Genomic DNA, 144,179 nt, shown 5'->3' on the forward strand with positions numbered 1-144,179 from the left:
AGCAGGTGCAAAACTTCAGTATTTGTAAATTAATCTAATAATTTTCTCATTCGCTACATCACATTGATCACAAAGACAAAAAGTTTCATGTTGATGGATTGAATAGATTGCCTAAGTTCAAGGGCACATATTTCTTCAACATATTGTGACAAACAAAAAATAATCTACTACGTTCATATTGATATGCATAGAATTGTTTGAGAAATTAAGTAACAAACATTGATGCTTAGTTACAAAATTTCAAGGGCATGTAACTCTGCAAAATTCTATCAGAATAAACAAGAAAAAAATGTCTTGAAATTCTACATAGTATAAACATAATATTACGTCTTGCACTACCACATGGCATAAAAATATCTATAAAGTTTACAGTGATATGCAGGCACTGAGACACTAGATTGCAAAATACAGGACAAATGTGCAGCATAATCACTAAATGTGATAGGCGTGCTCACAACTTTGCAATAATTCTACAGCATGGAACCAATTGGAAGAGGACAAGAAGCGGATTGGTTTAAGCAAAATGAGCTCCTCAGACATTGCGAAAGATTGTCACAATTTACAGGCCAGACTGGCCTACCAGGAGAAAAAATTCACAGGCCAGTTGAAATTTTCGCAGGCCTCAATTTTAATTGTTTGACTGGGATGTGCATAGAGCCATTAGTCTCGGCATGGCAAAGTAAATTCATAAAAGGGCAAAAATGGGTGCCGGTCAACTCGTACCTTAGTCAACTCGCACGGTAGTCAACTCGCACGTTTTTAGGTCAACTCACACGTCATTTCTGGTCAACTCACACTTTTCGAAGTCAACTGGCACCCCTTCAAAAAATATATAGAAATAGATGAAGGATGTAATGTGATCAGTAGTTTATAAGTACATGTAGTTTATAAGTAATCATAATAGAAATTATGTCCTTTTTTAATAATCTGAATATACGGTTATCACATTTAATGGCTCTTTTACACTTGTGCTCAGTGTTTTTCACGCGTTATATGAAAGTGTGTAAGAGGTGTGAAAGGTCTTATATACAAATAACAATTATTAAAATGGCAAATAATCAAATAAACTAAATTGCTATGATAATTAATCAGTGATACTTTAATGTTTGTCACAAATACGGATAATGCTGTAAAGGGTGTTGTATACCGCGCACGATTCAATTAATGTTAATTTAGCTTGTAATTAAAAAGTTTTACTTTTATAATCGGGTGTATGTTAAATTAAATTAAATTAAAACGAAAATTCGGTGATGTTTGTTGCATGTGGTTATTTCATAATATATGAAAGTTTCTTAGTTATGTATATAATTCGACTAAATTAAGAATACCGGTAGGTTATCATTATCAACATATAAGTGCTACGGACTACATGCGTTAAGTGAATTCATGCGGATTTTTGTGTGATGGATTATCCGTGTATATTGTGTTCAAGGAATGAAACTTGCATTTTCTATTTTCGCGTATTATTGCATTCTAACGACCTCTTTAGATTTCTAATTTATGTGACGAAAATCGAAACCGTGTTAGTGATGTTTTGTATTTCTTATTTATAATTTATCATAAAGTCAAGTAGTTATCTCAATATACCAACTTTGCTTGAAGTTATTTGATAAACGTTGTTTAATTGTATTGTAGATGAAATTTTGTTTTTGTGATACTGTTATCACTCGATCCAAGTATTTTTAACCAATAGAAATTTTCATACGTTACTATGTCAATCGATAAATTGGAAATGTAATACTAACACATCTGTCACCTAATCAGTCAACAAAGTAACAATACCTGAAAATACAGTATCCTATTTCTCACCTTAAAAATTACAATAAACAGCTAATCTGTCAGTCATTCAAAGATGATGAGGGTACTGATTATCGAGTGGTAGATAAGGCTATTACTGATAGGGGTTGTCTAGAGATAAGGCTGTAGTATATGGAATACTTAAATAAATATTTTAATTTGTCTAGAGATAAGGCTGTAGTATATGGAATACTTAAATAAATATTTTAATTTTTCATGCTATACAATTTAATAATTAATTAATTAATGTAGAACCGTTACTCATGTTCAAATTTAAAAAATGTTGGACAAATTATTAACTAAATACACATTTGATTCTTTTAAAAATGTATTATGATTGATTATTATTGTAAAATTAATCATTTTTTTTGTACGACCACGTTTAATTACATGTAGGTATGATAATCTTATATACGCATACTAAGCTATATGAATTTGTATTGGTATACGTTTTTTTCCTATTATTGTGTGTGCAATAAGTTATATGCGTATAATAGTTATAACATAGGTAACGGGATCTTCATTAATTGTTGTATGACAAATTATTACATTCTTAATAATGTATGTCTACTTGTGTACATATATAAAGCTTTGATAACGTGTGTTAATATTGTAATAAAAATTAAAATAATAGTTAAAAAAAATATTTTTAATAGTACTTTTAAGGTCTGTTATAATGGGCCGATAATGTAACTATAGTGTAAACAATATTTTGTGAAAAACAAAAAATGTGTTATTTTGTGAAAAGATTTTATTTAAAAAGTATTAAACAAAACTCTGAAAGTGTTTCTTATTTGTGTTTATGCATAAATTACTCATTAAGAACCCATTAACACATCAATAGTTTTACTACCGTGCGAATTGACTTCCGTGTGAGTTGACCAAACAAAGTGCGAGTTGACTACCGTGCGAGTTGACTTAGGTACTAGTTGACTGTAAACCGCAAAAATAAGCATGAAAACTTGATTTGGGGAAATAAATTAAGAGTAAGTGTCAGTTTGTGGATATATTTACGCCGTAAACATATATACTTGAGTGTTGTCGATGTATTTAGCTAAGAGTAATTAATATACGGTATTAAATAGAGCTGTAACGATTCACCCATCATTCGTTTCGATTCGATTTCAATACCAAATGGTCCGATTCGATTATTTTCGATTCGATTCAGATTAAACTATTTGCTGCTTATTTTGCAAACTATTTCATGTTTGGTTCGTCCAGAGCATGAATTAACATGTTTGGTATTTGCTATTAACTTATAATGTAATACATTTAAAGTTTTTATTTTTTAAATAAAATTTAAAAACGCAACATTGTTTTTTTAGTAACAAATATATTGATCAAAACTTCCTGTTGAGTTATTCTTAAATAACATAAAATTCACAATGTATCACATGTGTTTAACAGGAAAAAAACATGTAACAAGGGCTGTTTGTAAAACATGCATGCCCCCCATATGGGCTCTCCGTTGTAGTGACAGCCATTGTGTGAATATGATTTTGTCACTGTGACCTTTGACCTAGTGACCTGAAAATTAATAGGGGTCATCTGCCAGTCATGATCAATGTAGACCTTTGACCTGAAAATCAATAGGGGTCATCTGCGAGTCATGATCAATCTACCTATCAAGTTTCATGATCCTAGGCCTAAGCGTTCTTGAGTTATCATCCGGAAACCATTTTACTATTTCGGGTCACTGTGACCTTGACCTTTGACCTAGTGACATGAAAATCAATAGGGGTCATCTGCAAGTCATTATCAATCTACCTATGAAGTTTCATGAATCCTAGCCATAAGCGTTCTTGAGTTATCATCCGGAAACAATTTTACTATTTTGGGTCATCGTGACCTTGACCTTTGACCTAGTGACCTGAAAATCAATAGGGGTCATCTGCGAGTCATGATCAATCTACCTATTGAGTTTCATGATCCTAGGAATAAGCGTTCTTCAGTTATCATCCAGAAACCATTTTACTATTTCGGGTCACCGTGAACTTGACCTTTGACCTAGTGACCTCAAATTCGATATGGATCATCTGCGAGTCATGATCAATGTACCTATGAAGTTTCATGATCCTAGGCATAAGCGTTCTTGAGTCATCATCCGGAAACCATTTTACTATTTCGGGTCACCATGACCTTGACCTTTGACCTAGTGACCTCAAAATCAATAGGGGTCATCTGCAAGTCATGATCAATGTACCTATCAAGTTTCATGATCGTAGCCATTAGTGTTCTTGAGTTATCATCCGGAAACCATTTTACTATTTCAGGTCACCGTGACCTTGAACTTTGATATAGTGACCTGAAAATCAATAGGGGTCAACTGCGAGTCATGATCAATTTACCTATCAAGTTTCATAATCCTAGGCATAAGCGTTCTTGAGTTATCATCCGGAAACCATTTTACTATTTCAGGTCACCGTGACCTTGACCTTTGACCTAGTGACCTGAAAATCAATAGGGTCATCTGCGAGTCATGATCTGCCAGGCGATATTTAGCTAGATATCGAACTTAGCCTTCATTATATGCTTATATACATATTTTTTAGAAAGTTTGGTGACAAAAGACACACAATTAAAAGTTACATACTGGCACTATAAACGCCTATATTAAAATCGTGTGACCCTTGAGCGTGGCCAGTGTTGACCCCATGATTGCTTTGAACAAACTTGGAAGAGGACCACCATACAATGTTACCTTCACAAACAAATACCAGACATCTCAGTTTTGCAATTTCAAAAATGATGTATTTTTTATATATTTCACTATTTGCATGAAAGGAACAAAGATAACCTGCAGGTCATGGCCAATATTGCACCAAGAGGCATGCGTTGAACAAACTTTGGAGAGGGCCCCATAAGATGTTATATACCAATTGGCAACCCATGACCCTTGCTGTTCAACAGAAGATTTTTAACCCCTGCGGTGTTGCCAGTTTTGCCCTCAGGGGCATGATTTGAACAAACTTAGTAGAGGACCACTTGATAATGCTACACACCAAATGCAAAATATCCGACCATTGTGATTTAAGAGAAGATTTTGAAAGTTCATTTTTAATCTAGTCTAGCTCTGGTAATCTACATACAACTTTTAATAAGGGTCAACCAAGGATCATTACTCTTTAGGCTTGTTAAAATATCTCAGGAAGTTAAGGAGAAAAAGACAATAGTAGAAAACGTTAACGCACGCACTTCTTTACTTTTTTCAGAAATTAACCACCAAATATGAACTGCATTAAGTTTTTAGATAACCCGATCACATAGTGCTGCTGGGGCGCTTGTAAAATTATATGATGCCCGTTGTACGTCTGTGCATGAGGTGTGTGCATTATATATATTTTGTATACTTTTGTATCACAATGGCCAGGGATTTATATTTGGGATAAAAAAAGGTATAAGTGGAAAACAACTAATATGTATCTAAAGTGTCATTGTTCAAGTTTTTTTCCAAGAGGTATTCATTGTATTTAATACGTATTACAATAATGCATAACCGTATTGCAATTTAGGGTTAGTTGTATCGTTGTACCCCTGCGTATTATAAATCAGTAAATTGTAAACCAAACACAACTATTTGTAACCTGAAAGTTATTTCCATTTTAATAATATTTCAATAGGTATAATACATTATTTAATGAGCTTGCATAACCATTTAGTTAAATAGAACACACTGGAGAGGGATATCATGTTTAATGCATTTAAATCATATAAACTCTCCCCAAGTTCGATTCTTTGTTTGTCAACGATGACCTCAAAGAAGCACTGATTGATTTGTATGAAAACCCTATTTAATAATAATGTGTTTATACACAAACTACTGTCTTTTTTACTCTGACATTTATTTTTAAATTTAAAGCTGCAAAGTCCTATGATAGTGAATTCAAAAATAAGATAAAGCTACATTTGTAAAACAATAATTACATACATCAATTAAGATACAAAATTAAAGACCAATAATTAATTAACAATTGATATATATAATAAACATAATTGTTCAAGCTTCTAATTTAAAATATGCTAATTAAACATACTGAACATCTCAAAGATTATTACATAACTTTTCGTGAAGCACTTCAACAAAAAATGTTCAAGAAATACAACATTTGATCAGCTCTGTGTAAAACATGTTTTAAATAACTTTAGTATTCCTCAAACATTGAAAATTTGATTTTTCGTTTGAACTCATATATTTAATTAAATGATGTGGCACTCAATCACACAAATAACCCATTTCAGCTGTGTACATGTTAATTTTTATTAGTTGTTCAAATGACTTTATTATCTGCAAAACTATTAAATTATAATCTTTAAAGACTATCATAATCACGATGCCGTCATTACCTAAATGTTGATCTTAATGTATTCAATATTGATTGGAACCCATAATTATACCTCTGTAATATGACGTTCACTATGCCGTCATTACCTTAATGTAGACCTTAATGTATTCAATATTGATTGGAACCCATATTTATACCTCTGTAATATGACGTTCACTATGCCGTCATTACCTAAATGTTGACCTTAATGTATTCAATATTGATTGGAACCCATATTTATACCTCTGTAATATGACGTTCACTTTGACCAAATCAACACCATACACAATGCACTATGTAATTATAAAAGCATAAATAAATCTGAATTTAAAGAAACATAACCATTTGTGCATTATAAGTTATACTTATTGAATTGGCTTTGAATCTAGTCTGATACAATATGAATTCACAAGCAAGATCATGATATAAGTGTTCATAATTTGTTATGAATTACTTTTAAATGAAATAGATCAATTTGTTGCAATTCCGAAATGATCGGAAACTATTTTTCTAGTAAGATGCAAACAAATGGCTTAATTCGTATCTGGCTATTCATATGTGATACGTGTATATATGTACTGGTATCATTTTAACCGTATAGATTAGCAAGATCAGACGAGCTTTTCAGTCTTATTCGTGTATTCTTTTAGCAAACATCTATAATAATTATTTAGTTACTTTAACTTTATATGTAATGAAATTGCTTTTATAAATGATTACCGATTAAATTACAAACATCCACAAGACTAGAACTCTGCGAGTTGGATGTGTCACCTGATAGAAGCATACCTGTGTTAATTGTTTACTTTTATTTCGGGGATAGGGCATTAATTCTTAATGTTGTTACAATCAATCTTTAACCCTTTTTTGATTTCATTTGATTTTATGTCAGACGAAACCGTCAAAACGGGTTAACCAAGAAATTGTCCTATTTCAATAAGTCTAAATCCAATAAGGCCAAGATCAACATGAAGTTGGGTGATGCTGGTGTGTGCAGGGTGATGTGAGGCACAACATTCTTGCAAGTATCAAAGTTCTGTAACAAGCGGTATTGATGTCAGACGAACGGTTAAAATGGGTTAACCAAGATTTTCGTACGTACGGACCGACGGACAGGACAAACCCTGTATGCCTCCCGCATCGTACATGCTCGGAGCATAACAAAAACCTATCAAAACAATTTAATGTTTAAAGCTCAAGCTAAGGACATAGTAGTTATGAACCTTTTTTGAGTCACGGTCGCAGATTTCAAACTATAAGCGCGGACCATAAGTTCAAGGTCAAAGTCACAGGGGTCAAAACTTTATGCGCATGGAAAGGTGTTGTCCAGATACACATGCGTACCAAATATGAAAGCAATATCTAAAGGGGCACAGACGTTAAGAGCTTTTTTTTAATCGCGGTCGCAGATTTCGAAACTTTAACGCGGACCCCAAATTCAACAAGGGCTGTTTGTAAAACATGCATGCCCCCCATATGGACTGTCAGTTGTAGTGGCAGCCATTGAGTGAATACGTTTTTTGGCTTTTTTCTGTGATCTTGACCTTTGACCTAGTGACCTGAAAATCAATAGGGGTCATCTGAAAGTCATGATCAATGTACCTATGAAGTTTCATGATCCTAGGCGTAAGCTTTCTTGTGTTATCATCCGGAAACCATTTTACTGTGTCAAGTCACCGTGACCTTGACCTAGTGACCTGAAAGTCAATAGGGGTCATCTGCGAGTCATGATCAATGTACCTATGAAGTTTTACGATCCTAGGCGTAAGCGCTTGAGTTATCATCCGGAAACCATTTTTCTAAGTTGAATCACCGTGACCTTGACCTTTGACCTAGTGACCTGAAAATCATTAGGGGTCATCTGCGAGTCATGATCAATGTACCTATGAAGTTTCATGATCCTAGGCATAAGCGTTCTTGAGTTATCATCCGGAAACCATTTTGCTATTTCGGGTCACCGTGACCTTTGACCTAGTGACCTGAAAATCAATAGCGGTCATCTGCGAGTCATGATCAATGTACCTATGAAGTTTCATGATCCTAGGCATAAGCGTTCTTGAGTTATCATCCGGAAACCATTTTACTATTTCAGGTCACCGTGACCTTGACCTTTGACCTAGTGACCTGAAAATCAATAGGGGTCATCTGCGAGTCATGATCAATGTACCTATCAAGTTTCATAATCCTAGGCATAAACGTTCTTGAGTTATCATCCGGAAACCATTTTACTATTTCGGGTCACCTTCACCTTGACCTTTGACCTAGTGACCTCAAAATTAATAGGGGTCATCTGCGAGTCATGATCAATGTACCTATCAAGTTTCATGATCCTAGGCGTAAGCGTTCTTGAGTTATCATCCGGAAACCATTTTACTATTTTGGGTCACCGTGACCTTGACCTTTGACCTAGTGACCTCAAAATCAATAGGGATTATCTGCGAGTCATGATCAATTTACCTATGAAGTTTCATGATCCTAGGCCTAAGTGTTCTTGAGTTATCATCCGGAAACCATCTGGTGGACGGACATACGGACATACGGACCGACATGAGCGAAACAATATACCCCCTCTTCTTCGAAGGGGGGCATAAATATACTGTAGGCTTGTTAAAACAACTAAATAATTTCGATTGGTGGACATTTGCTCAAACATGCATGCCATAAATTTTCAGACCGATTCCGGGACATTGAGATAAATTTTCCGGGACTTTTGCCGATTTTCCGGGACATGTATACATATAGCGATTTATATAGATATATTAGCATTTTTTTCACATTGTAAATTGCTAAGTTCGAAAGCCTTTCCGAAATACAATATATCTATTAACATCAAATTAAACATTACTAGTTCCGTTACTAGATACAAGCCAAGTGTTTTTCGTGTTAGAAAAGAGCACCAAATTGCTTTGTGTACATGTCATGTCATCTGCATGAAAAACGTGGGCGTATTCACGGCCTCATAAAAATTTGGTAGCACATTTGTTACTATTTAAAGATGTGATGAAATAACGTTCAATCGGGGCGTTTTTTCCTACTGAACACGCGTCAATCGCCTCACGTGATGTTTATATTTTTATACAACACAAAATACACACTTTTCATGCGACGTTCTACATGTCTGCATAATTTTCGCGCGCTTTTTGTGGAGACAAAGGATAAAGCACTGTTTATTTGACGCTAGTATTTGTTAATGTCGCGTAAGCATTAAAATTCAGAAGTGTGTTTTGGATTACGAATTAAATAATGCTCATTTGAGAATCAAACGAAACATTTACAGTTGTGTGTGATGAATTCAACAAACTGCAATAAAATCACACGGGTATGAAAATTACGTCAGTCGTTGTATGCATGATCTTACAGCAGGTACTGGTATGACTGCTTACGAATGTTGTCGCTCATTCGAAGCGTGCGCCAACAAACTGCCATACAATCAGTATACATGTATTCAAGCCGATTAATAACCACATTAAACACTGCCACCTTTTCGATTTGACTGCGAACGTGAGACAATACATATGATAAGAGGACCCCTGGTAATTGATCGATTTTGACACGTAGCGTAGACACCTATTGGGGTAGGCATTGCCATGGAGACGCTGGGGATTAGTGGGAACACAGATTCGAAGTGCAGTTAAGCCTAAGATAAGGTACATGTATATATGGATTTAGTAAAATCCGGGACATTTGACAGATTTCCGGGACTGCGGGACACGTTCTTCATTTCCGGGACATTCCCGGACAATCCGGGACGTATGGCATGAATGGCTCAAACAAACTGCCTTATAAGCTACAAAACTAAAATAACCTTTATTACATTTATGAATGTTTGCTGTAAAGGCCAAAAAAGCACCCACTGACCTTTAAGTAACCCAGAACACAGGACCTTAAAAACTGGAAAAAGCGCACAAAGAATTTTCTTCTTCACTAAGAGAAAAAAAAAATTTTTTGAAAGATGACTTGTCAAGGTCTGATTTCCAGCCATAGGGTAACATGTCAGCCGATTTTCTTGTCACTAACAGAGACAGATGTTGGAGGGGCCTGACATCCTTCTTGTTTATGATCTGCCTAATTGTTTGCATACCAAATGTCCTGAGTGGCCAGTGTCACATGGTACTTACTGGCCAGGGGGTGGGTACCTGGACAGATACACAACAGGGCTTGACACTGGCCATCATCAAGCAATCAATGACCTTTACAAGCGGAGTGAGATGAGAGAAAAACACTAGCACTGCAATCACTCTCTGACAGTTTTCCATTTACATGTGTATATAATTTTATTTGACTTTCATCCAATAAACTTTAAGAAATTTTGAAATATGCATGACCTTCTCATAACTCTTGTTAACATGATGTTCGAGCCTGGTACACTCCTATTGAGGAGAAAAGCATTTTTTTATTAAAACTTCCTTTTCTTTCAGTATACTGTCCAAATTGCAATGAATAACAATCAACCCAGTATTTTTCACCTTCACCATTCATCAAAAACACATTCAATTTTTTGCTTTTACATTTCTGTGTGAAGATTCAACAACCCTTCATTTTGACAATAAAATGTAATGGATTTTCCACACCGCAAAGCTGTCAAACAAATAGAGCCCAGATTACACAAGGCCGATGGGGCATAAATGCATGCCCCAGCAGGCCTGAATACACAAAATCCCCTTGTTAAACCCCATGAAAGGCCCCCTGGTATCTGAGGATCCCAACCGGCTGGCTGGCAGGCACATTCAATTATCATCCGGGGCAGACATTTAGGCTATAACCCAGTAGTGTACTTAAGCCGTCAAAAAGCTGTATCTCATACAAAAGACATTCACTTGATAAACTATTATTGCAAGGAGATGGAAATAAAACGCCATAACCCAGCAGTAATCTGTCTGTACAGCTGCTTCACTGATTTGTGTTCCGCTTCACAGATTTCTGTTCTCAACAAAAGCAGTTTATCGGAAATCCCCCACAACAACCGAGCTATATTTAGCTGCAGACAGCTGAGAGCTAAACAAGTTAGTCTTAGCTTGTTAGGTTTTGAAGCATCAGAAAATAGGTCTCATCACTAGTTTTAAATCCAAATCATGTTGCTGCAAACATAATAATGGTATTGAATGATATGCTTATGCAAAAATAATGTTCGTTTTATAGATATTATGCAGTGTAAACTAACTATGCTATGCAACTATAGATGAAGTTGGTATGGGTTTTTGTGTCTCTGGATTGCGTGGTTAGTAGGAGGGAAGACAAGGGGAAGCCGAGAATGAATCATTCACAACAGCTCATACATCCCAAGGCCTCCTGTATCACTATCCCCCAATATTTTAGAGGTCATACAAACAAAGACATGCAAAGGAATGTGTTCATTGTTCCACAAAAAATAGCCAAAAACAATGTATGTGATTCTAAAAATAATGTATACTCTATACTCAAACATGCAAAATAACATTTCTGACTATGAAAAATGTTTAAATATAAATAACATTGGTTTATAAACAATCATTGACATTGGAAAAAAATTATATTATCATTTGTAACAGTTTTTCATAGACACATAAGCAAATAAGTGTATTATCAACATAGCCTTTCAACAACAAATCCTGTTAAAAAGCCAATGTGATGTAATGGTATAGTGCGATAGCTGTTGATTCTAGATGTCCCGGCTTTGAAACTACAACGCCGACACCTTTTATTGTGCATTATCTTTTTTTTCTTATTTTAATAGTTTGAAACTATTCCAAATATTACAGTATTTTAACTGAATTCCTTAAATGACATTTTTCAAAAATTCACAAATGTGTTCACGAGTCCCCTAAATAGGTGTTGAAACAAGACTATTTCCAAGCAATATAAGTCCCCTACCAGTGAAACTCCACCATCTTCAGCAATATTTCTAGTCTATTATTTTGTTGCCATAGCATTCAGAATCCTTTACAATGAAAAAATTGAAATGACGTGCATAATCTCCATATTGCCATCTTTCCATGTTACAAGTTTCATGAAAAAATATGAAGAACTTTTAAAGTTATCGCAGGATCCAGAAAAGTGTAACAGACAGACAGAGCGCAAACCATAAGTCCCCTCCGATTTCACCGGTAGGGGACAATAAGCAGGACACTGTGTTATTAACTATTTGGGCAGTACGCTGTGAAAAGGGGTTTTAATGAATGTGCGTAAAGTGTCAGCCCAAAACGCACAGGCTAATCAGGGATGGCTCTTTCAGCTTTTTATTTTCGTCAACAGAAAGTCTCTTCTTAGCAAAAATCAAGTTTAGGGGGAAAAAGTCGTCCCTAATTAGCCTGTGCGGAGCGCACAAGCTAATCTGGAACGACACTATACGCACATTCATTAAACTCCCTTTTTACAGAGAGTGGCTCATTTATAAAACATCATGTTATGCCCACTACTTTTGGCATTGAATATAAGAACAATCTACTTTACCAATTTTAAATAGAACAATCACTTGACCAATTTTTATTTGAAAAATCTACTTGACCAATTTATTTTGGCATCCTGGAATTCCCACTTGAATATTTGTACAACATACTTTAAATAATAGCAAACAAGCACTTATCAGGCAACCGATACTGTTTCCGAATTTCCAACATCCTATTTATAACTTCTGATTGACATGACATCCAATGTTTTGATCACAGTGGTATTCATCACAGTCGTATGATAACGACTATTGAAACCCAGGAAATTAAAACCATTGACATTGTAGTCATAAGGAAATGAAACTCAGAAACACTCATACAATGCTTTAATCTTGATAAAACCTCTGGCAGTTTTCAATTATTACTATTAATACTATTACCAGTAGTCAGGAAGTTTAATAACATGGATACTTTGGATAATTCTGGAAATGTTTGATAACCTACATGAACTTATCACATTGCAATGAATTGTTTCTGATTGATAAGACGATTAAATGTGAGATTTTGAAAAATGATTGATGCAGGCTTACCACTCATTGAGTATGACACATGTTATAATATATTCATAGATTTTAGTTATTTAACTTGTATTGTTTGAAATCATATCCCTTTTCAGTACAGCTATAGTAATGATCTTTCATAGGTTTTGGTGGCCATCTTGAAAAAAAACTTTCTGGAGGTCCAATTTCTGTAAACTTTTGATATGTTATAAAGTACCTTCTATCCTACCAGCTCAGTTAAAAAAACCTTTTGTAGGAATGTTTGTGGGTCAAAGTGTATATTGACCAGACTCTATTTCGTGTGAATAATCGTAAGGCTTGTATATCCAGATCTTGGCCATTTAACCCTTTACCACTTACACATTTGTAGGCCCTTAAAAAGTATATTTAATTTAAGACCTTCCTTACTAGATTCAAGCTTTTAAGGCTTCATTTCCAACCCTTAGATACTGATGTGCAGCAAACAGCATAAAACATGAACAGACTGCGAGTTACTTGCAGGCTGTTCTGATTTTAAGCTGTTTTCACATATCCATTTTCACTTTGTTTCTAAGTGGTAAAGGGTTAAACTTGAATATTTAATACATGCATCAACAAGTCCATGAAACATTCTACATGGGAAAATCAACAATAATATACAATACAATAACAATGCACGGAAGCATACTTATTTTATAGTTAAGTGTAATTTTCACAAAAAAGATATACACTTTTGACGCACAAAGTGCTGGAAAAATGCAGAAAAATACAGCTTTTTTCTGTTATTTTTTTCTTCATTTTCAAGTGTATTTAAGGCGCTTCTTATGTGCATTAAATGCAGAAAAATATGGTGCCAATACGGTTGTGTTTAATTTGTTTGTAATAAACTTTTTGAGAAGGGTATAATGGTATAACTCATAACTCACCCAGAAAAAAGGTCTAATGGACAGTATTTACTGGTTTCTGACCACTGTTTCGTCTTTGCCTGAAAAAAGAAAAGGGGACATTGTATTTATTAATGTGGAACATAAATTATACTTACAGCAAATTTGTTTGCCAAATTGGGACAGTATCTGTACCATATTACTGTGAAACCATTATTAATCGTCAGGCATTAATTTTCGTGTATATCGTCAGTCGACCGATTGACGAATTCAAGATCCTAACGAACAATTATGTCCCATATTTGAACAAATTAAGACTGAATTACCAAAGGCATGAGGCAATAAAATCCAACATAATCCACGCATACATACTCCGTCTTTTTCGTAATCATGATAAATCCGGATTTGACACAAAGGGTGTTGATTACAATGTGTACTTAACTGACACGTGACATTGTTCTAAAACGCGAGTGCAGTAAAGCTGTATCGACTGCGTTGACTTTGTTTAGGTAGAATAATAATGATTAGCGGAAATTGTTAACAACTTTGTTAATTGTGTATATTGTGTTTTTCATTTTCAGTGTAGTTGCAGATTATACAGCCTCCACGCAGCGGATCCGGATCAAAGACAATAAACGAAATTAAAAGATGATGATGTGTGATCAACACACGACTTAAATACAGTCTCCGCATCGATTACAAATAAGGTGTACGGAAGAAACCCCCTTCGGAAGAAACCCCCTTCCCGAAAACGTCATAGCGGAACAAACTCCCTTTCATATTTTGCATTCGCGGAATAAACCCCCTCGCTAGTTTTGCATATGCGGAATTAACCCCCTTCGATAGCGGAATTAACCCCCTTCCATAGCGGAACAAACCCCCTTCCATAAAGAAAGAATATGCACGTTTTTGTAAAATATTTTGTAAATACGCTAGCTATTCTTGCGACACAGGAACAGTAACTCCGATCCTAATAAAGACGAATGCTTTGGTTTTTGTATGAAAATATGTACGTAATATCGTCGTCACGATCGGCGCGGGGCGCTAATTTGTCGTTGCTACATTTTATTAAATTCGTCTTCAATGTAAAAAAAATCTTGCCTTTTTTGGGTTATTGTAACATATTTTTATCTATATAGTACAATTTAAAACACATATAAAACTCTTATAATCTCAGTTTAACGAATGCAAGTAAAATTCACACGACCATCTAAACATTGTCAAGTTGTTAACAAACTGCCGGTACACTTCTTTAATCAGCACAAAGCAGTTTGGAAATAAATTTAATTAAACAGACGAATTAACAACTTGTGAACTAACGACCGGTACATTCTTTTAATCAAATTTTCACACCTTCTTTTAAAGTGATATTATGCGCGTTTTTCCACTGTCGAATTGAGATTCACAGCTTGAATATTTAATGTGTATCATTAACAACTTGTGAACAAAAGGCCGGTACACTTCTTTCATCCGATTTTCGCACATTCATTCAAAGTGATTTTATGCGCTTTTTTCACTGTTGAATTGAGTTGAAGCTGAAAAGAAAAGAATTAACATGTCAATATACTGTCCCGTAATGTCCCGAAATTATCCGTATAACAAAATTGTGTCTGTGTGTCGTATGAATGAATCTGCACTTAAAGTAAATTAAGATTCACGTCGTTCATCGAGTCATTTCGTCAATTTCCAGAACGAAAGTACGGTTTATATTCCAATGCATTATTTTCTCTTTCCTGGATATTGTTTTGATATGTTGATGCTGCATTTACAAGTTTTAGTATATATGAAGTGAAAACACCAAAAAAAAATAAACAACGGTTGCGATACACACTCATAAAGTTTAAAACATAGCATATGCTGCTAGATGCGCATAACACTTTGATAATGGATTTTGGATACCACTTCGGAAGGGGGTTTATTCCGCCTGTCTAAAAACTTGAAGGGGGTTTGTTCCGCTATGGCTTTTTTAGGGAAGGGGGTTTCTTCCGCTATATAAGGAAGTTTGTTCCGTGTATGCAAAATATGAAAGGGGGTTTGTTCCGCTATGCCGTTTTTAGGGAAGGGGGTTTCGTCCGAAGGGGGTTTATTATTATTAAACTCATTACATATTGATTTGTGTTTGGTTGTTTGCGTTTAACTACAATAAAGATGTAAAAATAGCTTGTGCTTCGTTTTTTGGCTATCGATCTTTTTAATCATTGACAGCTTTTACAAGTTTTACTATACATATTTCAAATGATTGTTACTTGTAGCAATTGAAAACGTAACAGAGAGGTAAAGAGAAATTAGCAATCATGACAATTAGTTCCATCCAAATTGTAGGGTAATTGTTTACAGAAATTCACTCTTATTTTTGCGCAATTTTAATGAAATCCACGGAAAGCACGCTTTTCAAATGACTGAGTTTGACGCAATAAAACATTGCTTTGTGTCCTATTGCATTTTATCTAATTTTAACTCACATCCATTGGTTGTTAAAATTAAAACTGAACCGTGCCTCATGAAACCGCTGTCCCATAATGCACTGTTTATTTTACACTTCCGAATTTTTTTGTACTTAAAGTGATCAAATATTTACAATGCAAAACTCTTGAAACTTAATTGAAAACTGACCAAATAGTTTGCTAACACAATAATCTTCGCACCTTCTCTAATATGCGCCGATAAAGGTAAGATTGGTATTAGATTTGCCATGATAATAAATATATAAGACCAATTGGCAACTGGCTTCACTGTTTCAAACACTCGTTAACGGTTATTCGGTCCCACTAATCCGCTAATCATAATAATGATACACTAATGGGGGTAAATCACTGATCACCTGATAACAAAAGACTAGTATATTGACATGTGACAAACAGGCCCCACCTCCGGCAAGTGACTCAAGTGTCCTCCCTCTTTCCCCACTACGATTTATCGCAACCGCGATATATTTCGGACATGTTTTACAAACAAATTGGATATTGACTGAAGAATTTTTTTCAAAGTCAGGAATTGGCGAATTTAAGTGCTGATGAAAACGTCATTTTTATAAAAATGACGAAATTTTGTGCTGGCGAAAATAAATGGTTTCACAGTAATGGGGAACAATTAGCGCGAAAAACCCTGAAATTGAAAAATTTGCATAGTCAATGTGCCTGTACCACGTGGCTTTTTCGGCTATGTGTGGGACAGTCGGATGTCAACAGAACATCGCTTCATGTAACGTTTTTGATAATTTCTTCATTAATTCAAAACCATTTACAAAACAACAAAGACGAGTGCCCAGTCATTGTCAAAATACACAAACTTTGGTAAGTTTGCACAAAATTAACTAAGTATTTTTTCCAAAAAGTGCAACCGCGTGTTTAAAAACACACAAAGTGAAATGCTATGTGTGGTATATTTTTTATTTAATCAAAAAAACGTTCGTTATAATATTGTCAAAGGTTTAAAAATTAGGGCGGACATTGAAATTCTTCATACAGAAGCTACATATATCGTATGTTTGCGCATATACATCTGATTCGGAGTCTGTGTATACAAATGTAATAATGCTATGTGTGGGACAAATTTTTGAAATGCTATGTGTGGTATACAAGAATTTTCCCGTCAGTTCTGCATTTAATCTTAACACAGTTTTGTAAGAATCTAGAGTGCGTTTCACTCACATAGCGTATATTTACGCAACTTTAGGTTTACGCACAGAATTTACGCCGAACGTAAATTATTGCGTACGCCGTTTCACTAAAATGTGCGAAAAATTTACGCTGCGCGTAAGTGTTGTTTAGCCTGTCAGGTGCGCGCGGACGCTTGAGAAAGTCATCGTCTGCAACAGTATCTACTGTAAACAATGGACGCGAAAACGAAGGTAAAAAAAGCGAATTGGTCCAAAAACGAGTTTGAGACGCTCGTTTGCGAGTACGAAAATAAATATGACGTGCTCGAGGGTGGTCTGTCTATTTCCCTCACTGGAATGGACAAACGGAAAGCATGGGAAAGAGTTATGGACGCGTAAGTGGTTTAAACTTTAACATGCAAAGCCTCAGATTAATCATATCGTCACAAACATTCAAGAAACAAAACAAAATTTAGAAAATAATTTAGATATAAAATATTTAGTAACTGGTGATTGATCAATTTATTTGAAGCCCCTGTTTTGACATTAAACTGATACAACGTACAATTTAAGCATGTAGTGTCATTGCTAAATTAAAGTTACTGTACAGTATTAAATCTGAATTTGAATAGGTGTATATGTATTCTTCATTTTTAGAGCTTAACTGGTGCTTTTGCATTTTTAGTGTCAACAGCACCAGCTTAATAAGCCGAACTGTTGATGAATGCAAGAAGAAGGTTAGCGACCTGAAGGTGAAGGCCCGTAAAAAAGAAAGAGCCAGGGTGCAGTATGAGTGGGGCACGGGTGGAGGACCCCCTTCAGAGGAATTGAGTCCTCTAGAAAAAAAGGTAATTTCCAAAGCGCTTATATATTCAGATTTATTTTTGTTCTTTTTACTGAGTGTTAAATATAATTATTCTTTGTATGATAACCAGAAAATTACCTTTAAATTGTAGATGCTGGAACTCCTTCCTTTGGAATCGGTGCATGGCCATGAAGATGGTTTTGATAACTTCAAGCCCAGTTCTTCAGGTATTCCATAATTCCATGAAATACCACAAGCACTGGCCGATATTAAAGTTGTTTGGTATGCAATTGTATATATATAAAGATTAATGTTAATTGCTTAAAAGTGACATTTATATGTTATGCAGTACAAATACATGGAAGTTGTTATTTATAATTGTGTTCGGTTTATGATCAATATATTGATTTATTTGCATGAGCACTGCATTTATGAAACTTAATTTATGAAATTTATATTATAGCATCAATGCATGGTCTGGGTAACTCATCCAAGTCTGCTGTAATTGGTAAGTCATATGATATATATTAATATTAATTTTTATTAACTAATTAACCAATATGTTGATGACACTTTTCGGTTACTTCATATCTTGTCTTGTTTTGCATATACAACAGCCTACGAATAAATATCAATAATTTATTTAAGTATATTCAATTTGCTGTCCAATACAAACTCTAATAATAAAAAGTATTGCATTATTATCATTTAATGCATACGCAAAATAGAAAAAGACATGAACACTGTAAAGCATGTCTTTCTGTTTATATTTCCAGAATACAAGGTTGATGACAGCACGCCTGAGCCTAGTGGTAATTATTGTAGCTGTATATAAATAAGAAAAATCAAACTTGACAATATTAAAATATTAACAAGCAAATTCGTTGAATTGATATCCCCCGCCTATATACTTCTGGACACAAAAGTGTTATATTTGACACTAAAAAAGCATTTTTTCAAGATACAAAGGGCCATAACTCTGTTTTTAACAGATGGTTTACAATGCCATTTTGCGTGCATCATCCTCTTATGCATATATATACTCATACCAAGTTTCAATGAAATCCGCCAAAGCACTTCCAAGATATGGCTCCGGACACAAAAGTGCCTATAGTAAAAAGCATTTTTTCAAGATACAAAGGGCCATAACTCTGTTTTTAACAGATGGTGTACAATGCCATTTGGCGTGAATCATCCTCTTATGCATATATATACTCATACCAAGTTTCAATGAAATCCGCAAAAGCACTTCCAAGATATGGCTCCGGACACAAAAGTGCCTATAGTAAAAAGCATTTTTTCAAGATACAAAGGGCCTTAACTCTGTTTTTAACAGATGGTGTACAATGCCATTTGGCGTGAATCATCCTCTTATGCATATATATACTCATACCAAGTTTCAATGAAATCCGTCAAAAGCACTTTCAAGATATGGCTCCGGACACAAAAGTGCCTATAGTAAAAAGCATTTTTTTCAAGATACAAAGGGCCTTAACTCTGTTTTTAACAGATGGTGTACAATGCCATTTGGCGTGAATCATCCTCTTATGCATATATATACTCATACCAAGTTTCAATGAAATCCGCCAAAGCACTTCCAAGATATGGCTCCGGACACATAAGTGCCGGACGGACAGCCGGACGGACGGACAACACCAAAACAATATCCCTCCACCTCTGGCGGGGGGATAAAAGGGGTTTATTAGTTTAGTACAGTCTCATCATCATATATACAATCAAACATAAGCACAATAATAAAATGCTGCCACTCGGAAGTATCCAGTTATAACTTATAAGAGACTAGAAAATTAAATCAACATATAAGTCATCATAATACCTCTCTTCCAAATACCATAAAGTTATATAGTCTCCACTAAAGTCTGGAAATCAGTTAACACAGCTTTGCACAATCTTAGAGTTATGAGACTTATTCGCATATATCACAGTACAGTAAAAGACTATATTACATATCACAAGTTTGATTGCCCCCACTGACCTCACTATATAATTTGCCATAAGAAATTAACCATAAAATACTGAAAGCGAACATAAAGCACTATTGCGCAATGTGTAAAAAAATGACATACAAAATCATATATCGCCTATGGTCAGACCATCTACGAACTGGTCAGTGGTGACACTCAAACACAGGGATATAACATGATTTATCAACTTTAAAAGGTAATGTTAAGTCATTTAAACAATAAAATTCTTAAGTATTAAAACAGTTTTCATTTTTGGTTGAAAACGACAAACACACCAATTTATTAATACTACATGAATGATGGTTTAGTACATAAGTATAATAGATAGTATAACACAAATTTAAACAGGAAATTGGTGGATACACTTAAAACTTTGAATTTAAGAGTGACTGAGTCAACTTGAAAGGTGTGTACTCATCTCCCACCTAGAACATTACTTTACATTATAGCATTATATCCTTTCACAGTATTTCATTTTGATACAACATGAAAGCTGTAAACACTTGCAGATATTCAGTGTCAGCAAAGTCAGAAAGCTGCCAGTGTGAGTTCCACACCAAGTAAGTGTAATACAACATAAGTTTACAAAATTGAAATAAATAATATCCAATATGCTTATATGCCTTCCAGTGAAAATTAAAAAAAAAAGTTTCACATCACTTTACAGGCAAAAAAGAAAAGACGCCACAGAAAAGGAAAATAGGTTATTAGAAAAATTGTTATTTAACAATATTTGTTATGCATGAGATTTCTGATAACAAAGGCACATGCGTCTTCCTCTTTCAATCAATTACAGAAAGCTTGAGATTATTCCCTCCTCACTACCGTACTATACAATACAGTACTTTATAATAATTATTGAGGAAAAGTTTCGAAAAAATGCAATATGGGTGTACTATTCAAGAAAGTGGGAATGAGAAAAGGTAGACAGATGTATGAATAGTCTGATTACTAAATTTCAATATAACAGGGTATAACTACCAAGTCCCTAAATATTTCTTACATGTACTATAATGCAGGGTTATACACTTAACATTTTTACCCATTAGCCCAACAAATTTTAGGAGCCTTGGCTACTGGACTCTTGTAAATTTATATCGCTGTTATTGTTTGAATCGGTTATTCAGGTGATGTTACAGCTTACCAGGAAAGGCTGATGGACTTACAAGAGCAGCAGCTCGAACTAAAGCGAATGAAAATAGAGGAAATGCAGAAGATGCGAAAGGTTGAAGAGCAGAAGTTGGAGGAATTGAAGAAGATCCATACTTCTGTGGATGCCCTTTTGTCATTTGTTATGCTAGTCAGTGTTAAGTAGAGTATAAATCGTCAGGACTCCAGTACTTGTAGTTAATGACTTGAAACCATTTCAACCTTGCACCACTCAAAATGTGCAGTTCCATGAGTTACACATGCATGCCAAATATCAAGTTGCTATGATAAATACTGCAAAAGTTATGACAAAACTTTAACTTAGGTTAAAGTTTGGGACAGTCACACACAATGACAGACAGACAGACAGGCCAAATACGTTATACCCCCTTTTTTAAAAGGGGGCATACAATTATAATTACAAGTACATACTTAATTTTTACTTAATCAATAGTGAAACAGGTAAATTTTCACTTGCTGAACATAAACACCAACATCAACCAAATAATTACAACGCCCTAGTCAATCAGAACACAGTGCAGGCGTATCATTCGACTGACTTTGAATTTTTAATGAAGCAGGTAATAAGAACATATCCTTTAAAACATTGCAATTATTCTCTGCCTGCATTGCTGATTGTTGCCCTCAGGATACAGATTCTGTGGATCTTCATCAATGTCCACTTCTTCTTCTTCATTGTCAAAAGGTATCTTGAGGTCAAGGCACAAATTGTGGAGTTTGGCACACACCACAACCACCTTCATACACTTGCCAGGACGGCATGGTAGGACACCACCACTTCAATGCAGACACCTGAAATTGTTTTTTCATATTACCACTAACATGGCAGACCCTAATTTTTTCTAACTGCCCCAACCGTTTTTTTTTTACTCTTCCAAGTAGAGATTAGAATGAAAGAATTTACTGGTTTTTCAACATGTTTTTTTTAAACTTCACCGTTTTCTCATATTTAGAATTGTGCTAATTTGGACATACACAGAAATATTCAATGCTTCAAAGACATTTGGAAGACTTTGTCATTGAAATATATAAATATATAGTTCTATGGTAATCAAATAAAGCAATACAATCCTGCAATTTTGACCGGCTACTCAAGCTAAAGATTTTAATACAGTCCTTACAATATTTTTTATTTGATAACAATAGTTATTGGCAAGCATAACACGTACCCGTTTTATTATAAATTGCTTAAAAAAAAAAGAGTTAAAAAATAGTGATACATGTACATAAATCAACATGAAAAAAACTGACATTAATTCTGCCAAGCTACACAATTTTAAGAAAAACAGAATACTTATTTATAATATATTAAGTATGCAATTTGAACAAACACTCAAATTTACCTAAATCTAGCCTTCAAAAGTCCAAATGCTCTTTTAACACAAATTCGAGTTCGGCTGTGAGCCCCGTTGAATCGCAATTCTTGTGCTGTTTGTGGGTTGTTCTAAAACAAATGGAAAATTCGTTTCAACCATTGAAAATTGCAAAGTAGTTCATTAACAATCTGAATAATCTATTGTAAATATTTTTCAAAATAAAAATTATAAATAAATGTTTAGAGAATGTTATTCTGAAATTAAAAAAATAATAATGGAAATGTTTATTTCCATATAAACAAGCAAATTCATTAACTTGGTATCCGCCGCCAAATGAAAAGTTCTTTAGATTTAATCAATTAAAGGTGCAACTCTGAAAAGACACAATCATCCTGAATACACTAAGGATGATAATACACATTTAGTTTGAATTTCATTAAATTCCATACTACAGCCGAGACAGACAAAATGCTCAATTTCAGTCATTTAAAGTTCCATAACTCTAGAAATGAACACTAAAAATCTATATTTAGCACCATAATATGCCACTAAACTGAAGATTTATTTTAAATTTCATGACCTTTCGTACAATAGTTATTTACAAATAGCTCATGGCAGAAAAAAATACTGAATTTCAATCAATTAAGAGGACAGTACTCTTGAAATACGAAGTCGAGCCCTACAAAATTTATGTAATGAACCACCGCATTATGATGATTCACATTTATTTTAGTTTAATTACATTCCATGCAATAATTGCTGAGAAAATAGCTCTGCACTGACAAAATTCCATTAATTTCAATTACTGATCAAAAGGTAATTTTATTGTTGATTATATTGTAGAGCATAAGCCGTCAGTATGCCCCTTTAATACAACAAGAAGATAACAAAAACCTACAATCCAAGAAAATACCTTTGGTGTTATCAGGTATTCTCTCAATGGATAACCAGAATCTCCCAATAGCCATCCTGGCTTGTTGGAAGCAAGGTGGTCCTTCAGTGAAGAGATATCAAATACTGTGGCATCGTGTGTTGAACCAGGCCACTTTGCATTGACATTGGTAAACCTGTGCATATTTATGACAATGTATCAAATGCTTAAAAGTGCATTTCAATCCGCATGCTAACAGACTAAAATGGACTTTTAACAATACTTCAGTGTACAAAATATTCATTGAAAATTAGAAGTTACGTTGAGCTAGAGTTCGAATCGTGTTGGGAATAATATTTTTAGGCGTTTTAAGTTATTGTAATAATTATTTCATCAATAAAGTAGTGTTCCTCATTTTCTTATATGAGTAAAAATTGGACTTTGTGCTATACTTAATGTTTGCATTTATATAGGTTAATACTGTCAATATGCCCCTTAAGTTAATGATGTACTTTATTGTTAAATATTTAAAAAAAAAAGAAAGGAAAGACATAATTATTATAACTATATGAAAAGGGTTTATACAACTAGTAATGTAATTTTATTTAAATACAAACATCTATGTCGTAATTGAAACTGGTTCTAAGGGAACAAACCAAAACTAGAGCTTTGTCACAGATGTGATGAATACCTGCACATGACACATTGAAACAGAATATTTTGGAAAACTGGGCATAATGCATGTGCGTGAAGTGTCAGCCCAGATAAGCCTGTGCAGTCCCCACAGGCTAATCAGGGACGACACTTTTCGCCTAAACTAGATTTTCAATAAGATTATATGTCTCTTACATCATTTAAACAATAAATTCAATTAAAGCGTAAATTGTCGTCCCTGATTAGGGATGACAATTTACGCACAAGCATTATGCTTAGATAACAACACATATAGCCCCCCTCTCCCTACCAATGGGGTACAACAAAATAAACAAACCTTAAGCTGCTATCCACAACAGCTTGAATGTTTACAGCATGGTATCCTTTTCGGCACACATACGTCTGAGGATTTTCAGATGGAGCTTGAATTGGGATCAGTGTTCCATCCACAGCGCCTATAACATTCGGGATTCCTGCTACACGATGGAACTTCTGTTTTGTTGCAGCAAGGTCATGCAAAGATGTTGGGAAGGTGATGTTGTTCAGGTTTCGGTTAATGGCACTTATAACCTGAAAGTTATAGAATGTCTCATATTATAATCTTAAATATTACAATCGACTGGTTTTTATTTTTTGATGAAGAAGATGGCCTCCACAAAGAATGTGCTTATGTTATTCATATATGCAAATAATTCCTTTTTTTCAATGAATTCATTAGAACATATATCAGTTTACACAATATTAAATAGCAGTAATAAATAGTCGCTTCATGAATGTTAGGGCATCTAATTTATTAATAAAGCTTTGGAGTTTATGCAAATAAGATGCTGGAAACGGACATAATTTGTGCATAAATTGAGGTGCATTAGTAAACATGAACCATTTTTTGCCTTAAGGGTACAAACCCCATAAAATCATTTTTTATCAGCAAAACGTTCATTAACCATTATATCGCTGTAGGTTGGAATATGTCAGCCTGGTTAGTGGCATACTTAAGCTAAGTTCGTTTTAGCAATGATGCGTTTCAACCGCAGAAGAATTAAACAGCTTTTAATTGAAAATTGTTTAATTAATTTAGGAGAATGTTTTCACAATAAAGTTTTCTTAATTAACCCTTTGAGCGCTGGAACCTGAATTTGAAGGCCTTTGCAAACAGTTTGGATCCAGATGACACGCCACAAAACGTGGCGTCTCATCAGGATTTAAAATGTTTGCTATTCTGATAGTATTCTTTAAAAAAATAATGGAAGAAAATGCTTATTTTAGAAATTTAGCAGACAACATTTTAGCAGACGACAAATTTCCCAGCATGCAAAGGGTTGAGACATACCTGTTGAATACACCGGCACACAGAGCTCCTGCTGACTCCATGGAGATCTCCAACCTCGCTAAAAAAATCTCCTTTTGCCAGGTAACGTAGTGTTACTAGGAGCTGAAAAAGAGACCCATTCAATCCAATAAAAAATATTAATAAATTTTGTCTCTTAAAAATATTACTTATGTGATATTCACGATTTCGACATTGGTAAATCACGCGTAACGAGACTGCCGAGATAACGCGAGATTAAGGGTTCGGGGGGTCTACCAGTATTCGCTCTACAGTATACACACCTTACCTATCCGCTATATTGACTTTATAAATAAAATAAAAGCGATGAATTGCCGATTTGTAACTAATAAAAGCAATCTTTATTTTTATTATAACGTTCAACGACCATCTGCTCGATAATAGTTCAGTACCATTGTAATTAACGGCGCCGTAATTAACTACTGACAAAAATAACATGATCATACCTTACTGAACGGTGTGCAGAAACCTGTCAGAAATTAAAACAACTCCAGACTATTATAATTTTTGAGTGCAAGTTAATTTAAACACACCCACTTATTAAAATTAAACCTTTTTTATATTAGCTAATTTTTCTAAATTTTCAGAAATAAAAACCAATTGGTATTTGCACATTTCAGTAAACCTAAGACTACTTTATTGTTAAATATGTTTGATTTGTAAATTGTATAATAAATTAATAATCTATATATTTTTATTAGTTCTGTTGCAAGCCTAATTTAAGTTAAATATATTTGATTTGTAAATTGTATAATAATCTATATATTTTTTATTAGTTCTGTTGCAAGCCTAACTTGTTGTGTTTTTAAAATACATAAAAATCATATTGTTGACAACTATAATATTATTTAAGATCATTATTAAGCAAAAGTAAGTCCCCCAAATCAAATCAATATTTATTTATTGTCGGTATGGTATACAAACATTATAACATAAGCTATGAATAGCTTTTGACCGACAGCTTACCCCGGCCAGCTAAACCGGTAGAGTGCTGATCTCTGACTCGCTCATGGGTTGGTAAGTTTAAGCCTCAACTCGGGTTCATCTCTTAGAAATAATTACACCTTAGGCTATCCTGTCTGTAACCCAAATTGCAGTCGAGGGTCACCGCACCGACATACATGTATCAAATACAATGTATGTGCTTATGTTAACATTTCCTGAAGATTCAACCACTGAGCAGGATAACTAAGTTATCCCATATTAACCCCATATTATTAATGAAAATAATTAAATATACTATTAGATGTATGAAACAGACAAACCAACTAGTACCTACTAGTACTTTCATAAGGAACATCATCCATTAACCATCTATACTTCCAGGTCTTTTGGCTCTGCTACATCAACAGGAATTAGCGTTGGGTTAATGTTTTCTGTGTTAATCATACGGATTACAATTTATAATATTTCATCCCAACAACAAAATCTTTATAATGATAGTATTAATTTTACAGTCAGGTTTTACTTCTATTAGGTTAAAAACTAAATAGTGAATCAGTTTTTGAGATGAGCTTGTACCAAACACACACACAAGCTCCTGTAAATTTTATACACACTTTAATGAGAAAGTATTTGGCCTGTCACAGTTATCTTGTTGGAATGTCTCAGACTAACCAGGATATACAAGCAGTCTTCACTTAAGCATTTTTGAACAACTAGCCTGAATCTTTATGCATTAATAGAACATATTAAAATACCCACTAGCCCGACTATATGAATCAGGAAATTTTAATAGCCCAAATTTAATACATTTCACTAGCCCCGGGCTGTTGGGCTAGGGGTTAGCGTCAAGACTGTAAAAGCAATAACAATTCTTCAAACATTGATACTTGTCTTGTTTTGAACAAATCTGCCATGACGGGTAGTTAATGGGGATAGCCCAATACACAACCAGTTAAGGATGACTGTGATACAGCTGAAAGTTTCACCAATATGGATATTTAGCCAATGGACATTTGACCAGGGACACTTTATTTAATTCGAAGTAAATGTTTTCTTAGCAGTGTTAATAGTCATGTCAACACATCACATGTTATGTTAAATGACTACATGACAACATTGGATGTGTAGCAACTTAAACCACCATCCATTTTATTATATTTCTGAATGTGTAGGATATTTTTTAATGTAAGGGTATGAAGTAGACACACATCTGAAGTATCTTCATTTTATTTTTTTCAAAGAAGATAGTTATGTAACTGTGGTGATGTATAATATTAATTGCAAGAGTTAATAACATTCCAGGTGTAGAAGTCTTGAGCTTCATGCAGAATGAGATACAGTATTCCAGTTTCTGAAATTCTGTTGACACTGTGATGTTCCTGAAAAAAAGGTTTCTATAAGTTATAACAATAAACCATTCAATAACATTTAAAGACAGCATAGTCATCTGTTTTAAAATAATTGTTCTTTTCAAAGAAAAGTATTTTACCAAAGGTAATCAAACTTCTAATTTGCTCAAACTTAACAAATAATATATTTTTCCATACCCCACCCGCTTTTGACATGTTTCGTTTTTACCTACTTTAAACACAATAAAATCGAAATAAAGCATAAACATGAACTACAATTAAATCAAAGATACTAAGCTAATAACAAACTACAAAAAATCATAACATATAAGTTATATCTGCAAATTATTGGGAAATTATAATTGCATCAACACAGAACTCTATGCAGACGCACTGCAGTAGATGATCGAGTACCCCCCCGACCTCACTTAATCCACTCAGAGTTGTCTCCCTTAAAATAATGTCGAAAAGGTCAATATAGCCTTTATTAAATTTCCTGAACAATAGCTTATCCACGTTTGTTCAGAAATAACTATAAAATGGGACTACACAAACACAAGTTTGTTTGTAAATTATATTAATAAATAACACACACACAAAAATGTCACTGTCAAAATCAGTTACTCTTCAAAAAAAAATTCAACTGAAGGTCTATAAACTCCTACCATAAGAAGCAGATGACTCAATGCATTTCGTGCATGTTCTACGGTATATAATGTTAAGACTTATATTTTTTAGATAGAGAAACAAACAAGAATAAAATTCCAAACTAAATTGTGAAATTGTGGAGATACCACATCAGCTTTTCGTTCACAACAATATGGCGTCCGTGTATTCAAGGGAAATAACAACGAAAACAGGTGTCGTTTATGTGGTACTAAATTGCACAAAAAAAGGATTATAATATATAATATGGTATTCATGTTCGAAAAGACAAACAAACAACGTACACCGACCTTTGTTCTGACGTTCAGTGAGTGATTCCTGTCACTCAAAGGCTCGCAATCAGCACGGATTAACTCCTCGAGGTAAATAATACCCTCCGTCGACAGACGATACCTCTCAACGATTTGCTTTTCGCTCAGAAAGCTTAAGGTGTCGATTCGTGCTCGGAATATTCGAGGACGAATCTCGCGTATTGCGAACGCTTCAGCAACGGCAGCTATGACACTTCCGGATTTACGCCATTTTTTCTGATTTACGCGAAGTACATATGTGACGAAAATGTACGCCAGAATTTACGCAAAGCGTTAATTTACGCTGTTTAGTGAAACGGGTTTTTGAGAACAACATTTGCGTACGCAAATATTTACGGAAACTATTTGCGTACGCATCTTAGTGAAACGCACTCCTAGAACATATATTTCAGTCTGTACTGAAAATATATCAAATTAACCAAATGTTACATGATGGAATACTGAAGTAATTGTGTAATGTTTAAACAATTTATGTTTAAATGAACATTAATTTTAAATAACACACACTTTGCAATCTTTATCCAATCCATTGTCTTTTTTAACAAACATGTTATGTTGAAATATAATATTTTCTTTTTTGACTTATTGTCTTTAAATAAATATCATGATTGATATGTCTGCCTGATTATTAAATTTGGTCCATTTTTTATAAATGAATGACAAAGAATGTAAAAGCACTTGCTTTAAAATGGGTTTTACTTATGTTGTTTTTCAGACTTGACAAGGATTAGTCGAAGGATTTGTAACGCTTTTAAGGTGCGATGCTGTGTTAGAATTACATGAACACCATCAAACCACAGGGAAGGTGTTATGCGGCAAGTTAATTATCAAAACCACAGTGACAGAGACAGGGTCATTTAACCAGCTTCATTCTGTGATGTTTACGGAAAGCTATTTCAACTAACTATGCAAACAGACCATTTAATATGTATTTTGGCATAATCAAAACAAAGTGCATGTATTGATATTTGTGAATAGTTATGGGTTTTGTATCTATGTTATTGATGAAATTGATTAGATGAATATAATCTGAGTGTGTATGTCAATAAAACAATTGTTTCATAAAAAATAACAATATAAACCAAATGATGCTTGTTTGTGGGCTATAAAGTTCATTTAGTTTCCAATATCATCCCCATATGAATATCTTAAGTTTATCAAAAATAAACACTTCATTAATTATAACATTGCTTTATTACCAGCATGCACATGCTACAAGAGAATTTAAAGCACCAAATACGTAAAGAAGTACATCGGTATTCGCAAAGTAATTGTAATCAGTCAATTTATGAATTTGCAAATCTTGCTATACAAACCATACACATGATCCAATTAATTAACACGTAACAAATGATCATCGCAAAAATGTCTTGACTTGTGGGGTTTATTATACCTATAAACATATTGAATTGTATTAATACTTCATGAACTCAATTTCAAATGAAATCTGAATAACTGAAAATAGATTAAGATGTTTAATGAAAATACTCATTCGCCCCGGTCATGAAAGGGGCTGCAAGATCTTGTTACCACAAAACCAAGTAATAAACATTAAATGTTGTTCAATTTGTTGCATTGTCAACTTTTTATTTAATGTTTAGTTTGATTGTTTCTTTCACTGCAATACTTGCACTATCTGGTAATAAAACAAACAGTCAACACTTTCGAACATTAACTATATATGACAACTTTTCATTGATCAAGATATCAGTACGTCTCTTGAAGGTGCTTCCAAAAGTACTTTAATCTCCCTGAAAAGAACAAAATACAGATGAAATAAACTGTAAAACTTAAAAAATAAATAAATAATTGTCATGCGTGATATATAAGATAGCTCAATAGGATTTAGATACGAATACATGATTTTCCAGAAAAAAAAGTTATTGACCCTATTGTCTACTTGTTTACATAATGTTGTATTATAGAGATAATACACCATTATGTAAGGACATGTAAGGACATGTGACGACTTACATATTTCTGCAATAGTTTGGATCTGTGTTGAATATATTATATTGTTCAAACAAGTGATCTTCACATGTTTTGTTGTGTACTGTAATGGCTTCAAATATATGTATGGTCATACTTTTCATAAGTTCAAGTTTCCCTTTGATGTAGTCATTCTCCACAGCACTTTCGATATGAACAATGTAACCACCAAGTTGTTGAAAATAGTGCTGTCACAACAAACAAACATTATTTAAGATTCAAAATCAAGCTTTATCCAAAAAGTTAATATTTTGTCTGAATCAAATATGATCTTGTAGGCACATTACAACACGAGGGTTAAGGTGGCTTTAGTCGCTTCCCTGAGTATAGTTGGTCTGCACCGACTCTAATGTTATTTTGTAGCATGCTCTTCCCAAAATATAAAAATTAAATTGTTTTGAAGAGGAAAAATGGTTTACAATGGCAATTTAGCAAATAACATGAAAGTTATTATGAACAAATTAAATAATTTGCAGAGTGTGGTACATGACTACACCCCCCCCCCCCCCTACCCAAAAATAACAACAACGACACAATTTCGGTAAAGTTATTTCGAAATGTTTTCAGATGAGATGATATATATATCGTGGTTTCTGTCATGGTCTGTTGTTGCAATTTTTCAAACAAAACATATCAAAGACTAAACAAAGTAAGAACAATAGAGTACGTGACGAATACAAATATTTTCGTTTGTTTGCAAAGGCACGTGGTTCAGGTTTATTAGCATCGCACGATCTGTATTCCAACAATAACCTAGGATTTCTTATATACAGTCCCATACGTCCATCCATGGTGGCTGTTTACTCAAAAATACGTTATTCAGCATCGATGGTAAAGGCTAAATTAATCAATTGCGCAAACAATCCAGCAAGTGTTTTTCATATACCCCCACCCCTAACAACCATGTTTAACAAAACGTGTGTGCTCAATACATAAGAGCAAAATGACTGAGAAACAATGTCCAAACCCAGTAAGTAGCTGATAAGATTGCTTACTTGTTCGATTAAGGCGGCGGATTTCCCAAATTATTACGAATAATAATTACTTGAAGGAAGTTGGTAGATGCTGGTATAACACAAGCTGCGAATTCATTTAAAATGAGAAGAGGGATTCTAACAAAAAACGTGTCAAATTTTCTACAAATCAATTTTATTTGACAAACGACAAGAAGAATTGCCATAGAACGCATGAAATGAGCATGACAAATATCTTTTTGACTATCTCATTAAGATGTTCAGGAATTTATAAACCTTCTTTTACCGAATACCATTTTTAAAGGACTACAAACATACAATGTATTTATAGTGTATGAAATCATTTTTATGAGGTTTGCAAAGTTGTTCATAGACAGTTCTTATATAAAATATTTAAATATACAAAATGAACATGGCGGCTAAGTTTTCTCAAGGCAAACCGATCTAAATTACATCAATCAATTTTAGAATATCACTATTTGGAAAACCGTATAATGATTTATGATAAGAAGATTATACAAGCTACGAACTCATTAGAACATTATCCCTTCCCCCATCATTTACTACAGCGCTTAATTTTTTAAGGAAAGAACAATAATGCCGCAGAGTTCGGTAAGGCGGGCTCGATGAACATTTCTGTGATCTCGGTTGAATTAAATTCCGTGGTTTCAGAAAGAAAAACGGTCACTCGTTTTTTCTATGACTAACTTTAAGAAATAGTTGATCATTGGAAGCCATGTTTTTCAACAACAAAATTAGTTTAATGTGTTGTTGTTGTTTTATTTGGCTCAGAAAGGGAAGGTTAACAAAGAACGCATGATATTCGCTTGCAAGTCATTTGGTTGGTTTTAAAGAAAGATTTTGGTGGATTAGATAACCAGCCTTTTCCAGATTTTCCTTTGAAAATTATTATTACAAGAACATTCCGATAATTTGGTTGATTTGTCATGCTGACGAATGGATATGAAAACCGGGCGCCCGACTGTAACTGGCAACTATAAGTCCCCCAATAATTATTTAGTTTCAAGTTTAATTAAATGAGATACCGACTGTGAAGAAAAGGCCAAACATATGTTCACAAAATAAAATGATAGTGTTTAATGTTGCTCTTGTGTACATGTATCTACGTAATACATAAACAACTGATGGTTCATACTTCAGAGTCTAAGAAGTTTCCACGAGTTAATCCGAAGTGGTAACACGATCCAAAGAAGGATATATAATCGTTTGGGCAACCCGTCGTTGTTCCTTGAAAAATAAATAAGCAATACTGTATATTTAATCAGTAAATGGGAATAAAATAAATTTTTAAAACCACAAAGACATTGCTTTTTTATTGTAAATTTAAACATTTTCTCGACTTTTTCTTTGTCGTTAGAGCGATAATGATTTTAAGTGTGACCGGCAATCAACAATCATTGAAAAATTGTAACGTATATTACCACTTAAGATACAATCTATAATTATCTGTTTATATATTTCAATATTTTGATTGTGTCTCATTACTCTTACTGTGAACAAAAATATCGGTAATAAATATCAGAAAAATGCATGTTGATATTCCTTTCATTTTCCTACAGTTATTGTTTTAATGACACGCGATTTATGTGAAACACCAAACGGTTCCAACATGACACGACCTTATCTTAAATTTTCTTATCTATAACCATATATGTTCTTGTAAGTGAAACCAATGTGCTCATGTTACAATTTAAACACGATCGGCTCAAATTTATAGTAATCGTCTTCATAGACATTGAACTGAATTGCATTTGTGTCCCTATGTTTACATGTTTACCTTTTAACTGTAGTGTCTGCTACCTTGAATGTTCTTTTTGTTGCTATTTGAGGTTAGTCGTTATGTTTTAAGTTGTTGTTCATTTTCAGCTATCATAGAATAATCAAATATGCCCTTGTGTGTTTTTCTTATTCATTTGATATTGAAATTATGCACTTTCTTATCAATATCTAAAGTTCATTGCATCGACGGTCATGAAAAAATATTGCGTATACAGGGTGTAGGATCAACGAAGATTACAATGGTTAACACACGGGCTGGATATAACGTAAACACACCGATAAGAACTTTATTTTTGCAAATATCTCAAGTTATTGAAATACATTTGCATAAATCTTAACTGCATAACAGCCAGTTTTCTTTCAGTTTGTACCGATATAAGATTTAGCAATAAATCCTTGAAGACGTCTGAGATCGCTACCAAACTTTCACGTTGCGTGCAGGATAACCGCGATCATGAATGTTGTACATATCGATTTTTTGGCCAAGGACACAAGCTTATTTAATAAAGTAAATTGCAAGTATTGCACATTGTCATAAGCAGCATAAAAAGTGTCTTAAACTAGTTGAAAATCTGAAGGAAAAGTGTGTTTAAAATTTATTTGAAAAATAGCAGAACTTACCGGTGTGCTTCATGCATTAAGGGTGAAGTGTGAACCCCACCAAGTCAAGTGATCCTGAACTCTGTAGACCTAAGTTAAAGGGGCCTTTTCACAGATTTTGGCATATTTTGAAGTTTGTCACTAAATGTTTTATATTGATAAATGTAAACATTGGATATTAAAAGCTCCAGTAAAAAATCAAGAATTAAATTTAAAAAAAAGGAAAAAAAAGGAGCCGGCACCAGGGCTAGAACCAGTGACCCCCGGAGTCCTGGAGTTCGTCAGAAGTAAAAACGCATGAGCCCTCTCGGCTATTCCGCCGAGCATACACAGATTAAGTATTTTATACCTTATATAAGCAATCTTCGTAGTTTCGTAAATTTAAACGACAACAACAGAACTCTCCAAATTATTCAATCGTTTCGCGTTGCAACGCTTTATAATTATTAGGTTTTCAAATCGTCAAAAGATGCATATAATGGCTAAATTAGATCATGGTAAATGTTCAGTAATACTGTTTCCTCACAAATATCATAACTAAAACGAAAACTTGCGAATCTGAAACAACTTTTTTCAATTTTGTCAATTTACTAAACCGTAAAAAGATCCCTTTAATATCGCATATCGTATAGCTAAGGCTGGTAAATGTATATTTTAGAAATTGTGATCAATGGTACAATGAGCGATACAAATTAAACAGAACACAAAGAATATATAGTTGATTTACGACTTGCGCATATAGAGCTCATTGTCAAGAAATAGAGATGAAGTGACATTAACATCAGTTCGCCATTCTAAAATAAAAACATCGTGTAGTATATTGCAAAACATTACACTAAAGCTGTTTACATGAACAGATGAAACATTCGAAAGGTACGGCCTTTTCAGACTGCAATTCGTGTTTTGGACATTGTCCGCCAATGTTATAATTTATAAAATAAATGCGTGTTATTATTAATTTCCGACATTCATGTAATTTGTATACAAATTATTTGTTTATTAACCGCATTTATATTAAATACAATGACCTGTTTCTGTCACTCTTCGTGTGTTTATTTTCCTTTAATGCCATGTAAGTTCTATCAAGCCTTAGCCCATTTCCGGCAAAAGAAATATCAACAACTTTTGCAAGATTATTTCCCATCTGACAAAACACAAAATGAACGCAATATATGTATGAACTGATTTCCACGAACGAGTATTCGCCTGTGTGTATAGGTAAATGATTAATTACTCTTAATTAAATTGGAACAAAAGACATGAAAGAACATGAATGCATGAACGAATGGCGACATATTTTTATTTGCCCTTTCGTATAACATGGAATACCAATTTACAATGATTTCAATATAGAATTGTACATATAATCATAAGTAAAAACACTTTTTATTTAAAATTGGTTATGTCACTTCAGTCAACTGTACTTTTTGAGTAAATAAATGTTAAACTTTTCAATATATAATTTGGGAACGAAAGAATGTCAACCATTTAATAACATAATTGTTTTCTGGATGCAATCATCTTTCGAACCCCCTAAATATGCCTCTCTTTATACTTGGACATGGAAACACAAATGGGCCTTAAAACTTAATATGTGTTTTGATAAAAATGATAAACATAAAGTTACATTGTAAAATGAACAAAACTAGACCCAGTCTTAAAGCTGCAAAATCGTACATATCATTGCACCGTCACGTTCTAAATGAAACAAATTATTTTAATAACTCATGCAAAAGAAAAGAATGGGAATTATTTTTCCAGCAGTTGTTATTTGTGATATGGGACATAAGAAGTACTGTTTGTTAAATATTTCGTTAAAAGAAAAGTACTGTTTACCCGGGACTGTTTAATGTAAAAGCCTTATACAGTTGAGAATATAAAATGTACTTTAATATGCATTTTTCAACTTTTAAACTATGTAAGGTATGAAGTGGGATGCCCTCGACCCTCACATACATATTGACGATGAAAAGAAAGTATATTGAACCTGAATAAAATGCGAGTAGCGTAATATTAAGTAGATTTTAATACTAAAATAGAGCTGCCAAAATTGTGTGTTTCTTTTGAAAACGTTCAATTCACACAACGGGAGAACCATTAAACGTATCTGATCATCTTCCTTTAGACAGATTAAAGAATTAAAATGCAAATGAAAAACGGCATGAATGGTTATTCTGAGTTTGTCTTTAAATTGACTATAAAAAGACGCGGCTGGTATTTCGTAGAAATTCAATCTATCTTTCACCAGACACGTGCGTGAATTTTTTCTTTACCTTAACATCATTGACCAGGATGATGGATTTACCAGGATGAGAGAGCATTTTATCATTGGACTGTCTTGGTTCTAAATGTCCATATAACATCTAATGGCAATTATCAAATAACAATATCTATTCACGAATTTACACAATACGTTCTTATGCGCCATATTTACTGACAATAATGAGACATTTGACGTCATCCTTTATTAACAAAACAATTTATCACTGGAGCTTTTTTTAATATTCAAGGCCCCATTTCAATATAAATAATTCTATTGTTTAAAATGGCAAATGTTTCGTTCGTAAGAGATTGATTTTAGTACCTGTATGTCTGTAACTCTTATGCAGAGGTGAGCATTTGGGATCCGACGCGCGTAGTCCGTCGTGCGGTAAACTTCGTGCGTCGTCCGTAAACTTTTTATTTAAATACATATCCCGCTAAAAACTGGACAGATTTAAACTACTCTTACACAAATAATCCTTAAATGACCCTCTTTAAAATGTGTTCAAATCGCTTCGCCTCCCCCTCAATAAGTGGCTCGCCAGAGCTAAAAAAGATTTTTTTAAATGAAAATATCAAATTTTTCTTAGGAAGCTAAATACGACTCAAAGGTCTAATTTGTGATGTATAATATAGTCAAGTGACCGTCTACAAAGTTGTTCAAAATTTGCATCTGTTGTCAGGGCGTGTTACGCCCTAAAAGTAGCATGATTCACATACAGTATTTATAATTGAAGTTTTATTTCACATGTTACATTTATGAACGCATCAAAGCACAGGTTTCGTTCATTTCCCGACAATCACCTCGGGTTCTGTTTGGCTGAAAGAAAACAAAACACAATATAAGCTGCATTCGTATTCCAAACGCAAACTTTTATGTTTATATATATATATAATTTATATATATATATATATATATATATATATATATATATATATATATATATATATATATATATATATATATATATATATATATATATATATATATATATATATATATATATAAGTTTGCGTTATAGCGACACAGCGATAAAACGCAAAAGATGTGTTTGTTCCCATACACACTCATCTCAATTACACACACACACACACACACCCATCACTCTCATAGTGTCTTGTTTGTGTTATATTTCTTTGTAACATGTACTCGCGTGCTTCCAATATGGTAATTCCAGTTTTCATCACTGTATGTTTCATGTTGGTGTTTTGTTATAAAGAAGAAGATAAAAACAATCATTTATCTCCTGACATTACTTCTGGCGTTACAATATTTGCTATATGAACAGTTTCTAATATGACCTAGACTCGGAACCAGTCACAGCTTGCGAAGGTTAAGAATAAATGTACGTACCTCGATTCACAGATAGGATAGAAACCGCGATTTCCGCAATCAAGGTCATGCCACCGGAAGCCGTTGCCTTCGCCTTTATTATAAAAGCCTACACAATCTTCTGGACCACCATTAGGCTGATCATTATCCCAATCTATAGGTTTAAATATAAAATAGAACATCGTTTGCATGCATATAAATGAACACAACATTCAATCTCATAGAAAACCTAGCGTCTTTATAATGTCATTTCCTAACTTGCTAGAAGTTCTAACGATACCATTTAAATATAAAAGCCTTTCATTTGCTTAAAATCTATGTTCAGCTTGCATCGGAAGCCTCAGGCTTATTTATACGCTCTTGATTCGGTTGTCTGGGTAGAACCAGTACTTGGCGTCTATGAAGGAAATCTAAAGAACGCTCCCACAGTGGGAATTGAACCATTGACCCCCGGTCTCCAGACGGACACCCTATCCATTACGCCACACCATTCTTTTAATTAAGCGATTTGAGAACAGGCACATGCCTATATGAAGTTTGCTTTATCAAACCCGGTTTAAAGGTCATCGGTATAAAATTTGCAAATGAAAGGAATGTGTACCAGAATATGTAACAATCGAGTCATCGTCTCTCCACATGAAATGGCCTTCCACCAGCTCATCGGTTAAACCAATCCACCATGTGTAACCTACTCAGTCAAGACAAAATGACATTTAGTCAAGAAACAATACCGAATACAATCCTTTGTGGGTGATGTATGCTTACGATTAGGTAAAAACACATCTTAATAAAGATTTCACTATAAAAATATATTTGATCAGTATGCCCCTTACACGGGGATATGAATATTGAAAGTAAATAAATATAACGCCCATTAAAAAGAGGAATATGAATATTGAAAGAAAATGAATATTAACTTTAAATTGTGCATTCCGAATACAGGCAACAAAAATTTATTCATAGCGTTTATTTGTTATGAGGATAATGTATTGTTTAATAAACGTACCTCCTCAACTCCAAAATAAATGATTATGTACTTATAATCGCATACCATTACGTGGGCGTCGCTGACAACAATCTCGTTAATGTGTAATATATCTTATGATTGTTTTGTTTTGTCGAACAGTACCGACAATCGATATGAACAAAGTTTATACACTGGGAGCCCGTTTTATCAACATATCGATCTTAGCGGATCTTATCGTAAATCCAAGACTTACGATCTGTTAATAAAACGGCCTCTGGAGCTATATTTACGTGTCGATGTACTCAAGCGGATTCAGCATCTATTGCTTACGAAGCTATGCTGATAAAGCATACCAAATCAGTTTTTAGCTCACCTCGGCACAACGTGCTCATGGTGAGATTTTGTGATCGCCTTTTGTCCGTCGTGCGTCGTCCGTCGTGCGTCGTGCGTCGTCCGTCGTCCGTCGTCCGTCGTGCGTCGTGCTTCGTCAACGTTTTGCCTTGTGAACACTCTAGAGGCCACATTTATTGTCTGATCTTCATGAAATTTGGTCAGAACATTTGTCCCATTGATACCTCGACTGAGTTGGAAACTGGGTCATGCTGGGTCAAAAACTAGGTCACTAGGTCAAAAAAAAGAAAAACCTTGTGAACACTGTAGATGTCACATTTGATGCACAATCTTCATGTAACTTTGTCAAAATGTTTGTCAACATGATATGTTAGTTGAGTTAAAAAATGGTTTCGGTCCGTTGAAAAACATGGCCGCCAGGGCGGGGCAGTAATCCTTTAATGGCTATAGAGAAACCTTGTGAACACTCTAGAAGTCACAATGTTTTCCCAATCATCATGAAACTAAGTGAAAACATTGGTTTCATTGATATCTCGGACGAGTTCGAAAATGGTCCAGATCGGTGAAAAAACATGGCCGCCAGGGGGCGGGGCAGTTTCCCGTATATGTCTATAGTAAAACCTTGTTAACACTCTAGAGGCCACATTTATTGTCCAATCTTCATGAACTTTGGTCAGAAGATTGGTCTGTATGATATCTTGGATGAGTTTGAAAATGGTTACGTTTGCTTAAAAAACATGGCTGCCAAGGGGCGGGGCATTTTTCCTTATATGGCTATATATATGGCTATAGTAAAACCTTGTGAACACTCTAGAGGCCACATTTATTGTCCAATCTTCATGAAAATTGGTCAGAAGATTGGTCTAAATGATATCTTGGATTAGATTGAAAATAATTACGTTTGCTTGAAAAACATGGCTGCCAAGGGGCGGGGCATTTTTCCTTATATGGCTATATATGGCTATAGTAAAATCTTGTTAACACTCTAGAGGCCACATTTATTGTCCGATCTTCATGAAACTTGGTCAGAAAATTCATCCAAATAATATCTTGGACAAGTTTAAAAATGGTTTCGGTTGGTAAAAAACATGGCCGCCAGTGGGCGGGGCATTTTTCCTTAAATGGCTATAGTAAAACCTTGCTAACACTCTAGAGGCCACATTTATTTTCCGATCTTCATGAAACTTGGTCGGAAGATTTTTCCTTATGATATCTTGGATGAGTTCGAAAATGGTTTCGGTTGCTTAAAAAACATGGCCACCAGGGGCGGGGCATTTTTCCTAATATGGCTATATATCATGCTTTTGTAAAACCTTGTTAACACTCTGGAGGCTAAATTTATTGTCCGATCATCATGAAACTTGGTCAGATGATTTGTCCCAATGATATCTTGGACGAGTTCGAAAATGGTTCCAGTTGCTTGAAAAACATGGCCGCCAAGGGGGCGTGGCATTTTTCCTTATATAGCTATAGTTAAACCTTGTTAACACTCTAGAAGCCGTATTTATTATACGATCATCATGAAACTTTGTCAGAAGATTTGTCCCAATGATATTTTGGACAAGTTCAAAAATGGTTCCAGTTGCTTTAAAAACATGGCCACCAGTGGGCCGGGCATTTTTCCTTATATTGGCTTATGATTCTTCATGAAACTTTGTCATTATATTTGTTTAAATGATATCTTGGATGTGTCTAAAAATGGTTTTGGTCTGTTGAAAAACTTGGCTGCCAGGGTGTTCACTAGTCATGAAAGTTGGTAAAAACATTTTGTTCTAATGTCTATGGGCCTTTCAGGCCCTCTTGTTTTAAACATTGGTATTTTTTATATGTTTATTTTGTCAGACAGATGGCAAAAAGAAACAAAACTTTCTGCAAAGTTGGGTCTTATAATCTTTTCGTTTTTTAAATGTGTTCTTTACATTCGGATCTCTTGTTTAGTATAGTTATACTGTTGCTCGATTCAGTGAAAACAAATGTGTGTAATATTGTATTTGTCATAAGTACCTACCTTTCATAAACGTAACATGGTCTTTGAGGTAGTCATTCTCCATTGCATTATTAATATGCACAAGGTGGCCGCCATGTTGCTGACAATAGTGCTGTAACAACATACAGTTTTATTCAAAGTGGATGCAATTTTTATATCAAATATGAGCTTCGTGACACATAATTCCACGAGAGACAACGTAGCTTATCTTGAAAGAGTTGGTGTGCACCAATCTATCAAATAATTTAGTAAATTGTCCGATAGTCCACGTTATTTGTCGTTAATTACAAAACGATGTGCCTTAACATATGTCTGTGTTCAATGCCTGTGTTCATGCACAATTTGGCATCTATAATTACAAGTCTTAAATATTTTAAAGCGTGGAAGATGACAAAACAAAAAAATAATATTGTAAAAGTTCGAAAAGATCTGAGTAGCGATTAACAAAGCTGTAATTATGCAGCCATTACTGTGTAAACCATTCCATCCACGGTGGTGATGTTTTCTCAAAGCGAGACATTTTAAAGGACTGCAATGAACTTAAATCGTATGGTCAAACATTCTTGTGGTTTCTTAAAAGAATATTGTAAAAGCTCTTCAACATAAGGGCAATATTCCCCTTCACTAACTTCTGTTCATAAACAAGATAATTTAAAAGATTATGATGAAGGTTTGATTAAGGAATAGTAATATAAGTTCATTCCCTGATGCAGCTTGTTGTTTCTGACAATAATGCCTAAGAGACAATGCAAGAGCTGATTTCCTTCACACGTGGTTTTGAACACCATGTCTTTCAACAAACATTTATGTCATTATTTTATTGTTATGCCCCCTTCGAAGAAGAGGTGGTATATTGTTTTGTTGGGTTCGGTCGGTCGGTTGGTCGGTCGGTCAGTCGGTCGGTCTGTCTGTAGACCTTTTCGTTTCCGATCAATAACTCGTTAACGAATTGACCGATTGGCTTGATATTTCACATATGCATTTGAATTGGACAGTGGATGACCCCTTTTGAAATTGGGATCACTTGTCAAAGGTCAAGGGCACTGTCACAATAAGTGTGAAAATCTTTTCCGATCAATACCTCTTCAACGATTTGGCCCAGTGGCTTGATACTTCATATGTGCATTTGCCTTGGCAGTACACGACTCTTATTGATATTGATGTCACTAGGTCAACGGTCAAGGGTACTGTGACATTAAGTGTAAAATTGGTTTCCGTTCGATATGTCAACAAAGTTTTGAGTGATTGGTGTCATGGCCCTGTTTCGGGACGGCATTTGTGTCCGAATGCACAGCTCTCGTTATATTTGGCTCAGATAAAGAATATTTGCCTTCAACGCATGATTTGCGCATGAAAGCCATCTAGCTGATTAATATTATCCACACTTTTTGTTAATACAAATACTATACCAAGAACTTTCAAAATATGTTTCAAGAAAATTTGTTAAAGTATCACATTTAGGAATGGAAACGAACATTGTAACTGTAAGTACCAAATATAAGTCCCCCAATAGTATTTTATGTTAATGTTAGATACAAGCATCAAGATATGTCCCGTACTAAAACTAAAATGATAAAGTGTTAATTGTTGAACTTCTTATGTAAGTATATAATTTAGAAACTAGTTAAGTATCATACTTCAGATTCAACGAAGCTATAGGGATTGCGTCCGAAATGGTAGCATGATCCGAGAAATGATAAATAATCATTTGGGCAACACGTAGTTGTTCCTTGGAATAAAGAAACGACAGAGAGTAAAACATCAGCAATACTGATTATTGAGTCAACTAATATATGTTTCATTTTTTAAGAATGAAATGTATTATTTTTAATACATGCTAATCTATATCATTTTTTTATTTAAAAAAGAACATTTCCTTGACGTTTCTTCGTCGATGGAGCGATAATGACTTTAGAGTGGTCCTCCATCTACACTCATTGATAAGTGTTTACATATTTTACCAATTAATATAAAACTTGACTTTATATTTTTCAGGTTTTCAGTGTGCCTGCATAATCTTACCGGAAACAAAAATCTCAGCAGTATATAGCAGAATAAAAATGCTTGTCAATATCCCTTTCATTTTAGCACAATGTATGGCAACGGCGGCACGACTATCTTGTGAAACAACCAAATGGTACTTACGTGACTTGTTCTTATCTTCCCTTTCTATATACTGAATCATGCATGAGGATGTGATGTTGTCAGCGAAACCAATGTAGGCATTTAACGAGTTTGACATTACCGGCACTTAAAGATATTTGTGTCGCCATATTAACTTAAGATTTATTTTAACTGTATTTTCTTATACCTTGATTTTTTTTATATTTCGTTTGTGCTTTTGCCCAGTGTAATATTACATCGTTCTGTTTGTGTTGTCTGCTTTTTTTTGTCTACAAGTCATGCATTACCTTGTCAACATCAAAGCTTCATTTCCGCGACGGTCGTGGAAAATGTTTGACTGACCAGGCCTTGACTGTGGTTTGTGTGTCATATGCTTGCTTTCTAATGTAGCTTGCAGATGTTTATTTTAGCTAGCTGTTCCGGATCACTCAGGTCCCATGTTATTTACGCCGATGTTTATTTTAAAATGTCGGTTTTAATGAATGCCGTGCATATTAAAGGGGCCTTTTCACGTTTTGGTAAATTGACAAAATAAAAAAAGTTGTTTCAGAATCTCAAATTTTCGTTTTAGTTACGCTATTTGTGAGGAAACAGTAATACTGAACATTTACCATGCTCTCAAATAGCCAAAATATGCATCTTTTGACGATTTGAAAACCTGAAAATTATAAAACGTTGCAACGCGAAACGATTGAATAATTTGGAAAGTTTTGTTGTTGTCGTTATATTTTGTGAACCTACGAGGATTGCTTATAAAGTAAAAAATACATCCACTCGTAACATGAGCACGGATGCCCGAGTGGCCTAAGCGGAAGATCTTTAAATCCAAGACTCCAGTGGTCAGTGGTTCGAACCCAGTTGTGGGTTACTTTGTTTTCTTCTTTTTTTAAATTGTATTTTTGTTTTTTTTACTGGCGATGTTTAGGTCCAATGTTTAAATTTATCAATATAAAGCATTTAATGACAAGCTTCAATACATGCCAAAATCTGTGAAAAAGACCCCTTTAAGAGTGTGTATTGGTAATTACTTACTAGATTTTAAACAAGATTACAATATGAAGTGTAGCCTTATAAGGAAAAGTGTCCTGCCCCATGGTAGCCATGTTGTTTGTTATCAGACTGTTACCATTTTCGAACAAAGCCGAGATATCATAAGAATACACGTTCTTACACAGTTTCATGAAGATTAGACGATAATTGTGACTTCTAGCGTGTTAAGTAGGTTTTTCTTAAGACAATTTAGGAAAACATCCCTGCCCCTGGTGGCAATGTTTTTCAACAGACCGAATACATTTTCCAAAACGGCCCATATACCATAACAATAAATGTTCATACCAAGTTTCATGAAGATTTAAATAAACATATGGCGTCTAGAGTGTAAATAAGGTTTTACTATAGCAATATAATAAATACTGCCTGTCCGGCCATGTTTATCAACAGACCGCAACCCTTTTCTATCTGAACTCAGCCATCATAAGAACAAATGCTCTGACCAAGTTTCAAGAATATTGGACTTTAAATACGACTTCTAGAGTGTTAACAAGGTTCCACTATAGCCATATATAATGAAAACTGCCATGTTTTTCAACAGACCGGAACCATTTTTAACCTCAGCTGAGATATCATTGGGACAAATATTCTGATCATGTTTCATGAATATTGACTATAAATGTGAAATCTAGAGTGCTAATAAGGTTTTACTAAACCCATATCAAGAAAACTGCCCCACCCGGTGGCAGCCATGTTTTTTAAATGGACCAGAACAATTTTCGAAATCAGCTGAGATATCATTGGGACGAATATTCTGACCAAGTTTCATAAAGAATTAATTTAAAAGTTCATGTTACTTCCAGAGTGTTAACTAGCTTTTAATTTAATTTGACCTAGTGACCTAGTACGTCACATGACCTAGTTTCAAACTCAGCCAAGAGATCATTCAAACCTATCCTTACCGAGTTTCATTCGGATCGGACAATAAATGTGGACCCTAGAGTCGTAACAATGCAAATGTTGACGACACGCGACGCATGACGCACAACGGAAAAACAGCAATCCCAGAAGCTAAGGTGAGCTAACAAAACACGCGTGCGCACACACACATGCACACACGCGCACATACACACAAACACACAGGGGGAAAGACCTCTCAGCAAATGAACAACCAAATTAAGTTTGAACTTCTACATTTTATTCTCCACACATTCAGTTCAAGAGAAGTCCACAATAAAAAGACAAACAACCTATCAATACACATATTAAATCAATTTTTTGTGTTATAGCTAAATCTAAATATAAGAAAACACATCATAAACATTATTTTATTAAAATTATTAAACAGGTTACGCTGCATTGAAAATCACATTTTACAGAAAATGTTATCAGGAAATTCATAAAATAAAATAATTTCTTAAAGTTCATAACCTAATATAATGTTTAGTCAAATTGAAACATATGAGTATCTTTTAATAAAATGCAGTATAAAAGCAAACGAACAATTGATTGTAATATTTCTTGGGACAACTTATCAGAATGTTTCGATAACGAACTATACAAAAATAAGCCTCAACTAAAGGCAATGATACATTTTTAATCGCACGTATCTTAAGCCTAAATGAAAATTATCCAGTCTAAATTTGCAAAGATTCGTATAAAATATTTGCAATCTTGACTCACAGTGAATTCTATTTAGAAACTCTACGAATAAGGCTACTAACTACATGCTATATTTCAAAATTAGACATTCTTATCGGTTATGGTTCAATGTTCATTACACAGTTGTAACCTATAAAATGGTGTAGGCATTTTTGACTTTTCGACAACAAAGAAATTTGTTAAAAAAAAGAACTTGCCAATTAAAAAAATCAATTGTGTGAATGGAATAATTATAGCATTAACAGTTACTTTTCGGTCGGTTATAATGACTGTGTTATCAGATATGGAAAAAAGAGGCAACGCATCAGTAATTATTTATACACCAAAACTCCTCATGCATTTGAAGCCGCCCTAAAAGGTAATTGCACAAAATATTATTCATCACATGTTTAATTGATTTCAATAACCTAAAATAAACCTATTTTCAACAAAAATAAGCGTGTTCTGCTCTTGTTTTTGCAATTTCTCTAAAACAAAAAGGCTATTATGTTTTAATATACATTATGTTGATGTCAACATTCGCAGTGGCCCTTAAACAGAATATACAGCATACTCACGTGGCTGTTAATACATTATGACAACCATTCTTTACTTGCTACAGTTCCATAATACTCCCCAGTGATAGGTTGTCTGTATAAAGATTTAGAGGAAAAAAATTATTGTTCACGTGGCAATAATTCCATAAAATCCCATCGTACAGGAAGACATGACAATATACGTATATTCGCTATGTGGGGAACCTAGGTATGAAGATAAACACATAAAAAAATCAACAGGTAATACTTGCCCCCCCCCCCCCCCACCCCCCAAAAAACAATTGAAGTGGAATCTGAAAATACGTGTCCACTCAAAATGGGTGCTACAAATGACACGTCGCACGATTTGGACCATCAGATCAAGATCTTACTTCACAATAAATCCCTTAAATTTAACCAAGCTAAAGACCTGACAATATGGGCATGTCCATCCAAAAAGACAATACATGGAATGTTTCGTGAAATTGTTTCCTTCAATCTCGCAAGGTAATGAAAATCCATAGAAGATAGAATTTTAATAATCTAAGGGCAATAACCCCCTTAGAAATAATTTGACCTTAACAAACTTACAACGCATGTGATTTATGTAGACATGCTACTAATCAAGTTTAATTGAATTTGAATCGTTGGTGTATAACATCTCTTGCAAAAATGAAAAAGGGACATTTAAATAATCAAAGGGCAATAACTCCCGGAAAAAAATCGTTGGACAGAAACGACCTCACAAAGGTGTGCCAGACATCTTGATCATTCGTTTCTGACATATCTAGCGGCAACGATAAGACATAATTATGATCAAACGGCATTAACTTCTTGAACATTCATTGACCAAAACAACCTGATAAAGAGGCGGCTGCATATGACGTTTCATAAAATTCTAATAATTAGTATCTGAAATTTCGTGTGAACAGAAAGACGGACATCAAGTAGCAACGAAACAATTATCAAGAAAATGTGTGTCAGACCCACACAAACTTAATTTCATTTAAATAATCATTGGAACATCATCAAATCGGCAACTATGTTGCCCCTGTAAATATATTTGCCTTATTACTGTTCATAAAAATGATGGACTCAAGCGTAACAAACATCAACAACATTTACGTATTAACAGTATCACAAGCATTAACAAATGAACAACATCATCATCAACAAAACTGATCTAATCATTTGAACCTGTCCACTGAGAAACAGATATTTTAGCATGAACAAATGAACAACATCATTATCAACAAAACTGATCTAATAATTTAAACCTGTCTACTTAAAAACATATATTTTCCTTTATTTGTACACAAAAACTTGATTTTAGATCAAAATTTACTACAGCATATGTGAAAGTAGAGTGATACCCTTAGGCTGATACATGTACTATGATTCTGTGTGGTTAACACGGCTAGTAAATAACTTATGATTATTCAAAGCAGGTAGCCATCTTGTGTGTATAGTATTAATATTAACCGATAATTCCATATTGGTTCTATTTTAACAAAAATGTTCCAATTTACAGTCATCATACAAGTCATCATTCAACTTACTGTTCATTTAATAATTCTATATGGTAAAACGTATAAGGTAAAATATATCATTCATATACAAGAAATATGGTCCTTTCACCTACAGCATGTAGCAACCCAAATGTGCATAATTGAACGATGGTATGAAAAACAACGCAAGTAAAACAAATCCGTAAATTTTGTCTCTGACATGCAATACATGTTTTACCATCACAGCTGAGCACATATATAATATATGATCACACTTTACAAACCAGCATTTATATGTCTACACAGTCACACTGCGTACTGTCATTTAAAACCACACAGAAAATAATGATACACCTTAAAAGGTGTTAATAGAGTGAATTATTAATGAGAAGTGATTTAATGAATGTGACTTTTCCTCTTTCACCAACATTCCGGTACATAACACATTTTTATACAACATAACAATTTTAACAGTGACAAAACATCATATCTTTTTCTAAAAAAGACCATTATACAATTGTTCACAAACAGATTTGATTATTCTAGAGCCAAAGTTACATTTTGTTGTTATTGAGGATAATCAAACTTCTCCAAATCCTATGTGTTTACGTTAACCCTTTGCATGCTGGGAAATTTGTCGTCTGCTAAAATGCCGTCTGCTAAAATGCCGTCTGCAGAATTTCTAAAATTAGCATTTTCTTCTATTTTTTCAAAGAATACTATCAGAATAGCAAACAGTTTGGATCCTGATGAGACGCCACGTTCTGTAGTGTCTCATCTGGATCCAAACTGTTTGCAAAGGCCTTCAAAATTCGGTTCCAGCACTGAAAGGGTTAATATTAGATCCCTTCACAGAAACAACTTAATTAATTATGAATGTTTCTAGTTTGAGCTTTTTGAGCATAAATTACTTTTAAACATTTTGTTACAAAAGAGATAAAAAAATAATAAGAATAAAGGATGGTATTACATAGTACTTTTAATTCAAAATCAGACAGTCCCTCTTGAAGAAAATCTAATTTAATACATCAATAATTGGTATACAGGTAAAGTATGCATTTTAAATAAGAGACAAATAAGAGAATTGCAATAACAAATGTACTTATAAGCTTAAAATATCAACAGGGGCGTAGCTGCTATTAGGCACAGCAAGCCTGGGCCTACAATTTTTTTGAAACATGAAACAAATAAAAATGCTTCAACTTAAAAAAAACGCATTAAAATGTTGATCCTGATGGTGGTGAGGCGTTAGAAATCTGCATTTCATAACGACATAATCCTCAGACAATGGATTCTGGTTGTGTTCAAAGGACATATCTTCCAATTATCAACTCAACTTCTTCCTACGTGCATAGATTCTAGCTCACTTTTTTTACGTGACTTGCTGTTACAGGTTTAAATAGATCTACATGTAGATCTACATGTTTCCCTTTCAACACTACAGTAAGTTGTAATCGATTATTGTTGGATGTTTAAGAAACAATTAGTGTATTAGATCGAATATAAGTAAGGTTTACACTCAACACGTTACGATGCTGTTATAGACATGCAGACAGTATTATTGGAAAGAATTCCCATGGTTTGACTTGAGAATAAGTGGAGTGTTACACTTTTAAATGTTTTCTCTGTTCCATATTGTTTTAAAATTTAGTTCTCTGTTATAAAGATAATACAGTTAAATTTAGTTCTCTGACATTGAGATTAAACAGTAAAATATCAAAGAAAAACAGACCTAAGTCTTATATTTTCTTATCTTGTTATTTGTCTAGATATGCTTTTAATCTCACCACAGGCTTAATAGAATTAAAACGTTGTCCGGGGAGGTTTTATGTATCATATCCGGGCCTACAGCTAAAAAAATGCTAGCTACGCCCCTGATCAATAAAAAGTGTCTGCAAAATTGGTCTTTTTCCTAATTAAGAAAATAACATTAGGATTTACTTTAACTTAACATTATTGTAGCAATATGTTCATGCTTTAATGAAAATATGCATCATTAATATAATTAAGCAATTTGGCGTAATAATTACATGTCCATCAAAAGACCTTTCATAAATGGACAAAATCCAGTACAATAATGTCAAAATATAACAAGCTCTGTTTAAATGTATGGTGATTCTTAAAAAGAACTATAACTATAAACCGTATACAAAACCATATACAAATCAGAACAAACAAAGTTTTAGCAAAACAATATTTTTAAATACAAAAATGTCTTATCAACAAATAAAAACAAGATGTGTTTGTGAAACACTATGTCCCCGTATATGACGTTTGACCTTGAAGGATGACCTTGACCTTGACCCTTCACCACTCAAAATGCGCAGCTCCATGAGATACACATGCATGTCAAATATAAAATTGCTAGCTTCAATATTGCAGAAGTACTCATAAAAGGAGCGATTTTGGCCACATATATTTGACCTCTGACCTTGAAGGATGACCTTGACCTTAACCTTTCACCACTCAAAATTTGCAGCTACATGAGATACATATGCATGCAAAATATCAAGTTGCTATCTTCAATATTGCAAAAGTTATTGCAAATGTTAAAGTTGGCGCAAACCAACAGACCAACAAACCAACAGACAGGGCAAAAACAATATGTCCCCCACTACTATAGTGGGGGACATAAAAACATCCAAAACGTTTATTCATTCCATCATTGAACACTTTAATCAGAGTGATAAATTAATGGCAAATAAAATGATTGTCAATTTCAGGGTTTCATTTTATTGTTAATTTAATTTTAGATATACTGCTGCTTATTTTACCCATATGTCAACACGAGCACATGAGTAATGCAGCTTTGTTAAGTAAAAAAATTCACAGCAGTGAACAAGTGATTTGATAAAAAAAAAAACAGCTGTAAGGACTAACATCTTTTAGGTATTTATTGACAATATTAAAATTATGTTTAAGCAGAGCTCCAGATAAAAATTTGGTCAAATTCTTATTTACTCCCTATTTTAAAAATTAATTCTTATTTTACACCCTATTTATAAAATTAATTTTTAACAATATATAACCAAATAATTGTTTATTCATAAGTTTTAACACATCAACAATTCAATATTTTGGTTTATAGTCTTGGAAAAGCCTGGCTTTTTTTCTCCGATTCTTGCTTTCCCATAATCGGACAGCATTTTCTGGCTCAAATGACCCCACATCTATCTTGCTTATCTGAATGTTGATCAGCACATTGAGGCTTTTTTGCCTTCCACGCTTCCATACACCGCTTCGGTCGGCCATTTTGATTATTTATGTAAAACGGTCACTGACACTTCGGCTAGGTCATAATGGCCTTATGGTCGCCGTTAAAGTCATACCAAAAACTATATTTAACATTTAATTTTAATGACATTTGGATAGGTATACAGTATATTACTTGCGTATAAAAATTACGATAAGTGTAATTCAAAAGGTACAATAAACACTAATGACTCTCCTGCAATACTAGGAGAACAGAATCGAGACCGTTTGGCCTTTTGACCGTTCTTAGCTGTGGCTCTTCCTCACAGCAAACGCTTGAGTGACGTTGAATTAAAGTTGTAGTTTTAATTCAGCGCCTAGACAAGTCAGAACCAGGATAAAATGTTTACTGTATATAATTTGCTACTGAAAGTTTTACGCATGGTCGAAAATTTCGAATTCGTGTTTTATTTTTTCAATGCGTAACTTTACGCAAAGATTTCAAATCTAAATCGTTATTTAAGAAATTTAATTCGTTTTTACGCCTTTACGCATGTTATCTGGAGCACTGGTTTAAGTCAAAACAGTATCTTACATACAATCGTTTTAAATGTAAAAACACAATTTCGATTATCTAAGTTCATGTAAGTCATCGCATAACAATTCTTTCAAAAGGGTTCACAATATTTAACCTTAATGGCAAATCCATCACTCAAGTGCATAAAAGCTTAGTATCATATTGATCAATTGGGAAATCAGCACACAAAAGGTAATGCACAATGTTTACCACGCACTATTGGACTATTTGGTTCATCTGGGACTAGAAAAAAACAGTACAAAGATACTCTTTTCAGTCAAAAGAAGTAAAAATATACAAAACATACAACAACTTCAGTTATATCTATCATAAAACAAATTTTTAAATAATGTGAATATAAAGAATAAAAGAAATAAAAGATGACTGATCATGAACTTACAAACAACATAAAACAATGTTAATAAAACTCACATAACAAATGTTTAAGTCGTCTCAAAGTTCTCATGGAAGGTCCATTAGATACCTTACAGTCTTTTAACCCTTTGCATGTCTGCTTTAATGTTGTCTGCTGAATTTTTAAAAATAGCATTTTCGTCGATTTTTTTTTCAACAAATACTTTCAGAATAGCAAACAGTTTGGATCTTGATAAGACGCCATGTTCTGTGGTGTCTTATCTGGATCCAAACTGTTTGCAAAGGCCTTTTAAATTCGGTTCCAGCACTGAAAGGGTTAAGACTATAATGTCATTTCGTGTTGACAATCACAATAAAACCAAAGAATTAATTCCCCGATTTTGTTATCAATATTACAAAATACAAGTGTACAAGACATAAAATGGACAAACTGTGGTATAAGCAGCATTTATAATTTATTGAATGTTGGGTTTTCTATATGCCATGATTCAAAGAACCAACGGACAGTATGTAGCACTTTGATACCTTGAAGTCATAAAGCAATGCTGTTTCTACATAGCAAAAGCAAAAGTACAAAAATGTAAGTCAATTTGTGAAACATTCACATGAAGATTATCTATTAACCCATTTATGGCAAGTGGACTCTCCCATCCTTCTAAATTGGATCAATTTATTTCCATAATTAGGGATGTCCAGTATATTTATTTCTATATTTAGAATATTTCTTACAGAAATTCCTTTAAGCAAACAGTGCAGACCCTGATGAGATTCCACATCATGCGGCGTCTCATCTGGGTCTAAGCTGTTTGCAAAGGCCAAAGGCATAAATGGGTTAAGTATTTGAAAAGTTTTCTAGAAGAACGTATTCTTCATATATCAAAATGATTCTAGCAAAATGACAAATTATGTAGACTAAAATCGTATTACAGTCCTTTTATAGTGATTAAATAACCAAAGAGCAGATGTATGTGCAAGACACATAATTCTAGCAGACCAAGATTGTAACAAACACTTTTGAAATATCCTGATTATCCGATGCATAGTCTTCGGTGTAAAACTATTAACTTAGAATTGCCTACAAAGGACCAGACTAATCTATGTTAACAAATTACAATCTGTAACATACCCTTCATCCTTACAATTACAACAATTATTTACTACTATATAATATTTACAACTTATAGTATAACACACCAATGCTCTAATGAGACTATTTCCTTATGTCAAACATAGATATAGGTGGGACAAAAACAAAGTGCACAGACCAAGAATGTTACAAACTGGTTTGACTCCTTTGTTAAGGTGCCTTTGGAATATTATAAATGTAGAACTATCAATTACAAATGTTCATTTACAGAGATCTATATTGTCCATACCAAACATATAAAGCTGCACAAGTCCAACTTTTAACATACCTTAAACATCTAACCAAACATACAAAGCCATGTAAGTCTCAGTTGACGATGACCTAATATGTTACAAACTCCTTCGCTAACTTGTGGCTTTCAGACACAGGCCAAACCTCAAATACACCTTGGAAAAACTTCTGTTCCCATTCCGACATTTTGCGCAGTTCCGCCAACACGAACAGCAGCTGAGAGAGGTCATAGGCCTCCTTACGTTTCTTCAGAAGGTAATCCAAACACGACATCATGCAGCCGTTTACCTCGACCACTTTCTGTCGATCTTTTAGTGGAACTCGGTCTTAAAAATAACACAAAGAAGGAAATCAAATACACACCCACAAAATTCAATGCTTGATAAATTGGTAGTTATATTACACATAGTTGTATGCAATACAAAAATGCAATTGCAAATAAAGTGGTATTTACATTTCAAACCCATTTACATGAGTCTGTAATAAGTGAATATTATTTGATATTCAAGGGAACCTAATAAACTAAGAACAAATTTGAACTAGAAAAAACCCTGACCAAATCCAATGTCCAAAATGTCCAAAATTCCATATTATAATCAAGCATGTACATGATGCCAGTATATAAACAAGGCTTTTCATCAGAAAATTGGGAAGAGGCCTTAGCCTTTCAAATTGGGAATTTCATGCGCGATAACTGCTCATTTTGGGAAAACCGTGTTTTTTTTGGTTTTTGTAACAGAATCTTTTTCATTGTGCAGAAGTATTAAAAGACACATTCTGGTGCATTCTTAATCATATTAGAGCTCATTGCTTTCAATTTGGGAAATGCCCAATATGTCTAAGTAAAACAACAATATGGGAAATTCCTCTATCAGTTTTGGGAAAAAATGACTTTATTTATAATTGGGAAGGGACTGATTTCGGCCCCTGTTATATAAGGGTGCAAAGCCCTGATAAATATACATTTAACAAGATAAACTTGATGAATTATTGGATACAGCTTGACATATTTACAAAATGTTTTTCTGTTATGATTGCTGAAAGCAAGCTGGATGGTATGGAAGTCTAACACACAGTTATTATAACACTGTTATTCCTAGTCCTGTTACACTTTCAAATTATCGAAAGAAACTTAATTGCATAAACAGAAACCAAACATTAAAAATTACAAAATCTTATTAATTAACTGATTACGTGTATAATATTGCTGGTTTTATTTTCACAGTTCATTAAAAAAGTTTCTTTTTTTAAACAAGGGTTTCACATTTAGCTATCATGAATGAAATACCTGGATATGTTATGATACAGGCTCGGACAACCACAGTTTCCTCCACCGTCAACCCTAAGTCGCACACCATGTTCGCCATTCGGACCTTTTCTTGGACAAAGTTTTCAGGCATGACTTTCTGCAGTTCCTCGAGATGATACTCCTTGTCCCATGGTACTGTGGCCACATTCAATGAGGACACAATGCACTTCTGTCCCGAATACTTCATCATGTCGTGCTCAAAACGTGTGGCTGAAATACAAATAGAGCAATCCAATTTCAAATCAGCCATGCTCTGTGAAAAGGGAGAAGAATGCATGTGCTTAAAGTGTTGTTCAAGATCAGCCTGTGCAGTCCGCACAGGCTTATCAGGGACAACACTTTTCCGCTAAACTGGATTTTTGCTATGCACAGACTTTCTTTAAAAGAAAAATATCACAAAAGCAGAAAGTATTGTCCTTGATAAGCCTGTACTGACTGCACAGGCTAATCTGGGATGCCACTGTTTGCACATGCATTAAAACCCCTTTTAACAGAGCACGGAAAAGTGTGTTCGTGTTGATTGCATTTTTTAGCTGTGTTCAGTGCTTTTGTGCAGTTTTAAGATTGTTTGGCAATTTGATACTTGTCATTAATAACTAACCTTCAATTAAAAATTGCAATAACAGTTTCCTTAAGTGATATGCATTAGGCTAAAGTTTCACGTTGTTAACATTTGCAAACAATGTGTCACTATTTTCACATTTTTACTTATAATTTATTATTATCTATTTTTATATTATCTAGTACTATCTACTATCATTGTTACTTATAATCTATTACTATTTTGTTATGAGCATAAACTTTTCAAATCATCATTCGGCTTCATTTGTGGCATCAAAACAAATTTGAGATTCTGATGTTTCATTTTCATTGATTCCATTCATGATTCGTTTCCATCATCATCATTATTTATCATGCTTACCATCCATAATCCATTACTTCATTTGTTATTATTTGTATTTACAGTTTATCTAAGTCTTCAATGTTTACCATTCAGAAGCTCAACATTCTAAAGTTTACCTTTCAAAAGCTTCAAGTTCTAATATTTACCTTTCAAAAGCTTTAAATTCTAAAGCTTACCTTTTAAAAGCTTTAAATTCAAAGTTTACCTTTCAAATGCTTTAAATTCTTAAGTTTACCTTTCAAACGCTTTAAATTCTAAAGTTTACCTTTAAATAGCCATAAAATTCTAAAGTTTACCTTTCAAAAGCTTTAAATTTTAAAGTTTACCTTTTAAACTTCTTTAGTTCTACAGTTTACCTTTCAAAAGCTTTAAATTCCTAAGTTTACCTTTCATAAGCTTTAAATTCTAAAGTTTACCTTTCAAACGCTTTAAATTCTTAAGTTTACCCTTTAAACACTTTAAATTCTGAAGTTAACCTTTCAAAACATTTAAATTCTAAAGTTTAACTTTCAAAAGCTTTCAATTCATAAGTTTACCTTTCAAAAGCTTTCAATTACATGTATTGTGTTTACCTTTCAAAAGCATCACTTGGTCTTCAATGTCAATGTTGGTAAAGCAAGGAATGCTTTTGGCAAATGTGACAATCTTGTGAATGGAGTCTTCCAAATGCTTAAGAATCTCTATTACCAGTTGTAGCCTGTTGTCAATATCAATGCCTGTCTCCTTGTAGAACGACATATACTCCTCCTTCGACAGTTTCATTTCACCAAACACTTGCAGTTTTAGGTTGTATTTTTCCTACAAGAAATGGCAAAGATACGACATATACTCCTCCTTCGACAGTTTCATATCACCAAACATCTGCAGTTTTAGGTTATATTTTTCCTGAAAGAAATGGTGTGAATATTAAGATAAGGTGACTGTGCTCAAGCCAGGATTTGAAAAAGTCAGTTGGCTCTTATGTGGATAGGGAACTTGTGCACATGTGTGGTTATGTATAATCCCTGTTAAATATTTCATTAAAGATATTAAATATGACATCAATTCTTATATGTGACATTTTTATAACAGTGTTTGTTTCTTGAATAGAACAAGTTTTTTCCTGTGAAAATTCGGTAAAAATGTACATGTACACAATCAGTGGCTCACTGAAAATATATGGGCTGCGGTCTGAGAAAACAGGGGTTTAATGCATGACTAAAATGTTGTCCAAGATAAGCCTGTTCAGTCAGCACAGGTTGATCAGGGATGGAACTTTCTATTTTTATTATATTTATTGTTTAAAGAAAGTATCTTCTCAGCAAAAATCCAGTTAAGGCAGAAAGTGTCAGCCCTGGTTAGGCTATGCAGACTGCACAAGCTAATCTGGGACAACACTTTACACACATGCATTAAAACCCCATTTTCACAGAGCATTTCTCATATTTAACCAGTCACCAGGATAATTTTATCTAAGAGAGGGCAGGTTTCAATCAATCAAACAATCAAAACCAAAAAGAACTTCAGGACCATTTGATTATTTTGGCACATGAAAATGTTGGACTTAGAGAATGATTATATAAAAGAGAAATCTTTTGTAGATACATACCAAGTACTCAGCATGTCTCCTCTTGATTTCATTGCAAGTTACCATCTCCATCTTTGTCATAAGAGTCATGGCCACATCTGTCATATTCTTAATTATCGACTCCTTCATTTCTGCTGTCATTGTGCAGCAATTGCAAATCTCCTGGTACCTGTCGTATTCCTTCAATTCTATTTCAATGTCTTCTTGGCTAAGCTCTGCTATTAGAAGCTCATCGTCATTGAATAGGTCCAGCTCCCCTGCCTCATTTTCATTCAAGAGATCCATGCTTGGTGATCCCAGCATATTATTCTCCAGCAAATATGATGGAATTTTATCAGCCATTTCATAACCATCATGCAGGCCAGGATTTTTCGTTCTCATTGCATCATATGGGTGAATCCCATGAAAAGACGTCTCATCAAAAGAAGGTTCTGTGGTATTGTATTCTGGGCTATCAGTAGGAACAGTTTGTTCTGAGAATCTCCTCTCCTTTTTTATTAACACTTCATGTGCTAAGATACCTGACGATGGTGAAAGCAGAAGGCTTTCAATAGAGGATTTTTCATCAGGAAGTTCCGGCTGGTTAGAATTTGGTGGTGAAAGTTTTATCCCACTAAAGAAATCAGTTTGCGAGGGCAATTGAACAGATGGTGGAGACATAAGCAAGTTTTCTATAGGAGATTGTTTAGGCTGGTCAGAGAAAGCAACATTGCTTGATGACTGAATGAGATTAGGTGCCATATCCTTAGTGTATGAGTTGAAAGGATTTGAATTGCTGCCTTGTGAAGTGAAATCAAACTGCATGGCTGAATTTGATGACTGATTGCTGGATGGCATCTCGAATGGCTGCATGAAGAGCTTTTCCACAGCTGTCATTTTGTTAGAGTCATCTCCCCTGGCTGCTGCTGAATTTGCTGAGCCATCAGCATAAGACTGGTTTTGAGTAAGAGAGTTGAGAATGATATTTGTAAGTGATTGATAGAGTAAACCAGTCTCGGGATGGTATTTGTCATCTTTTTTCAGTCTCTTTACTGCACGAACGTTCGGGGACTTTGGCCTGTCAGTGAGACTGATGTTTTCAATGTCAGTAGACACCTCCTCTGGGGAACTCACAGACTGACCTGAAGCAAAAATAATAATATAATAACAATAATAATATAATAAAGTATTATTACAAAAAAAATATGTGTCAAAATACCATACTAAAATGTATTGATGATATAATGTGTATTGCTTAACTTACAACAAAACATTATCAAGCAAAATTTTGAAGAAAAAATGAGTGGCTAAGTATGTATGTGAGTGCATTTATAAGTATTTCAGAACAGGGATATTTCAGACAGAAGGGAAATAACTTATTTTAGTTGGATCTCACATGCCCCCCCTCCCCTACCAATGTGCTAATATTTATCATTGAAGTCTATAATTGCTTGACTCAATGTGTGAAATTAAATTATAAAGTATATCATGGTCCATTGATATTATATTGGCCTTTCATAATTGATATCTAGCAAACTGATAAAAATTACAGATCAACCAATCAGAAATTGTTTTTAGTGTGGTCATAGGTCAGACAAACAAAGAGTATTGGAGTAATCAGGGCACCAGATAAGGATCCTTTTCTACAATTTGTTTTTGACAGAAAACAAATTGAAACAAGGGCTGTTTGTAAAACATGCATGCCCCCCATATGGGCTCTTCGTTGTAGCGACAGCCATTGTGTGAATATGTTTTTTGTCACTGTGACCTTGACCTTTGACCTAGTGACCTGAAATCAATAGGGGTCATCTGCAAGTCATGATCAATGTACCTATGAAGTTTCATGATCCCAGCCATTAGCGTTCTTGAGTTATCATCCGGAAACCATTTTACTATTTCGGGTCACTGTGACCTTGACCTTTGACCTAGTGACCTGAAAATCAATAGGGGTCATCTGAGAGTCATGATCAATCTACCCATCAAGTTTCATGATCCTAGGAAAAAGCGTTCTTCAGTTATCATCTGGAAACCATTTTACTATTTTGGGTCACCATGAACTTGACCTTTGACCTAGTGACCTCAAAATTGATAGGGGTCATCTGCGAGTCATGATCAATGTACCTATGAAGTTTCATGATCGTAGCCATTAGCGTTCTTGAGTTATCATCCGGAAACCATTTTACTATTTCAGGTCACCGTGATCTTGACCTTTGCTATAGTGACCTGAAAATCAATAGGGGTAAACTGTGAGTCATGATCAATCTACCTATCAAGTTTCATGATCCTAGGCATAAGCGTTCTTGAGTTATCATCCGGAAACCATTTTACTATCTCGGGTCACCGTGACCTTGACCTTTGACCTAGTGACCTGAAAATCAATAGGGGTCATCTGCGAGTCATGATCATTGTACCTATGAAGTTTCATGATCCTAGGCATAAGCGTTCTTGAGTTATCATCCAGAAACCATTTTACTATTTCAGGTCACCGTGACCTTGACCTTTGACCTTGTGACCTGAAAATCAATAGGGGTCATATGCCAGCCATTATCAATCTACCTACGAAGTTTCATGATCCTAGGCATAAGTGTTCTTGAGTTATCATCCGGAAACCATTTTACTATTTCGGGTCACTGTGACCTTGAACTTTGACCTAGTGACCTGAAAAGCAAAAGGGGTCATCTGTGAGTCATGATCAATCTACCTTTCAAGTTTCATGATCCTAGGCCTAAGCGTTCTTGAGTTATCATCCGGAAACCATTTTACTATTTCGGGTCACTGTGACCTTGACCTTTGACCTAGTGACCTGAAAATCAATAGGGGTCATCTGCGAGTCATGATCAATCTACCTATCAAGTTTCATGATCCTAGGTCTAAGCGTTCTTGAGTTATCATCCGGAAACCATTTTACTATTTCGGGTCACCATGACCTTGACCTTTGACCTAGTGACCTCAAAATCAATAGGGGTCATCTGCGAGTCATGATCAATGTACCTTTTTGAAGTTTCATGATCCTAGGCCCAAGCGTTCTTGAGTTATCATCCTGAAACCACCTGGTGGACGGACCGACAGACCAACAGAACGACAGTCCGACATGTGCAAAGCAATATACCCCTTCTCTTCGAAGGGGGGCATAACAAAAAATTGATCATACAATAAACGATTACCATATCAGAAAACAAATTGCAATAGATTCGTTGTAGTTTTATTTTACCGATTCCCTCTGTACTGTGTTTGATTTGAATTAGTATATTGCAACCTTTAGTGCCGTCGTAATATTAGTGAAAACTATATATGAACTCCGGTTCAGAACGGTGTCTACATAGAAATTTTCTTCCGTCGAAAAAAGTGCTCGAAAATGTCGCCATCAAGTTCTAAACGCGGATGTACTAAGAACATTTCATTAGCGGCGTGTGGGCCTAATATGTTTCAATAAGTAACGCGATAACGAACCATTGGGTAAAGACGTTGTAAACAGTGTTTTATCGGAATTAATATCACACAAATCAGTTCAGCTGTGGCTAAGCAAGAAAAAAGGGAGAAAGGGTAGACTACATCAGGATTTCAAAACCAGAGCTAAGAAGACTGAAACTGAGGAGTGTAAAAAAAAAGAACTTATTATCATATCTGCTTTATCAATAAACAAATAAATGAATTTATTAATATAAACAAACAAACATTGACAATATGAATACATAATGACTTTAGTTAATTTATTGCAATAAGAATTGCTACAAATTGTCACCGCCGAAAATTAAAGAGCTCATCTTATCCAGAAATAAAGGAAAGTTTTTTTTCAATTTTAAAAAAGTTTTGACAAATTGATTTTAGGGAGAAAAAAAACAAATTGTTTCGAAAAGCTTGCAGTGAAAACTAATTGACATGAAATCTTATCTGTTGCCATGGAGTAATGGAATAAACATTTTCTATGTAAGAAAACTTAGAAGAGATGCTCCTGCTTATTAAGCAACTTTTCACTTGTACCCAAGAGGCCAAGACATATATTTGTGATTTATTGATTACAAAAAAAATCTATTAATATGTATTTATAGGCATTGATAACAAAAATTATGGATTCAAACTGCATATTTGTGCAAAATTTTCATATGAAAAGGATCGAGGCTTTAAACTGGCCTTTATATTAGTATTGGGTTGATTCCTCATCAGATTAACATAAGCCCTAAATATGTTTTTGCAATCCGTAAATCATTAGCCAGGTATCAGTGTTTCAATCTATCATTTAAATCTTAAGACCTTCAACATATTGTTGCATGATTTGTTATTTACCAGGGGTAAATATGTCTGGTCATTTGAATTTTCCGCATTCAGGACATAACAAATCACTTTTCAAACTGGAACATGTACATGAAATTACATAATGCAAATCATTCAAATTAAACTAATAACTTCTGCAACTGCATGTTTGCTTACAATAAACATCAATACAGCCCAACAAAACAATTACAATCTCTCACTGATAAATTGTCTGGGATAAAGCATACTCAGTCCTTGTGAGGTTAGGGTACACGTACCCTGTCTTTAATAAACAGATGCCTAATTTTGTGTAATAATTGATAAAATGTTGGTCCTGGTTTGTACATGTAACTGACCAATGTTATGCTCAATTGGTTATTGTTGGCATGGGTACTACTTTACTGTACCCCAGGTACTCTTAAGTATATTTAAATGTACCCAGTGTACGGAAAATATACTAAAACGTATCCGACCAATTTAGACTGTACCCGAGTTGTATTCTCGCCCAAAATTTGATGTCGTAAATCAGAATACGAAACAAAATTCTCTTTGAACAAAACCTGCCTCAACATTCTTTTTGAATATGAGTTTCGATAATATAGAGGCCACTTTACAAAATATTGAAATAAATATTAACATAATTAATTTGGAAAAAAAATCCGCCAACGACCAATTAAGCGTTAGAATTGCCGGGTTCGTTTAAGCATATTTTCTGTACCTCGCGTACATTTAAGTAGTACCCTAGCCGACAATAACCTATCGAACACCAGTAAGGACTACTTAAAGAGTATAAACTCGAACAATTTATCCAGATCAATATGTTAAATATTCAGATTTCTCCGATACATTTTTTTTACTCTTTATGATTGAAAAAAATGTGTGTTTTGCTGTATGCAGCTATAAACACACACAATGTCATGCAAATTACTTTTAATGCAGGTAATTCAGAGCATTGTTCTAGCTAACCAACTTTCTATGAAAAAAATGAATGTTTCCACTTGAAAAAGTGTGTTTATAAAGATATATTACATACTAGTTTATATAAGCAAACTCGTTAATATATACTATGCAGTGCAAAGATAACAGTGAATGATCTTTTATTCCCCACTAAAAAACCCAGATTTTAACTACAAAACTCAGGTTTTATGCCAACCCTGGATTTCCTTAACTGTTTCGAATTACGAAGTTAGTCTATTGTAAATTACCTTGGCTATGGGGAGATTCCAAGCTGATTGAACTGCCACTGTTCACTCTTTCTTTGCCCTGCTCTAGTGACTGCACCTCACGATCATTCTGTCTCTTGCGCCCGATCGTGTAACGCCCAATTTTAATGGCTGCAATTTTTTTAATATATAAAGTGGGATTTGGGTGAAAGTGTGTTTTCTGCTCATTAGTCCACTTTCAGATACAATGTACAATAGTTTGGTGAACTAACGTCTGTATAATCAGTATAATTAATACAAAAATAATTATGATAAATGCTGTAAAAAGTGCTATGAAAATTCTTCCCAAGGGTATTTAATTGCAGGTAGCCTTGTGCATGAATTCTATGAAGTATATATATGTGCTTCATTAACCCTTTGCATGCTGGGATATTTGTCGTCTGCTAAATTGGTGTCTGCTGAATTTCTAAAAACATAATTTTCTTCACTTTTTTTCAAAGACCACTATCAGAATAGCAAACAGTTTGGATCCTGATCAGACGCCACGTTTTGTTTGCAAAGGCCTTTAAAATTTGGTTCCAGGGCTCAAAGGGTTAAGCTCTGAATGAGTGTAGAAATAATTATAAGGCACATGATGATAATCAAACCCTGGTGATAAAAAAAAAATCCTAGGAAAATTCTTTAACACATATTTTTGAAATTGTGGGCAGAATTTGGTTTTAAAGAGCTGCCCATAGACAGCATACTCAACTTTTCTTCAATCTTGATAGAATAATGTATGTTTTATGTCAGCCATCTGATGTAATTACCACAAAATATATTTATAACTATTTACCAATACATTTAGTTCACTTAAATTATGTTTGAAAGCAAGATACCTACACACACAACAAAAGCACAATAACTTCATCCAAACTCAAGTTATTAAGCAGAAAGCATTTCTCTATATTATGTAATAATAAGCATGACCAAACTTGCTACAAATGCAATCCCACTCTAAGTCTCTTCACTCAACTACACATAAAATAACAGCACAAAACATGAGCCCAACTTCAGTATCAGTATTGAGGGGAAATACTTACTCTATTAATTTTTTTTAATTAAAACTGACCTAGACCCGATTTTCTCCTAATGCAATCTCTCCCTTGACCAGTAGGTGCAATCTACCTACACACAGAATTTCAGCATAATATTTGTATCCATACTGAAGTTCAGCAACAATAACCTTGACCTTGACCCTTAGACCTCAACATGAAACTGATCTTACCATCTTTTGACGTCCCAAGATATATTTATCAATTAGCTAATTCAAGCATTAAATACTATCAAGAGGTATTTTTCAACTTAGATATTATTTGACATCTCAACATTCATTTATTAAATCTGTGGCTAATTCTAGCATCAAATACTATATGAAGGTAGTTCTAATCTCTAACTGATCTTACTATTATTTGACATCCCAACATTTATTTATAAAATCTGTTGCTAGTTCTAGCATCAAATACTATCATGGGGTAGTTCTTACAAATAAATTATCTTACCATCTTTTCACATACCAAATTTAATTGATCAACTATATAGCTTATTCTAGCATCAAATACAATCATGAGGTACTTATGAAACCCTATCTGATATTATCATCTTTTGACATCCCAATGTTCATTTATCAATAATACAGCTAGTTCTATCATCAAATAAAATCACAATTTAGACTAGTATTCCATCTGTCTGTATCCGCATCCCCATATCCGCATCCGAAAAAAATAGAACTAGTAGACATGCACTGCACTTATTCCATTCATCCGCATCCGCATCTCCCCACGCGCAATAAGCGTCCGCAAGCGAACGCTCAAGTGAGCATTCTAATGTGGATGCAGACAAGATACAGACGTCATTAAGCACGATGAGGGAAGCTGTCATCTCAAAAATCAACTGAAAAACTAATCGAATTCGTGAAAAATTACCCGAAATTTTACAACCAACGCAGTTCTGCATATTGGGACTCTGATTTCACTTCAAATGTTTGGAAAAGCATAGCCAAGGCACTAGCAGAAGATGTTTTGTTTATTTACCAATAATAAATGTTGTATTATTTTACAGACAGAATGATGATTTGTACCTAATATCTACTTAAATTCACGCTTGTCCTTCATAATAAGTATCTCAATTATAATTTTCAGTTTCATCCAATTATGTGTTTTCCTAAAAAAGAAAGATATGTTCAACATATGCGGATTAATGGAATATAGCGTCCATATTATGATTTTGTGGATACGGATGCGGATAGATGGAATACTAGCCTTATTCTAACTCCTAACTGACCCCTTACCATCTTTTGACATCCCAACTTTAACGCATTGCTCATAGCGACATTTGGGACAAGTGGTCTTCCTTGGAATGTCAGTGCCCAGACGCCGCTCCTCCAGGGTACATGTGCACTGGAAATTCAGGTTTGACCGCTTCAGAACTCGTCGAAAGAAGGCCTGCAAACAAAAATGAACAATGTTCTTGGAAAACAGGTCTTAATACATGTGCGTAAATTGTTGTCAAAGATTAGCCTGTGCAGTCTGCTAAGGCAACACAGGGACAACACTTTCTGCTAAGGCAACACAGGGACAACACTTTCTGCTAAGGCAACACAGGGACAACACTTTCTGCTAAGGCAACACAGGGACAACACTTTCTGCTAAGGCAAAACAGGGACAACACTTTCTGCTTTGATGGGTTTGTTTGTTTCAAGGAAGTCTTTTCTTAGCCAAAACCAGTTAAGGCTGAAAGTGTCATCTTTGATAAGCCTGTGCAGACTGCAGAGGCTAATCTTGAATGACACTTTACACACATGCATTAAGTCCCATTTTCACAGAGTGAGACTCGTATGTCTCATAATTACAAGTAATTAATCTTTTGAGTGAAAGATCATCTTACAGGTAAGGGCTTTATTCTATCTACAGCTGTAGCCAAGTAATTCAATCCCGTAAAAAAGTCTTTCAATTCATGAAGTTTTCATCCAAAATTAAATCACCCATACAAATGTCATTCCCCTATGAGTTTCAATACATGAAAGTTATCACCAAATTTGATCTTTACACACTTTTCTTCCCAAATCGAAACTAATCTCGGAAAAAGCTGAGATAAACTTGGTCGACAGAATATCGAAAAAGGGACAAGTCTCACAGAATTACCTTAAACCTGATTATACCATTGCCAGGCTTTTTCCACTCCATCATTTTAGAATACGCCACACTGGAATTTCGCGTCGTGAAAACCCCCATTTTGGGAAAAAAATTATTCGCAAAATTGGCTCAATTGGGAAAAATTATCGCATGTAAATAGTGTTTCTTATATTTCAAAGAAGCCGTTAACTGGTAAATAACGACTATTTTGATAACTTATTATTAAAATTTTACAAAGTTTTATGAACATGTGAGATAAGTGCAGGTTTTTTAATCTGAATTTGGGAAAAAGGCCTGGCCTTTTTTGTGGTGAAAAAAATCGTGCGAAGCGCTGGATTTTGAGGAAAATAAGGAAAGTCTTAAATAATCATTAACATATTTTACAGTTTTTAAAACAAATTCAAGGAAAAAGATAATTTAATTATGAAACACTTTCTATTTTCTTCACCGGATCAGGTTAACTTATATATTTTAAGGTAAAAAAAAAAAAAAATTCTTTTTTTTTTTTTTTTTTTTGAATTGGGATTGGGATTTTTTTTTCAATTGGGAAAAAAACAACCAGATTAACTATTCTCGTCCTTATGTAAACAGACAACAAAAAGTATTAATTATTGGACAGTGGAATGCTATATTTTTAATATAAACTTTATCATTTGCTATCAGTTACTATTTGTTAAGAGTAAAAATATAATAACTGTAGCATTTGCAACCTAAAATATTTCTGAAGCATGAAGTAACTGCAAGGATGGATATGAGGGTCTTTTTCTTACATGTACCTAGACAGACACAGTACTGGTTATAAAGGAGATGTGTTTTCATTTTTAGAGTTTCAATTATTAAGAATGTACATTGCAGCCCGTGAATTAATGTAAACAGGACTTAACTTAATAATCTGTGATGAATGATGCAAAATGCATGCCTTGAAAAATCCACTCGATAGCTCGAATTCGCAAGTGAATTAAGTTAAAGGTGGGGCAAGTAAAGTTTGTTAAATACTTGATTTGGTTGACCGGGCGAGTGCTGTTTTTCAGGTTGAGAAAAATAAATAAAGTTCCAGAACTCCTGCCACATATGGATACATATTGCAAACTATTTTTGGAACGAACAAAAAATAGGTTTAGTGAACAAAGAAACTGCTCTTTCATTTTGACAATGTAAATGACATCACAGGCTCAGTAAAAATAATTCTCGCAATCGGCTGCACACGTTTCGTATATATCAGCACTCTAAACTAATAGATTAATAGTAAAAATATATTGGTCATTCCAGGAAGAATAAAATTTCATTTTAATATAATTATCAATAAAATAAACAAGAGCTGTCACCATAGGATGACTTATGTCCCCTATAGAACCTTGATAGAATTTTTGAGCTCTTTTTAAAACTTAAACGCAGATTTCGAAACCTAAACACCGACTCTAAGTTCAAGGTCAAGGTCACAGGGGTCAAAATGTTTTAGCGCATGGAAAAACCTTGTCCATATACACATGCCTACCAAATATGAAGGTTATATCTTAAGGGACATAGAAGTAATCAGCATTTTTCGAAACCTAAACGCAGATTTTGAAGCCTTAACGCAGAACCTAAGTTCAACGTCAAGGTCACAGGGGTCAAAATGTTTGTGCGAATGGAAAGGCCTTGTCCATATACACATGCATACCAAATATGAAGGTTACATCTCAAGGGACATAGATGTTATGAGCATTTTAAGAAACCTAAACACAAAGTGTGACGGAAAGACGGACGGACAGTCTGATCACTATATGCCCTCCTACCGGGGCCTAAAAATAAATATTAATAAACAAAATAATTCATGATCAGATTGAGAAAAAGTCAGATGACAGTTTAAGTTTAGAAAAAGGTTCTGGTTTACCATTACTATAAATATAGATATATTTTATTTTATTTTAAACGCACGGATTAAAGTGAAGGGCAAGTGGATTGTCAGGCCTACTCCCCCTGCAGGGCAAGTGGCTGTGGAAAAAAAAAAGTCCAAGGTTCTTATTTTAACTCATGGCATGTTTCTGTTCAATTGTGAATGAATTAATCTTCCCTGAATAGCAATACATGTACATTGCCAAATTTTTAAACTAATTGGAAATATTTTGAAAAAGCATTTAAAACCTTATCACCTTGTAGATTTCTCGTCCAGTCCTTAGCGCTACCAAAGTATACTTGGTTCTTTTACTTATGTACCTAAAAGATGTGCCAAGTTATTTATGTCCGTGCAGCGTTGCTCATCAGTATATTCTCACCTTGCAAGCCTCACATGTGTTCACCCCATAGTGGAGACCCCTGGGAGAAGTATCCTCACCACACACACGGCATGGCGGTAATTTGGAGGCTGGAAAACCAAACATAACATGAATGGTATTAACAACAGGCTGACATATTAAACAGAGTTTGCCATCAGTTCTTTCCTGCATATGTTGTGATGGAAATAGGCAGAGGTCTACAATTTAAAGGCCCCTAAATATTGTGCCGGGTCCCTAAATAGTCTAAATAGAAAACTCATATGACCTCCGTACAGGAAGTACTGAAAGAACTTGGGTGGGCTACAATATTTTCTAAGTTTGTTTCTAAGGTGGCCTTTGGAAACAAACCATGATTTACCAGTGTACATGTAACATATAATTTGTTGTTTTACAGATATTCAATAGAAAAGCATGGTACAAGAACAGTAATGAAGTTTGAAAAATACCATTCAACAAACATCAAAACATCAATACAAATTAAGCTAAGTCAATCACATCCACGACTACAAAACAATACATATCCAGCGTTTTTTATTGTTCTTAATAAGGTACTGGAAAACAGCATTTTACCAATAAGGATTTTTTTTTACATGTTTCCCAATTGAAGTTATCTAAAAACAAGAGCTGTCACCATAGGATGACATATGCCCCCAATAAACGCTTTGATACAAGTTATGAGCATTTTTTGAAACCTAAACGCAGATTTCGAAACCTAAACGCGGACCCTAAATTCAAGGTCAAGTTCACAGGGGTCAAAATTTGTGTGCGTATGGAAAGACCTTGTCCATAAACACATGCATACCAAATATGAAGGTTATATCTCAAGGGACATAGAAGTAATGAGCATTTTTGGAAACCTAAACACAGATTTTGAAACCTAAACGCGGACCCTAAGTTAAAGGTTTAGGTCGCAGGGGTCAAAATTTTTGTGCGTATGGAAAAGTCTTGTCCATATACACATGCATACCAATATGAAGGTTATATCTCAAAGGACATAGAAGTTATGAGCATTTTTCCTTTTTTTGGGGGGGAGGGGGGGTGATTCTGGGGTGGGGAGTGGGGTTTCATTCGGGTGGAGTCCATTGTGGTATGTCAGGTAAGTGTTGTTTTGTCAAAGTATGAATTAAATCTGATCCTAAATAAATAAGTTATGGCAATTAAAGCAAAATTTATTTGACCTTGAGATTCAAGGTCATTTACAGGTCAAGGTCACATTCAACTTGCCAGGTACAGTACCCTGATGATAATAAGAAAGTATCTGAAGTTTGAAAGCCATAGCCTTGATTCTTTAGAAGTAATGTGGATCTAAAAAACAAAATTTAACAAAATATTCGAAGTGACTAAGTAAAAAAAGGGCCATAATTCCATTAAAATGCCAACCAGAGTTATGCAACTTGTCCTGTACAGTCCCCTTATGATAGTTAGCGAGTGTTCCAAGTCTGAAAGCAGTAGCTATGATACTTTGGGATTAAAATGGACCAAAACACAAAACTTAACCAAATTTTCTATTTTCTAAGTATAAAAGGGGCCATAATTATGTCAAAATGCCAGTCAGAGTTACATAACTTTGCATGCACAGTCCCCATGTGATAGTTAGTAAGTTTTGCAAGTATGGAAGCAATACCTTTGATACTTTAGGAATAAAGTGGACCTAAGCACAAAACTTAACCAAATTTTCAATTTTCTAAGTGCAAACAGGGGCATAACTCTAAAAATAATGCTGACATAGTTATGCATCTTGACCTACACAATTGTCTTGTTGCCATAAAGAAGTATTCCATGTTTGAGTTAATTATCTTTGATAGTGTTAAAGTTATTTGACTTTATAAAAAACTTTAACCAACGCCGACACCGGCCATTATAAGCCTTTGGTACGGAATTTTTTCCCCGATGGTTTTGCTTCAAAAACTTTTTTCCCGACTTTTTGTTTCAATAAGTAGATGCGCGGTATATATAAATGCGCGTTTTACACAGTGTTTTACAGTAATACTGAAAACAATTCTCAATTTTGAGGCATTTTTTAGCAAAACAACAACAACACTAATTTACCAATTTTAGTCAAAACACCGCAAATTTTCCCAATCCATAGAGACCCGGCACAATTTCCAAAATGGTGAAAAAAAACCACTAAGAATAAGCCTTTAGATAATGAAACAAGAGGCCCATGAGGGCCTGAATCACTCTACTGATTTAAACACAGTGCAAGTTTGGAAAGAATAAGATGGAAACTGTGTACTTAATCGCGCAAACAAGGAGAATTTTCTCAAATTCAAGGGAAGATTATTGTGTACTTATTCTCTGATACTGCTCATATTCAATAGGGTTCAAGTCCTCATTGATATAAAGATACTGTGCAAATTTGGAAATAATTGAATGAAAACTATTCAAGGGGAAGTCATTCTGGACTTATTGCTTCGATATCGCTCTTTTTAAACAAGGGCTGCTTGTAAAACATGCATGCCCCCCATATAGGCTGTCAGTTGTAGTTGCAGCCATTGTGTGAATACGTTTTTTGTCACTGTGACCTTGACCTTTGCCCTAGTGACTTGAAAATCAATAGGGGTCATCTGCCAGTCATGATCAATGTACCTATGAAGTTTCATGATCCTAGGCCTTATTATTCTTGAGGTATCATCAGGTAACCATTTTACTGTTTCAAGTCACTGTGACCTTGACCTTTGACATAGTGACCTGAAAATGAATAGGGGTCATCTGCCAGTCATGATCAATGTACCTATGAAGTTTCATGATCCTAGGCGTAAGCATTCTTGAGTTATCATCCGGAAACCATTTTACTATTTCAAGTCACTTTGACCTTGACCTTTGACCTAGTGACCTGAAAATCAATAGGGGTCATCTGCCAGTCATTACCAATGTACCTATGAAGTTTCATGATCCTACGCAAGCATTCTTGAGTTATCATCCTGAAACCATTTTACTGTTTCAACTCACTGTGACCTTGACCTTTGACCTAGTGACCTGAAAATCAATAGGGGTCATCTGCCAGTCATGATCAATGTACCAATGAAGTTTCATGATCCTATGCGTAAGTGTTCTTGAGTTATCATCCGGTAACCATTTTACTGTTTCGAGTCACTGTGACCTTGACCTTTGACCTAGTGACCTGAAAATCAATAGGGGTCATTTGCCAGTCATGATCAATGAACCTATTAAGTTTCATGATCCTAGGCGTTAGCATTCTTGAGATATCATCCGGAAACCATTTTACTATTTCAAGTCATTGTGACCTGACCTTTGACATAGTGACCTGATAATCAATAGGGGTCATCTGCCAGTCATGATCAATGTACCTATGAAGTTTCATGATCCAAGGTGCATGTATTCTTGAGTTATTATCCTGAAACCATTTTACTGTTAGTCACTGTGACCTTGACCTTTGATCTAGTGACCTGAAAATCAATAGGGGTCATCTGCCAGTCATGATAAATGTTCCTATGAAGTTTCATGATCCTAGGCGTAAGCATTCTTGAGTTATCATCCGTGAAACCAAAGGTTGCCGTGGTGTAATGGATATGGTGTCAGCCTTGCGACCGGGAGGTCACGGGTTCCATCCCCACCGTGGGAGCGTTCTTTAGATCTCCCCCAAAGACACCAAGTACTGGTTCTAGGCCCAGAAAACGGACTCGAGAGGGTTTATATAAGCCTAAGGTTTTCGACGCAATCGAGCTAAAATAAATAGGTTTAAACTAAACTCAACCATTTTACTATTTCGAGTCACTGTGACATTGACCTTTGACCTAGTGACCTGAAAATCAATATAGGTCATCTGCCAGTCATGATCAATGTACCATGGAGTTTCATGATCCTAAGCGTAAGCATTCTTGAGTTATCATCCGGAAACCATTTTACTGTTTCGAGTCACTGTGACATTGACCTTTTAACTAGTGACCTGAAAATCAATAGGGGTCATCTGCCAGTCATGATCAATGTACAGTACACTTCACGCGTTTTCCCCAAAAAACGCGCTCCCTCCGCAGGGGTTTTTCTGCTAGCGAGTGTTGACGCGGCGTTAGAGAGCGAGGAGAACTCGATAAAACGCTCGGCGTTACGCCGCGTTCGCTTATTCCCGCGGCGTGTATTACTTTAGCCTAGTCGGTAAATGCAGACAATTTCTGTTCTTATCAGTGACCGCCACGCAACGCTGCGTTAGCAGTGTGCTACTGGGCATGCCAAAAAAATACAAACATTGTTATAATACATTGTTTAAATACTGTAGTACATAGTATAAAAAAGATAATTGTATACAAAATTAATATATGTTTTAATTCACAGGTACGTCAACAATATGAATTAATAAGCCAGGTGATCGTTTAAAGTTTCGTTTTGTTATATGTTGCATATTACAGTTTCAACAGTTGTTTAAAAGCTTTTTTGTGTGTTCATTTATGACGTTCTGTTTGTTCTCAATTTGTTTAACTTACGCATACATGTACGTATAATACACAATGTACCGTGTTTTGAGCGTAAATTATACAGTAATAACACATTTAACACATGATAACAAATATATTAATGGGAATGGCATACGATTAGTTTTAGTAAGTCGTTAAATTGCTATAACATATACGACTGACATGGATTTTATTCATGTCTAGCAACATACATGTACGTTGTACTTAGTACAAGCGTTTTAATATATAATTATTTTGTTATTCTTTTTTAGGGCAGCCATCAGTTCTCTGAGAAGAGACATTCAAAATGAATGTTGTTGTATTTCTCTTGTCGATACAATTATTGGTTACATGTAGCTTACATGGGCACACAACGCATTTGTAATCATCAATGTGGTTAATAAAGCAATACATAAATTAAGTAGTAGTATTGGTTAATTTACCCTCGGAAACTTCGGTTAAAAAAACGTTTTCCGAACACACTGCTTAACATATATACTCTGCTGTAAAAGGCAGTTAAAAGCCGGGTGGTCAGCCCTATTTTACGTGGCTGACCATATATACATAAGGAGACTTTGCAGTCACGGGTTGCGGTGCTTTAATAAAAATCTAATTATTTAAAAATAACTTTACATTTAACTGTTATAAACTGTTATAAAGGCTAATAAACTCATCCGAAAAATCTGTTCTTGTCTAACATCGCTAAGAAAGCACCTTTACTATTGGTCAATAGACTTTTACACGATGGCGCTGATTGCAAAATTAAGAAGATGAATAAAACATTTTTAAACTTTGGTGGCCTACGGAATTATCACTTCTTTTTATGTTTGTTGTACAGTTTGGTATTCGTCACAATAGTTTTAACTGTTCACGAATTGCTGACGCATGCAACATAATGAGAAGTGATAATTGCGTAAAAACATGGCTTGCAATCGAGCAGTACAAACAGAAGTGATAATTACGTTAAACACGGCTTACAATTGAGCAGGTGCGAAAAAATTGATTGACGGTTACGACTATATAAATGACCGTCCAGATGTTATCAATATTCTCTTGTACAATAATTTTAAATGAAAGTATCGCATTTAACAAAGCTTGAAATCATCCGCCTGCACAGGCAAGGTCTGAAAGCGTCGCGGATCGTTAGAGACCTGAAAAGAAGGGGAAAAGATGTTACCCGTGACCATGTTCGGTATTGGATCAGCCAGTTCAACGAGGGCTGTTTCCTGCCGGGGGAAGACGTGTGTGAGCAGGGCCCTACATGTACGTCTACGTTTGTCAGCGAGATGGAAGTCGATAAGCTAAAGAAGAGCCTACAGCAGGACGGTATGCGGTCGTGTCAAACCGTGCACAACCAGCTCGTGAAGGAGGGTAGTACCCATTCCCTGTCAACCACACGACGACTCATCAAAGCATTCGGATATAAAGCGTCTAAGCCGCGCTTTGGACAGATGGTCCGAGCTGTTAACAAGGAGAAGCGGGTTGCGTTCTGTTGTAGCCTCATAGAAAAGGATGACAGCCTATCCGACATCATCTTCACAGATGAATCGTCGATCTCCCTGGAGATAAGCAGGCCAGTGGTTTACCACCGGGACGGGACCATCAATCCAGTCATCCCGAAGCCCAAGCACCCAGCGAAGGTCCATGTCTGGGGTGGCATCAGTAGACGGGGGTCGAACCAGATAGCCATATTTCAAGGAATCATAGAGAAGACATTCTTCACAACAGAAATACTGGGTAACAGGGCTCTCCCCTTCATACGTAGTGTATCCTGATGGCCATCAATTCCAGCAGGACAATGACCCCAAGATGGCCCGGGATTTCATGCGGGACAACGGTATCAACTGGGTGGACGACTGGCCATCCTAGTGTTTGGACATTAACCCAATTGAGATGGTGTGGGCCGCATTAAAAAGGAGCATCTACAGCCAAGGGTGTACCACTGTGGACGAACTCATTGCGGCCATACTGTAATACTGAGAGAAGGAGTTGACAGTAGAGGCCTGCAACAAATACATCGACCACATATACAAGGTTGCGCCCGTGTGCATATTGATGAAGGGTGCAGCAACGGGGGACATACCTAAGAAAGTGTTTTCAGAGCTGTCATCTGGAAAGTCCTTCCGGTACTTTGATGGCATGCTAGCCACAGGGGAAGTTGCACAGAAGTGCAAATCATTAGGACTTTGTTAGGACTGTGATGGTGTGGACAAACAAATCCTAACATGTATATATTCTGTTTTCTCATATGTATATTTTGTTTTCTCTTATCTCTTCATCATAACCAAACCTTGTATTTATGAAAAAAAAATATTACCATACACATACATACATGTCTTTTGTTTTTAATTGTATCGTGTTTTAATAAGATTGATATTATTAGTCCCAAAGCAAAGCGAAATATAAAAGGGACTAAGGCAATACAATTATTATTATACAATTATATATTTACAAATGCGCCATGATTGATGGAGTTTTGTTACTTAATTCATAGATTGTGTATGTAACGAATATATTTATCCGGCCATAAGTAGTTATTATTCATTTTAAATTGACGCTTATGGAGTTTACATAAATTTAAGCCACTTCATGCAATCACGCAGCTCCATTATGCTACATTTGTATAATATGTGAGTACAATTGTACTCGGGTCGCTCAATCGATTTAATTTCAATTTAATGATATAAACGCTATTTTTATTTTAATGCAGTTGTCATGGTCTTTTATGTGTGGCTTTACGCGTACATTGTATCATATTATGATCACCCAACGATAAACTTCGATAAATATGATTCTTTCGAAAAAGGCAAAAAGAAAACAAAATGATGTTGTATATACATGTGTTATATACATGTTTATATAAATGAATGAACGATAAATAATTGCACAAAATAACAAATATATACAAGAATCTCATAATTTTCATGCATACACACTTGATTAATAAGTTTCTTCAGACGAAGGCAAAAAGAAAACAAAATGATAGTGTTATATATACAGGTTTATATAAATGAAGGAATATACATGTACACACAGTCACTATTTACATCACTCATCACACAACCCACTCGTTTACATGTTATCACTGTTCATTTAGGTCATGAACACATCCAACAGTGGCCTGTCGATGTTCAGCTGTCTGCTCGCCAGCGGCCTCTTGTCATTTCTCTGCAACATCTCATTCACCTTTATTATGACCCGATCCTGAAATGGCCCAGGACCCCGCACTATTGGGTGATAGCCCAATACTGCATTGCGAACAGCTTCCCGCCGGGGTTCATCCAGTGCCAACTGCTTCTTTTGGCAATTGCTGTGCCAGTTGTAGAGAGAGCAAAGATTTCCGGGCCCAAAGAGCTCGGGGAACACTTTCCTCACGAGCAGGCATGCAAAGTGGCCCGCGTTGTTGCTCTCCCCGTGAATTCTCCGGACCTCTTCCTCCAGTCGTCCTAGCGTGGACAAGTCTACCACTGTCTCTTGTGGAGGTGACGGTTTTGACGAAACCGCACGGCGGTAGAGGGTTTGTAATGCATCCAGCTGGTGGCTAAGGTCCCGCACTCCACTGTGTAGGTCCTATATCATGATAGCCTGTGCGTCGAATCGTTTACTAAACTTAGTATTTTGGGCGACCAGCAAGGCCTGGACCCCCGTCAAGACCGCCGCCACCGTGTCGTCAGATTGACGCTGGATTCTGATGGTGGGCCTGCGTATGGTCGGTGTTGTTCCTGGCACTTCCACTGACACCGGAACAGAGGGCGTGGTAGAATCAGAGGGCCCAGTCACGTGACCAGCAGACATCAAAACCGCGACAGGAACTTCCACTGATGGGCCAGACGGCATAGTTGGAGCGGGTACAATCGGGGCGGGCGCAGTCACAGGTAAGGATGGCGCAACCGCGACGGGAACCTCCACTGACGGGCCAGACGGCGAAGTAGGAGCGGGTACAATCGGGACGGGCGCAGTCACCGGTAAAGCAGATGGCACAACCGCGGCGGGTACTTTCCAAGGACATGGTCCGCTCAACCGCGGAGGGGACTTCCAAGGACACCGTCGCTGGCAGGGCAACAGCAAAAGGGGCGGGCGCTCCCACTGGACCGATCGGCGCTGCCACCTGTTCCTGGCCTACAGCAACCATGCGCGCCAACTCCTTCCCTTTTTCGTTCTTTGGAACCCTGGGTCGTTTTACCGGTGTAATAGTCGACGCGGCTGGAGCGGCCACGGCCACTGAGGGATTCCGACTGATCTGTGCCTCTTCAGTCTCCTGTGCTTTCATGTCGTTTTGCGAACCCGTCGCCAGAACGACTATTTGGTTTACCTGTCTGGCGTTTCCCCACTGAACTTGGTATCTGCTACCCACCAAGATCTGCAGAAAAAATAAACAGATAATAAGCAAATGATTCAATTCTTTATTATAGCTTGCTTTGTACATTTCTCTATTATTTAAATAAGATTTCTTTCGTTTATTCCTATTTACATGCATGCACAAGGATTTAGTGGTCATACCAAAAACGGACCAAAATATTTTAAAACGTATAATATGCTAAATCAGATGTGGATCAACAAATTTATAATGAAGGAAAAAATTGGGCATATCAAATAATGTATTTATGGAGGTTTCGTCACAATGCAGTTTCGACTATTGTTAGACAGTGTTTTGTTTGTCAATAATTTGTATTTTATTTATGTAGTACAAATACAAAAAAGTAATATGTAATCAGTGTATTGCTACATTAACTAAAAAACATAAAATAAAAAAAATAAAAAATTCAGCCGCATGAGATATTCCAAGAATTGATTACATGACAGTGCAAACTTATTTATAAATTAACGCGTTGCAATATACGAAATAAGAAAAACTTATTTAAAATTTAAAGTCATATTTTCAAAGATGGACAATGTTGAATAAGTTTGATATATTAACAAAAACACAAAATAAAAAAATTAACAGATTAATCTTTCAAAAAAAAAAAAAATATATATATATATATATATATATATATATATATATATATATATATAATGTGAATTGTTTACGGAACAATTTAGAAACAAATTAATTTATCTATGTATATTATTTTCTCCCAGAATTTGATGAGTAATAATCAAATATGAATATTAAAATGAAACTTTTTATGTAGATGAATGTACTCTTTATCTCATTATTTTATAAAACAACTATCATAATCGTTGTTAAAAGGATATATCTTTTGATATGAATCATGCAGTAAAATAAAATGTTCACTTCTTTCATTACATAATTTTTATAAATATTACCTAATTTCATAACAATTATCATCCATGTCCTTACACTTGTGTATTATGTATTATGCATTTGGCTAAAAAGCTTGTTTGCTTGCAAGCTAGTAAATGTTGTTGTTGTATATTATTGGAAAATTTATTGAACCTACATAATTTCCTGCCAATTTAACATAAAATATTAAGCATTTATAAAGAAACCTGGAAAACAAAGATAAATAACTCGCTGCTTCTTGAAACGTATAATATATTTATAAACACTCATTGGATTAAAAAAAAACAACTATGTTATTAAGACTAAAATATTTAAAACCGCGCTAGATTTCGAGCATCAATTAATTCTCACAATTTGGCAGGTAGATGCACAGACATGCCCAGACAACCCCGCCTTTGTACAAATTGCCATTTTGATTTGTTAGAAAATGAATACCACATTTTACTTATTTGCCCAAAATATACAGAAGTATTTTACATCTTAGCTGAAAATTCATATATATGAATTAATATAATACATTCAAACTGTGAAAAAATCCACGTTTTTATCAATAAATAAGCGGCGTTAATCATCTGCTTAGTGGTACTCTGACCTACATTGTACCTACATTATATATTTTATTCTGGCGATGTTGGTGGATACAAACAAGTTTAAGTATCACTATAATTGATGTTATGTACATGTTTGATAATTAGTTTTAAGTAAATTTGATAGTGCAAATGAGTAAACCCGCTATTTAAAATTTTCCCCGAAATACGCAACATACAGTAAAGGGACTTATGTCAGTATATTCTTACATCATCTGTAACATCTTTTAAATGTCCTTTCGATCGCACTTGCACTCCTCAGTGCCATTGTGCATACATGCCAGAATTGTTTAGGTCCAAAGCGGGACATTCCATAAAAAATTGTCGGGACATTTGACCAAAAAGCAGGACACCTAAAACGATCGATCATTCCACCTTTACTGTAGTCAGTATAGTACTAACAAAAACTCTTGATACTCTTATTCAAGACCTAAAACATCTGATATGAAGCATGAGATCTAAAACATAACAATAAAAGTTTTATTAAATAAGACAATAGCAAACAACGAAGATAATATTCATCTTTTTAGAGTACAAAACCTGGAACATTACGACAATACTCATTATATTACTTTCAATGGCAAACATTAATGCAGGGGAGGCTATCCAGTACACTGAAAGTACGGGTTACAGTAAACTATCTACCGAACAGTTACAACACGTTGTTTTTATTACAATAACACAAGACAAGATGGGTACCACTTTTACTGTTTATTGCGATGTTTTTTTAAGCATGTATCCATGCGCAGTTTGTTACTTGTCAATTGTCGCGGCTTAATTGGAGTAGGGTCAAACTGTCATGCATAGCACCTTGTTGTTTTTATTACAATTACCGTGACCCAATTACACTTTACAGGATGGGTATCACTTATTGGACTGATTGTTGCGATTTTGGTATATTGCACATTCGGATTATCCCGCTATGTTGGAACTAAACATTGAATGTAAAAGACTCATTAATGACATAATTTTACTAAACAATTGTTTTGTAAACCGTTTCAAACAAAGACAAAAACAAACACATTTTCAACATTTATTTCATTATGATAGAAATTATTGTTAGCAATAAGCGACCACTATCTTGAAGACCATCATGGTGTAAATGCCTGATAAAATCAATAATTAGCCGATAAATCGCTGATAAGGTGTCATAAACGACACTGGTACACACGAGAAGTAGAATCGGATTGTTAATTGGGGGCAATAAAGGGATTAGCGGTGGTAAGTGTTAGCGAAACAGAACTTGAATAGCGAGTTTTATTGGGAACCTATAGACCTTACATCGTTTTTTACGAATGTCGGGACAAATCGTCTCATATCGGGACGCCGGGACAAAGGGCCCAAAAGCGGGACTGTCCCGCCGAGATCGGGACGTCTGGCATGTATGCCATTGTGTGTGTTAAATAATCCAACTATATTCACTTCTAATTGTACAATGTTATTAAAACGGAACCAAAAATAGTAAATAACTCTAGAGTGTATACTATTATTTAAATAAATCCAAAGAGCATGAGACACGATATACGAATGAGGCTGGGTTGGTGAGTTGTTCTTTTTTATACATATTCATGTCCTTCCTGAGAATTATTGTAAAACAGCGACATATTGGCAGGACAGGGACCAGTGTAACATGTGTAATATCAACTTTGTAATAATACCCGACACGATGTCTACTTGTTGTTAACTCGTGTCATAAACGGTCCATCCTGGCGTGTGAGAGACATGTCCTTCCAAAAAATTATTGTAAAAACACAGCGATATATAAGCAGGACAGGGGCCAGTGTGACATGTGTAATGTCAACTTGGTAATAATACCCAACATGATGTATGTTAGAAAGGCAACATTTTTTTTCTCCTTAGTTTTTATTTCTTATCGTACAATTATACACATGTATTATGTAGAACAAATATAACTTTGCAATAACGCATGTTGATACAAACATGTATGTTGAATTATGCAAAAAAGGCATTCGATATAATGAAGAGGAATACCTGAAATGAAAAAGACATTTGTATGAAATTTAGTAAACTTATTATGTGAAACAACGCAACTGTTTTCTATGTGTCACAAGTTTTGTAAATTCTACAATTTTAAGAAAAAAGTTATATATGAATATACCATTAAGTACGTGTACTTTATAAATACTTTAAATACATGCATGTTGAACACGGTGTGTATAAAACAACGCAAATAACCGTTAGTAATAAAGAGAACAAGAATAATATACAAACAAACATACAACAGAAGCCCATAGAAAATAAACGTAACTTGACGCAACTAGAATACAACAGTTACTGTGAATATTTAATGCAACTATCAACTCAATAATTACCACCTTCTTTTAGCAATCAATGGAATAACCTACCTAAAAAGAGAAAATAAATGCATTAGTAAGCAGAGAATTGACTTTGTTCCGACAATTAAAACCATTCATTATGCATTCGTTGAATGTGTTTACTTGAGTAAGTTATGCCTTCAGACAGAAAGCGGCTTTCCTTTGATAACGTCAAACTGTAAATTTACACAGATTTGCAGGACTTTTAATGGATTGCAACTTTTAATAGGGTCATTTGTTTACATGTTCAGTATAGAAAATCACCTGCTTACATGAAAACTTTGGATTAAATTATCAAAATAAAAACAATGTTGCAAACTTTGTTTATATTAATTGGTAAGTATTAGTTAAAAGATGACGTTTTGTTTGTCATACAGTACAGCCAAAGCGGAACAAACGTATTTCGCGATCCGCGGCTGCAAGGCGAAACGAGTTGATGCCGCGTCAGTCGTTGAAGCCGCGTCAGTATGCGGCGGCAAGTCGCATCTCGCCGCGAAACTTCGCATCTGTCCGCCGAGGTATGCCGCGATCCGCGACATGATGCCGAGTCGAAGCGCATCATGAAATAAAAACTCATTTTAAAATTATTAGTTACATGTAGTTAACAAATTTTGAAAGAACAATTATAATAATAATTACAGGGTTCGACACTAAGGCACGTCCGACAGACATTGTCTAGTAAGATCGGTGGTCGGGCTAGTAAAACTGCGGGCTAGGTTGTCCGACTGGTCGTAAATAAATTAAAAAATATATATACTGATTCATATAACTATAAATAACTGCTGTGAAAACCTTTACTTTTAATGTGTAAAATTACTCTTGTATCCGTTATTTACATTAAAACAAAACTAGTATATTTAAATAAACGCAGAGCATTCACATGATTCATCGCTTTTTTTAGACGCAAAGGAGAGATTCTTGCAGAAATTGCTTGTTTCTATTGGTCCAAGTTGTCATGAATATAAATGATTTTCTGTAGTGTCGTAAAACTGTAGAGCATGACTTTACGACTTTTATCGAAAATCGGTAGATCTATTGTAAATGTAAACATTTTTGCGCAGCAGACAAGATAATGTAATAGAATGGCTTTGTTCAAGTTCGGATTTTTGTCCGACAAATCAGTTAATAAAAAAGAATCCGACGCTTAACTGACACGAAACGTAAATATGAAGAAACACGAAAACGTCAATTTTATCATAGATGGGAAATCGAGTCAGTTCCCATGGCTTGAATTTGACTGAGAAAAGCAAAAAGGGTTATTTTATTGTTTTACTCTATGCATAAAAAAATCTGGTGTTCACTGATTATTTACTGATAAATCCTGATTAAACAGTTACATGACACAATTGTGTTCATTTGCTATGTCAGTTATGGTCTAGTAGACATCAGGTTCGGGCTAGTACATTTTAAGAAGAGCTGGTCTGACGGTCTTGCTGTAATGTCGAACCCTGAATTAAAATCATAATAAATTTTGTGTGCACGGATTGTATTAGCATATACATGTAAGCATAGTTAATGTGTCTGGCCAATTAAGTTTGTTTCCCGCCCATAGTGTATGTATTTCACACATAAACAAGGTCACGTAATTATGTTTTCGCACATACAAGTGGTCAAGGCTCCAGCATATGGTGGATTTATAAATTAATTGCATGTTGATTCTGCTATTATATTTTAGCTGAGAACAAGATGTGTTTGTGAAACACAATGTCCCCCTACATGATGTTTGACCTTGAAGGATGACCTTGACCTTGTGAAGGATGACCTTGACCTTGACCTTTCACCACTCAAAATGTGCAGCTCCATGAGATACACATGCATGCCCAATATCAAGTTGCTATCTTCAAGATTGCAAAAGTATTCATAAAATAAGCGATTTGGGTCACATTTATTTGACCTCTGACCTTGAAGGATGACCTTGACCTTGACCTTTCACCACTCAAAATGTGCAGCTCCATGAGATGCACATGCATGCCAAATATCAAGTTGATATCTTCAATATTGCAAAAGTATTTATAAAATAAGCGATTTGGGCCACATATATTTGACCTCTGACCTTGAAGGATGACCTTGACCTTTCACCACTCAAAATGTGCAGCTCCATGAGATACACATGAATGCCAAATATCAAGTTGCTATCTTCAATATTGCAAAAGTATTCATAAAATGAGCGATTTTTGCCACATATATTTGACCTCTGACATTGAAGGATGACCTTGACCTTGACCTTTCACCACTCAAAATGTGCAGCTTCATGAGATACACATGCATGCCAAATATGAAGTTGCTATCTTCAATATAGCAAAAGTTATTGCAAAATGTTAAAGTTGGCGCAAACAGACCAACGTACAGACCAACGTACAGACCAACAGACAGGGCAAAAACAATATTTCCCCCACTACTATAGTGGGGGACATAAAAATAGCAGTTTGAAGCCACATCAATAATCAAGACGGTGACGACGTATTTGTTGTTTTGTTAATTATCAGCTTATTATAACTATTGTTCGAATATCCGTATATAAACACGTTTTATTTTGTTCATATTATACATTTAATATCGCTAATAATTACCCGATAATCCCGTATATTCCAGTTTTAAAGCAAATGCTGGTAAATATTTACGATACACAAACATTCTCGATATTTCCTTAAGTATCAAGTACATTTTGGCATTTGTTACTATTTATAGAGATGATGAAATAACGTCTAATCGGGGCGTTTTTTTTCCACTGAACAGGCGATTTACGCCTGACGTGATGTTCATGTATTTATACAACACAAAATACACCCAAACTTTCCAAAAGACGTTCTACATGTCTGCATAATTTTCGCGCGCTTTTTATGAAACAAAGGATATTTTAGCACTGTTTATTTGACGCTAGAATTTGCCAAAGGACGTGTTAGCATTAAAATTCGGAAGTGTGTTTCGGATTACAAATTTAATAATGATAATCGAACGAAACATAAACAGTTGCGCATAATTAATTCTACGATACACATACATGTATGTACATGTAGGTGGATATCTTTTCACTCGATCCACCGCGTACGTATGCGGCGGATTAACTCCGCGAAAGTTCGCGAGGTTAATACAGACTCGGCGTCGTTGCGCGGATCGATGCCAGGGCGATACGCCGCGTGAACACACGATTCGGCTGCAGAGGACTAATAATCTGGCCGTGGCGTAGCCGCGGATTATGTTTGTGCCGCTTTGGCTGTACTGTAAATCAACGAGTTTTCTATACAACAACAACTTCTTCTACAACCATGTCAGGATCGATCTATCTTGGTTGGGTTTTTTTTATTGTAAATATTATACTACATGTACATGTATGTTCTTGTAATAAATGTAATTTTATTTGAAAATCAGGAAGTCAAACGTAAAACGCGGAGTTTCCTCCGCGTTGCCAACGCCGAGGGCCGCCGCGTCGGCTTATCTGTTTTGCCGATCGTTAACCGCCGCGTCCAAAAACATGCAAACGCCGCGTATCGCAGGATTTTCTTAATCTCCCTCCAGGTCAATCCCAACGGAGTAGCGAGGGAAATTGGGGAAAACGCATGGAGTGTACTGTACCTATGGAGTTTCATGATCCTAGGCGTAAGCATTCTTGAGTTATCATCCAGAAACCATTTTACTGTTTCGAGTCACTGTGACTTTGACCTAGTGACCTGAAAATCAATAGGGGTCATCTGCCAGTCATGATCAATGTACCTTTAAAGTTTCATGATCCTAGGCCTTAGCGTTGAGTTATCATCCGGAAACCATCTGGTGGACGGACGGACGGACCTACATGTGCAAAACAATATACCCCCTCTTCTTCGAAGGTGGGCATAAAAAGGGTTTGAGTCCTCATTGATACAAAGACACTGTGCAAGTTTGCCAAGAATTGGATGAAAATTATGGACTTTATCACATAAAAAAACTGAATTATTATTTTTTTCTCAAATTCAAGGGGAGATAATTCTGGACTTATAACTCCGAATTACTCATTTTAATAGGGTTTGACTCACCATTCAGATAAAGACACTGTGCAAGTTGGGAAATAATTGGACTTTATTGCGTAAACAAGCCTTATTTCACAATTTTCTCAAATTCAAGGGGAGATAATTCTGGACTTTTAACTCTGAAGTCCTCATTTATATAAAGACACTGAACAAGTTTGAAAAGAATCGGATGAAAACTGTGGACTTTATCATGTAAACAAAAAAAAGTCTAATGCATGCACACACGGATGACAGAAACCACGCCATGACATAAGCTCTTCAGGCCTTCGGCCAGTACATGTGTAGAGCTAAAAACATATAATTAAACTTATAATAGACAAACCTGTCCAGGATTTCTGTTTTTTAGAATCCTCAGTAGCCAGTGAAGATTCTGGTAATCCATTGGTCATTTTGAACCCGACCAGTTCAATACGATTGGATGGATTGGTCCCAGGTACCTCAGTACTTGACTTTGAATTCAACTTTCTATCATTGTCCTTCAGTCCTTTAGAAGCTGATGCATTTTTCGAGTCTTCAACTTTTGAAGTTTCTGATATTTTTTTTGATCCCACATATATGGCAGTGGTGTAAGGGGGTTTATTTGTAGTTTGGGCTGCAAAACTCAGTGAGACTTTGGAAGGCAGAATGACCTTCTTGACACTGGTGCCGCCAGCTTCCATGCTGCTACCTTTGCTTTCCTTAGGTTCAGATTTCAACATTAGATTGTAAAAAATTATTCACACTGAAAGATTTAACTACAACCAGACAATCTTGTAACTTCCAGTGGGTAAACACTGGTCACCTGAAATGAGAGAAAATAAAATTAAATACCAGGTACTTTCTTATGCTTAAGTCTTAAATATAAACGTGTTCACTACTGCTTAACAGAAATTGAAAAATTCAAAACAAAAAAAACATTAATCTGAAAGGTACATGTATGAGCTCAGATCAGAAAAATTAGCCAAGTTTTATAAACTTTCGTAACCAATTGTTTCAAAACTGTGAAGGCAAAGTGAGCTTCCTATTGCAGCCAGATACATATTATAGACATACACGTATTAAAGGAAATATAATAAGCATAAGTGTTATTAATCCATTGAACACTGGGTTTACCATGAAACTGACATGAATCATTAAGAGGAAAATCATGACAACGTTGTGCTGATTTGTTCTTAAATTCGAGTGCATGAATCATATGACACCATTATACACACATATTCAAACTACACTTGATTTAAGCGATTTAAGATGAAGCTTGTATTTATTTAAAACATCAAGTAGAGGGGAATAGTCTGAACGGTCAATGACTTGAGCATGGATAAAGTCATGTGACCAAACAAATGATTGTTACGTATTGATAATGATGTACATGTAGATGTGTTTCCTGTTTAAAGGGACCTTTTCACATTTGGGTCAATGACAAAAAATTTAAAATAATTATTTCAGATTCGCAAATTTTTGTTTTAGTTATGATACTTGTGAGGAAACAGTGATGCTGAACATTTACCATGCTCTCAAATATCAATTATATGCATCTTTTCATGATTTTAAAACCTGAAAATTATACAGCGTTGCAATGCCAAACAATTGAATAATTTGGATAGTTTTGTTATTGTCGTTATATTTTGTGACACTTCATGGATATTATATATAAAAAGTATAAAATACATCACTCATTGTATGAGCATGGATGGCCAAGTGATCTAAGCGTTAGACTTTTACTTCAGGGGTAAGTGGTTCGATCCCATTTGAGGGTTACTTTTTTTCTGCCTTTATTTTTATTCTTGTTTTTTTACTGGAGCTTTTTAGATCAAATGTTTACATTTATCAATATGAAGCATTTAATGACAAACTTCAATACATGCAAAAATCTGCCAAAAAGTCCCTTTAAATTGTAAATTAAATAAATAAAACATCAGATCAAATCTAAAATCTACACAATAATAATTATGTTCTTTGAAATTGTTTTCCCTTCATGGGTCACTATTTTTAGAAAGACACATTGTTTAATAATCCAGTGATGTGCATTTTATTTAAGCTTACAAAATTGATGAACAGAATTTTGGTGTCCCCTCAACTGTAACACACAAACAAGTTTAACATTTATTGCGGAAGCCCGAACGCATGCTAGCAGTTGTTTGAAATTGATACCCCACACATTTATTTTCCATGGATTAACAAGATGGTATAATTACTTGTTAATATCTTGTTCAATTGCTCAATTCAAGTGATTTTAACAAGTGAATGGGAGGTCTTTTACAGAAGATAACAAAACACTTGAAGTTGGATTGAAATGTCAAGGTTATGTATACAATATTTTTATGGTTTGAGACTTTGAGTATGCACAAATTCTTACTGTACATCATTAGACACTTAAAACATGCAGGCTATGTTTATTATGATATTTAGATTTTGAAAGAGGTATGACAAAAGCAACTAGTGCAAATTATAACATGTTTATTTAAGAATTTAACAAAAGTTTCAAGTCAATTTATGTTTTTTCATTTGGAAAAGGCTAAATATAATATACACTACTGATATAAAAGAGAATAACATGCAACCATAAGTCTATATAAATTTTGTTTCGAGGTCATTTGTCATGTACTTTCTAGCGCAAGCGAAAGCATTCAAGTAATGGCATAAGTGTGATAATGCAGTAGGATAATGCGCTGAGATATACTGCCATACACAAATTGTCCTTGATGACAGTCATGTGAATGTGCTTGAATGACCAGCACTCTCCCAAAAACTTTGTATAGCTGCCAAAGGAATTGGAAAACATTCCATAGGATGCAAATTGCCAGAAAAGTTCACTAATTGCACAGCGGATAGGTAGCATTGGTAAACAGGGTTTTTTAGCATAGTTGCTAAAAAACCGACATGGAACGGTTGACCATTATGTAGCAAGTTACCTGATCAAAAATCAGACGAAATATCTATTTAATATAGTATATAGTAATTCTAACATTTTTTTTATTTAGAAACCTTTTTCTAATGTTTTCTTCCAAGAATATTGCTGACACCGTTTTTAGTAATTTTTCTAAGACTGTTTTACATGAAAAAACCTTCTAAGAAACTAAAACAAATTTCGTTCGTAAAACAATTCTGTTCTGGTTGATAGTGATCTCACAACTACTTTCTATTTCCTTTGTTTACTGTTCTGTGAGAGGTCAAATTCATTAGGCCCTGGTTTAAGGATATGAAGAATTTCATTGGTTAATTATAAATAGAAGTTAATTATAAATAGAAATTAACATATTCTCAACAGGAAGTGGGGCATAAAGCACTTTCATTCTTTCATGTGTAAAAAAAATAGCGGAGTACGATGAATGTTTTCTGATTTATGACATGGATTCTGAGCTGCCTTTCTATGGATTTAATGAAGTGCAGTTTGAAAGTAATAGAGATGTGTTAATTGAAATTAAAATGATTTACTTTGTGCCAGAAATTAACATTACGAGTAGAGCTAACGGTTTATATGTGGCATCGATTTTAATGGATTCGCGCAAATTCTGGACGAGTGTTGTGTCTGTAAACTATTAAATGGAATGCCGTAAATGTATCAAGTCGGAAAAGAAAACGGATGGTTGCATAATGGTATGCGTGAAATAATGTAATTCTACGTATTTATTTTCATAGTTATGTCATTTTGTAACCATTCACTTTCGTCACGATTTGGAATTCCCGTTTCTAAAAATAGAACATTTTGGTAGCATGGACCAACAAGGGAGGCGACTCGTGATGTCAGAAATTGTAAAGGTTACAATAAACTAAATAATCGAGTCATGAATAATCGAAACAATAAACTAAATAATCGAGTCATGAAGGTACTCTCTAAACCAGGGACCATAGTCTGTATAGGTCCCTGTCTAAACAAATCATCATATTTTCCTCGAAGGCATGTTTTACACTTTAGACTGTTGTTCTGGTTTTATCGTTTGGAGATATTGATAGGGTAAGCATAGGTGTTCACTATTAAATACCTGAAATAGGATAAAGTTAGAGATTAAAGTAAAAAATGGTCCTGCAAAAGGTTACAATCCACTAGAAAACGGCCGAAAAAAGGTGCAAAAACAATCGATTTTGATTTGAGTCGAATTCTTTTTTGGTTTGAACATTACATATCTTTTTTATTGCTTAAATTGATTCAGCTAAGAATGCCCGTCAAGAAAAGGTATGGTTATGGGGGTCTCTACGGCAAAATGTTGTATTTATTTTCGCTCAAATTTGTCGCTTTTACATTGAAACATATAACACATTTAGTATATTTTGACCTAAACATTAACTTCAGCAGCAACTTCCCTGTATCTTGCAACTATGCTTTCAACGCCATCGGCGCTCTCTTTATCTGATTTTGGGGAAAGGGCCTGGCCTTTTTTGAGGGGAAAAAATAGCGCGAAACGCCGGATTTGGGGGGAAAATAGCGTGAAACGCCAGATTTTGGGGAAAATAAGGAAAGTCTTAAATAATAAATGTAACATATTTTACTGTTTTTTTTAACAAATTCAAGGCAACAGAAAATTTAATTATGCAATATTTTTTTATTTTCTACACTGGATCAGGTTAACTTATATATTTAAAGGTAAAAAAGGGAAGGGGATATTAAATCTAGGGGAAAATTTACCTGCTGAGGGGAAAAAAATCTGAGGGGAAAGGGCAGTTTTTCGACGGGTCACAAAGAAGGAAAAAAAAAATGAGTAAATGCAAATCTTGGTTGTACATGACATTGATCAATGTGAAATTAAAATCAGCTTAAAAAATTGAATTTAATATGAACCATCGATCAATTCACTCAAAACTTTGTCAATATGTTATTTGTTATGGGCATATGCATTTCAATTATTCCTTCAAATTATATGAAGTTTGTCAATAATAAGGTTTTTTTTTGCAGAGGAATATTATCATAATACTGTTGGTAGTTATGCATTAAACTGCATCATTTAATGTTAAAGACTGGTTGAGAAACAAAAGCCCAAGAGGACCAATAAGGAAAAAAACAATCTTATAAATACTATTAAATCTCACCAAATGAGAATGCAATTAATTCTTAAATGCTGTGTGCTAAACCTTTCCAGTAAGAATTCATTTAAAAAAAAATACAGCACTTAATCTCTTTTGTTTAAATGTTAAATATCATACTTGGCTGGAGATTTCCATTTATTAGTGCGTCTGCTCATACATTCAATGTGCAGGCGGCCTGTTCAGTCTTGGAATTATTCTTTTTTTACTATTAGGCACTAGCCCGGTCTGGCTACCAGTTAAAAAATTTCACTAGCCTGAATCAATTTTAAATAGCCTGAATGAAAGTAATAATTCTGTAACATTTGTAACTATTTTTGTTTTGAATAAATACAGACCAATAAAGATTAAATAAATATACACTTGATTATTCTGTTTTTATTCACAGTTGTGAAAAAAAATTAACACAAGGTCTCCAGACATCTCCATTCCATCATGGTAATTGTCTGAGTCACCGCCATCCAGGTCTGGCATGTCAAGTACCTGAAAAAATAAAGTTGTTACACAATATACATTTTCTAAACAAATAACTGAATAAAGTAAATGCAAGGTCAAACTAGCAATAAATCAATAAATCAATAATACATGTGCATTAGAAGTTGAACACAGCAACTTTTCTGCCCCAACTTCTGAGTCTTCTTAATCTTAAACGACATTTGTAGCAGTAGTTCCATTGACAATTGACCTTAGCCACATCTGGTTTGTTGCGGATTCACAGATTGTACCAGCATCTTAAATGCACTGTGATACACATTTGAATTTACTGTCAGGATTTGTTCCTTGAAAGATAAACTTTATGTGTTAAAAACTATACTTGTAAGTTAGAGCATGTTATTTGATTGCATTATTTTTTCCATTATGTATGAAATGCACTTACCAGCCAGTCAGCAACGCATGCTCGGAATCAAATTACTTGGAGACATCAAAACGAAGCCAATACCGAATGTTTTTCTATGACAGTTGGAATGTTTGTTTCGTTGACTGATCATATTCTTTTGTTGCTACCTTCATTCTCATTTTAAGGTTGATGTTTGTTTCGTTGACTGATCATATTCTTTTGTTGCTACCTTCATTCTCATTTTAAGGTTGATGTTTGTTTCGTTGACTGATCATATTCTTTTGTTGCTACCTTCATTCTCATTTTAAGGTTGATGTTTGTGAGTTGCGCCCTCAAAATAACGCAGGAAAGACATTAAAATAAACTAAATGCCGCGAGTTCTCAATCCAGTTACAACTAGAGCCTTGTCAGAGACGTGACGTATACCCCCACATGCCGCATTGACACAGACTATTTTTCATGCTGTCTTCACATAACAAGAGAATCTAATTTATGGCGATATTTAAGAACTATTATGCCATTATCATTTATAGCCATTTTGACCTCAGGGCCCTCGTTTGGCCGTTTTTACCGCTGAATAGCGGCGGCTTTCCCCATGAAAAAAGTATACTTTTTTTCCTCTTTTTCAGCTAAAAATTCCCCCTCCAAAAAAAAAAAATATTTTTTTTTATATTTTTTTTTTACTTTTATACCTATGTTGCCAGCTGGTATGGTGCTACTAACCTTTGATTAAATGTATATTTATGTAAATCACATTAAAATATAGCAATTTTAGGTGTTGAATGGTTGGTGAAAAGATCTTCTGAAATTCCCCTTTTCACCCAAAACGACGTGAAATTCCCCCTCATGAGGGCTGTGGGTGGCTTCCCCATGCGGCAAGAGAGGGCCCTGGACCTTTGAACTCTTGAATTCTTTCACATGACACGCCGTCCAGTGACTGTGAACAAAATTAATGTACAGAGTCATTTTTAAATCTCACAAAGAGTGACATAGTTATGGCCCAGACAAGATCATTTATTGCCATTTTTAACCTTTGAACTAAAAGTGTGACCTTGAGCTTGGAGATATTGACGTAATTCTTTTGCACCACACACCATCCAATAATGGTAAACAAAAGAGCCAAATGATTTTAAAATCTCACAAAAAACTACATAGTTATGGCCTGGACAAGCTCATTTATGGCCATTTTTTACCTTTGAACTCAAAGTGTGACATTGACTTTGGAGATATCGACGTAATTCTTTCGCGCGACACACCGTCCAACAATGGTGAACAAATGTGCCAAATGATTTTAAAATCTCACAATGAACGGCATAGTTATGGCTCGGACAAGCTCATTAATGGCCATTTTTGACCTTTGAACTCAAAGTGTGACCTTGACTTAGGAGATATCGACGTAATTCTTTCTGTGACACACCTTCCAATGATGGTGAACAAATGTGCCAAATGATTTTAAATTCTCACAATGAACAACAAAATTATGGCCTGGACAAGGTCATTGATGGCCATTTTTGACCTTTGAACTTTTAGTGTGACCTTGACCTTGGAGATATTGACGTAATTCTTTTGCGCAACACACCATCCAATGATGGTGAACATAATAATTATGTGCCAAATGATTTTAAAATCTTACAATGAGTGACATAGTTATGGTCCGGACAAGCTCATTCATGATCGTTGAACTCAAAGTGTGATCTTGGAGATATTGACGTTATTCTTTCGCGCAACACACTGTCCAATGATGGTGAACAAATTAACCAAATGATTTATAAATGTCTCAATAAATGACAAAATTATGGCCAGGACAAGCATTTGACCTTTGAACTCCAAGTAATACCTTGACCTTTGAGATATCGACATACTTTTTTCACACCACACACCCCCATGATGGTGAATAAATGTACCACGTCATTTTAAAATCTAACAATAAATGACATAGTTATGGTCCGGACAAACTTTCAGTTTAAAAAACACTAAGTGACCTGTGACCTAGTTTTTGACCTGGCATGACCCATATTCAAACTTTACCTAGACATCATTTAGATACAACTTCTGACCAAGTTTGGTGAAGATCGGATGAAATTTCGGGACTGACAGACAGACTGACAGACTGACCGACCAATGGTAACGGGGATATAATAATATTTATAGCGTCTCGTGAAATCGACTCACAACACTGTTCGATATTCAATATGCATCCAATCAATGAGTGCTGGATGGAAATAACTGATGCAGTTTTAAATAAGCGTCTATATGAAGCTATTTCGTTACTAAGTTTGGACATGAAAAAAGCACTCCACCAATCGGGCTACTAGCTGGGAATTTTCACTCAACATACGCAAAATCAATCAACTTGGTCGACGGTCAAGTGGGTTATATGCTAGCAAATTTCTGTGTTAAAGCATTTCAACGTAGAACTGATAATATGAGTCGCGTTCTGATAAAACTGGGCATAATGCATGTGCGTAAAGTGTCGTCCGAGATTAGACTGTTTAGTCCACACAGGCTAATCTGCGAGGACACTTTCCGCACATGATTTATGCCCAGTTTTCTCAAAACGCGACTTATATATAGATTTCTAAGTTAAAAGGATTATAATAATTGCAACCGACACTTTTTTACCGCACACTGTTTCATGCTTGTATCCCTTTCAATGAAACAAACGCATTCAGAAGTTTTCTTTTCATTCTTTTAGGTTTGCCACACCTAGAGTCATTTTAAGTGCCAGGGCATCACGAAATCTCTTGAGAAAAGCTGGAATGATCAGAATCTAGAATTCTATGTATATCTTGTCGTAGTAATTCTGATGGCACTTTCGACTATAAATCTGGATTGCATCGTCTTCATCGTGACTCAAAAGGCGGTATGGAAAAGCTAAACTTGGGCGTTAAGAGAGAGAACCTGTTGCACAGCAATCAAATTATCGACACCTCCATGCTTAGCGATTTTTCCAAACACACGCAAGATTCGGTAGCGAATTCTTATCTTTCCTAGTTCCGCGGTTGTGATAAAATAGCTTTGAATAGCAGTGGCGATGGAAACTGTTTATTTAATTCAATTTCAACCTTGCTATCTGGCAAGGAGAGCAGAAACATTGAACTCCGGTATCTATGCTGTCTTGAGATGGTGAAGTCTAAAGACAAGATTATGAGACAAAGGGCATTTAAGAATCTAGAAAAGCTGTGTCCGACTCTTGAGGAAGACACCATTTACTGTACCAGGCTCAATGCTTGGTCATTGGCCTACCATGTAATGAGATGTCTTATGCCCTGAATTTGAAAATCAAGCTCCTGTCACCTGCCGTCAATGGGTCCAATGATTTTGCGTTTAAGAACCTTAACACTACATTCAGACCAGTCTTCGCCGACCCTGAGAAAACCCTGAACATTATGTTCACACACACTGGCATCCCAGCCAAGTACTCGGAGAACATGAACAGGACAAAGTACTGATCCGGAAACCATTTTGTTCCTCTAGTGAATACAAAACAACTACAGTTCAACCACTCCAGTATTTGACTGACCGTGCACCTGAAAACTAAGCTGATAAGCCATACATCCTTGATTCAGACGACGATTTCCCTTCGTTACCAGAAACCGAGGCTAGACGAAAACCAACGGTCGGTAAGGGGAGTCATTCGTCTCCACCTGGTGCTTTAAACGCCGGCGCACCCAGACTATCCACAGTACCCAAAGACGATAACAGCTCCCACACCCTAAGTTCCGACGACGATTTCCCTTCGTTACCAGAAACCGAGGCTAGACGAAAACTAACGGTTGGTAAGAGGAGTCTTTCGTCTCCACCTGGTGCTTTAAACGCCGGCGCACCCAGACTATCCACAGTACCCAAAGACGATAACAGCTCCCAAACCCTACGTTCCGATGGCGATTTCCCTTCGTTACCAGAAACAGAGGCTAGACAAAAACCAACGGTCTGTAAGGGGAGTCTTTCGTCTCCACCTGGTGCTTTAAACGCCAGCGCACCCAGACTATTCACAGTACCCAAAGACGATAACAGCTCCTACACCCTAAGTTCTGACGACGATTTCCCTGCATTATCAGAAACCAAAGTTAGACGAAAAACAACGGTCGTATGGTCGAGTCAGGTACAGAATAGTGACGATGACGCCATAAGGTTGGCCACCATACAATATAAAGAAGTGAAACTCCAGCTGCTGGAGCAGTATTGAATTCTCATTATAAACAATTAGTTGGTTCTTTATTTAAGGCAAGTAACCAATTGCCCAAACAGTACAAAACAGCACAATTCAAACCAACATAAACACAAAATATGAATGAAGCTGGGGTCATCGCATTGGAACGGTCAATGCAAAGCATTGGGGGTTTAAACCAGTTATAGAGCGCTCAACCTCACACTTGGCCATGCAATATTTATAATACATTTAAGTGTAAATAAAATTTAACTTCATAGCATTGTAACTCAAATTAAACAATAATAAAAGGGAATTAAAACTCATTCAATTTAATGACAATTTAATTACTTAATGGTATTGAAGATACCAGAGCAACAAAGTTACAACTTTTTGACGAATGATCAAATGAAAATACAAACAAGTGTCAACTACATTCCTTCTTTATAGAAACAGATTTAAGAATATAGCGTCATTAAGTTAATATTTCAGATAATCATCACGCAAAAACAGGAAGAAGCAGCAATAATGGGTGTAAAAATTCCATATTACATTGCTTGGTTGTTTATGTGACTGCTAAAAAAATAAAATAATAATAATGAAATCAAACAAGAAACGCCTATCAGAGAGAAAATATAAATAAAATTGAACGTTATAGACCCAATGACCTATGCATGTAGATAACAACTGGAAAGTTGATCGTATGACGTCAAAAAATCCATGTACCCAGGAACAAAGAGTCTTACAGCGCAGATCAAACTGACAGTATCTTACACATCGACAGTTCAATTAGAACAGAAGAGGTCACTGATGTTTCGTCCAATGACGGTGCAGATACTGAAATGCCAATATTTATCCCAGGCCCACTTACTAAAATCATGGAACTGCAAGAAACGCTTGCCATTCTAAAAGGTCCTCATGTGGTTCTTCAAGAAATTCCTACAGATTGGAAAGATGGAATGTTCTTTGTTGTCGACAATTCAGATAACATTATAAAAAGAGCCAACGGAAATAAGTCAGATTTCTGGGACGATTGTGGGTCATGGGTAAAAGGTGCAACTCCATGTTCAACCTTTATCGAACAATCTGGGAAACTCACTACTGTTTACCGACACAAAGGCCAATACTGCTTCGTAAAATTTATTGATAAAAGAAAGAATATGTTCCATTTGACCCTCAGCCAGCTGAAACAGAAATAATTTCCATCCACAGATATTACTTACAGGGGTTTTTCTGCACTGTCTGCGCCTCCGGACAACGGAGGCATTCCCAAAGCAAACGGACCCGTTCCCAATCCAGGGTTCGACACTAAGGCACGTCCGACAGACATTGTCTAGTAAGATCGGTGGTTGGGCTAGTAAAACTGCGGGCTAGCTTGTCCGACTGGTCGTACATAAATTAAAAAAAAATCTATACTGATTCATATAACTATAAATAACTGCTGTGAAAACCTTTATTTTTGATGTGTAAAATTACTCTTGTATCTGTTATTTACATTAAAACAAAACTAGTATATTTAAATAAACGCGGGGCATTCACATGATTCATCACTATTTTTAGATGCAAAGGAGAGCTTCCTGCAGAAATTGCTTGTTTCAATTGGTCAAGTTGTCATGAATATTAATGATTTTCTGCAGTGTCGTAAAACTGTAGAGCATGATTTTACGACTTCTATTGAAAATCGGTATCGTCAATGTAAACATTTTTGCGTAGAAGACAAGATAATGTAATTTAAAGAATGACTTTGTCCACGTTTGGATTTTTGTCCGACAAATCAGTTAATAAAAAAGAAAAAGACGCTTAACTGACACGAAACGTAAATATGAAGAAACACGAAAACGTCAATTTTATCCTAGATGGAAAATCGAGTCAGTTCCCATGGTTTGAATTTGACGAAGAAAAGCAAAAAAATGGGTTATTTTATTGTTTACTCTATGCATAAAAAAATCTGGTGTTCACTGATTATTTACTGATAAATCCTGATTAAACAGTTACATGACACAATTGTGTTCATTTGCTATGTCATTTATGGTCTAGTAGACATCAGGTTCGGGCTAGTACATTTATAGAGGAGCTGGTCCGCCGGTCTTGCTGTAAAAAAAGTTAATGTCGAACCCTGCAATCGAATTTTGATTACATATTTCCCAATTCCAAAATAAAAAATTCTTTCAAAATCGTAAAAAGTAAACATAATTTATATCGAAAGAGTGACTTCCCTTCCTCTGTGATGTAATTAAGCCTTTAGCGACTCAGATATTAGCAGGTGTATTTGCAGGATGCATCTGCCAACATTGACAGCGATAAGGTTCGAACTGTTCCGCATTATTACAAGTATATAGAGCCGCACAATACACATTCTAGTCCAAATCTGTAGACGCTTATTTTCAAGCATGGCAAAAAAACACGAAAAAGAGATGCAAAAGGATGTTCGATGATAACGTTGATGTCCGCGAAAATCGCTGAATCTTCTACTCCCTCTAGTAACCCCGAACAAGCAGTGAAAGCAAGTGAAATACTCATGGCTGTTCCATTGTCCGACTCGGTCGATAATTCTTCTTTGGAGCCTAGTAAGAAAGTTGTTGTTCAGTCTCCAAGTTCAAGTTCATCAAATGCAAAAGACAGAAAGCAAAGAAAAATCATGCTGTGACTTGTGTGACTTACTTACCTGTTACCAGTGTTTGTTTTTGAAGACAAAATAACAAATAAAAACATGTATATATTATGCCCATGATATTTTCATTTTCTTTATTCTGAACCATTAAAATCGCGCGAAAATTGGCGTGGGTGTATTTATTTTTAACACAAAATCTTCGTAGCGCAGACAACATTGGGATCTTTTAATTTCGATTTAAAGTTTCGTAGTGAATTTCTTCTCAAGTACCGGGGTAGCTCGCGAATGATTTGGAATTGACATTTCATCTGAATAAAATAAAAAACAAACATGCTGTAACACGCTATATTTAGATTTCATGCAACATGTACAAGTCATTTTCTGGAAATCGGGAAAAATGAAACCCAATTTTGTGAAAACAAAAAGGGCAATTGCATTGATTAACACCATAAAAGTTAATCGTATTGATCATCTAAACGCTTAGTTTTAGTTTCCGACATAACATACTGCCCGAGTTTAAGTACACATAAAAAATGTGCACATAATATCTACATGTACATGTACATTTAAAACGTGTGAATGACCCTTGCAGACAGGTGTTTACAGTGGCTGCGCAGCATCGCGGTGATCACAGATGTTCCCGTTAACGATAGCGTGCAATCGCGGCAATTTCGGGTGTTTGCCGAACACCGCGGTCAGTAGCGTGTCCGCCCCCCGCAAAATGTCACCCATCGGGAAAATTGAACATGAAAATTTTCGTCAAAGTACACATTGCCTGTACTGCACAACTCAAAGCTTCTAACAGTGACACCTCCCAGTTTAAGAAAAGGGTGACTTGGGTAGAAAAGACAGAGAACATTATGTCTGAAATATCAAACAACATTGCGATAGTAAAGTACATAGGATATTTTCCGGAAAGGCAATGCTATGGCTCTGTAAAAGAAATAGACAAAAATGTGAAATATATAAGAACAAAACCACGAGTTGTGAGGCATTTAGAAAGTAAGGTGAAGCACCGCTCAGTTAAAGACGTTGAAAGGGAGGAAAACAATGTGCAAACCAGCGACTTTGAAAAACAGCGCAATAAGAAACAGCTTCGGAATATGTTATACAAATTCAGGGATTTCAATAGACGAAGAATCCTGCGTCTTGACGCGAGCAATTTGAAAATGACTCGTTTTTGACCCGACCATTTTTTCTGCCTTGGGTCATATTGACGCATCGAAAATTTGACCCGCACGTCAGTCAGTTTACATCTAACCATATTTCCATGATGTAAATCCCTTTATGCTTCTGATTGACATTCATGCCCCAGTATTGTAAACTCGGTCAATACATAGAGGGGATACCACAGGCTTTGTTTATCTTTTCTAATCTGTTCCAATAAACATGTCATCGTTTAAAGAGTGCGTATGCGCATTAATTGGGAAATTAGAAGCACATGCATATGCCGTTAAAACAGTTCCTTTGAATTATGGTGCATAATCCATAATACAATACAAACAAAACACCTTTGACTAATTGCTTTGTAAACAAAACGAGCAACTATTAATTGACATACACTCAAAGTTTCTTTTTGGCCTGTATTATAAATTGTCAACTCTTAAATCCTAACTGCGAGTTCAACAATTGTTAATATCGGAAAGACCAATTAACGCGACAATGAACACGGCGCCGTACTTAGTTACACTTTTTGCGAAATAAGTTTACACAATACAGCCGTGGTCATGAAAGTTCAAAGCAGCCCTTTGAAGTGGCGCTTATTAGCAGGTAGCGTCTAGCCAATTGAGAACTTTAAATGTATTTCATGTGACGTCATTGACTAAGTTAATTGCTTAAATCGTAACCGTTACACAATCGTTTGTGAACTGTGTTAACTCGGTTCGGATTAATTGTTTGTGAAAGTTGTAATTCTGTAATTAAAAAGTACTTTAAAGACGGTGCCGAGCATCATCATCACACCTTTATGGTGAGCAATTGATAACTTATGGCGAGAAAGTTGTGAAAACAATACCCGTATTACAATTTTATGCCGCAACACTTCAATTTCAGTACATGTATATTTCATCATGTCCATTTATAAAACTGAAGCATATCGTTTTTCTACAGCCACATTATTTGCTGGTACAAATTTCGATCAACAGCGTACACCAATCACTATACATGTACATGAATGCCTTGTAAAACCCGTGTTTCAATAAGAGTACGAAATTGTTTCTGACAACTGTCACGCATGGAAAGCGTGCGTGTTGCAAAAGTCTTGTACCTAAATTGCAACTCGGTACATGTATTTTTTAGAATGAAAAACTCACAGTGGAATAAATAAACTCAATGAGAAAGTCCTTTTAAAACTTAAAAAAATACGTCAATTTACGACTAATTCAACAACAACAACTTCATTTTTGTTGGCCAATACATTTACCTAAGAAGTGACACTTGTGAATAACTGCAAGTAATTTATAGTGAACAAAAGTAGTAATGGTGCTAGTTAAATTAATTATAAATAAGTTGATACCAGTAATAAGGGGAATTAAGGGGTTAGCAATAGTATTATTTATAAAAAGAGTATGATATTACTTGTGTTCCTTTATATGAATCATTTTGTATGCAAATTATGTCATTAAAAGAAATTGAATAATACAGACAAAAGCACAATTCTTGTACACCTATTTTTGCGCTTCAAAATTGACCCCAACATTTTTCAATTTGGCTCCCCAAAAATTCAGGACAGGGGTCATTGACTCCTTGTTTTTAAAATCTATTGAAATCCCTGAAATTAAATAAGACAGACACCCATTGGCCCTGAACGCAGCTGACGAGATTATAACCTTAGAAGAACTTACAAAAACATCATTATTCGTCTAAACTGTTGAGCACCTGAATGGATTTAACCACCCTGTAATTACACTCTTCAATTCACAGCAAATCTGAGACATAAAGCGATTCTGCTGTGTTAACAACGGCCAAGTACTGGGCATGGATAAAACCTTCAATCTCGGAGGAATTCCACGTAACACCGACAGTGTATAAAGCTATCTCTGTTGTGAGCAGATCAGCTGGTGAATCCCCCATCTGCTTTGGACCAACATTCATACATACAAATTCCACTACGAGAGCGTATAGCTCCTTCTTACACGAAGTAGCAGACGAATTAACCGACACAAAAATATAGAAATTGACTCTAGGGACAGACGAAGAAACAGCCCTAAGAAATGCTATAAGTAGGTGTCTCACTGGATCTACACATGTGTTGTGCACCCATCACCTCAAAGAAAACACCAACAGGTACATGGAAGACAAAGTAGGGTACCCAATCTCAGACCAGAAAGAAATTAATGAACTTGTTTTTGGAGAAAATGGATCAGGGGTTTTTCTGCCTATTTTGGGAAAAGGAGTCTAACCAAATTGGGATTTTTTATCGACAAAATTGTCCATTTTGGGAATTTTCGAGTCGATGAAACGATCAATTTGGGAATTTTATCATGCTTAAATAAGTAAGTGGTTTTACAAAAAAAACATGTTTTTATTTGTTATTTTGTCTTCAAAAACAAACACTGGTAACAGGTAAGTAAGTCACACAAGTCACAGCATGATTTTTCTTTGCTTTCTGTCTTTTGCATTTGATGAACTTGAACTTGGAGACTGAACAACAACTTTCTTACTAGGCTCTGAAGAAGAATTATCGACCGAGTCGGACAATGGAACAGCCATGGGTATTTCACTTGCTTGCACTGCTTGTTCGGGGTTACTAGAGGGAGTAGAAGATTCAGCGATTTTCGCGGACATCAACGTTATCATCGAACATCCTTTTGCATCTCTTTTTCTTGTTTTTTTGCTGTAGTACTTATCGTTATTGGAAGCCATGCTTGAAAATAAGCGTCTACAGATTTGGACTAGAATGTGTATTGTGCGGCTCTATATACTTGTAATAATGCGGAACAGTTCGAACCTTATCGCTGTCAATTGTTGGCAGATGCATCCTGCAAATACACCTGCTAAAATCTGAGTCGCTAAAGGCTTAATTACATTGCAGAGGAAGGGAGGTCACTCTTTCGATATAAATTATGTTTACTTTTTACGATTTTGAAAGAATTTTTTATTTTGGAATTGGGAAATATGTAAAATAAAATTCGATTGGGAACGGGTTCGTTTGCTTTGGGAATGCCTCCGTTGTCCGGAGGCGCAGACAGTGCAGAAAAACCCCTGTGGATTGATTAAGGCAGTTGATGTGGACACTTACAATGTGCGACTTGAAAGAATTAAGAGATTAATAACATCAAAAGATGAAAATGTCGGAGGGAAACAGTTTCTACCTTACTTTGTCAACAAATTGGTACTGACACTAAATGATTTTGTTATCAAACCGTCTTTAATAGAAAAGGTTAGCACAGGGTGGACTAACAACAATTGTGAATCTGCCAATCACATATTAAAAACTGCTACGCAATGGAAGTTGATGGACCTCAGCAAATTAGGCCACAATTAAAATATTGTTGGTTTGCCCTTTACCGACCCTAAATTTTACAGGTGGGTAGGTAGGTAGGAAAATTATTTTATTTTATTTGAGAAATTATATTTTTTATACACTAATAGTCTATAAATATTTAAAACACTGTTATTAAAGCACTGTTGCAGTGTACGAAGCCCTATGTAGCTTAACATTATCTTGTTTGCTGTTTCTTGCATATATTAATATCAAATGCATGTTTGTGTGTTATTACATTAAATATTTGTTCATTATATGATGTTAATTGATCAAATGCATTTGTAATTATTTAACAGCCAGACAGCTTTTATTTTTAACTTAAACCTTTCCCTTAAATTGCGCTTAATTAGCATGCAACAAGCGTTGAAGGAGTGTAGAAAGACAGCCCAAAGCCTTTAATGGAAAAATTCAGACATGGCGAAAGACCGTCACATTTAACAGGCCAGACTTGCCTACCAGGAGAAACAATTCACAGGCCAGTTGAAATTTTTACAGGCCTCAATTTTAAGTGTTTGACCGGTTAGTGCATAGTCTCGTCATGGCAAAGTAAATTCATAAAAGGGCAAACTGAACATTATTATAAAGCATTATTTCTTCTTGAATGCTCTGAGCTTTTATGAGAACAAACGTACAGCTCAGAGGGTCAATAGCTGAAAGTTGTATTATTGCAACTAACATAAGCATGAAAACTTGATTTTGGGAAATAAATTAAGGGTGTTAGATTCAGTTTGTGGATATATTAACGCTTTAAACATATATACTTAAGCATGAAAACTTGATTTTGGGAAATAAATTAAGGGTGTTAGATTCAGTTTGTGGATATATTAACGCTTTAAACATATATACTTGAGTGTTGTCGATGTATTTAGCTAAGAGACATTAATATTTTAAATAAGTTTACCTTTACATATCCATTTCACTAACATGCCATTACAGTAAACTGTTTAGTGTGGCAAACATAATAAAGCAGAATATGCACATGAATCTGATTAAACACAGATCCACTTGCATATAAATCAAATCATGTTTGTCTTTTATTTTGCATTTTCAAACAATAATCCTGTAACTGTTTGATGTATTTTTCCTTGCGAGTAGACTGCATTCCAATTTTCAAACACTTGTTCTGTGACATTCAGTTCATACATTTCCAAAAAAAGAGTTTTATTTGTATCTAAAACGTATGCTCCATCGTAGAATGACACGCTCTTTTCATTAATCCATACTATTTATATGATGTCCGTCGTAAATTCGATAGTCATTTGTCCTCGCTGAGCATCGTTATTTCTTTTCATTGTCCGCCGTCTTAGAGTTAGATCATGTTAACAGCATGTGTACAACGAACGTAAACTCGTATATGTCCGACTACTTTCGCGAACCAATAGTTAAGTATGATGTCGTTCGGTCATTTTCACGGAACACCGCCGATCGCGATGCTGGTTATAGACGCTTGCATTACTGCCTATATTGTGGCGTATGAAATTCCAACCATCGGAGTGACCTAGATCGGTCAGGGGCGATAATAATAGACAGGGATATAAATACGCGCACGAATAAATATTGCTGTCGGCTCTTTTATGATCGTCGAAAAAAAAACGAAAATAAAAAAAATACGTTTTCAGAAATCGCAATAAAAATTTTTGGGTCGGGGGGTAAAAAGTGGGTCGGTCGGTAAAGGGCAAACAAACTCAATTTTAATTTAGGCCTTATATCAAAGGTAGAGCAGATCGTTGAGGGAGAAAAAAAATAGAGATGTAGGGCCGTGTGAGGTACGGGTAACTTCAGATTGATGGAACAATTCAAGCACCACCAAGTGTCCATCAACCATAGGGAGATGTTATTAGAAGAACAACCAGAACGGAAAATAAAAAAATTCTTATGTGACTACAGGAAGTATCACCCAAATGTAGTGGTTTCCACTGATGGATCAAGGACGCTGATTAAAACACCCTCTGCTGGTAAAAAACCTGCCAACGTAAAAGAAAACGAGCCGATCGGTCAAGAACGCCATCCGCAAAAAGAAAACTTTAAAAATTGACGTCAAGCTGTTGCCTTAATTGCCGACACATTATGCATGAAATGTATTTCTTTATTCTGTGATTATAATTCCCTTATGCTGGGATTATTTGTAGGCCTGTGACTTTAAAGCTGTTGTCTTAATTGTCGTTGCGATCAGCACATGTTTAAACTTTAAAACACGGTCCGATACCAAACGTCATATTATGCATCTTATTATGAAATGTTATTTATTTCCAGATTGTCTTTATGTAAAACATTTAATTTAATTTTGTCTACCAGAAATACCAATATTTAAAATGTGTTCAATAATAAAATATATATTTTGATGATGTGTTCCTTTATATTACCATTGCCTTAATGACTTAATTACAGATACCGTCTTAAACATATTTGAATCTTTGCTCAAATACTTTCTGAAGTTATCATACATTAAAATCATGATTTAACGGAAATATCACGATGTAAAGGTGGGGAATCTAACTGTTTTCGGTAAATTTACTGTTTTCGGTATCATTTCCTTGTATTATATAATGCTTCCATTTAAAACAGTAATAACATGCTTATGGTAAAAAAGAAATAATTAATATAAAGCATCATTTATATGTGTACTGTTGACAGTTGTAAACATTCATTAAAATCATAGATTAACGCCACTATCACGATGTAAAGGTGGGAAATCTGTTTTTAGTAAATTTACTGTTTTCGAGAAAACAGTACTGTTTTTCGCGAAAACAGTACCCGTGCAAGACAGCCAGTTATTGGCCAAGCATTTAGTTGTTATGAATAAATTAGTTGCAAAAGTTCAGCTCCCAGCTTTATAACCCAAAGGTTTTTGATTTGCAAATCAGTACATCTGAATTTGAAATAATGAATGCATCATTTATCTGTGCAATTTCATTACAAAGTATTGTGTTAGTTTATTGGTCTTCTATTTGGCAAATGAAGTTTTATTTAAAATGGGTACCGATTTAGAACCTATGACTATGTTAGAACTAACTATGTACTTGAAAAAGCAGAACTTGCACAGTAAAGAATACAAACTTAGAAAATACATACAATATGTGAAATTCCATGCCAGTATTTTATTGTGAATTTCAATTCCACAATCCGAAAGTACGGAGTTTTAGTCTCACTTAAGTCTAAGCCAATGAATGTTGCTAGATTATGGTTTATGCTAACAATCACAATGGCTGCAATCAATATTGCAAAATCACGTTTAACAAAACGTCAACTATTGCATAATAGAAATTGTTTATTTTTAGAAATGACTATTATATAATACCCACAAGGAGTGCTTATAGTATAACGCAAAAGTCCTGTAAATTGGCCCTTACCCTTATTTTAGAACATCAATTCAACAATTGTTTACAGTTGTGTGCACTTCCGGATTTACTCCAAACTTGTATGTGTACACTGCGGAATCTACAAAAACTCCAGGTACCTCTAGGTGCGGTTCTATCTATGTATCTATCTATACTGTCTAACTCCCCTTGCGCCAGTTGCGGGTATTATTGACAGGTAACAATAACACTTCTTTAGGTTGAAGGTTCTTCAACACTTCGAAAATTACTTTACACTGAACGAAGGTTTGATAAAAGAAAACAATACAGTTGTGCCTTTCACCTTGGGAAGAGCTTTCGGATTCATCCGGCTGGCACATTAATGCGTGCAATTGCTTCTCATTCACGTGGCCAGGGTTAAACACCGAGTCTTGGCGAACACCTTACAACACAGTTCGGGTTTCTCTTCTGGGTTATCCCACCACTTCTCGCCGTAGCACAATAAGGATTTCGTCTAAAGTAAATAATGATATTTAAAGGCAGTATATTATGTTTGATTACAACAAACAAATTAGTACATGTCTTTGGTTGAGCTCGCTAGAACTAAAGAACCTCATTAACTCCGAACAGAGTGGTGTTTAATTGTCTAGTTTTCAGACTAAAAACCGGTATTACGTATTAAAACTGTAAGACAGATAAATCGACTGATGTTGTTCTTTTGTTGTTCACCACAAATGTCAATAATGTACATAGGTCTCTTCAAGACAAAGGGTCATGCGTATACGAGAGCTTACCGGCTTTAAGTACCAACTAGAACAATGGGAAAAAGATTGGGCAATGGAATTTAACCCTGATAAGTGCGTGGTGTTACGTGTAACTAGAAAAAGAAACCCCATCATATTTCCCTACACCCTCCATAATATCGAACTAAAGTCAACTGTCAATGTCAAGTACCTTGGGGTAACCCTAACTAAGGACTTAAACTGGTCAAAGCACATTAATAACATATCCCTTAAGGCCAAAAACTCCCTCCATTTCATTAAGAGAAACGTTAGGACCCAAAATATCAAGGTTAAGGAAGCTGCCTATACCACATATGTACGCCCACAACTTGAATATTGTTCAGTTGCGTGGCATCCCTGGCAAAACTACTTAGCAAATAAACAAGAAGGGGTCCAACGCGCAGCAACCCGGTATGTCATGAATGACTATTCATACACCAGTAGTGTCACCCTTATGCTACAGACCCTTCATTGGAACACCCTTGCCCAACGCCGCATGACCAACTCCCTCACCATGTTATATAAAATCCAACACCAGCTAGTCAACGTGGATCACTGTCACCTTACCCCTACAAGAAATTTAAACTTTTTAATCACCCAATCACGCACCCAGTATCACATGTCCTCCTTCTTTCCCCGAACTATAAGGTATTAGAACGGTCTTCCATAAATGGTCAAATCAAGCCCCAATCTCGATACCTTCAAAACGAGACTCGGGGATGTTAAATTCTAAGCTTGTAGCCCCTGATTTTATCTTATTTTTAACCTAACACTGCACTTCTGGAATATTCTTACTTTACTGTATATATCCCAAATACTTTCTCTTTTAGATGCACTTTTTAACTGACTAACACTGATTTCCCTGACAACGCCTCTCCCAATTATAATCATGATTGATTGTTAAATAAGTATCAACTATTTGCTTCAGGATCTTTATTTCCATCGACAATGATCAAGATCTGAAATTAACAATGATGATAATTATATCTATAAAATGATAATTAGAGAAATGATGCTATACTATCCTGTATCTCCCCCCAAGTCTTTGGGTATGAAATGTTCATATGAAATAATATTACACTTTAACTGAAGTTGAAACAAAGACTGATAACAAAAAGTACTGGGAACATTGGAGCCCACCAGGTCTACTCCCTTATAAAGTAAGAGAAAAAAAAAGAACTTTTTAACAACAAGAAAAGGCAAATGTCTTTGATGTGGTCAACTATATGAGTCTTTGTCAACAATCACATGACATAGTCTTTCTGCCACTCTGGGGCAGTTCTAGTTCTTCCTGATCGTCTGACTGGAAGGCACAACAGGTCCGTTGGCGGGGTTGTGCAGTTTGGTGTCTCACGACTTGGTCCTGTGTCCACGGAAACGTCTACTGGTCGACTGTCAGGACTCGGAGACTCAGTATAGGCTAGCTGACGACGACTCTGCTGCAGGTTACCTCGGCTGGGTGTCTCACTGCTGCTTGGCGTTACCTTACTGGGTGACGCAGTAGGGTGAGGAGCAGAGTGAGTTGGGGTCCCGGTGTTGGTTGCAGCCGGCGTAGATCTGGTTGCATGTGTTGGGGTCACTGCTGGTGTGATGGAGTGTCCTGTGGGATTTTCAGTTGTTGCTGCAGGTAGCCTGAGTGCTAGGTCACTATCAATGGACAGTCGTCGTGGTTGTAGTTGAACGGGGACATACTTTCGTAGGAACTTCCTATTGCGAAGGGTTACCCGTCTTGAGCCATCAAGTCGTACCACATACTGGTCAAATTGGCGAACTTCAATTACCACGCCAGTCTTGTCCCACTTGCGAGGATAGAGTCCAATCTGGTTTTGCAGGCGAACATTGTCTCCCACAGCTAGAGGTGGTAATCTCTGAGTGTGCTCTGACAGTTTTTCTGCACACCGCATGTGCCTGTTTCGCAAGGCTTCTTCACGGGCCAGTGATGTGCTTAACCAAGTTTCATGAGGTTTATACTTTCCAGGTGGAATTGGTATGAAGTCTCGAATGGGGCGGCCAAATATGCACATGGCTGGAGAGAGTTTGGTATCCCTGTCTGGTGTGTTTCTGTACTGAAGCATGGCACGCTGGAAGGCATCTGTGTTTATGTCACAAGTGGAAGTTGTGTTATCCATAAGGAGACGCTTCACTGTCTTTACACCAATTTCGGCCCTACAGTTGCTGTGTGGGAAGGCTACGGAGGATAGGCGATGGTGTACACCCCAATCACTCAGGAATTGACGTGTGGCTACAGCAGTGAATTCAGGGCCACCATCAGAGGCAAGTTCATCAGGTATTCCATATGTCACAAAGATACGTCTAAGACATGTGATCAGTCCTTGGGCTCCGTTAGCTGACTGCTCTACAATTGGCCAGTTGGAATAACGGTCCACTACAACAAGGAAATGATGCCCTTGGTAGCTGAAATAGTCAGCACATAAGCACTGGAATGGATACTCTGGACTTAATGGAGGTACTGGTGGTGCGCTAGGATTTGATGGTGCACTACGGTTGCATTGTTGGCAACTAGTACGAAGAGCCGTAATGGCAGGTGTGATTCCTGGCCAAAATACTGATGTCTCTGCCCTAGCAACCATGGAGGTGACACCTTGATGAGCTGCGTGCAAAGCCTCAAGTACTTCGTCTCTCAGTGATGGTGGTATGACAATACGGTCTTTGTATAGGATGACGCCATCGACTGTAGATAGACCTTCACGGTACTGAAAGTAGTCTCTGAGCGATTCTGGCAGCTGGTGACGGTGTTCCGGGATACCAGATTCGATGATGTCGGTCAATGCTAGCATGTCTGTATCGCTAGCTGTGGCTGTGCGAACTCTGTCCCAGGTGACTGATCGAAGATTGAGAGCATTGAGGGATGAAACAACACCTGCAATGACGCATTCATCTATGGAGTCTTCCTGATCTTCCTGCATTCTTAAACCAGTCATGAGAGTACTGCGGCTAGCTGGACACACAGAGGTTGAATTGATATGTGTCTCATCATCTGGCAACATCAGCTTTTCTGCATCACTGATTGGATGACGTGATAGACAGTCAGTGGCGCGATGTTTGACACCTGGGATGTGGACCATACGGAACTTGTAGCGTAGCGTTTTCTCTTTCAAGTTTCTTAGACGAGTATTAGAGATGTCCTCAAGCGATCGGTCTGTGAATATCTTGAGAAGAGGCTTATGGTCAACAGCAATGATGAGGTCTGCGCAGCCTAGGACAAAGTACCTGGCCTTGTCAAGGGAATCTGCGACGGCAAGAGCTTCACCCTCAACCGGCGCATAGCGAGACTCTGCTGGACGAGTGAATCTGCTGCCAACAAGTGTGATCTTCCATCCAGATGGGCAACAGAAGGGTTCCTTCTTTGAGCATGTGCAGTGCTTTTGAAGGAGCCAGAATCCAATACCCACTTTTGACCAGTCGGTCGCCAGACATGTGGGTCTTTTGGGGTCAAAGATACGAACACCTTCTTCTATTTCGCTGGCGATCAGTAGTTTTGACTCATCGAAGACGTTCTGGAGATGTTCATTCCAGTTGAATGGAGTGCCAGGTTTCAAAAGTTCCCTAAAAGGTAGCATTCTTTCGGCCATGCTGAAAGCATATGATACCTGGTTTACTAGACCAAACCAGGAACGCACATCTGTAATGTCTTTTGGCGTGGGGAAGTTAAGGATGGCTTGTAAGTATCTCTGGCAGGGTCTTACATCGTTGCGTGTAATTTCAAATCCTGCGAATTCCACAACATCAGCTCCAAACACAAACTTTTCTGGATTCAGTGTTATGCCATTTCTACCGCAAATGTCTAGCCAGTGTACCGCTTGAAAGAAACTGTCCTCGAGATCATCAGCCCATAGCAATGCATCGTCAATACATTTGGTTTTGTGAGGGATGTCTGCAACAATCTCATCATAGCGTCGGTTGTATCCATCACCTGAAGCAATGTAGCCCTGAGGTGCAGTTTTGTAGCGATATCTTCCCCAGGGAGTGATGAATGTGGTAAGATGGCGGTCTTCCTCACACAGGGGTACACTGTGATAGCCGTTCCATGCATCGAAGACTGTTTTCTTCTTCCTATGGGGGACTGATCGTGCTTGATGAAAAGGTGATGGTGTGTGGTGTGTTTCACGTGTGGCATGAGCATTAAGGGCCTGCAGATCAACAGTGCGTCTTGGCTGTCCACTTTTCTTTGCACACACAACCATTCGATGGCACCAAGTGACAGGCTCACCAATAGGGACAGGCTCAATGACGCCGAGTCGTACGTCTTGGTCAAGACCTGCCTTGACTGCATCTCGCCAGTGGATTGGAACTGGTACCGGTGTGTGGTAAGCAAATGGTTTAGCGTTGGGATCTACCAGAAGTTTCATTGGCGGACTGTCCATCAGACGAAGTGTTTGATGTTCGCATGTGTTAAAGGTGCTGACTCAAGAACTCAAGGAGGTACTGTTGAAGTTTGACACGATTCTCTTCTGTCGGTGAGCATGGTAATGTACTAGGTGGAGCTGGCGGAAGTTGACGGGCAGGGCATCCACATGGAGCTTTGTCCTCACCATTCAATGCTGCTGCACTGTATTGTTGTGAGGCATGGATTTCCGGAAAGTTGTCTGTGATGATACCAAGATTGATACAGGCTTCTCGACTCAGAAAAAGTTTGTCCGATGTGTCAGTAACATATGTCATCTGCCTGGTTTCAACTACTTGACCACTAGAGTCCTTGCTCGACATCCGCAGTAATAATGCACCGAGAATTTTAATGCCATCCTTGTTCGCTGTGTGCATGCGCATTGTCACAGGGAGTAGGTCAGATTCACGTAACCCAAGGTGATGGACAACTTTGAGACCGGCAAGGCAGCTCTGGCATCCGGTGTCAGCCATAGCCGGTATCACTGTAGCTAGAGACGGTTTAGGAAGATTGATGCCAAGTGCCAAGTAGTCCTCTGGAAGAGCCTGTATAGACACTCTTACGAATGGTTGAGGCTTAGAGCTTCTGCGAATCCAAGTGTCAGACAGGTTGTCATAGACATGATGATCAAGCGGGATGCTGTGTTTATTATTGTTCACAATGTTCACATCCTGATGGTGTATTTGAGAGGAATCTACAGTACATAATGCGTCAAACAGAGCACTTTCCTTGTCAAAGTTTTTGGGCTGAGTGTGTGAAGGGCGCCTTGGATTGTCCACACTACGGCACACACTCTCAAAGTGGTGTTCACGTCTACATTGTGCACACCTGTGGCCATAAGCTGGGCACTGAGTCTTGCGTTCCTGTGCAGTTCTTTTCTTTCCGTGGCCACGTTTGCCACAGTAGGAGCAAGCTTCTTGGGTGTCTCTGCTGGACTGTTGCTGCTTCTTGTAAGTGGTGGCTGCTCCAACAGCATGGGAGTCTAAAAGTCTCGAAGCTGACCTTTTTCCTGCTTCCTTGGCTTCCACGAATTGGAACACTTCCTCTAGCGACATGTTCTGGTTTTTATCACCAAGTAGGTCAAGCTGAATGTCAGGGTCTGCAACACCTCTTGTGAGAACATCACGCATGATTGCTTCAGTGTAATTAACTTTGGCGGCACAATTGTTGCAGTCAATCACAAATTTGCAAATGTCAGCCTGTCCTCTCAGACGTGCACCAAAGTTGCGGACAGATTCATCGCGATCTTGTCTCATGTTGTGGAGTGTCACTCTTGCCACCATTGTGTTTTCTTCACGCACTGCTAGCTTACGAATTGCTGCCAATACATTGTCCACCGATTTGTCAGTTAGATTGCCACCTGTTGTTCTCGTTAGGTCTCTCCGAAGAGGTTCATCACAACATTCCAACAACTGAATCACTTTGTCTCGACCATCCAGTTTGGTGGCAGCAACATAATCATTCCAGCGTGAAAGAAAGTAGGCCCAGTCCTCGCTGGATCCAGCGGCGGTAACTGTAGGACGCTTGACTTTCTCTACTCTGGCTGTTTTGGCAGGTGCCAATGTGTGTACGGCGCTGTGGGCAGTTATGAGTGCCGCAACGATGGCCGGATCTAGATCGGCTGTTGTGTAGGCACAGTCAGGGAACGGACACTTTACTGCAGGCATGGTGTCGTCTTCACAGTCTTGATCATAAATAAGTATCAACTATTTGCTTCAGGACCTTTATTTCCATCGACAATGATCAAGATCTGAAATTAACAATGATGATAATTATATCTATAAAATGATAATTAGAGAAATGATGCTATACTATCCTGTAATTGTTCGGGAGTATAATGTAGATGTAGATGTAAGTGAGGTTAGTTGGAGCTTACTTCCAAGATGGCGTCTTTTTGTGTTTTTCGTTAAGGAATAGCAAATATTTTCACCCAGAAAGCCACTGTATTTTTATATTTCTGTTTAATGAATACGCCCTTACGGCTCTACGGTGTTTGTGCTCCCCTCGGTTTTTTGTTTCAATACTGTTATACCGTTGACGTCAGAATAAAAAAGTTATCGAAGCAAAACCGTCCACAAATTTGTCGTTCAATTTCTTTACCTATTTTGGACGTTCGAATATCAGTATCTCGCCAAATTAACAGTATTTGTACATGTTTACATTAAAATATAACATAAATCAATATTATGTTATTATCTCAGCGCGTTTTTATGTGTATTAATTCATTTAATGCCGAATTATAACGGTTTAACCCCCTTTTTTGAACCTACTTCCTTTTAAGCAAATTTTGGGACTTGACTTCAAAATGACAAATAGTTATTTCCTATGTTAGAAGGTTTTAAACGAAATAAATGTTTACACAGTGTAATTTTTACCTGTTTATTTTAACACATATGAACATACTTATGTTTGAAAATGCTTCAAACGGAATATACTATACTTACTATACGGAATACTATGCTTACTATTTCCAGGTATCTAGACGCTAGTTAAAGACGTTGAGGATGCCAAGATTAAAAAAGAAGGCGTTACGAAATTTGTACCGCTCTTGAAAGCGAAAGGAACATGAAAACCCACTAATCAAACAAAAAGGATTACGTCGAAGTACCACGCCAGTTAAAAACACAAAACACATATACATGCACTATTAGTGTAATGAAAAACAGAAAAGGGTAAAGCCGGTTCGATATTATTTTAAGGTTGGTGTAACCAAATACTACCATTATTGCGAATTTGGAATACCTGACGCTTGCTTACAATATGCATATTAGTGGATGATTTTTGTTTTGTTTTTTAATATTAACTGTTAATTAGTTTAATACAATCATATTTGACGCGTTTTCCATAACGTTACTGATAAATGTACCGGTATGTGACTTTGATGTGACACATTTTGCACGACCTTCTTTTAAACAAGTTCTGAGTTGGTGAATATATTATACTCGCAAAAAGTGAACTTTTAGTGAATATAAAGATTTGTGCACATGCAATATACGATATGATTTCAGTAGAAGTGATCAATATATACATGTATATTTTTTTCTCTTTTATACTGAACACATATTATCTGAGACTGTTGTATTGAGGAAATAAAGTATCGGTTTACTTAGATACGTTATTTCGTTTGTTCCTAGCACTGCCTTCAAATTAAGTCATGTTAATATGTCAAATGCATAACGTAATCATTCCGACCCAAATGTTTTTTATACGTAGAATGTAAGTGCTAATTACACTTAGAATGTATGCAGAGACATCGTGGGAAGAAATGACGTAACACAGATAATGGTTAACCATTATTTCAATTTAAACAAACAACGTGAGAAACTAGCATCATTACATATACGGAACAAAACGTGTAATTAAATGTAGACTTAAGGAAAAAAAACTACAAACATCAGCTGTACATGTTTTTGTCTGGTTCGTGTTTTTTTATTTGCTGTTTTAGTCCGGCTCTGTCGACGAATTCTTTCTTGCATATTCTACATTTAAACTCATGTGGTCCATGAATGGGAAATGGTATCTCAATCCTCCCCTAATGTACAATTCCTCATTAAATATTCCGCAACAAAAGATGCACTTATTTTCGCCCTTAAAGCTACATCATCTGAAAAGACAGTAAACGAATTGTTAAACAAAAGTACATATCAGGATAAGGTCGAAACGTCATAAAATACATTAAATTAAGTATAATATTACTGAAAGGGCTGATAAACGTTATATTATCTCGTACATCAGCCACCACACAACCCATCTTCTTGAAAAAAGGTGAATTGATTCAGTTGGTCGGCAGGTTTTTCGTACAGCATTATTTTGATTGTACAGTATGTAACGTGATTGATATTGAAGTACACATATAAACTTAATTAAAGCTGGGTAGGTATTTCGTGTAAAGCTCGTTAACATATGAAAGAGCTGTTTGTCATTTAGGAGTTATAGGTCCCAAAACGTGCTTAAAAGGAAGTCAGTTCCAAAAAGGGGGATTAAACCAATAGTTTTTGCCAATAAATTAATTATCGGAGATAAAACGGTGTCGTGAGAATGAAATAATCAGTAGATCTATTTTAGTTATATTTTATTGTTCACGTGTATGATAATACTGTGTATTATAAGAGAAAATGTTATTTGTACATCCAATTTCTCGAACGTCCCGTAAGTAGACAACAGATTTGTGGACGGTTTTCATTCAATAACTTTTTTATCCCGACGTCTACTATCTTGAAACAAAAAAAAGGGAAGCACACACACCATAGAGCCGAAAGGGCGAATTCATATAAAAAAATGTAAATACAAAGTGGCTTACAGGGTGAAAATATCCGCTAATCCTTCAAGAAAAACATAACAACGACGCCATCTTGGAAGTAAGTTCCAACTAACCTCATTTAAAGCCGGTAAGCTCCCGAATACGCATGACCCCCCCCCCCCCCCCGTTAGAGGTATGGATCGGGACTCAGAGTGGCCCAGAGTCATACTTTCTGTTGAAGGGACGTATAGTTTACTGCCTGCCTTTTTAATTTCAGGCATGCAATATGCTAGAGGATGCGTCGTCGGTTATTGAAAACGTTTGGCGACAATCCGCTTGCAAATGAGAATGATTCAATGAAAAGCCACCCAAGCTTCTTGTTTCCGTTACTGCCAATAACCCAAACGAAACATACGGCAATTTATGCAGCCTATTTACATTTTCAGAACTTAGACAAGGTGCCAAAGAAAGGGTGTGCACCTAATATTAACACGACATATGCAGATCAATCTCATAATTCCATATCGGAAATCGTTGACCTTCGTCAGATATTGTATCACCTAAGAAAGATATATAAAATCTTCTAATTTTAGCTCACCTTAGCACAATGTGCTCATGATGAGCTTTTGTGATGGTTTTTAGTCCGTTGTGCGTTGTGCGTCGTCAACATTTGCCTTGTAACACTATAGAGGCCACATTAATTGTCCAATCTTCGTTAAATTTGGTCATAAGATTCGTCTCAACGATATTTTGGACGAGTTCGATAAAAGGGTTACGGTTGCTTTAATATCATGGCAACCAGGGGACGGGGATTTTTTCTAATATTGCAATATATGGCTATAGTAAAACCTTGTTAACACTCTAGAGGCCACATTTATTTTCCTATCTTCACGAAACTTAGTCAAAATATTTGTCCCAATGATAACTTGGACGAGTTCAAAAATGGTTCCAGTTGGTTGAAAAACTTGGCCTTCATTAGGCGGGTCATTTTTTCTTATATGGCTATAGAAAAACCATGTCAACACCCTAGAAGCCAAATTTATGGTCCAATCTTCATGAAACTTGGTCAAAACATACGTCCCAATGACGTCTTGGTTGAGTTCCAATATGATTCTGGTCTGAAAAACATGGCAACCAGGTGTCGGGGAAATTAAGCCTAATATGGCTACATATGGCTATAGTAAAACATTGTTAACACTCCAAAGGCCACATTTATTGCCCCATGTTCGTGAAACTTTATCAGAACATTTTTTTCTAGTGATATCTTGAACGAGTTCGAAAATGGTTTCGGTTTCTTGAAAAAACATGGACTCAATTGGGTGGGCATTTTTCCTTATATGGCTATATATTACTTTAGTAAAACCTTGTTTACACTCTAAAGGTCACATTTATTGTCTGATCTTAACAAAACTTGGTCAGAAGATTTGTACCAATGATATCTTGGACGAATTTGAAAATAGTTCTGGTTGGTTAAAAAACATGGCTGCCAGGCGGCGGGGCATTTTTCCTTATTTTGCTGTAGTAAAAACTTGTTACCACTATAAAAGTCATATGTATTGTTCAATCTTCATAACACTTGGTCAGAATTTTTTTAATGCTATCTCGGATCAGTTCAAAAATAGTTCCTGTCTGTTGAAAAACATAGCCGCCAGGGGTCGGGGAATATATCGTTATATGGCTATAGTAAAACCTTGTTAGCACAATTACATTTATAGTTCACTCTTCATGAAACTTAATCAGAACATCTGTTCTAATGATATCTTGGGGCTGAACTGAGCAGATCAGTTCCATTGTATCTAAGGTAAGCGAATCTGGGCCTTTCAGGCCCTCTTGTTGAAATAAAGCTCCAACTAAGAAGAGAGTTCTGAACAGACGGATTCGAAACTTCATGACGAAAATAAGCCCTTTGCTTAAATTTCAAACTGTACTCATAGTCAAGGTATGTTACCATTTTTGCTCATACAGAATGTATTAGTGGGTGTGAAACGTGTTGATTTGACGCAAAGGTCATTAACCCTCAGGTAGATGAAAGTCCGATTTCACCAGGTTTTTATATACATGTACATGCATGTGGTGATGTAAATGTCAGCAATACACATTCACTTGATGATTGTGAATTTTTGAGTAACGGGCTCACACCAGAGTATATCGAAGAAGAAATAATATAATTCGACATATACCAGATGGTCGTTCATTATTTTAATTTCATAGATTAAGAAAAAAGGCACGTATGCTTTATATATTTGATAATTCATTAACTAATTTTACCCGCTTTAGTGCAAACCTTGAAGATGTTTCTTTGTGTAGTACTAAGAGGTGCTTCTAGATGGGCAAACACAGCTCGATTGATTATTGTCGGCTCGGGTATTACTTAAATGTATCCCGGGTACTCTTAAGTATACTTAGATGTGCCCCGGGTACGGAGAATAAACTAAACCGTACCCAGACATTTTAACGCTAAATTAGTCATTATTTGCTCTTTTTTTTCAAATTAATTATGTTTTCACATTAATGTCACTATTTTTGTCGAATGGTATTATAATTATCGAAACACACACTCAAATAAGCCTGTTGAGGCAGGTTTCGTTGAAAGAGAATTTGTTTCGTATTCCGTAGCGCGTTTACAACATCGGATAATGGGCGGGGATAAAACTCGGGTAGTCTAATCGGCCGGGTACGTTTTAGTATATTTAGCGTACCCGGGGTACATTTCAGTATACTTAAGAGTACCCGGGGTACATTTAAGTATACTTAAGAGTACCCGGGGTACATTTAAGTAGTACCTGAGCCAACGATTACCAATCGGGCGCAAATACAAGTAATCATTTTCCTTTTTGAATAATTATCTCATCCAAAGGCACACCGACACTATAATTGAAGCTATTCAACGAAATCAATATACAAAAGAAATTATCTCGTACAAAAGCACATACATATAATGAAAGCAAATTAAGACATATTGACGAGATATCACGCATAAATCATTTTGTATTGAGCTCTTAGACCTGGACACATTGAAGAGAAATTATGTTTGCTTGTTTTTTTTTCCATTTTCAAAATTTATTTCAGTTTTTTTTCCGGCGATTAGTTCACCCAGCTCTTTTCTTAGGTTAGCTAGTTAACCACTACTTAGTGCACATGCTTATGCCAGTAACTGACACTTGCCATACTTAAAATCATATGTAATCTGTGTGTGTGTGGGGGGGGGGGGAGGGGGTGGGGGGGAGGGTATGCGAAAAAATTCAACAACATTAAAAAAAATAATGCACTCAACAGGCCTCACAATAATAACATTATATTAGAAACTTAGGTTCGATTTAAAGTTCAAATTTGTAACATTACTGATATACAGTTTATATAAAACAGTGTGAAGCACATGCGAACCGAAATGATAAAAAGATACAACACTTATGTAAGGTTAATAAATATAATACACGTATAAGAAACCGGAGCTTAATTGTTATCCAATTTTACCAATCCATTTATTTTAATTGAATTGTAATGCTCAATCGTAAAGGCAAGTTATTGGACATGAAAACTGTATCAATGGCTTTGTGAAATAATTGCCTATAGGAACGATATTGGTTTGCGTCAATACACAGTTGACGAAGTCATTTTTTCATAGAAGAATGTAACTTTATACTTAAGGCCGCGCTTGTATCTTTTCAATTTTGGCCAATAATGTTCTTTGGTGATAATTATACGAATCATGGAATGGCGTGATGTCTGACTGACTGTTCAGTGAAAATAATATTTACCGTATCTACCAAGATTTTACAGTATTACTTAAAAAACAACAACGTCTGCTTGAGTATATGAACGGATACTGCTGAAAAAGAACATACTATTAACTAGATCTATTCAGTTTTAATAGATACATTACTGTTGTAAAAAAATTATTTGCTAGGTTTTATGTGTCAAAACTGAAATTTAAAAGGACGTGTTAAGACTTTAAATTTGGTTTACTTTAAGACGTTTTAACACAATATTTAATATTGACTGAGATATGTGTATGCCAAAAGGGTATCTCGGAGGACATGCTAGAATTTTACACTAGCGAAACAAGAAGACGCAATCGTAACACTCCGTTCATCTCCGGAGTCTCCGTAAAGAGTGCAATTAAAAGCCGGTTGGGTCCAGAGTGACGAAGACGTTCAAATATTGTTTTAATCGTGTTCAGTTAAATGCAGATAAGATACTCATTGTAAATAAGAGTATGTCAAGGGAGAAGGCAAAGAAACCTACGAAGGATTTTGTGTCAAGGAAGGACTGGAAAGATCCTCTGAAAAACGCGGGTTCACGCGTCGACCCCCTGCGGGTCTCTCCATCGAAGTTCAAATTATCGGTATGTTTGGTTGTACATTCAATGATATCACTCATTAACATAATGTTTTTACAATTTACATGAAGTTATTTTCATATTTAAACAAGACCAGACGTTATAAGAGTTTCAAACTTTAAAAAAAGAGTTTTCACAAAATTAAAGGAGCCTTTTCACAGATTTTGGCATATTTTGGAGTTTGTCATTAAATGCTTTATATTGATAAATGTAAACATTGGATCTTAAAAGCTCCAGTAAAAAATTAAGAATAAAATAAAAAAAAAGTAAAAAAAAAGTAGCCGGTACCAGGGCTCGAACCAGTGACCCCCGGAGTCCTGGAGTAAGTCTGAAGTAAAAACGCATTAGCCCTCTTGGCTAATCTGCCGGATATACGCAGCTTAAGTATTTAATACCTTATATAAGCAATCTTCGTGGTTTCGTAAATATAAACGACATCAACAGAATTCTCCAAATAATTCAATCGTTTCGCGCTTTATAATTTTTAGGTTTTCAAATCGTCAAAAGATACATATAATGGCTATATTGGACTATGGTAAATGTTCAGTAATACTGTTTCCTCACAAATATCATAACTAAAACGAAAATTTGCGAATCTGAAACAACTTTTTTCAATTTTGTCAATTTACCAAACCGTGAAAAGATCCCTTTAAAGGGGCCTTTTCATGGTATATTGACAAAATAAAATAAAAATGATTCAGATTCGCAAATTGTCGTTGTAGTTATGATATTTGTGAGGAAACAGTATTACTGAACATAAACCATGCGCTAAAATATCCATTATATGCATCTTTTGACGATTCATAAACCTTAACATTACAAAGCGTTGCAACGCGAAAGTATTGAATAATTTGGAAAGTTTTGTTGTTTTCGTTATATTTTGTTATACTACGAGGAATGCTTATTTAAAGTATAAAATACGTCACACACTTTAGACTTTAACTCCAGGGGTCAGTGGTTCGGGCCCAGTTAAGGGGTCCTTTTTATAAAAAAAATTTAAATGGAGCTTTTTGCATAAAATGTTTACATTTATTAATACCCGGTATAAAGCATTTAATGACAAACTTCAAAATTTGTGAAGAGGCCCATCTAAAATAAGACAATTGTGAATGCCGACGATTAAAGTATACAATCTTAATATTCATTTGATTTCAACGTTTAACAATTATATATGTATTATGTGAGAATAACGGGGTTTAATGGTTATGGTTATGTGCCATTCAATGCGATGGCATATTAAACTTTATGACAAACCAAATGTATATGTCGTAGAACCGTTAAACAGAGATTGTTCGATTTAAATTATGGTGGATGTCCGCTATACAGGATTTCCGATACGTAAATGAATGTAATTGAAAATTGAAACTAGTATAACTAAACAACAGTTTATCTTTTTGAAACTATTGACAAACACACCAATGTTTACAAGATTGACTTATACCTACTGCAACTCAATGTATTAAAACTAAAAAGGTAACTTATTATGACAATGTATTCATTTTATACAGTTCACAGCGTAATGATATTCTGAGGATCGCGAGTGAAAATATTGCATCTGATAAAGACATTATGAGAAGATACATCAGTTTCATGTGCAATAGCCAAATTAACCCATTTATGCCTAGTGGACTCTTCCATCCTTCTTAATTGGATCAATTTATTTCCAAAATTAGGGATGTATAGTATATTTATTTCTATATTTAGAATATTTCTTACAGAAATTCCTTTGAGCAAACAGCGCAGACCCAGATGAGATACCGCATCATGCGGCGTCTCATCTGGGTCTACGCTATTTGCCAATGCCTTTTTTTTCTAGCCGCTAGGAACAAATGCGTTAAATATATGCACTGCCTTCTCCATTTCCAACAGAAATACAACTATTCCACCGACCTGCCGAAAGTTAACAACGACGCAATTGTACGGAAGCCGTATGTTGAATACAAATTGCCAGATATTGACCCAGTTACTGGACGGCCCCGGAGAAAATACCAAAGAAAACCACCGCCGGAAAATCAACCGAAGCCTCCCCCAAAGCCTAAACCAGCTGAGGAAGTTAAAGAAATTGTAATTGATGAATTGTTTTTTCTTCGATTTGTATGGTAATTACATATTTTGAGATTACTTTTTTTATGGATTTTAAATGATGAACGGAATGTCAAATGTTAAATTTAATATCCAAATTAAATTTCTTATTAAAAAGAACATGTATTTCGTATGGCGAGTGTCCTTAAACCCAAAGGGCAATGGTTTGATCCCCGCTGAGAATTGTTTCTTTCTAAAATTCTATTATTTGTATTATAGTATCTCTTCAGTTTCATCTTTGAAATCTAGTAATATATGGCATTAACTAACACATTTTAAAAATGCTCCATTCTGTGATTAAGTACTTTTAATGTATTAAATCACAGACATACGTCAATCGAATTTTATTAGTTAATCGATAAAGAGCAGCGAGATATGCCTAGTTTTGCACAATAATGATCAACGCAAATGCCATCAGTGCTTTGATTGATGTTTTGTGTTTTCAGAAAAAGCCGACAGAAGTTCCAATCGCGACATACGAAGGGTATTCAGCCACGGGAACTATTAAGCGTACATTAGTGTTGCAATACGGAAAGTCTTACTGAGCTCAAATAGCATCAAAGATGCGCTGTTCCAATGCCCGAGCGTATTCGACAAAATTCTTCTCAACATGAACGAGACCATTTACCATTGAACTATGATTAACCATTCAAGTATTCTATGTATTGTGTATTGTTTTACTAAGTTATTTCAATTGTCTTGCTTTTCTTTTTATTACAAATCCTTATATAAAAAGAGTCAAACACTTAATAACATTTAGGAATCAAGTTTCAAGTATTTTGTATTTTTTTTTTTTATACCACATTTATATAGCGCCCTTTTCATACTCGAGATGTGCGTTCAAAGGCGCTTTACAGTTTTTCCCTGATCACTGGGTCATAAGTCGTCCGTTAACATCTTGGCGCAGTATGCAGCCACGGCACATTGGCTTATTTCCCTCACAGGTACCCATTTATACACCTGGGTGGAGAGGAGCAGTTGTGGGATAAATTTCTTGCTCAAGGATATTCCAGCGGTCAGGGCGGGATTCGAACCCGGGACCTCTCGATCCCTAAGCCAGCGTCTTACCATTAGACCACTGCTCCCCTGCTCTGTATTGATTTCAGAGGGTGGACCCCCACCACCGTGCATGTCTTTTATAATTTTATGTTCTACGTGCGCATCGGAATGTATATTTAAAATATGATATGATAACGACAGCATTGTTTTTTATATGCAATGCTTAATAAAATAATTGTTCGTTAACACATTCACTATGAGCAAGAAACATCTTAAGTGAGAACGGCACTGTTGTCCTATGGTAAATACATCAAGCATGAGTTTCAAAAACAAGATAACGACATGCAGAGCATGTCATATATTGTAGAACTTGTACATTTCAGTCCATATCTCACTGGCGCTTTTAAGTGTTGTGGTCTACATTTAATGAGTTTTTTTTATTATTTCGGCTTTTGCTGGAAATGTTATTATTTAATGTTTTTCGAGGATGCTTGCATTTTGGAAAATGGGATTTTCTTACAACTTGAATGAGTTGTCTTTTTTGTTGAAATTTTCGGAAGGAGACATTTTCATCTTTAACCCATTTATGCCTAGTGTCCTGAAAAAAGGACATTGCAAACAGCGTAGACCCAGATGAGACGCCGCATAATGCGGCGTCTCATCAGCGTCTACACTGTTTGCTTAAACAAAATTCTGTAAGAAATATTCTAAAAATAGAAAAAAAAACAGACATCCCTAATTTTGGAAATAAATTGATCCAATTTAGAAGGATGGGAGAGTCCACTTGGCATAAATGGGTTAAATTGAAATACCAGGCTTGCACCATCTGAAATAAAGAAAGGACATGAGCCGTTGGCCGTTTCATAACGTGACTCTAAAGCATTACTAAATTAGATTAAGTCTAAACTGAACTCTAGTCGTAACGATGGAAAAGGGGAACCAAATTTATCGGATGAAAGTAAAATCGGGAACAGGTGGCTCAAATGCATTCCACTTAATAAAACAGAAAACACACCAAAATGCATTTCAAACACTTTATGGTTTAAGTATTTTCTTATATGTATGTTCACATAGTTTAAATAAGTGGAAAGGTTTCCGTGAGTAGGAGTGATGTTAAGTTTATCAAAGACGTGATACTCTTTCTGTTTGAATGGTTGAATGGGTTATTTTTATTCAATGACAATACATGTGGCATTACCACTTTGAAAACGATGCGATAAAATATTATTTTGTTGTCCGATAATTTCCTCCATCATTGGTATGTACAGTTTTTTAATCATAAATAACATTTTTTATACATACGATGTTTTTTTTTTCTTTACATATTTCCACAATTGTCTAATTGACTTTGTTTGAATTGTTGTTGTGGTTGTGTGAGGGCTTGTGCAAATGTGAAACACCAGTGGATATAATTACGACTTAAGTAAGTGATATAAAGTCATTAGTGGTAGTGTAAAACGTGTACGTATAAGCCAAACGTCAATGCAATAACGTCGGGATGAATAGTGTTAAATATGTACGTATACGCCAATAGTCAGTGATATTGCGTCGTGATGAATAGCGTGAAACATGTATGTATAAGCCATGAATGAAGTATTTTACCTGTACTGATGTCTTAAAAGATTCACATATTAAGGTTACTTATTTATTATAAATAAATTATTTGTTCTAATTATTGGGTCTTGTTTAAATGTTTATAAATATAAATTGTTTTATATTACATGTTTTACTTCTTTACATGTAAATGTATATTGAAAAAGGAACTGTTCTAAGGCTAAACATTTGTCATCCACTGGGTCTGATAGGGTGCTTACTCGCATAAGTGAAGCGCAAAAATCGGAATGCACAAATATAAACGTTGATGTCAGTTTAGGTCATACACGGACAATTTTGTTTAACATTCCGTACGTCAAATTTCAGTAATGTCCGCAGATAATCCGTCTGTGAAATATTTTATATTCAAAATCAGCATTCTGCAATCAGCGAAGACATTATGGAAAGTATGTCAAACTTGTAGTGTTTTAACCTTTCAAATTATAAAATTAAGTATTGGTACATGAATTAAGATTATTTTAATTCAATCGATTGTTTTCTACAAATTGATGTTATTTTTTTCGATGCAAATGTCCCTTTTTTAAAGTAAACTATAAACTATTATTTCCAACTATTATTTTAACCAAATGGCGACATCCACTAAGTATTCATGGTGTTACTAGTTATGTAACGGATGTTTTATCAAATTTCTGAAATATGCTACTTTTCGTCAAATCTGTTACACAATTTGTTAAGTCATAAATAATTGTATTTAGATTTGTATACGTTCACAATAAAAAAGGCTGAAATATATACGTTAAAGATAATAAAACCGACGGTTAGGTATTCGTTTTACTACTACAGTGATTATTTATGATACAATATAACAAGTCTTTTTCTCTATATGTTAATGTAAGAGATAGCATTTCCAAATAATCAATATATATGGATTATATGTGTCACATATGACCTACCGTACCTTTAAAACAAGAGAACAATGCTTGGCATGCACATAATAGAAAGATGGCGTGATACCAGTTATTGATGGATTTAAACAATTACGGTAACAAAGATTTATCAATATTTAACGATCGATTAATTACCGCTGTACCGTGTCTTTACTTGAAAGACAGAACAATGTCGCGTACACACACAATGATAAACTAAACTATCTATCTATCACAATATGACTAATCAGAATCATCGCTAAATATGTTCATTGGATAATCAGAAATACGTTCGTGTTCATACAGTTTATTTGAAATGCTTGTAACGGGAAAAACTTGATTGTAAACATATGCATATTATTGGACTTAATTAACAGTGAGTATTGGACATTTAAGTTGTTAACCACTAAAACAAAATAAAGATTTCGAATTAGCCATGTGTACACATGAAACAGTTTTCATGTGTACTTTTAAACAATGCTATAACAATTTTATGACACTGAAGTTCATGTATAAAGTGACCGTTTTCTTATTGCATTTGATGATAAAAACGAAGATGAAAATTATGATAATAAGGCCGATGATGTTGTTGCTGTTATTGTTGTTGTTGATGATGATGATGATGATTATGATATACCTCATCAATACACCAATAGGGCATCATGCCAGACCTGTTCGATACAGCACGCCAGAAGTTTGAGAATGTTAAAAACTTCATGGAAACGCGAGATAACTCTGATAAAACTGACAAGACGGCGAGTCTACACGACACCATAAAAGCAAAGGGCAACAACTTCTCCGAAACGGTTGGCATCTTGAACAATCGTGTTTTGAATTGGAAGGAATATACATCATAATTTAAATTATACATCTTTTTAAATAAATAAATATATATATATAATATAATATATATATTTATAAGTTAATCATTATAAATGTATACATTATTTTCAATATTATGTGCTTGAATACCAACATCACCTCGGCACGATTTGGTTCCGTTGTCCCGACGTTCCCTCTTTGATTGTACACGGTGTGGAATAAACAGCTATTGGCTATTTCAAAGAAATATTAAGTATAACAGTGTATGGTGTAATTTCCCAATTATAACATCCGCTATACTTGAATGTTTTGAGCAAGGATATCCTGTACATAACTGTTTTTGTTGGATTACAGAAACATTATAATTATTATAATGATAAAACATAATGTTCAAGTATTACGCATGTACGTAAGTGGCATCTACCTCTGGCCAGGTGAATGGTGTCTTGAACAGAAATGTGCTGTTGTTGTTTTTTTAAGCAGAATGCTGATTATATGATAATTACTTATCATATTATTGCCGCAGGTGCGTAAAGATCCTCGACCTTTGAGCAAGTACAGAGGTATCGAGGTGGCGCCGGTCAAGGACCCGTTTACGAAACGGCCCCACTCAAACTGGCCTATTCACAGCCAGCCCCACGACGAGACATTCGATGTACGTAAGAATAACTGAGTGTTCATGATTGACATTCCGGAGTACGTAATGTGAACTAAGTGATCATGTTTAGATTCCGCCGTATATAAGGTTCACTAAGCGTTCATGGTTGAGATTCCGATGTATGTAAGGTTAACTAAGCGTTCATGGTTGGGATTCCGATGTATGTAAGGTTAACTAAGCTTTCATGGTTGATATTCCGATGTATAAAGGTTAACTAAGCGTTCATGGTTGGGATTTCGATTTATATATGGTTAACTAAGCGTTCATGGTTGAGATTCCGAAGTATGTAAAGTTAACTAAGCGTTCATGGTTGGGATTCCGATGTATGTAAGGTTAACAAAGCGTTCATGGTTGATATACCGATGTATGTTATGTTCACTAAACGTTCATGGTTGGGATTCCGATGTACGTAAGGTGACCTAATTGGTTGAGATTCCGGTGTATGTAATGTTAACTAAGCGTTCATGGTTGAGACCCGGTGTATGTAAGGTAAACTAAGCGTTCATGGTTGATATTCCGGTGTATGTTATGTTAACTAAGGGTTTATGGTTGGGACTCCGATGTACGTAAGGTGACCTAAGCGTTCATGGTTGAGATTATTATGTATGTAAGGTTAACTAAGCGTTCATGGTTGAGATTCCAATGTATGTAAGGTTTACTAAGCGTTCATGGTTGAGATTCTGAACTACGTAGGGTGAACTAAGTTTTCATGGTTGAGATTCTGGAATACGTAAGGTGAACTAAGTTTTCATGGTTGAAATTATGATGTATGTACGGTTAACTAAGCGTTCATGGTTGATATTCCGATGTATGTAAGGTTAACTAAGCTTTCATGGTTGAGATTCCGACGCATGCAAGGTTTACTAAGCGTTCATGGTTGGGATTTCGATGTCTAAGTCTATGTGTTTTTGGAAATAAGTTGTGTACTCTTATGTGAACAAGTTTACCGAAATGTTCATTTTTGGGAAATGAGAAGAGTTTTCCGATTCGAAGTGAACTATAAGTGTTCATGGATGGGAAATAAGAAAAATACTGTGCGTACGAAATGTAAACTAAGTGTTCATGGTTGGGAAATAAGCAAAATACTGTGATTTACGAAAGGTGAACTAAGTGTTCATGGTTTGGAAATAAACAAAATACTGTGATGAGCGGAAGGTGAACTAGGTGTTCATAGTTGGGAAATAAGCAAAATACTGTGATGTGCGGAAGATGAACTAAGTGTTCATGGACGGGAAATAAGCAAAATACTGTGATGTGCGAAAGGTAAACTAAGTGTTCATGGTTGGGAAATAAGCAAAATACTGTAGTGTGCGAAAGGTGAACTAAGTGTTCATGGTTGGGAAATAAGCAATATAATGTGATTTGCGAAAGGTGAACTTAGTGTTCATGGTTTGGAAATAAACAAAATACTGTGATGAGCGGAAGGTGAAATAGGTGTTCATGGTTGGGTAATAAGCAAAATACTGTGATGAGCAGAAGGTGAAATAGGTGTTCATGGTTGGGAAATAAGCAAAGTACTGTGATGTGCGAAAGATGAACTAAGTGTTCATGGATGGGAAATAAGCAAAATACTATGATGTGCGAAAGGTGAACTAAGTGTTCATGGTTGGGAAATAAGAAAAATACTGTAGTGTGCGAAAGGTGAACTAAGTGTTCATGGATGGGAAATAAGCAAAATACTGTGATGAGCGGAAGGTGAACTAAGTGTTCATGGTTGGGAAATAAGCAAAATACTGTGATGAGCGGAATGTGAAATAGGTGTTCATGGTAGGGAAATAAGCAAAATACTGTGATGCGCGAAAGGTGAACTAAGTGTTCATGGTTGGGGAATATGCAAAATACTGTGACGTGCGAAAAGTGACCTAAGTGTTTATGATTGAAAAATAAGCAACATACTGTGATGTTCGAAAGTTGATCTTAGTGTTCATGATTGGGAAATAAGCAAAATACTATGATATGAGAATGGTGGTCTGTGTGTTCATGATTGGGAAATGAGCCGAGTACTGTGATGTGAGAAAGGTGGTCTGTGTGTTCATGATTGGGAAATAAGCAGAGTACTGTGATGTGAAAAAGGTGGTCTGTGTGTTCATGATTGGGAAATAAGCAGTGTACTGTGATGTGAGAAAGGTGGTCTGTGTGTTCATGATTGGGAAATAAGCAGTGTAGTGTGATGTGAGAAAGGTGGTCTGTGTGTTCATGATTGGGAAATAAGCAGAGTACTGTGATGTGAGAAAGGTGGTCTGTGTGTTCATGGTTGGGAAATAAGCAGAGTACTGTGATGTGAGAAAGGTGGTCTGTGTGTTCATGAATGGGAAATAAGCAAAATATAGTGATGTGAGAAAGGTGGTATGTGTGTTCATGATTGGGAAATAAGCAGAGTACTGTGAGGTGAGAAAGGTGGTCTGTGTGTTCATGATTGGGAAATAAGCAAAATATAGTGATGTGAGAAATTTGATCTAAGTGTTCATGATTGGGAAATAAGCAAAATACTGTGATGTGCGAAATTTGATCTAAGTGTTCATGATTGGGAAATAAGCAAAATAGTGTGATGTGAGTAAGGTGGTCTGAGTGTTTATGATTGGGCAATAAGCAGAGTACTGCGATGTGCAAAAGGTGATCTAAGTGTTCATGATTTGGAAATAGTCAAAATACTGCAATGTGAGTAAGGTGGTCTGAGTGTTTATGATTGGGCAATAAGCAGTGTATTGCGATGTAGGTTTTGGGTAAGTTAAGTTTTCGTTATTAAGACTTAATAGGCTCTTGCACAATTCACGGTGTTCAGGCTCGTGTGACAAATAAAGAAACAAGTCAAACATTTTAAATAGTTGAAATGCCTTTACAATGGGTTTGCCTGAAAATTAACGGGAAAAGAACTACTAGTATTTCATTTCGTTTTCAATAACTGGACGCAATTACAAAAATTCAGTAAAATAAGAATGAAGAATAATTACTGATCTGCTGGAAAATAAAATTATTTCGCAATAAGATTGCGATATTCAATGTGAAAAGAAAGCTCACTATTACTTATCATGCTATCGAATCAACTATCGGCGATATTCGCCGTTTGCTGTTATACTAACATGCAGCACATCAGGGGAGAACACTGTGAGGAGAAAATCACAAAAATGAGTAGGCTCCCTTGGTTATTATACATTCTATTGAGAGGTTTGTTGATCAATTACCGATTCATTTATTTAATCGTCAATGCATTACATGGATACAGGTTTTTTTTCTGCTTATTTTGGGAAAAGGAGTCTGACCAAATTGGGAATTTTTGATCGACAAAATTGTCCATTTTGGGAATTTTTGCTTCGATGAAACGGCTCATTTTGGGAAAACATTGTGAATTTATCATGCATAAATAAGTCAGAGGTTTAACAAATTTTTTTTTTTATTTTGACATTTAATGAAGGTAAGCATCAGATGAGACAGTTTGGTTTGTGTGAATGTGCTGTGAAATGGGGAGCACAGCAGGTTCATGGTGCTGATTCCTCGCTCAACCACAGCAGTGCTTGTTGGTATGATACACATCAGCTAGACGAGTTAGAACATTAGTAAACTAATAATCATAAGTCATAAGACACTTCTTTCTTTGGAAATTGGGAATTTTTGTTAAAATTTTGGTTTGGGATCAGGTCTGTTTGCATTGAGAATGCCTCCGTTTTCCGGAGGCGCAGACAGTGCTGAAAAAACCCTGGGATAATAACATTTTAATCGGACTCAACAGTATTCTTTTCTTATTTAGTGTAGATTGACGGTTGGCTGTATTCTGCTGCCCATAATTAGTGGGTACTTGGTCACTTGAAATAAATAAAGAGCATCTCAAATATGACTTCAGATTTCCCTCTTGCCGAAGTAACTGACGTCCAATACTTATAGCAGATTCGAAATGTTTCACTGTAGGACACAGATTCTTGAAACAACAGTACAGTTGCATTTAACCCTTTAATGCCTAGCGTCTAGAAAAAAGCCCTTGGCAAACAGCGTAGAACCAGATGAGACGCCGTATGAATCGGCGTCTCATCAGGGTCTGCGCTGTTTACTTAAAGGAATTTCTGTAAGAAATATTCTAAATAAAGAAATAAAAATAAAATATCCCTTATTTTTTTAAATAAATTGATCCAATTTAGAAGGATGGGAGAGCCCACTAGGCATAAATGGGTTAAAACATGTATAGTTGTATATGTATTTGAGTTTTTCAAAATGGCAAGTTAAGCTAACGGCCTTTTGATTATTTAAGTGGTTTTTTTTCAAGTTCATTCTCTGTTTATTTTGAACAAATGTGCATACCGGTACTTGAATAATTGTCTAGTGGTTAAGAGGAATGTCGCTTGAAATTAATTTTATTCCAAGCTTTCCGAGCTCCATGTGAAAATTATCCAAGCATATCAAAACATGAAGAATACATTTGAAAGACCATTTAAGTTTCAAGCAAACAGGCCTTAGGTGTAAGTTGAAGTCGCCGTTTAAGTTTTGTGTTAAACAATGAGGCCCGTTGACTTAAATGTAAAACATTATTTCCTTTCAGTTGTCGAAATTCGGATCGGCCTTGAAAAGCTTTAGGAGGTCTTTACAACTCATCGACGATTTGGAAAACAAAGTAACCGGGCGATGAGTGTACTGTGTATACCCATAATTGATTTACGACAACCGCACGAATCCTCATTAACCCTTACAGTGCGGGAACCGAGTTGTGAAGGCCTTTGCAAACAGTTTGGATCCAGATGAGACGCCACATAACGTGGCGTCTCATCTGGATCCAAACTGTTTGCTATTCTCATAGTATTCTTTGAAAAAAAATCGAAGAAAATGCTAATTTAAGAAATTCAGCAGACGACATTTTAGCAGACGACAAATTTCCCAGCATGCAAAGGGTTAAGTCACTTAAGACCATGACTCAGAAGCAGCGAAAAATGGCATAGCTATCTAGTATACGTCACCTTTTATAGTTAAGTTAAAGCCTGCACATTTAAGAAGTGTTGAACTTATCCGAATTCACAACACATCATGTTTCCGAACGTCGTATGCATCTTTATGTAACGTACAATTATATATCAGTCATATATATACTCTCACCTTAATAACTGTTGTTCTTTTTGTTGGTATTGTCTCTCAGTTCGCATCATTTCCACAAGAGAAACGTCCATTCCAAAACGTATAATATGTATGTATTTACTATTCACTTAATTTTTAAAAGGAACACACATAACAATCATTCATGATGGTTATATTCACAACAGCAGCATACGTATTCATACAAATCACGTTTGTCATGCTTTTACACCAAAACAATGACGCATTCCCCAAAGCCATTCAACGTTTGTCGCTTCGATCAACGTTTCCGTCGCCGTCCCCTTTCTGTGACGTCAATGACGTTCGCGGCTGAGGTATCGGTGGCTTCATCGACAACTTCTTGTCACCGACGTCGTCGGCGTCGGGGTCCTTCAACCGGAGCGCAAAGAGAACGGAGATGCCGACAAGCACAACGCTTATGAAAGCTAAAGCGACGTTTATGCCAACTAAATGGAATCTGAGATCTGAAATACGGATGTTTGGTATGCAAGCTGTTAAATCACTTTGTGCAAGCATTACATTTTACAGTTTAAGTTTACAAGATACCAAGGTCGCTATTATTATGTTACTAAAATTGATCGTTTTAAAAGTGTGTGTATAAATCATATTTCTCTTTAAACGATTTTTTTTATTGATTTATTATTGTCTTTGTTAAATATTTTAAATAAACACTCGTAAAAACAAACAACGTCATTCTTTTGTCTAATGTTTAAAATCTATATTCACTGTAGCGACGTGTTCCTCGACCTTAGCACTCAAACATTGTGTTAGATGAGCCAATGGCTTATGTTGTTTAGCTTCTGCAATCTGAATGTACCCTAACCATTGAAACAACGAGCAAAATACCATTAGGGCTAACATCGAATGTGCATTAATTGATTTGCCCAACTATTTTGAAACAGCCCTTAAGCAAAAAAAGTGCGTGAACAAACCTATGACGTCATATAATAAGCAGGATCCACGACCTGAGCACTTATTTTTCCAAACCAAGCAAAAAGCATCGAATACTTTCCCGAACACGATTGGCGCAGGCATAAACACTGAAATGAAATACCGGAATTATTTGTGATATTTTTTTCAGACAAAAAATAATTAACACGAATATTTTCCGATGTCAAAGCGAAATCGGATAATTAGAGTCACGTTATGAGAATACTGGGCTTAATGCATGTGCGTGAAGTGTCGTCAGGCTAATCAGGGACAACACTTTCCGCTTATATGACATTTTTCGTTAAAATGAAGTCTCTTCTTAGCAAAAATCCAATCTGGGCGAAAAGTGTCGTCCCTGATTAGCCTGTGCGGACTCCACAGGCTAATCTTGTACGACACTTTAAGCACATGCATTATGCCCATTTTTTCTCAGAACGCGACTCATTACATCTATCACATAATAGTTTCCTAAAATAAATGTGAATATACTGTCGTATATCGAATTATATTTTCTCTAATGCAAATCAAATATACTTTGTCCTTAAAATATATTGCAAAAATCTTGTTGCTGCTAAATTCTATGCAAAAGAAATGAGCAAGAGCTGAACACATCAACAACAGCTATGCAATACCTATGCAAAGACAAAACTGCTAAATTACTTATGCAACACAATCATAGTTCATTTTAAAAAATGTCTACGTTCTGAGACGTTTGCAATACATAACTGTACTATAATTTAATACGTACGTGAAAGACGTTTAAATCGAATTTACTGTAAACGAACATAATGACATACATATGCATCGTGAAATACGCAAATACTTTACAATATGCTCATGCCGTAAGACCTTTTCTCCAATGACATATAAAATAACTTAAATGACTTGTACCCAATAGCGCCATCAGGAAAGACATCAGTGCAACCCCCATTGACCTGTCATTGACGCCAACTGACCTATAAAAAAAGAAAATCAACTAAAACGTTATTTTGATGTACTTATGGGACCATATTTTAGCAACAAGAAGTAGTTAATTGATCATAGCTTAGCAGCAGTTTAAAGATAAGGATCAACTCCTCAGCAGCACGACGTACTTCGTGGCCAATACCTTACTAGAACGATAAAGTAAATGTAAGTACCTTAGACGCAAGTTGTATTTTGGGGACAAGACCGTCAGTAACACGATATAGTTAGGCGCAAATACCCTAGTAGCGCTCAACTGGTCGTTGTCGGCTACTACTTAAAAGTACCCCGGGTACTTTTAATTATAAGTCAATGTAACCCGGGTACGGAAACACGCTTAAAGGTACCCGGCCATACTCAGGAGTACATTTAAGTTTACATATATTTTCCGTTCAACGGGTTCTTTGTACAATTCATAAGAGTATTCGTGCTACTTTATTGTAGTACCTGAGCTGACCGTGATCATTCGAACATTAGTAGCACAATGTAGCTAAGTAAAAATACCTTAGTAACACGATGTTGTAAGGGGGTCAAAACTTAGTTGCGCAATGTAATTAGACTATCGTACCTCACTAGCACGATGCAGTAAGCCAAGCCTACCATTAACCCCCATCATTATATATTGGATACATTTATTTCCAAAATTGGGATGTCTAGCATATTTATTTCTATACTTAGAGTATTTCTTACAGAAGTTCCTTTAAGCAAACAGCTAAGACCCTGATGAGACGCCGCATCATGCGGCGTCTCATCTGGGTCTACGCTGTTAGCCAATGCCTTTTTTTCTAGACGCTTGGCATAAATGGGTTAAATCATGATTTAACCAGGAAACAATGCACAACAAGCACGATGAAATAAAGCAACTAAACCTATACAGCACGGTGAAGGGATCAATACCAGAGTAGCACGTTTAAATCAGACAACCGTACCTAACTAACACAAGTGGTTATGGTACAATACACACTTAAACGACCATACCTTAATAGCACAATGTAGATGGGGGCCATTACATGAGTAGCACGATTACAATACCCGATTTGCACAATTGAATTAGGCAATCAGAGCTAAGTGACTCTATGTTGTTATGATACAATACCGTGGTAGGCGACATTTCATTAGAAGCACGATGCAGTTATGATAAAATACCAAGACAGGCGACCATACATTAGTAGCACGATGCAGTTAGGGAACAATTCTTGAATAGCACGATTAAATTAGGCAACCACACCTAAGTAACACGATGTAGTTATGATAAAATACCGTGGTACGTGACAATATCTTTATAGAACGATGTAGTTGTGATACAATACGGTGGATGGTGACCGTACGTTAGTAACACGATGTAGTAATGATAAAATACCAAGGTAGGTGACCATACCTTACCAGCACAATGTAGTTAGGGAGCAATACCTTACCAGCACGATTAAATAAGGTACCTATACCTTATTAGCACGATGTGACTGTGTTACAATACCAAAGGAGACAACTGTACCTTAGTAGCACGATGTAGTTAGGGGAAAGCCCTAGAGTTCCAATGAAGGAAGCTAGGGCGTTGACTGCCACGAAGGGGATCAGCATGTTGCAACCCTTGGTACACATGCCCGGGCTGGCTGTGCCTCCCAGGGTGGCCGTGCAGTTGTAGTACATCTGGAATTGGTTAGTGATAACTACAGGTTTGTTATGTAAGCATCGTTCTGGAAAAAGTTTGAGTAATGCATCTACGTTGTGTCGTCATTATATCTTTTTTATGTATCGAGCCATGTTCTGGGAAAACTGGGCCTAATGAATGTGCGTAAAGTGTCGTCCAAGATAAGCCTGTACAGTCCACAAAGGATTATCTAGGACGGCACTTTACGCATAATCTGAATTTTCGCAAAGCAGAGACTCCATTTAAACCAAAAATGTCATAAAAGCGGAAAGTTTCGTCCCTGATTAGCCTGTGCGGACTCCACAGGCTTATCTGGGATGACACGCATATATTTTCTAAGAACAATGATTCATCTAATAACATTTGTCGCGCACCTAAGATAGTTGAGTGAGGCAGTTGTAAAAGTCCTATATAAACAGCTTAAAGAATATCAAATAGACGGATTACAGTTTTAATAGCTTGCAATATCTTTACAAACAGTTTTGGTACATCTAGAACATGTGAGACAAAACGTTATAATTATGCACAGGTGGTTAGCGTGTGGCTATGCTATTAATTAGTGAAAACATCATTTTGAATGATAAATAATCATATTATAACGAAAAATTAACTTTTCTGAAAAAAAATATTTCACTATCAAATATATATATAACAAGGTATGCAACTCAAAATCAGCCCAAAACGGGGTGCATCGCTTTGAACAGCCATATCTTCATCAATTTTGCAGCGATTTTCACGATCTCGGTCTTATTCAACGCAGAAATGAATTTCCTTTCTGGAAATGTATATGTCTTGCAATATTTTTACAAATGCTGGGTCAACTTTTAAGAAATAACACGATACACAACACGCATGACCCAGTTGACAGTGATCATGTATTCTTTATGAATGAAATCTCCAGTTGTAAAGACACACCTCCGCATTGGACCAATGAAATCACTCGTATGTTTAAAATGTCAGTTAGTTGAAATGTATGTAAACAAAGGTTTCAAACGGCGCTGGACAGTTAGTCTTGATGCAGAATGTAACGACAAGAACGGTAATAATGTTTTTTCATACGTTTTATTGAATTATGGTATCGAACTACATGAACTTTATAGGGAAGTTGCCCTTTACTCCGTGAAGATTTCAGTCTTAAAGACAGCATGATCACTGTCAACTGGGTCATGCGTGTTGTGTATCGTGTTATTTCTTAAAAGTTGACCCAGCATTTGTAAAAATATTGCAAGACATATACATTTCCAGAAAGGAAATTCATTTCTGCGTTGAATAAGACCGAAATCGTGAAAATCGCTGCAAAATTGATGAAGATATGGCTGTTCAAAGCGATGCACCCCGTTTTGGGCTGATTTTGAGTTGCATACCTTGTTATGTATATATTTGATAGTGAAATATTTTTTTTCAGAAAAGTTAATTTTTCGTTATAATATGATTATTTATCATTCAAAATGATGTTTTCACTAATTAATATCATAGCCACACGCTAACCACCTGTGTAATTATGTGTATACAATGGATGATATTCCTTTATAAAGAGTTGTCATGCATCCGTCACTGGTGACTGAGACAGTTTTAATAGCGTGTAATGCGCATGTTAATAGTTGTGGATCTGTATTGGGGGAGTGATAAAAACGTAATAGCTTATACTGCCTTTATAGTACACATACTAGTAACATGTAATGTATTTGTAACTGGGGGGGGGGGGGGGGGGGGGATAAAGATGTAACAGCGTATAATTCCTATATTAAAAGTGGTAGTACATCTGGAACGTCTGAATGAAAAAGTTCTTCTAGCTTATTCCTCCTTTATAAAACAGTCGTAGTATATATTTCATGTGCAAATTGAAACGTTTGAATAATTTATCATTCCAGCATTAACAGTTAAAGTTTCTTAAATCATGATTTGTCGTGGTCTAATTGAAACCTTGTCCGGTAAGATTACATTCCATATCAGTAATTATCTTTTTCATGTTCAATATGAGTATTTCTTGTCAATATAAAGACTTGTCAATATAAAGAAAGCTAAATAAGATTTATTGTTTTAGATAAATGCACATTCTTTGTATTTATTGTGTTGGTAGTATCATGCATGTATATTAGGAAAGCAATATGAAGCTCTTGTTTACCCTCTGTTTTTCCGTCTGACATCCTGCGTGGCACGGCGAGAACCAAGTTTGGTCGTCTGCGCACACCGGAAGATAAGTGACGTCACTACATGCGCACGTAGTACTCGCTATCAGGGATCTATGAAGAGAAATTTCAGGACGTGTATGAGAAAACAGTGCTTGATCTTCGATCAGAAATTTCAGACTTAAGTAAATTTTTATGCACAGGTTTATTTTTACGAATGAAGAAGAGCGAGCTGGATTATCAAAGTAACATCGGGGAGTGACGGGCGACACACGGCTAAGATTGAAAGCGACTCAAAACTAAAATTCCGAGGAATTCCGAGTCTCAGGAGAATAAACTTTGGTCGGTTGTTATATACTTTTAAATAAAGATGCCCACCAAACCCCATACGACCCGCTGGGTCATTTGATGGACATACAGATTCACCTTCATAGTGGATGAAGAGAAGTGTGATTGGCGTTAGGGCGGTGAATTATATTCGTGAGTATGTGTATTTTGAAGGTAATGATATCCTTCTGCGCCTTCATCGCGTGAAGACGGGGAGAACGCTGTACTCCCTTATAATAAACTTACTAGATTCTATTAAATGTTGTCGATTTGTGAATTAAAAGAACAATTTCCAGCTATTTGTTTTTCCTAAAATAAAACCTGAGTGTAGTATCGCGATACCAAGAGTACCCCATCATATTCTGTACGGTATGACCCATTAAATAAGTAAAATAAGTCCAATCTATAGATCACTCGTCAAATGCCGCTGGGTCAGTCCGTCACCCATAGACAATAACAGCATTAATGAACATTAGGGGTTTAAACGAAAAGACGTACATGTTAGTACCGCTATGAAATGTATTCGCAATCGACGACACTTCCGTTGGCATGCCTATGATGACATTAGGATTCGGGCAGCCAAACATGAAGTTTAAACACGATAGCGCAAAGACAACGATTCGGATGATGAACACCATTTTGACACTTCCTGTAAGTCCGAGACGCAGACGCCGGGTAATGACGCCACCGACGAAAGTGCCGATGACCGTCGGAGCTAGCTTCTCTATACCTGAAAAGAAGGAAATACGTCGGAAATATAAGCCTCGTTCTGGGAAAACTGGGCTTCAAGAATTTTCATAGAGTATGTGTTTTCTCTGTGAAAAGAAGATTTAATGCACAGGCTAATCAGGGACGACACTTTCCGCCTAAACTGAATTTTTATGATATTTACTGTTTAAAGAAAGTATCTTCTTAGCAAAAATCTAGTTCAGGCGGAGAGTGTCGTCCCTATAAGCCTGTGCGGGCTGCACAGGCTAATCTGGGACGACACTTTACGCACATGCATTATGCTCAGTTTTCTCAGAACGCGACTCATATGCAATTAGCCTAGTTTACCCAATACGAGGCTCAAGTGAATGAAATAAGCCATATTTCAAGAAACGATGCACAATTTAGCACTACGAAGGAACGGAGTTGTGACAGAAATAAGTAAGATATTAGAGAAATTAAAAATAAATAAGCAATTAAATTACGTAATTAAATCTTACACAATAATACGAACACAAGAAGATAAACACATACTAGTATATGATAATATAACTTATTTATACATGTATCTGTTTGATTATACAAATGCAGAATTTATATAGAATATAATTTATTTGAAACGATTTTATAACACAATCGACAATGACCACGTTGCTCGTTAATTGTACCAACCTTGCAATTATCATAAAGATGGTTCGGACGAGGAGGTGGATTTATTTAACTATATAACTTAACCCAGTTATGCCTAGCGTCTAGAAAAAATGCCCTGGCAAACAGCGTAGACCCAGATGAGGTTTGCGCTGTTTGCTTAAAGGAATATCTGTAAGAAATATTCTAAATATAGAAATAAATATACTAGACATCCCTTATTTTGGAAATAAAATAACAAATTGATCCAATTTAGAAGGATGGGAGAGTCCACAAGGCATAAATGGGTTAACCATAAAACTAATTATCGTACCCATCACCCAGTTCGCTTTCCACGTGGGGACATGGAACTGGTTCTCTATGTACTTCGGTCCGAACGAACCCATTGCCATAATGCCGAACAGATAGAAGAGCACGCTGATCATCGTACATGTGTACACTGGACGCTTGAGAACGCGCCCCAGCGAGCGCGGTAAGTCTAGAAGGCAACCGAAATTACGAAAATAATCGGAACATTTTACACATGAGATCTATTTAGGTACGGTTGAAATTTGAAAAGCACCGAAATGTTCATATAAAAAAATATAACTTATTGTTTATTTAAGAACTAATGTTCGATGTTTCGTTGTTTATTTACCAAGAAACATCATTGATACGGTAAGTTCTGATGCGTAGGCAGAAAATCACTCATCTGAAAGTCAATGTGATGTTTATTGAAAAATAAATAACCGATGGCGATAATGCGAAACGTGTTTTCATCCTAAACAGAGGGGGGTAATCACGTGGTTATTGGCGGATATTTCGTATTAAAATTCGATTTTTATCTCGACTTTACTCCCCGCAAATGTTCTTAGTGTACCTGAGAAATTGCTCTAAAAAATTTCGCAGCGAGTTAAGTCGAGATATATAGCGAATACTAATACGAAATAAACGCGAGTAAAGTTCTTGCGGATATGGCTGGAAAGTGGCATTAAAAAATATAGGGTATAAAACGGCGAAAAATACCAGCATCGGCATGGGCGTCGCTTTATTAAATATCACGTGATAACCCTCTTTGCTAAAGGGTATTTATATAGTTTTGCAATTAAAATGCCAACTATAATTGAATATGCTTTTGAACTCGTGTATGCTTAATGAGCCGTATTGCAAAACAAAATGAAGTTTTGGATGCCAACAACCCAAAACGTATTATAATGTTTACAATGTACGTCCCGGTTTACCTTTAATTGGTTGCACCAATGTCTTCTGTTCTAGTATTTCGCTATTGGCGTAAACGTTCGACGCCTGGTTCCCGTTTTTGCGCAGTGAAGCCGGGAAGAAGAATATTGGAATGGAGATAAGGCATGATAATGCCCCGAACAAGATGAAGCCTAGCCACCAGGCGCCGATCCACCGTGGGTCTGAGGGGCTCATTGAAGTTTCTGAAAATAGGGGTAGAAAAACGTATAGCATCCGTTTATAATTTTAGGTGTGTAACGGGATTTTAGGTCTAAATATCTACATTGGACTACTGTGAAATCATTATTAATCGTCAGGCATTAATTTTCATAAATTTCGTCAGTCAACCGATCGGCGAATTTAAGATCCTAACGAACAATCATGCTCTATGTTTGAACAAAAACTAACACTAAGTTGAACAATATTTTAAAACTTTACCGTAGACATGAGGCATTAAATTCCAACATAATCCATGCACACAGTCACTGCTGTTTCGTAATCAAGATTAATCCGGTTTTGACACAAAGGGATGTAGATTACACAAGGTACTTAACTGACACGTTACACTTCTTTAAAACGCGCGTGCAGTACAGCTGTATCGAATGCGTTGACTTCGTTTATGTAGAATGGTAATGAATAAGCGCTAATTGTTTATAACTTTATTACCCATTAGGTGCATTGTGTTTTTCAGGGGTGTTGCATATTAGCCATCACGCAGCGAATGCCGATGAAAGACAATAAACCAAATGAAAAGATGACGATGTGTGATCAACATGCTTATTTATCACAAATAAATACAGATTATTTTAATTGCTGTTTGTTGTTTGATTGTTTGCGTTTAACCACACTTATTACTATTTTAGATGTATCAATTTATTTATTTTTAAATTATTGACATTATTGATTTATATACCGGTAGTTTACTTTTTAAGAACAAACACACACATAGAGTTTATAATTTTAATGTTGATATCAGAATAAAAAAGCATTTTATTTGAAAAAAAAACACTTAACAATCTGGAACCTCTTTCGTATAACACAAACAGATTTTAAACGATATTGACAGCATTTTAATAAAATTGTTATCAGTATGGCAATTATAATAATAGAATAAGACTAATTGGCAATTGGCTTCGTTGTTACAAACACTCGTTAACGGTTATTCGATCCCAATTGTCCGCTAATCATAACAACGAACGTGCGAATGGCATATATTATGAGGGTCCATTACTGTCCCTTGATAACAAAAGACTAGTTAATTGGCATGTGACAAACAGGCCCCACCTCCTGCAGTGATTCTCAAGTGTGTTCCTGCATTCGCTCCACGATTTTTCGCAACTGCGATTGATCGCGAATATGTATTACACACAAATCGGATATTGACTGACGCATTTTTTTTAAATTCAAAATCAGAAATCGGCGAATATAAGTGCTGACGAAATCGTCATTTTTACAAAAATGACGAAATTTTGTGCTGTCGAAAATAAATGGTTTCACAGTATTTTCCGTTTTAACACATCATTACCTGAGTGTAAACATTTGTACCGTAGCACAGCTGCATTAAGGCCAGGAAGCCACACGAGGGCAGCCTTTCAATTAAGCTTCACATTTGCAATGTGCTGTTTGATGCCTGATCAGTACTATGCTATTGACGTGCCATGTCATGAAGCGACGCAACGATACGCTCTGCTCTGCTATTCTATGCTCTGCTTTGCTAATAGCTTATGGTTGTCTGAGACGTTAAAATACGGGTGACTGGCAGAGGGCTCTCAGTTATGTTTGTTATTTCTTAAATAATTATTTATCCACTTCATAAAATACGTACACAGTAGAAAAGGGGTGTTTTGTGAAAATACCTTTTAAGTCCACTGGCATTTTGTTGAATACCCCGCCAAGCACGACAGCAATGACCGGTCCGAATATGGAGAAGGACATAAGGATTCCTGACAAAATATGCATCATTTCACAACATTAACTATATACACAAGAGTTATAACAGTCCGCACGGGCTTATCAGGGACGACACTTTCCGCTTAAACTGGATTTTCGGTAAAAAAGGACTGCCTTTAAACGAAAAGTACCATTAAAGCGTTAAGTGTCGTCCCTGATTAGCCTGAGCGGACTGCACAGGCTAATCTGGGACGGCACTTTACGCACATACATTATGCCCAGTTTGCTCAGAACGCGACACATATGCCCAAGAAGAATGATATTTAAGGGTCGCGGTGGTTTAGCGGATGAGGTGTCTGCCTAGCGATCGGGAGTTCGCGGGTTTGCTCCCTACTCGGGGAGCGTTCTCATTATCTCCTCCATAGACTCCAAGTACTGGTTCTTCCCAGAAAACGGACTCGACAGTGTCCATATATGCTTATAATAGGCCTTCCTGTAATAGTCAGCAATTGACTTTAGGAAGTGCGAAGAAGAAGTCAAAACATATGACGTTATATTAAATGAAGATTATTTATGTTGGGGTTGTAATTTTGTAAATGTAGGTGATGGTTGGCGGTTGTTATGAAGGTTAACTTTGTGTAGATCATGCTTTTTGTGCTGCTTGTTACTGATGTTTGTGATTTAGATGGTGACGTAAGTGGTCGTCTGTGTTAATGGCCAAATCACTAACACTGAAGACTAACGCGTCATTTAAAATGACACAAATACTGAAAATACAGATAACGTGCAATTGTTTAAAATGTTTCAATGATATAAAATAAGCACCTGTTAATGGAACCATAAGGCGTAAAAAGTTGTTTGTTTCCACCAATACTAAATGTTCTTGTCCACTCTATTTTGAGTTTTTTAAGTCATGTTTGATATCATATACCAAAATATTCGATCAATATCATTCGCACACGTCTTTAAAGGTAGATATATGTGCAAACAAACAACTTGTTGTTTGACCAAAGGTAAGCACATACCGATGTAGAACCCCGTTTTATCTTGGGTGAATTGTTGTCAATTGTAGAGACTGCTTAACGCGGAGCGCGGAGCCTTGGCAACACCCTGAAGGCAACAAGAATACACTCATGGCCTTAGTTACCACTTATATTCAAAACAAGCTACGTCGATATTTGAATTGACTGCACAAGCTTATCTAGGATGACACGTTACGCACATGCAGTTAGCCCAGATCCAGAACAAGGCTGTACTAAAACGTATCTACTTGATAAAAATATCCAAGAGTTGTGCCTTCTAAACAATTTCTGAAGAAATGTGATCTAATTAGTTGTGTATGACATGAAGTAAATTATAAACAAAAGGCCATTGACCATCATTTCTTGGCATCATTAGAGTCGCGTCCTGAGAAAACTGGACACAATGCATGTGCGTACAGTGTCTTGCCAGATTAGACTGTGATGTCCGCACCGGCTAATCAGGGACGACACTTTCCGCCTAAATGGGATTTTGATAAGAAGAGACTTCATTTAAACGAAAAATGTCATTAAAGCGGAAAGTGTCGTCCCTGATTAGCCTGTGCGAACTGCACAGGCTTATCTCGGACGACACTTTACGCACATACATTATGCCCAGTTTTCTCAGAACGCAACACATTATTCATAAAATACATGTTATAGACCAGTTCTTATGCTATGCTGGTATGGTACAGTTTTGCACACAAAATGTAACCCCGTCTATTTTCTAGTTCTCGTAGTGCACGTTTGCGACAAGATTGTGGGATATGAAACGGGCGGATTATTTAACCATAAGCAACCTTTTAAAACGACAACAAACGCCACAAAAACATGGAAAAGCGTGCAACTGGCAAAGATTCACACGCACACGTACAAGCATCAATACGGCGCGATATAACGTTTACTTTCTTTTACGCGAGCCGCAAGAACATTTCTGGAATTTCTCATGAGCAAGTTTTGTAAAGACGACATTTTTCCGACATGTTCTATTGCATGTTTGAATACTGAAAGGTTATGAACGAAACATGTAACGTGAACCGAAAATTATGCTTACCAATAAATTACAGCAGCGTTGACTTTAAAATACGTACCGGTAATCATGATTTAAAAAAGTATATCAATGATAATTTTTAGAAGGGGTTGGGTTAAACGCAGTTTCACTACACCCCCACCTGGTCCCCACAAACCCATCCATCTTAGCCGCTTATTCGTTTTAAACCATGTTTCTGAAAAAGAGAACATTCGTGTTTTGTGTAGTCTCGTACCTGTATAAGCATCATGCACGAGATGAAGATCACCACCCATTGGCTGTCTCGATCACGTGACATCTCACTGGCCGATTCCAGCGCACATTTCTGGGACAGACAAAGGAATTTCAAAGAACTTAAAATACTATCGTTCAAGACTGAAATAAGGACAAAAAAAGACGTGCAAAAGTTGCCGTGTTATAAAAACATTCTTCAGATGCGCGTATTTCTGGATGAGTAAATTTACCATGTACAATGTATGTTTTTTTTTAATGTACCATACATTACAGTTAGTTTATAATTCAAGTGTAAAGTTAGCATGCTATAACAAACGTTCGTATATCATGAAACAAAAGCATGTTTAGTCACTTTTTGTTTCAATGCGAAAAAATGCGTACTTTACAATGATAGTATACATAAAATATGCTCAGAGTTTCAAATATCCCCACTTCTGTAAATGTCGTGTTGTCATGCCTCTCCAACAGGCATAGGCGAT

General features: G+C 35.8%; 5 protein-coding genes and 1 long non-coding RNA gene across 7 annotated transcripts in view; 1 reads left to right on the forward strand and 5 right to left on the reverse strand.

Moving 5' to 3' along the window:
• Positions 1-22,043: 22,043 nt before the first annotated feature.
• Positions 22,044-28,727, reverse strand: LOC127857255 (putative nuclease HARBI1). Its single transcript, XM_052393671.1, has 5 exons — positions 28,614-28,727; positions 25,637-25,738; positions 24,644-24,876; positions 23,695-23,848; positions 22,044-22,154 (listed from the first exon to the last, which is right to left on the reverse strand). The coding sequence occupies exons 1-5, from the start codon at positions 28,614-28,616 to the stop codon at positions 22,044-22,046; spliced, it is 603 nt and encodes a 200-aa protein (XP_052249631.1). The 5' UTR covers positions 28,617-28,727.
• Positions 28,728-37,274: 8,547 nt separating this feature from the next.
• On the reverse strand, positions 37,275-43,329 carry LOC127858813 (perlucin-like protein). Of its 2 annotated transcripts, none has more exons than XM_052396105.1 (6): positions 43,211-43,329; positions 42,826-42,917; positions 41,210-41,300; positions 38,485-38,571; positions 37,905-38,037; positions 37,275-37,370 (listed from the first exon to the last, which is right to left on the reverse strand). In XM_052396105.1, the coding sequence occupies exons 1-6, from the start codon at positions 43,269-43,271 to the stop codon at positions 37,337-37,339; spliced, it is 498 nt and encodes a 165-aa protein (XP_052252065.1). In that variant the 5' UTR covers positions 43,272-43,329; the 3' UTR covers positions 37,275-37,336. The 2 variants fall into 2 exon arrangements, with proteins under 2 accessions (XP_052252065.1, XP_052252064.1); XM_052396104.1 differs by having other exon boundaries at positions 38,485-38,574.
• Positions 43,330-51,767: 8,438 nt separating this feature from the next.
• On the reverse strand, positions 51,768-85,453 carry LOC127857256 (uncharacterized). The gene is made up of 8 exons (XM_052393672.1): positions 85,020-85,453; positions 68,111-68,199; positions 65,012-65,165; positions 62,725-62,853; positions 57,311-58,410; positions 56,295-56,520; positions 54,798-55,028; positions 51,768-53,835 (listed from the first exon to the last, which is right to left on the reverse strand). Exons 1-8 carry the CDS (start codon positions 85,393-85,395, stop codon positions 53,600-53,602), a joined length of 2,541 nt encoding a protein of 846 aa, XP_052249632.1. The 5' UTR covers positions 85,396-85,453; the 3' UTR covers positions 51,768-53,599.
• A 33,326-nt stretch (positions 85,454-118,779) lies between these two features.
• Positions 118,780-121,616, forward strand: LOC127858816 (uncharacterized). Its single transcript, XR_008039067.1, has 3 exons — positions 118,780-118,848; positions 120,712-120,941; positions 121,371-121,616. It is a non-coding gene; the product is annotated as an uncharacterized LOC127858816 (long non-coding RNA).
• A 9,520-nt stretch (positions 121,617-131,136) lies between these two features.
• On the reverse strand, positions 131,137-141,465 carry LOC127857257 (solute carrier organic anion transporter family member 1A1-like). Its single transcript, XM_052393674.1, has 9 exons — positions 141,384-141,465; positions 139,530-139,730; positions 138,623-138,787; positions 137,452-137,683; positions 136,623-136,740; positions 134,342-134,496; positions 132,778-132,842; positions 131,889-131,996; positions 131,137-131,420 (listed from the first exon to the last, which is right to left on the reverse strand). The coding sequence occupies exons 1-9, from the start codon at positions 141,460-141,462 to the stop codon at positions 131,197-131,199; spliced, it is 1,347 nt and encodes a 448-aa protein (XP_052249634.1). The 5' UTR covers positions 141,463-141,465; the 3' UTR covers positions 131,137-131,196.
• Positions 141,466-142,479: 1,014 nt separating this feature from the next.
• LOC127857258 (uncharacterized) overlaps positions 142,480-144,179 on the reverse strand; it is a 9,533-nt gene continuing 7,833 nt past the window's right edge. Inside the window, exons 2-4 of the mRNA XM_052393675.1 lie at positions 144,133-144,179; positions 143,702-143,791; positions 142,480-142,527 (exon numbers count right to left, since the gene is read on the reverse strand). The exon at positions 144,133-144,179 is cut by the window's right edge and continues 137 nt beyond it. Coding sequence (XP_052249635.1) covers positions 142,480-142,527; positions 143,702-143,791; positions 144,133-144,179 — 185 coding nt within the window. The remainder of the gene's footprint in view (positions 142,528-143,701; positions 143,792-144,132) is intronic.

Source organism: Dreissena polymorpha, chromosome 14 (assembly GCF_020536995.1).
Source record: "Dreissena polymorpha isolate Duluth1 chromosome 14, UMN_Dpol_1.0, whole genome shotgun sequence".
Lineage (NCBI taxonomy): Eukaryota > Metazoa > Mollusca > Bivalvia > Myida > Dreissenidae > Dreissena > Dreissena polymorpha.

What these genes read in the sequence shown, in the direction of transcription:
- LOC127857255 (XM_052393671.1), bottom strand. An exon ending in TGTGCCGGTGTATTCAACAG is followed by an intron (nt 24,877 to 25,636) that starts GTATGTCTCAAC and finishes TATAACTTTCAG; the next exon opens with GTTATAAGTGCCATTAACCG. An exon ending in GTTGTGGATAGCAGCTTAAG is followed by an intron (nt 23,849 to 24,643) that starts GTTTGTTTATTT and finishes AAATATGCACAG; the next exon opens with GTTTACCAATGTCAATGCAA.
- LOC127858813 (XM_052396104.1), bottom strand. Translation starts at nt 43,271, where the DNA reads ATGAAAGGGATATTGACAAGCATTTTTATTCTGCTATATACTGCTGAG. An exon ending in TGCTGAGATTTTTGTTTCCG is followed by an intron (nt 42,918 to 43,210) that starts GTAAGATTATGC and finishes CTTTATTCCAAG; the next exon opens with GAACAACTACGTGTTGCCCA. An exon ending in TATCCTATCTGTGAATCGAG is followed by an intron (nt 37,371 to 37,904) that starts GTACGTACATTT and finishes GTTTTCTTTCAG; the next exon opens with CCAAACAGAACCCGAGGTGA.
- LOC127857256 (XM_052393672.1), bottom strand. Translation starts at nt 85,395, where the DNA reads ATGTTGAAATCTGAACCTAAGGAAAGCAAAGGTAGCAGCATGGAAGCT. An exon ending in AAAACAGAAATCCTGGACAG is followed by an intron (nt 68,200 to 85,019) that starts GTTTGTCTATTA and finishes TTGGTTTTCCAG; the next exon opens with CCTCCAAATTACCGCCATGC. An exon ending in CCAAGTGATGCTTTTGAAAG is followed by an intron (nt 55,029 to 56,294) that starts GTAAACACAATA and finishes TTTGTATTTCAG; the next exon opens with CCACACGTTTTGAGCACGAC.
- LOC127857257 (XM_052393674.1), bottom strand. Translation starts at nt 141,462, where the DNA reads ATGTCCTTCTCCATATTCGGACCGGTCATTGCTGTCGTGCTTGGCGGG. An exon ending in AATGCCAGTGGACTTAAAAG is followed by an intron (nt 139,731 to 141,383) that starts GTATTTTCACAA and finishes CCCTATTTTCAG; the next exon opens with AAACTTCAATGAGCCCCTCA. An exon ending in TTTCCTGATGGCGCTATTGG is followed by an intron (nt 131,997 to 132,777) that starts GTACAAGTCATT and finishes ATTTCATTTCAG; the next exon opens with TGTTTATGCCTGCGCCAATC.